The sequence below is a fragment of the Triplophysa rosa genome, linkage group LG7 (assembly GCF_024868665.1).
Source record: "Triplophysa rosa linkage group LG7, Trosa_1v2, whole genome shotgun sequence".
Lineage (NCBI taxonomy): Eukaryota > Metazoa > Chordata > Actinopteri > Cypriniformes > Nemacheilidae > Triplophysa > Triplophysa rosa.
In genome coordinates, this window is record NC_079896.1 from 5,557,694 (window position 1) to 5,701,872 (window position 144,179).

The window sequence follows — 144,179 nt, forward strand, 5'->3', positions numbered from 1 at the left end:
AGCAATGCTGAAGCCCTTCTTCTACCCTAGCACCACATCTACGTAAACCTAACATCACTGGCATGAAAGCAAATCGTACTAAAACATACCAATAAGATATTACAAATACTTAAGAAATAGCCACCTACAAATTTGTGTAAGATTGTGTTGGTATAAAGAAGGCTTCACATTATGTGGCCCAAACTTAACTTCCGGTAGACCTCCGCAAAGAATCAATAACTAGTTTTAATTTAATTGGACACAATTAATATACAATAATATATTAATTTATTTTAATAATTAAAATAAAATAAATTGTTATATTATAACCAAACTGCAAGTTAGCTTCGGGCCAAGTGCGTGCGACCTATATCTTTAGTATTCTTAACTTAAAACAATTGAGTTACCAACTTAAAAGTTTTGAGGTATACGTTTTCTAAGTTATCTTAATTTATCAGGGTTAAGTGTTTTGTCTAAAAAAAATGTTGTCTGCCAAATAGAAAATTTACTTTAACATGCATATTTTTCTTGGGGAAAAAATGCTTATTAGGCTACTCTTCCCATGTAAATGGGAGACTTAAGAATTGGTATGGACATTTTGAAATGTACTGTTAAATTATGCACTGTTCATGCATCATTGACACATCCCATACACGCAGAATCGCCATTACTGTTTGTGACATTTTTCAGTCCTCCAAGGTTTCTCGCCAATTTATTTGTCGCTTATGTAGCTTGCTGAGTTTGAAAGACAGTTTGAAGCTACCAAGGAAGCTATCTAGAATCTCCAGCAGCTCTCTGTTTGCTGTGCGCTGTCAAAGGGGTGACGTTAATTTACCTCACTTCACATTTAAAGGTGTTGATATTGAAACAGGCTGGGCTTGTCACTTTCGAGAATATAAAAAGCTTGATTTTTCACCTGGCCAGGAAGGAAATATACAGTACCACTTGCTTGTTATACAGTATGTAGTTTGAAGGGTGCTTTTACTGAAATAAAAGGAGATTTTGAACTTTTAAAATCTGGTCCAAACGACAATTCGTTTCACTAGTTCGCAGCAGCAAACCAAACAGAACTTTCGGGGAAAGTTCGTGTTGGCTGGTAAACACCCTCGAGCCATCATTGGTCCATGGCCATTATGTAATAGGTGGGTGTGTTGTTTGTGTGGCCACGTGCGCAGAGGCTATTTGGATACGTCATGTAAACCCCGCCTCCAGAAACAAAGGGGTGTTGGATTGTTCGAAAACACTATACCGTCTCTCAACGTTTTCGAGCTTTGTTTTACCCCAAAACGCAGAACGAAAGCGCAATTCGCATGGACTATGCTGAGCCCTTTAGGTAGCATCTTAACCGTCACAGAACTTCACAAGCGTCTGATTCGGAATGCTGTACCTAGGCAACTCATCATGACATGTTGCTAAGTTACGTGATAGTCTAATCGAAGCATAAAAATACAGCATACAGAATTAGTGGGTAAAAAATCAATGATATATTACAACACTATTTTAATTGATTATTTTTTATTTAAAGGTAATATGATTAACCATATTTCTTAAAATATGTGGAATGAACAGGATGGTGACTTGAGTCATTTCGGTGATTTCTGTGCAAATCTTAATTCTACAGCATACTTGAGAAATGTGTGCTTCCAATTTAACAGCAAAAGTGTGGGCCTATTCCAACATGACAAAGCTCCTTTCATTTCATTCTCATGAGTTTCATAAAGCTCCTGCAAAGCAAAGTTCATAAAATAATGTCTCACTCAGTCTAGTGTGGAGGAACTTCGCTGGCCTTGCCCAAGCCCTGACCTGAACCCAGCTGAACAGCTTTGGTGTAAATTGAAATGCAAAGTACAAGCCAAACTTTCATCACTCAAAATCAGTCATTTTGGAAGAGAGAAAGATCCTTTTGCAACAGAATTGGAAGCATAAAATCCTTTACAATGTCATATACTGTAGCGTATGCTACATATAATATTTGCTTTGAATTACTAGAATGGTAATCACTAGAATAGAGTCAAAAACCACTCCAAATTTTTTTTGTTTTTTTAATTTACTATTTTACATGATTAAGTTAAATGATCATCTAACCAAATTTCAAATAAAAGTAGGTTTAGGCCTATATAAAACAGAAAACAAGTTTTGTCTCTTAAAATTTTCCACAGCTATACACAATTCCCAATTTTAAGCAGTATTTCTAGTAATATTGTGCCATTTCAGTCCAGTGTCTATTACATTTAAACAAAATCAAACCTGAGGAGTAAAATAAATTCATTCAACAGCAATGTGAAATAGTGAGGTTATCATATAAAAATAACTGTTGAACTTTTCCTAAATACATGTACAAATATTACTGTTGTATTGCTTAAAAGTAAATACAAACTTGTTTTCTTCGCAGTATTTGACGTCTGAAAAATACAGAGCATCTTTTTCGTTATTTTGACCCGTTTCTCCAGTTTTCATTTTCTGCAAATAAATGCAAATAGAAACAATCTTTTTATTTGAACTTTGTGAAAAGTATAGTTAGTCATTCATAGAATGAAACAGTAAAGTTCAGAAAAAAAGTAAATTCAGAAAAACTAAAAATAATTTTTAAATGGTCCCTTATTATTTTACGATCACAAGCTTTACAAATAGAAAACAATAGACGTGAAGGGTGGCAAAGGATCGGAAAAATGCAACTATCAATGCAACAGCCTTCTAATACTTTTACTCTTTGCCTAAACTGAATTACCAAATGGCCGTTTTAGGTTTCAACACCAATACAGCTGCAGATTAAAACCCAATGTCATTGGTTTGTATGTGTGGTCTAAGATTAATTCAGTTTACAGAAACTAAAATGCAAAAAAACTTTTTCAAAATCCATACTATTTGGCATAGCCTACTACTATATTTTGAATTTATAATCTGGACTACACGAATCCAAATTTATGTAATGAATAATACCCGAATTAGGATTCAGAGCGGCGTTCCTGCACATTTCCTACCATCCACAAGAAACAAAAACAACAAAAAATCGTGATAAAATTGAGACCCGTTTCGTCAGCAACCCTATTGATCCATTCACAAGCTTCTACCTCTCTAATGTGATTTTTGTACAGCCTAATGAGCCCCAAAATGACCAAAAAGTTATATTTCAATTTTTATTGATCTGTCTCTGAAGTTTGTTCATTTCCCAAGCCTTTACAGGAAACTGCAGCTCTGTGAAAAGGCGGCGGGCCAACGTTACGCACTTTCTAAATGTGAAAGGATGGTGGATTTTCACTCATCAGTTCTCATTGCATTAGTTTCACCAGAAAATGGCTTTCTGTTTTTCGATTTCAAGTTTAGGGAATCATTGCAGAGCGTTGATTGTGCTTCACTGCGGTGAGACAGTGAGAGAACAAATGGGCTGTCCATCTGCCAGCTTTTGCCCACATGAGCTACACCACAATACATCCCTTATGTTTTCAACAGTTTCATCATTGCATGAATAAGATGAATGGGCGTGGACCGAGGGATGGGCCATATGGATGAAGCTGTGGCAGTGTAGCGCTATTGACTGTGCTTTCCAATCACCAGCCTGAGGCTCATTCGTCACAGTTTTTGATGTGGCGACGAGCCGAGCCCAGGCAGCTCTCTCATACATCAAAACCCTGAGACTGTTTCTGAAAACGAAAGGTCTGGTGAACAAGAACATTGAGTTGTCTAAGAAACACTGGCAAATTCTGTCTTTCTCATTGAAATTCTGAGTTTAATGCAGCATGTTATGCGTCTTACGGCGTCGGCAGGCTGTGCGGGAAACAAAGCTGGTGACGTCATTTGCATTCAAAGCCGTCCGCCGTTGTGCGCTACACTGACTTGGTCCCACGCAAACAAATTAAAAAACAAATACGCTGCAGCCTAGAAACTAAATTTACGGGTACTTGCAGTTTCTATATAATCAATAGAATGCAAATAGAATTTTAAAAGCGCTGCCGCTTTATTGCGACCGCAGGATTTATTGCCCACCTGCATCATTATACATGACCAAGCAGCTAGTGTGTCGCAAATTATTTTGCAAGTCAGCTGGCTGGATGGATGCATGAGTTTCTTAATGGAAGGCACTAAATATGTAGGGTTTTGAGAGGTGGACAATTTGGCGAAGAGGGCTGTCGAGGAGAGCATTAAAAGCTGAGCCCCTGGGAAGAATATGCGAAAATGGTGTCGCATAAAGCAAGAGGTTCCGGTTCAGTCAGATTTGCTTCATAAAAATGGAAAAAAGGGTACTAGGATTTTATATTAGCTGATCAAGGGCTGCAAAAACAATAACACTTTTTAGCATATTAGGGCAAAAATTTGCTTGGTCACAGCAAATCCTTCCAAAAAAATGCCCTGGGGCCAATACAAGACAGCAACTGAAATACATCGTGTATATACTGTGCACAAAATATATTTACCTACATCAAATTTATGTAGAAATAATAAAAAAGATGTCAAATAATGAGATAGCATCTAATTGTTTTACCTACATAACCCTAGTCTAAAAGCAAAAATGCACATCTCAAGAAAACAGAAATACGGAATGTGACTCTATTAGGTCTCTGGGGACAGTCAATAAAGCAACCAAACCAAAGCGAAAATGTGCAACAATCTAACTTCAACCAGTAAATTGATAGTGGACATCCCTTTTTGTCCTTTTATAATACATTTTAAGTCATGCACTGCAATTTAAATGACATAGTATTGTCAAAAAAAATAAAAGTACACCGCGGATTGACAGCCATCTGCTGTTTGTGTCGTTATCGTTTTTTGCTCAGGTCATCGTTCTCATCCACAGTTAGAGATGCACCATTCACTCAGTCTTTGCTTACCAAAACTGTCCCATGTCACCGCTGGGTTGTAAAGCAGATTTAGTCCCTGCTCTCACATCTAACCTGTTTACTGCCAGAGCGAGAGGCCCAAATGGAATTCTTCATACGAGTTATGTCTCAACAAATGTGACATTTGACACAGCTGGTGTTTCAATAGGCTGTACACCAGAGAGCGGATATAGAAGAGTAGAGCAGGTGTAGACGCAGGAATGAGTCAGGGCTAATGCTTTGACCGTGGAAGAAACACTACAAACAGACTACCTATTAAACCTGAATGGTACATTGTGGCCATATGGCAACATCAAACATTAAATGAGTAGTTCACTTTAAAATAAGCCCCCCATTGACTTTCATAGTAGGAATAAAAAATACTATGGAAAGTCAATGGGGGCTTATTTTAAAGTGAACTACTCCTTTAAGGCAGGAGACCGGACAAGACTCCAGTAAAGATTCAACTGTCTAAAAAGATGATGTCATTTGGATTTGGAGAATAATTATTTTAAAGGGATCACCCAAAAATAAAAATTCTGTCATCATTTACTCACCCTCTTTCTTCTGCAGAAGACAAAAGACATTTTGAAGAATGTTGGTAACGGAACAACGGTGGTACCCATTGTAAACTCAAAACCAATGCAAGTCAATGGGTGCTGCTGTTGTTCGGTTACCAACATTCTTTAAAATATCTTCTTTTGTGTACTCTAGTAGGAAGAAAGACAAACGGGTTTCAAATGAAAAGAGGGTGAGTAAATGATGACAGAACTTTCATTTGTGGGTGAACTATCCCTTTAAACGTGGACAAATGTGATGGCAACAGGGTTGACTCATAACAGAGGGACACAGTCTTGAACAGGTTGTCTAAATGTTTAAAAAACACACATGTAAGGTTATAAGTTAATATAACTGGACATACAAATGCACTTTTTTATAGTAAGAAAAAGTGGAAATACAACAGCTGGTACAGTTAAACAAGTATTAAAAAAGTGTGTTTAGAACAGTTATTCATTTGAGCCTTTTTTACACATGTTAATGAAGGACACAAATGACACCCATGTCTAATGATTCCTCAAGTAGAAAAAGCAATACATGTACCAGAGAGGGTTAAAGATATATTGAAACAGATTTCTAAATGGACCAAACTAATATTTTATGCTGGAAAAAGAGAAACTTGTCCGTTATGAAATATGAAGAAGGTCAGACATATTTGCGTAGAAGTGGAGTGTGTTTTCTAAAATTATTATAATGTATGAACATTAGCATTCCTACCATCCATCATATGTGGTCGCGTAACACTAATTATCTCTAAGGTGTGCTTCGGTTGATGAGTGATCAAGAATGTTTTCATCCAAGGAATTACTATTGTTCCCTTAAATGATGGTGTCATTTATCATAGCTTTCACAAACAGACATGCAGGCAGGGGCCATTTATTTATCTCATTCATTTTATTATCGTCCCGCGACTGGAAAACACACACACAAACTCTGTAATTCCAACACAAACATTTGTGGAAGGGATTACATTGGAAAACAGGCAGCTGGATGCTCTTGACAACTGTCGGCCCAGTACGTTATTTATTAATCTCTCAAAAGGATGCAAAGTCGCATAGTGAATGACAGCGAAGCCGACAACATATGGAAATATATGATCTGTCTGTCTCTCAGTCAACGTTTGCATTTTTGTGTAAATGCATGGGCTGCCGTACATGACAGGTATTATTTAAGAAATGTGGTCTGTAATGCAGATTGATATATAAATGCTCATTCTATCATGTATAGTATTAATGCTAATACAATCTGTCTATAGCTATAATTCAAAAGTAGTTTTTTTCTAGTAATAACATTTAAGGTCCAATGTGTAACGATTCACTCAGCTCACGATGCGATGCGATTCACGATACTGATCTCACGGTACGATATATTCACGGTTTATTTTTACAAAACGAGTTAAGACAAATTAGAAATGAACATCTGCTGTTTTATTATTTCTCAAATGCTGCATATTTCTTTGTAAAATAAATATATATTTTATGTCAAATAACAAAACTAAACTGCAATTTTAAAACAAATTCCAAATCAAATAAAAAACGAGTAATACAAAAGTCTTTTTAATATAAACAAGCTAAGACTAAGGATTTTTTACACTTAAGAAATATCAGCATATCCACGTTTTCCAAGTTTGCAGTAAACACAGCGGCCCCTGCTGTTCAAAACATGTATTGCTATTAATCGATTTTTAACCGGCTCACGGTGAATCGTTACATCCCTAAATATAATGTCCTCAGAGGTGTATAAAGGCCTTACAAAACGTACATAACGAAACCGTTATGTTTTAATGACCTTAGAATACGCTATTTCTATTTACAAACACCACGGGTCCTCTTGAAAGGAATTCGCCATGTTGTTTCTACAGTAGCCCTAAATGGACAAACTGCTCTACAGAGCGCATTTCGTAAATACACTATCTCCTTCGGCAAAGAAGCGATGAAGACATCTTAGCCCTGTGTCAGACATCGTAGTGCTTTGAAATGGAGGGGTGAATACGCAACCTCACCACTAGATGCCGCTAATTTCACTTCAATCTGAAATTCATTCATAATTTACTTTCCGTCATTCGCCCTCATGCCATTCCATCTTTTTATGACATTCTTTTCTTCAGTTGTCATATGTGTTTCATCACGAGACATGAGAAAGGAAGGGATGGCATATGAGGGTATGTTAAATTCGAAAGAATGTTCATATTTGGCTGAACTACTCCTTTAAAGTGAAACTACGAAACTTCGGTCTCTCTATCGACGTCTGTGGTTGAAACATAATTTGGAGGTTCTGTTCTGCATAGATGAATCTGATGATTGGAGGTACACTGATGCTTTCCTGTGATCACCAAGCATATCTGGTGACAGGAGATACATCCATGCTGAACTGCAAAGCTTCTAAACAAAGTTTCTCTGGCTGATATGATGCTAGTACGTCTCAATTATGCAATTGCTCACTAATGGGATTTAGTTTATTTTTTATCCAAAACCTTTTGAAGTGCATCGTTAAATAATGTTTGAAAGCAAGTATTAGGGAGAAGGATCACAAGATTTCAGCCAGCACTATGCCTTCTGACTTGATCTTTTAACTAGCCAGATTAAAGGCAAGGCCAAACTTCTTAAGATCAAGGGCAAGCTCTCCTTTTAGGATCTGGTGAGCTCCTCTTTACCACAGAGAAAACCACTTTACACAGGATAAAGGGCTAATCCCTGACAACACGAGGATTAGTGCAACAAAATGACCTTTATCTTGGCATGGAGCAATGAAAGGTTTTAACTCAAATAGCTGGAGTCTTGATTTGAAACGACTTGAAAACCAAACAATCCACTAAATTTATCTTGGAATCGTACTGTAACCTACAAATTTTCTGAAATTCTGAAAATGATTTATTTAATTTCCATCAAGCTCTAATGTAGTGAAAGAACATCACTACAAATGATTTAAACAAAACCAACCTCAATGCTAAAACTCGAACTGAAGAGATCTGAAGATTAGCTCACCTGTTTATAAGATCGACTCGCTTTTCTTCCGCATCTTATCTGCTATCCAAGTGCTTGCGCAATTGAAAGACTAAAGCATTCATTCCGTCTCATAAAATACAAAACAGGATGTATGTTTGAAATTTATATTGAGATGTTGTGAAAAGGTGCTTTTGAAGGCACGCTTTGGAAAACTTTGGGTCTTGGGACGTTCCATAATGGCATAATGCGGCATTTCTTGATGGCACATTCATTGTTAAAAGAAAATGACTAACCTTGGGTTAAAGGAAATAATATCAAACACAACATCAGCTTCATGCTTTTGTTTGAAACACGTATTTAAAATGAACATTTAAAATGAGCATTTTAGTCATTCAATATCTCTTTTCTCATTTGACCTTGTTACAGCTGCAGATTCATGCCTGTGACTCAGATTCACTTGTGTCATGACTAGTATGTCAGACCTTTCACAGAAAGTTGAGCAAAATATACATCAAAAATCCTTCTAAACTTAAAAACGTGCTATAAGAAAAGCTTGCAAAAACAATGGTGGCACAAAACTGCACTTCCGCCGTACAAAAGATCACAGGCGCATTGTTAAAAGCCTGATTTTATTGGAAGCTCTCCTTGATCTTTTCTTTCACATTTATCTCCTTTTAAAAGCAATGGCACACTCCAATTGTCTCCAGAATGTCATATTTCATTGCTAGAGCAGCTGAGCAGACCATATCTATATGTCTTCTTTTATATGTCATTCCTAAATAGAAAGACAGTCCCTGTCTCTGCCAATTAAGGCTATCTCTCGACAAGGCCATCTCATTTCTGAGATGCAAATACGAGAGGAATAGCATGGAGGTGGGACGTTATTGGAACAGACTAGAGGCACTGCACTTTTAAAAAGAATAATTAGGGTCTATAGGTCCTGCCTTCAATAAAAAACCTGCAAATTCCTTTTCAGACACACAAAAAATAGCTCTCAGGCTGAACTTAATTCAACGCGGCAGTGGGCTTGTATTAAGCTAAATACAAAATATTCAGGTATGTCCAAACAACTTGATTGAAACGTAGAGCTAAAAGCACCATTACTTCAAATTCTTCGAACGTAACAAAATTTATTTGCCAACATAACAGAGCATTAATAAATAAAAAGTCTCCTCCTTTTCTCATCTTACTTTAAAAGCATCATTTTATTTGTACATTTACTTTCCCTATTCAGTTCCATGCAAAACATGATGGCAACACGAAATCTTATGGCCCATTTTAATGAGGCTACTTTGACACCACAATAACCCTTTGTGCATTCCAAACTCACAGATTTAAAGGGTTAGTTCACCCAAATATGAAAATTCCTTAGTCATTTATTCGCCCTCATGTCATTCCAAACATGAATGACTTTATTTCCTCTGCAGAACACAAAAGAAGATGTTTTGAAGAACATTGATAACCAAACAACGTTGGTAGGGGTGGAACGATACGCTCAGCTCATGGTTCAATATGATACTCGATACTGGGTTCACGGTTACGATTGCATCACGGTATTTGTGACAAAAATGATAAAACTTCAATTAAAATGACACTCAAATTTTTCCCCAGAATAATTTTTTGTAACATTTTTTATTTTTTGAAGAATTGACAACATTCAAGGTATGTAAACTAATAAAAACTGAATAGATCTGTCACTGAAAAATAAAACTTAATTTGAACATAAACACCATATTTCATTTAAAAATATATTGCCATAGCTTTACGATACGTATCTTGTTGTTTTTGTAATGCGATATGCGATACTTCGATATATTGTTATACCCCTAAACGTTGGACCCCACTGACTTTCATTGTATGGACATTGCACACAAAAACCATCGAGACATTTCTCTAAATATCTCCTTTTGTGTTCCATTGTTTAATTTTGGGGTGAAATAACTCTTCAAGTAACTCGAGTGAACTCAATGAAATTCACAAAATTGTACTTCAAAACTGTTTTGTATTAACTTGTTCTGATGTCTTTTTATCATTTCAATTGGCTTTTTTCACTGTTGTCATGCGTTTAATTATTTGATGGGAATTAATAACTAAAATGTTGTCATCAATGCATTCCAATGCATTGGCCCACAGACATACAGCACTGTACACATGAGTTTTGGGACAAGTCAAAATTATTGTTTGTAGAAATCAATGCCATGCCACAGACTGACTGGCACTGTACCAAATGGCACACTTTACTGTATGCGGCCTGCGGTCTCAGGGCTGTTACTCATACACGGTTATACAAGACCGTATGTCCCATTTGTCATTGTAGTTTTTAGAAAGGCACTATGTGGCCTAACACCCTTTTGCTATGCAAACACCTGGCCTGTGTAGATTTAGAACAGATTTTATTATCTAACAGCTAATGCAGCAAAGTGTAAACTTAGAGAAAGGATGAGGGTAGCATTTGGGACAGGGCTAATAGTACTTGTACTGAACCAAAAACATACTTCAGTTTAAAGCAACATAATCCTGCTGGGACAAAAAGCCAAAATACTTCGATGAACGTCAATGTCAATAAGTGACTAGACTCTCTCCATTTGCTAGCTGATCCATGCTTTTTATGCATAGACTTCATCCCTGTAATCTTAATCAGAAGTCAAGGCATTTACACAGTAAGCAGGTGCAAGAGAGGTAGAAATGTGGCGGGGTGCCACACAGAGCCGCATCTCGCGTAATCAAATCTCATTAGAGACGTGTATGGAATCCCACTGCGAGTCATGCAAATAAGGATGATTAATATTTTGCTATTTGTTGAGGAAATAATAAGGATGGTAAACACAATCATTCTAAAGTCAAGCATCACACCACACACAAAATGAGCTTTGGCTGAGTGTCTTATGTGCATAGTGAACGCACTCGTGATTGAAAATAGGATTTGCCTGGTATGTTTTTCATCAGCATGTTTACTCAAGATCTTGGTTTAAAGGCTTTTGAGGGTTTAACATTTGAGACAACATAATTACTGACTTCAAGAAACAGCCATTCTATGACTTAAATTTTGCTTAATGACTTTGTGTAATCAATTTACAGTATATGAATGTATGTCTATATGTACAGCCATGGAAAAAATGAAAGAAACCACTCCAGTTTTGCCTTTACTCAGAATTTCTGTTGAGTTTTAACGTCAATACTGACAGTGTCACCCAACAGCAATGTGAAAAAGTGAGAGAATTCAAAGATGCATAAAAGTAGTGGGGGGGAAATCAAGCTTATTCCATCATATATTCATTTTTGAACTATAAATACTTATTAAATATCAGTATTGTGTTGTTTAAATATGAATATGAACTTTTTTTGCAGTATTCAAGATCTGCAAACATGGCATCTTTTTGTTATTTTGACCAGTCTGTCCTATTCTAATCTTCTGCAGATAAATGCAAATAAAAACAATATTTTCATTTGGAATTTGGAAGAAATGTCTCAATTTACTTACACATATCTATAAAAAGTAAATGTACAAACACCAAATATTATATTGGAGTGGTCTCTTCATATTTTCTGTGCCTGTGTGCGTGCGTGCGTGTGATTGGTTGAGTCTAGAAACATACACCTGTGACCTCATTACATCAGTATTACTGGAAATGTGCCATAAGTATCCTCTTTTCTTTATCCTCTAATCATAACTGTTGCTTAGAGGTATGAGTTATAGTATTAGATGGGTCAAATGACCTAAAAGTCCCTTTTATAAAATAAAATAATTGCACCAGATGGACCTTGCCAAAGGTAACATTATTTTTTCTAACATTCTCTATGCTAGGCCCGGAAGACCTATCGTTTTATGCAGTCATGCGACCACAATAATATTGAGGCAATTTTGCTATTGCAATAACACAAAGCGGGTAATATTGTTACATCCCTACATCCCTACTAAAACTGAACGTTTTGTTTACATAAGCTTTTATTGCCGCACGTTTCCACGTGCGACGTCAAGTCAGACATTTTTTCGTGAACCGATGCTTTCGAATGATTCAAAGAACCGATTACAAAAGATTCAGCGGTTCTTTTACCCGCAACGCGTATGACGTCATCTCGTCAATTCATACAATACTTTGTAATTCAATATAGGCAGGTCACGGAAAATTTGATTTGTAATTCTGTTGTTTGATGGTAAAGAAAAATAACTGCACTCTCCATGCGGTATACAATCACCTTTATTATATTATTTTGCTGTTGTAATGTTTTTTATTTATGGATATAAATAAGTAGTAAAAACGTGACTGCTTTCGAAAAAAACAACACTTGGAAGGTTGTACTGTTGAAAGGATGTTCCTAAAATAATAAAATAAATAAATAATTTCAAGACATTATGATAGTTTAATGGGCAGTTTGGCACATTTGTTATTTCTCAAAAATGGCTTGAAATATTAAAATTCCATTATCTCTATCATTTAACCTACAACATTTATAGGTACCTCTTCACAAATGCAAGAAAGTATATGTCATTAAACCAGATAAAAATGATTAAAACTTATTTTGTAGTAGTAATAGTAAAAACTTAATATGAGCCAATGTCACTATTCGTACCTATACTGCACAGAGCTCCTTGCGTGTTTGATTATATCCATCATTGCACATATAAACAAATTCAATACTCCCATCAACTGTTACTCCGTTTACAGTCGCCATTCATCATTGCTCTTGACATTATTACCTAGCCTCCCAGCCATTTCTATCTGCTGCTTATCCTCCGCATTGTCCCTTACTGAGCGCGCAATTAAATCCGTCTTGCTGCTGTGGCAGAATCTGCGTTCGAGCAAAGATGCCTGATGTACATTTGATAGTGAAGGCTCAGCAGTAAATAGAGGATAAAGGGACTCTAGATCAAGCGTAAAATTGCAGATGGTGGCCTCGCATACTTTGAAAGACTGTCGCCCGACCTACGTCGTACATCATTACGTTATCAATGAATTGTGCCTTTTTAACATTCTTTTAGGGTTTGTTTAGAAATTAACTTCAGATTTGAAGAGGAAACAACCATTTGTCAAGAGCTGTAATGCACCATAAATTGAAAAATGGCATGAGGAGCACCATTTCTATGGCTATTTGTTGTTGCCTATTATGAGTAGGCCTAGTCCAACAGTTTATAAGACTGTTATAGACTGTTTATAATGTGCCAATACAGTAGCATGCCGGCTTAAAAGGCTGCATACAGTATGTAAGCATTAGACAGCATGGCAAGCAAAGCACATGACGCAACACAACATGAACAGAACACTGGTTATAAAAGGAGCGTTCTAGTTTTGTTGAGTCAAGCAGCGCTACAGTCCTTATGACACAAGAGCTTTAAAACTCCCTGTTTCCCAATTAAGTTGGCATTCACGACTGTTATTATGGCTGGAGGTCATGAACGTGGAACATTTGACTTAATTTGCCACCTCAGATCTAGCCCCCGAGACCACACGAGAACTGGGCACGCTCAGAGCTCTGTATAAAAAATGTCACGGCGCAACGCTAATGCACCCGGACTCGAAGCTAACGCGGAGCCGGTTAACTTTTGCACCTCGCCTTTGAAATCCGTTAGTGGAGGAATCACGGCTTACAAGATCTGTCCGTTATAAAAACGGGATCAAAGGAGAGCCTGACAGCTCTGTGAAACACAGTAAGAAATGGGGATGGAGGATTCTGGGAAAATAGAACGATTGGATTAAGAGCGCAGTTTGTAGGGCTACATTAAATGGTTGTGTAGTGTATTTGAGCTCAGACAGGTAATACTTTGTCATTTTGACATTGATGTTTGTGCCTCAAGCTAAGTGATGTGGAGGTTTTTTGTGCTCTGTTTTGACTGTTTGGCTAATGTGGCAATGCAGATCTATATAAATATGCTTTGGGCTTTGGCGGGATCTTGACAGCACCTGCTAGCGCCAGACGACTGTGACATTACCCTCAAGAATCAGGAGGTTGAGAAGTATACAGATTGGATTTTGTATCCTTAGCAGAAAGATAGTGAAATCAAATGTTTGCTTTACAGTTCCAGTTACATTTGAAACTGATTTCAACTAGATTAGCACTTAGCACTACTAACTAGACATGTAAAATGAAGAAGAAACGCCTCCGCTCATATCACAGCCATTTATCGTCACCCTCAAATAAAACTGCATGCCAAATTTATATACAGACTACAGTTTGTTCTTTGTCTGGCACACTGTGCTTTCGTGAGTCATTTCTTAATCAATTTCAATATAGTTCACCTCAAAAATGTGACTCTTCCTTTAGTTGAACTATGACTCTTTCCTTTGGTGGAAGATATTTTGAGAAATGTCTTAATGGTTTGGTGTCCATACACTGGAAGTCAATGGGGGCCAATGTTGTTTGGTTACATTGTTCAAAATATCTTTTGTGTTCAGCAGAAGAATAAAAGTCAATAAATGGGTTAGTAAATGATGACTGTTCATTTTTTAACTGAAAGTACAACTCATTGCTTTCGTATTTTTCATTTTGTTACTAAATTAGCCATTTATTTGGAAACATTCTGTTCGACCTGTCATGACATAAAAACCTGCTCATTTGAGTTTTGAGCAACATATACCTCCACATAACACTTGTGATTTCATGACACAAAACAGCCACCGGCTGTTATTTCACCACATGCACGTCGCATTCTTAAATGTTTCCTTGCGGTGAAATGCTGATGGTAGACAGTAGGTGAAGGCATCCAGTTGGGTAATCTGAGGTGATTACATTCCATTTCCCAGCAATTTTCTCAATATGGCTTTGTCGTATGTAATGGCATCATTTCCTCATGAAGGTCAGTTGGAGGATTTCCAACCTGTGAAATATCGTGCCAGACATAATGAAGCTGACGCGTGCGTCTGGGTGACGATGGCATATACTGTGTTGATGTGTGAATATATTTTAAATATATATATGTCGCGGTATTTCTGAATTGATTTGACAGGGACTGTATACCTAAACAGAGTTGTCATTTCTTTTAGTTAGACAACTGTTGGGATGTCAGCGAAGAAACTGTGTTGGGGAGAAAGTTTTATTTGAGAGCCACATCACGTCTACACTATAAAAAAAAGTATGTTTCTCTATCCCAGTCCACATTATAGCTAATAATTCCTTACCTAGAATACTGCCCACTATATCGCACAAAATAGGAAAAAAAATACTTAAAACTTGAAAGTGCAATACAAATAACTAGCCAAGAAAGAACAATTGCTGCTGATTTACCATAATATCATATACACCATAAAATATAATATAACATCCATAACATAAATCACATTGGAAATGAAAGATCAAATTGAACACATTGCAAACATTTATAAAATACATCTCCAGAAAAGCCTGAAAAACATTTGATGATTGTTTTTCCTCTAAAGCACATTATTTAACAGTTGTAAAAATCTGATTTTCATTTTTTGGATGATTTTCTGGACACATCTGACACATACACCCTAGTTGTCCACAGCACATTTATAACACCCCTAATACTTCTGACTAGGCACGCATGTCTTGTCGCAGGCAGTAGTGGTTTCAAAAAATGGTGGGGGGGGGCGTCTGATTTATTGTTCAATAAAGCATGGACCAGTTTTGCTCAATTAGCTCTATTTATCTGCAGTAATGGTTTTTTACCGGCTCTGCCCTTCCCACTCCGTAGAGGCAGTGAAGTATGCACAAAGCATCAAAGCCGAACTTCATTTCATTCAATTTCTCCTGTGAACAAAGAGTGAAATATCAGACATAAGTGGCTACATAAAACTATATATTTTCCTTATTATCTTTGATAGCAATGTAATGATGTAATTCCCTATTCCTGTCGTCATGCTATTTGTCAAGTGTACACGTGGGTGTCAAGTTGACAGTGTTATTTGTATGTTGTGCACCGTTGCAGAAGGGTTCATCATCATGAGGTATGGCCATCGGTTGGATTAATGAAGCTTTGTGTATACAACAAACACGAAAAGCATGTAATCCACGTTGTAATGAAGCGTTCGTTTCTCATCAGCAGTCAGAGCATCTGAGGGCTTTTTAATGGGCCGTCACTCAACGTATTAATCAATAGGATCTAAATGGGTCCAAACAGTCCTTGCTTAAGCATCTTTAAGTAGAATGGAAAAAAATGTTTTTACAGTCAACACATAATCACTTAATCATGGTGAAAATGATCTTGCCTTTTTACTTTTAAAATGAATGAATAATGGCAAAGAGCTTATTTAATGAAATGCAGTTTATTCGTCTATATTCCATAAAAACTTCTTTGCTACTTTAACAACACCCGAGTAAAATACTTTGTTGTTATTAGTATGCCGCAGGTCAACAAACACAAACGTCATGATAATAAAAACATACAGATGTGATGTATGCTATGTTGCTCACTTTAAAAATGTCTCTGTTAAAAACAACACAATCTGTGTTATTTCTGGGACAACATACAAAATGTGTTGTCCTTAACTAGACAACAAATTTTGTTACTTTTAACTTAAAGGGATACTTCACCCAAAAATGAAAATTCTGTCATCATTTACTCGCCTTCGACTTGTTCCAAATCTGTATACATTTCTTTGTTCTGATGAACACAGAGAAAGATATTTGGAAGAATGCTTAGGAAAAAAATACTTTGTTGAACACAAAAGAAGACATTTTGAAGAATGTAGGACAGCAAACAGTTCTGGGGCACTTTTGACTGCCATTGTATTTTATCCAACTATGGTAGTCAATGGGGGGAAAAACATGTTTGGTTATAAGCATTCTTACAAATATCTTTCTCTGTTTTCATCAGAACAAAGACATGTATACAGATTTGGAACAACACGAAGGTGAGTAAATGATGACAGAATTTTCATTTTTGGGTGAAGTATCCCTTTAACTTGTGATGTCCCTTTTATATTAAACACATTAATAATTTAACATTATGTGTTAAATAGCAAAACACAAACTATGTCTGAAAAAAGAGCATCATTTTTTGGTGAATGCAGGGCTTGTATTGTTATTTATTGCATTCATTGATTTGAGCTTGTTGTGGTAAAAATCTTCAAGCTACAAAAGAATTAAACCTTATGGGGCAGTTTCGCGGACCGGGCTTAAGCCTAGTCCCAGACTAATTTAAATGTTAAAGATGTCTTGATCGAAAACAACACTGACATATCTTAAAAAACATCAGTGCGATTTGTAAAGTATGTTTTTAAAAACGACTTAAATACCCTAATTTAACTAACGCCTAGTCCTGGCTTGATATTCTAACATGTAATTCAAAGTTTCAATATCAAATAGTATTCATTAAATCAACTACCCAGGCCTGTATATGCTACAGTAAATAACATTAATTCTGCTAAATGTTGACACTTCATTAACGACAATAACAGCAAAGCCCTACTGAACATTAATTTGAAGCTTTAGGTTTTAGGGAATCATGCATGCTAAGCTTCAGTAAGTAATGAAGACAGAGACGGCTAAAAATCCAATTAATACACAGTAACCAGTGCGCTGTTTCCTTTCAGCAGCAGCATCTTACTGCCTGATACATAACTGAAATAGAAATTAATTAAATACCGTTTTTTTTCGGTATCTGTAGGTCAGCACAGCAAGCCAGACTCCATGTTTGCACAGTTTCCTTAATTTCAGTCAAAAATGAGATGGCTGTCGAGATGCTAGAGAGACTTTATACAACGCAAACCTCATTCAAATGTAGGCATTGCGCTAGTTTTGGCTTCAGAATGCTAAAGAAATACATTTCCTCAATACTCGACAATTATAATTATAGTTTGAAAGATAGTGGTGATGAAATTCAGCTGGCATATAAAATGCGAGAGTGTGAAATACAAAGTTGTGAGTCATGGAGATATAAAGAGACCCGCGAATAACAATGTGTTTGGCAAAACAATGAAAGCATGTGTCTTTTGTTAAGAATTTGATAAAGTAAATAAAAAGATGATACAATTTCAGGGGGTTTTGCAAACAGTTAACTCCGTGTTTTACGGCCAACATATAGCAAGACTTAAAAAAATCGTCGGCTGCTGTTTTTTAAACATGTCTATCAATTTTCACAAAGGATACTACTACTTCCCACAACTCAGTACACTTACCTTTTATAACAGGTGATGATAGAGAAAACGGAGAGTTTTGCAACGTTATCTAGAAAAATACAATCTTTCCCTTCTCTCACTCTCACTCTCTCTCTCCTCTGCTGAAGTTGCTTCACATGAAAGAAAAACATTGATGAATGAAGCCTTCATCTAAAGTGAATAGCTGACAGCCCCCGAGACTCTGAGACCAATTCGTTTGCTCATGCTGCAAACTTGCAATATGTTGAGATTATTCTTTCAGATGTCCAATAAGCATGTTGGAGGCTTTGGGGAAGGCGAAGACGATCTGGCCACATTGACATTTTCCTCACATTCCTAATGATCCCCTGTGCAGCGCCTCTGCCTTGTTTGACGCTATTGCGATGTGAAGTTGAAGGAACAGAAAAAGAAATCTAAGCCAATCGGAATTTATTTGAGAAATGAGCATTGTTTTTGAGGTGAGGAGCTCATTTTGTGTGCTTTTCTGTGTAACTTGAATGAAATCGTGAGCTGTTTGTGCAGAACACAAAAGAAGATATTTTGAAGAACGTTGGTCACCGAACAACATTGGCTCACATTGTATGCACAAAACCACCGAGACAGTTCTCAAAACATCTTCTTTTGTGTTCTACTAAGGGAAGAGTCAAATTCGCATTTTGAACGACATGAGGGTGAACGAAGGGTGGCAGAATTTTCCGATTTTTTCCTCTCTTTAGAATGCAACGCCAGCTTTTCTGTGGACTGCATCTATTCAGCTTGCCCACTCAGTAAAAACTGCGTTATTGATATTTCAGCTTTGCCTTGAGAAGCCTTAACTGTATATGCTGAACGCATCATAACATTCTCTCTATGAGAGCGACTGACCCCTCTCGTCTCGTTCTTATTGTCTCATTTCCAACTACTCCAGCACGTTCACAGAGGTTATATCCCTGACAGGGCACATCTATGTTCTTACAGCGAAATACACAGATTTCCTCGGGCATGAAAGCTTATCGAGTACAATGTCTGATATGCTTGGTAAAACCATATTCCGGGAATATAGGGGAATCTGTGAAGCGTAGCTGGCAGACAGATGCACAATTTCATAGATCTTTACTTACAATGCTTCTTTTCACAGGCCGCACCTGCAATACTTTTTAGCGTGTTAACTTCAAACGCTTGTCATTCCTGGTCAGCTTTTACCTTAATGCATTCAGCAGCAGGCCAAAACCAGTCGCAAGGGTCAATTTTTTGAAATTGCGATTTATACATCACCCGAAAGCTGAATAAATAAGCTTTCCATTGACGTATGGTTTGTTAGGATAGGACAATATTTGATATTTGAACTATTTAAAACAAAAAAATCAAATTATTGAGAAAATCACCTCGTCAGAGGCACTGTAGCAGGCCATTGCGAAAAAGAAACAGGTTCGTTTTAAAGCTCTCTATTGGCTTACCGTTGTAATGACGTTGTGGAGAGTACAGTAGATGAACCCGAAAGCTGAAATTCGAAGCTTTACATAGATACCAAACTTTAGTGGGTAATTCCCAAAGAGCGGGCAGCAGCGAGCGATGTTTGTAGGCGTGTTTCCGGCCATTTTTGTTTGTGATTTTGCTGCATCCACTCACAAATATAAAGCTTTGATATATACAAGGTAGGACATTTTCTAAACATCTTCATGGAACATGATCTTTACTTAACATCTTAATGATTTTTGGCATAAAAGAGAAATCAATCATTTTGACCCATACTGTGTATTGTTGGCTATTGCTACAAATGTACCCATGCTACTCATTAAGACTGATTTTGTGGTCCAGGATCATATATATATTAGGGCTGTCAAATGATTAATCGCAATTAATCGCATCCAGAATAAAGGTTTGTGTTTACATAATATATATCTGTGTACTGTGCATATTTATTTTGTATTTATAAAGACAACACATACACATACTTGTCTATAAATTTTAAATGTATTAATTTATATTTACCCATAATTGAAATTGTAAATAAAAGTTTATTAATAGTTATATTTGATATTTTTCTTAAACATATTCATTTATGTGTATGTGTTTATAAATACAAAATTAATATGCACAGAACACCGGCATATATTATGTAAACACAAACTTTTATTCTGGATGCGATTAATCACGATTATTCGTTTGACAGCCCTAATATATACACGACTGAAATAAGGCCAAGATGACCAGACGTTAACTGACCTCGAGCTTTCAAAAGGAATAAAGCCATGACGGAGTCATCAAAGCCAGGACGGAGAAACAAATGATACAATTTAATGTCAAATCTGTGCACAAACCTCATTCAACAGCTTTAAACATGCAAACAGGATGTTTGTACAGAAACATTTCTTGAAAACAAAACTACACGTGTGGAGCCATTCTGATGAAATTCCGCTTTCTGGAGAACTTGGTTTGGAAACATGTGACCCAGTCTGTGAAAACCAAGCTAAAGTCTTTTTTTTGGCGAAAACATTCTGCGAAAATATAACCTTGATATCTTTAATACTGACCGAGCAAAGCCAAAGATTGAAATCATAGTGAAATGAATGACTGAAATCAAACTTTGATGCTCATTTTCTCCAAATTAGATCGTGAGACTTTTGCCTGGTCACTGGCTCACAAATTTATATTCAACGTAATTCAAAATGTCAACATGGACTTGTAGAATTCCAACCCTGTATCACATAACCAAACAATGTAATTTATCATGTCACACTTCCCAGTACATCAAGGCAAAAAGTGGTGTTTGTTTTTCAACCGTGTGTAAATTATATTTGCGTCTAATTAACATACTGCAATATTGGTTAGAAGCAGCGCTGTAATATAAATGTGGCTATGCGTCTCGTTAGTACAGCCTGAACCGTTAATTGACAGCGTCTTAATGTACAAAATGCTGAAAAGCATGTGAGACTGAGTGAGTCGACCCTTATTTTACCTTGCGCATTTTTGGATTCCAAGAGAAGGTGATTATTTAAGCAACAACTTTGTACACATAATAACCCACATTTAACGAATGCACAGTATACAGTATCTGAAATAGAAAACGTCAATAAAATTTGCCTCGAATGGAAAAATAAAAATACAAAGTTCATACCCTGACGTAAAACTCGCTTGGATGACACGAATGCAGAAGAAACCAGAAACGTGGGAATGTTCTCCTCTCGTAGGCCGTCGGAGTTCACGTTCACGAAAACAACGTTTCGGCAGCTCTGAGGATTTGATACATAAAAACACCCCACAAGTGTACACGACGGATGGTCGATCAGTTACAGTAGGCAAACCAAAACAAACTAAGCCTCGTACGTAAAATGATGTGAGTATGACTGAGAGTTTGACGATAACACATTAATTGCGAAAATGTCCTTCGGGTTCCATTACGCCGACGCTTTGCCGTTTCCTCCTCCTACTCCCTTCAGACTGACCTTTTGTGAGAGCTTGTCCGAGAAATTATTTGTCCGCGCTCCATTACGCCGTGCTCTGATTGTTTCCCTTGATTTCCATGGAGACCCTTTCCTTGCATCCGGAGTATTCGCCAATAAAGGAGCCGTCCTCGTTAAAGTGAGCGTCCTCTTCGCCGTAGTCCACCATGCTATCTCCGCTGTCTGCTTTCAAGTTGCCATTGAGGGAATGCTGGCTGCCTTTCAGCGGTTTCTCATCATTGTCGCTGTGTAAGACAGGGAGACACAGAACGTCACGACTGAGTCACACGGCTGTCTTTGGCTAATCCAATGTCACGACTTTGTTGGACACTTTTGGAGCAGGCTCTATAAGATGAGTTTAGATCTTCAAATCTTGTTTGTGACTTTTCCGCATTAGATGCACAATACTATATATTTACTTGGATAGGACGATGTTTTGTTAAGGGTTAGCTTACCCAAAAATGAAAACGATGTCATCGTTTACTCAACCTGTGTGACTTTCTTTCTTCCGCAGAACACAAAATATATTTTGAAGAACGTTGGTGACCGAACAGCGGCGGTACCCATTGATTGCATTGGTTTTGTGTAGAACACAATAGAAGTGAATGGGTACCGCCGTTGATCTGTGACATTCTTCAAAATAGCTTTTGTGTTCTGTGGGAGAAAGAAAGTCATACAGGTTTGAAATGACAAGGGGGTGAGTAAACGATGACAGAATTGTCATTTTTGGGTGAACTGTCACTTTAAAAGAGAAAACTCCAGTTTCAGACCGAAGTGCGTGTGCCTACAGAACCACAAACCCGACTAAAATCCGCTCATTTATGATTTATAACCACTTGTGCTCCATAAGTGCCTCAAAGAAAGTGCCTGCCATATGTGCCCTATTGAGCATGCATGAACCTGACTCGACCTTTAAGTGAAATCCCATTCTCAACACAAGTGCCGGGCGACTTCTTTCCAATTTATCATGAGCACTTGGATGATCTCAAAACAGCTCAATTTTGTAATTGTCACTACACATTTCTCTCCTCAAAGATTGTTATGAGTCCCTGAGAGATGAATGAAACAAGCCAAGATATTGCTGCCCTGGAGAGAAGTGCCTTTTAATTGATTTTCCCTCGTCCCTTGAAGATCATTGGACAGCTTTTTTGTTAACAATGATGTTTTCACTAGAAGCGGTTGTCGGTGATGTGCTACATGCGTAGCGTGAACGTCTAAGCTACTCACAAAGCACCACGTGAAACAGGAACACATCAATGGCATTGATGTGTGAACAACATTGTTTCTGTTGTTATTGTTTAGCACGTACTGTACGTGTGGCGGTTACTTTAGCTTGCTGCACGTCCAGAGCTCGGCCTGGTTTGGTGCTTGCTTTCAAACCAGAAAAAAAATGCACAAATTAAAAGGAAATAGTGTCAGAGGTTTCGCTATAGAGACTGTGAACGGTAGGTTTGGTCGTGAAATACCTGTATTCGCAAAAGGTGTCGTCGTTTATGCCCGGGGACTCCAGATCTGGGTGTAGATCCTCTTTTTCTTTCACTGAACAAAAGAAGAGAACATTGGCATTTTTCTTAGACTAACAAACATTTCGGACTTTGTAGTAAAATACATATAAAAGTATGGTTAATATGCAGATATAGTGTAATCGATTGAAGTGAGAATAAAATGCATATATTGTTAATACGTATGTGCAAAATAACCATTTTGTGTATACTGTATATACACATAGCAACCATGTTTTGTCGGATTTATTACATTTTGTATTACCACAGTTTGTCTACGAATATCATGGTTACACTTTGGTAAGTATAATATAACTACTGTAAATTTGTGGTTGCTCTGCTTTACTACATTACCATAGTTAAACATGTTTACTTTAGTAAAAATATGATGAATTTTCATAAGGGCTTTTATTGAGCTTAAGCACATAGGAATTTATAAGATGACTAAAATTTTCATTTCATATCAAGTATTTGATTTCTAACTTTTCGAATTGATTTTCGATTCCCAACCCTGGGTGCAATGCCTTTTTATATTCTAAAATTCGAAGGCATTTTTAACTTAACCTTATAATCAGAAGCGGAGAGCACTTAAGTATTTTTCAAGTTTTATTAGCGTGTTTTTACTTAAGAAAAATGTACTTTACGTCATTATATTGCATATATCATACTTTTCACTCCACTACATTTAAAAGTACTTGTTGGTTTTTTTACCTTTAATACTTAATTTTTACATTATTTTTGTATAATGTACTTAAGTACAAAAATCAAGCAATTTATTAAACATTTCACTCAAAAATTTCATTGAGTAAAAATAAGAAAGTATAGATTTTGAACGTACTTAAGTATTAAAGGTAAAACAACAACACAAAATGTATTTGTAAAATGTAAGCTAGTGGAAAACAGTATGATATATTCTTTATAATGTAGTAAAAAAAATTCCAAAGTAACACCAGTCTGATAAAGCACAGATACTGGAAAAATGTACTTGAGTAGTGTAAAAATCCTGAAGTACTGTCCGCCTCGAATCACAAACAGTTTTGCTTATACCTGGCGCTCCATTAAAATCTATTTTTTTGTTTAAGGAAAGAGCAGTACATTATATAAAAAGTTCTACAGCATTATGTGAATACAGCTCCTATTAACACATCTAAATGACTGGATTTGGCTCATGCTGTTTCTATGCAGTAATTACAAAACTTTCACAGTTCTAAAGATAACATGATTTAAGAGATTGGTAGTAGAATATTAAAAAATACAACAATTCCATACGCAGGACCCTTAAATCAAACCCAATTTGCAGCCCCCCAAAGAGAATGTTCAAAACGTTCTAAATATAAACGCATCAACACCTCTCATGCGTTACTGTGATCAAGGTGTGAATTTGATATTCAAAGTTTTTCTTTCTTTTTTCCGTGTGCATTTCTACTTCTCATTAAGCGTGTTTCTTTTCTCATTCTTGCAATCGCCATCGTTTAAGACATACCATCTGACTGTGTTCAGCTGACATTCACCAATTTCTCAGGTTTCTGCCATTTGTGACACCGGCATGGTCTGTTATTTCGTGCAAGAGAATACCTGAGTATTTTCCTCCTTTGTTCCGGTTGACGAAGCAGGCTATGAGAACGATGAGGGTGAGCAGCGCTATGGCGCACATGAGTCCGATGAACCAGCCCTGGTTGGAGATGCCACCGTGAATACTGGCCAAACCTGTGGGACACAAAACGCTCTCTTAACACTGGCAGAAAACACGTGACACTATGAGAGGCAACTCTAGAATGGAAATGTGCGGATATTAATATTAAACGGACAGACTGCTTGTCTAATTAATCAATGGCGGTGGCTGATAAAGGATAATTCTTCATTACACGTCCTCAGAACACATGCTCTTGGATGGACATGAAACACACCACGCATGATAATCGTATTATGAGATGTCGCTTGTACGCTTGATGAGATGGGGAGGGTTTTTTTGCTTCTCTGTTATCTCGGAGACTTTCTTCTCCTCACCTTTGGCCCTGGTCCTGATTACGTCTTCAAATATACTAGTAGAGTTATCAAGCCAGCTTTTAGTCAAAAGGCGCACTGTGTACTCAGTCCCGGGTTCAAGCCCTTCAATGATGTGGAAAGTCTTAGAAGAGTTTAGCGCGTCGGATATCTTCCAGTTACCTTCACCTATAAGACGCACATAGTGGGTGAGGTGATGTTAGTATTCCATGCTAGGAGATCTCTACTGCCTACAGATATATCGTCGCTGTTGGACTTAAAGCTTTTATCTCTTTTATCTGAGAAATGAAAAAACACTGTGCTGTTAAAAGTTGACAAGCTCTTATCAATACTTTTTATTGGCTAAATATTTGCAAGACAAACATGAAGGGTGTTGCCTCAAAAATAAACTGAAATAAGTTTCAAGTACTAGAATTATAATAATGAACAAAAACTAAGATGAAACTAAAATAAAAATTAATTCATATTTTATAGCAACATAAAAAATAAACAAATAAACGATAAAATGACAAAATGACAAAAGCAAATCCCAAAATTGCTGAAACTTTAACGAAAATAAACATGAAAACTAAAAATCAAAACGTAAAAGCTAATTTTAAATATGAATAAAAAAATATTACAACTATAACTCAAATAGAGATATGAGGATGTAGTCCGACAGCGACAACATTATAATCATTTACTGTTTGGCCCGCAATATACACTAACTCTAAATATTTAGTGGTACATCGTAATAAAAAGATATGTCAATGTTGTTACTTATAAATATATAGTATATTACAAAAAAGTTCAATTGAAGGCTGTGTTCGGAATGGAGTGCTAGTTTACTCATACTGACTTCATTCAAACGTTATATAAAACATATTATATAAACGCATTTAAAACTGTAATATTCTATATTAACACAATCACATTTCATGTTTAAATCAGTGAGGAAAAAACGCTTAACAGTGTTATAAAAAAATGTGTCACGAAGATGTAAAAAAACAGTTGATACTGTAGTTCAGTCGCACTACATGATTATCGTGAACAAAACGTCACCCGCAATATCATCACGATATATGTTTAAATAGTCAATGAACAATGCCATTAGTAAAATGTATCTTTAATTTTGTAAACACTTCATGGTATTATCATGATATCTATTGAAATTATAAATAAACAATGCTATTAGTCAAATTCATCTTAATTTTGTAAATAATTCACGGTAATATCACATTATCTATTGAAATTATAAATGAACAATGCTGTTTGTCAAATTAATCTTTAATTTTTTTGAGCTTTATCTTTTTCGGCCAGTGAATCACAGAAAGATTTTGTAACCACTGGTACATGAGTGTAAAACCGCCACCTATTATTTTGAAGTGTCAACCAGATGCTAGCTCTGAATTATTTACAAGGAGTCAAAATAATCATATGTTTAGTGATATCAATAATCACTGTTATTAATATCAATATTATTGTCAATGGCGTGATATTGTGACACCAGTTAAGTTGATTAATCACACTGGAAATATTAGGTCCGAGTCGACAAATAGCATTATGGGTACCATATTCCTTTCACTATATGCTGTGTAGCCCACAGCACATTTTGGAATATGTAGAAGGCAGTCTTTGAATGTAATGCATACAAAAATGATTGCATATTGTGAATAATATACAACCCACACATATAGTCATATAGTTTAGTATGCTAGTACGCCATTCCGAACACAGCATAATCTTGTACAAAAAAATCACAGAAGAACAATATGATTCAATAAAATATACTATATATTTATGTGACTATATTTTACTCTTTAGCATACTGAACAAGTGGCACTACAAAGAAACAGTAAGAGGGGCTTACGGTTGTTCATAAACGCAACATACAAGTCTGAATCCGTTTGCTCAGCGCCTGGAATCCAACTGATATTTGCAAAGTTGTGACTAACTGATGTGCTAATATTCAACGCAGCTGAGAGAGGAGAGAAATGACAGAGAGGGTTAGTCAATGACACAGCGCTGTTAGATATGATTCGCTTGTGTGGAACTACACAACAAATCTATGGTTAAAAATGTCATTCCGTCACATTACATGTTGGTGTGGCCGAACAGATCCTATAGCGCTGGAAACTCATCGATTTATTCACACCTCAAGGAAATTCACATGATGTAATGTAACAGCTAAATAAATAAAGTGAGGTTTTGTTTTTCTCAAATCGTCGGTAATTAAACGACTAATTAACAACCCCATGTAACAATGGGCTTATTAGTCTGGACGAAATGAAAAAAGAATGAGATTTTTTTCTCAAGTCTCATTCAAGAAACCAAACCTATTCGCTTCAGACAATTGCGACCGACACGTGCTTTCACCAGAGGTGTATCAATCACAGATCACTTGTATTTCCATCACCTTCAGGTGTAGCAATTAGGCGGACTGTTGTCTGCTGTCAAGACAGATTACCACACGTCTCAATCACCCGACACCGCCTCCTCATGCATAACATGCAAATGAAACACGTTTATTCTTAGACTTCTCTTTTCAGGAATCCGTCTGCACTGCAGGACTCCTGCGAACGACCTTTTCTAACCGTGACGCGTGTCCGTCCACCCCGTTATCTCAGAACCACAATAATCGCCATTGAGGTATAAAATATTGAGAGAGGTAGCAGCAGGTCTGGCGTTCGGCATCTGGCACCGCAGCGGGAGGAAGGAAACGTCTCGTCGAGTGCCTTGCAGGGTTAGTCCCTGGAAGCAAACTTAAGTGCTGAAATAGTCTGATCTGTGAATCCTAACAGCTTCCTCTTAGACACTTAGATGCCAGCATTCAAAGATCAACAGACCCAAGACTCACACCTTTACTGAAACACTGCTGCGAAACATCGGCGCTGCTTCCGTTCCCCTGATAATCCCCCGCTGAGCAGTTTGGGCCAAATATAGATCCCATTCTTAACCCAAGAAGGGTTTAACCTGCGACAATGTACTTGTGAAAGTGCCTCCAAAATTTACCAAATGGAACTTTATTCTTAGAAACTAATAAGAGAACATTTGTTGTAAGTGGACACTTTTGTGTTTTTAATACCTATGGAGGAAAGAGTTGCATTAGCCACAGGGGAAACAGTAGTTTTTCTTGAAGGAAACTGCGGGCCGGATTTTCCTGGAAAGAAAGTTTTTGAACAGTTTGCACTATTTCTACAATAGAGACTATGAACAGGTTATGGATTGCTACTAAAAATGATGTAGAAAATATTACTAAACAACTAAATGAAATACAAAAATGGTCTCTGTTAGATAAACTGAAGCACAACAATTATTTGATGGCATTGAAACAAACAGCGCAAATTAGCTTTAGATAACATAAAACACTGCGCATGCTGTTCATATTAAGATTGTAACTTAAAGGGATAGTTCAGCCAAACAAAAAAATCTGTCATCATTTATTCACCCTCATGTCATTCAAAACCTGTACGTGACTCTTTCTTCAGTAAAACACAAAAGAAGATATTTTGAGAAATGTGTCCGTGGTTGTGTGTCCATACAATGGAAGTCAATGGAGTCCAGTAGGGCTGCTCGATTATGACAAAAATCGTAATCACGATTATTTTGGCCAATATTGAGATCCCGATTATTTAACAAAATTACTCATTAACTTAACATTTTTTTTTTTTAACTTGGCTTTTAAACTGTGAATTCAACTGAAAAATAAATGTAAAGAAATAGCACAGCTGAACCACTGTAAAAGAAGAGGGTGCACTGTGGATGTGTACCACAAGAAAAGAGAGGATCCTTGCAAAATGGAATGCGGCACAATAATCGTTTTACCTCGACTATTTTGTTTTAGTAATTGCTGAAGGCCAAAATTGACGATTACGATTAATTTTCAATTAATTGCACAGCCCTAGAGTCCAGCGTTATTAACATTCTTCAAAATATCTTCTTTTGTGTTCTGCAAAAGAAAGTCACAAATGTTTGGAATGACAAGGATTAAATAATTCTCATTTTTGTGTAAACTATCCATTAACAACTACCCATGAAAGACCTATACAGTACTACCTACTAGCTTCAATACATCAAGCTATGATTGGCTAACACACCAATACCAGAAATGCACACTACACTGCTCTACGAATATGATTCCCACGTGCATTCTTCTACAAGTACTACAGTACAGAACTAGTTTGGTACTCTAGTCTACAGTACTACGGCACTATTTCTAGAGCTTAAGAGAAGAGAAGACTTCATACTGATGTTGAAAGAGGCCACATCTGTTGAAGCTGGTAAAACAAAAGCAATAAAGCGGTGAAACAGACATATTACAAAGACAACGGGAATTGAAATCACGACAGCTTTAGTTCAGATACGTTTCAAGTGACAGCGGTGCCTGCTGCCAAACATTCAGCAAGAGTGCAACAGCGAGAAGCATGGAAACCATTTAAAAATATGAGGTCATACTTTTAAATGTCAAAATGTGATACACACAAGATACAGAGGCTGAAGCTATCGTTTGTTACGCGCTTTGCTGTATTAACGGTGAAATAAAGCATGTTTTTAGTTTCAAACACATATTTTCACAGTGCCATGGTAATACCACGTTGATATATACAGTGCACTGGAATTGATACGTTCCTGTCACATTCCTGTAGCTTATGAGGTGGAGCATTGCATCAGCATCACGAAGATTATGGGTTCGATTCCCAGGGTACACACATACTCATAAAAAAAATGTATATCTTAAAGCTGCCACATGCATAAATATAAAAAAGCTAAGGTGATGAACACAGAGAAAGATATTTGGAAGAATGCTTGTAACCAAACAGTTCTTGGCCACCATTGACCCCCATAGAAGGAAAAATGTCTTTATAAATGTCAAAAGAAGATTCTAGGAAAGCAAACAGTTCTGGGGCACTTCTGACTTTCGTTGTTATTTTTCCTACTATGGTGGTCAATGGTGGCCAAGAACTGTTTGGTTACAAACATTCTTCCAAATATCTTTCTCTGTGTTCATCAGAATATAGAATTTGGGGGTGAGTAAATGAAGAAAGAATTTTTATTTTGGGGTGAACTGTCCCTTTAAATCTGAAAATGGAATTAACATAAAACAGTAACAAACTATCATTCTCCTATCGTTGTAGATGCTGTATATATCTGCAGCTTTACTTTTAATCAGACTTTCTGAAAGGAACACTTTTTTTCTCTCAGAGCACACCCGTCATGATATCTCCTTCTACATCAGAGCAGTCATTTATTTTCTTGACTGTTTTCTTTAGCTCTACAGTATTGGTATTACACCTCGGGATTTTCGTCTTGATCAAATGTCTTCTGAAATCCAGTTTCCTGCGCGAATCCTCAGTCAAACGGAAATAAACCGCAATTTATCAACAATCTGTTAACCACCCGTGATAAGTCTCCGTGAACCATTACTCAAGACAAGTATGCTGCAAATTCACTCTTGTGTTGTTTCCTTTGATCATTTCTTTCATGTTGATTAGCACCTTACGTCTGGAATAATAACTATATTGCGTCCCCAAAGACAACACATTCTTTTTTGCTTCCTTTTCTCAAGATTATACCCCCAAATCAATAAGCGCTCGGTCTTCCGAGACAGTGATGAATGCGAGTCGGTCGCATTCCGTTATGATATTGTTTAGCCGTAAAGAAATGCTTAGATGGGCGTATGAAAAGCTATGTGAAATGGTAGGTCGAATTAATGTCCCCGGGTCGATGCCCATAACAACTGCAACTTGGTCATCCATGTCAAAGCGCCGAGCTTCTGTCCTCTGAACTGCCAAAAGCCGACCCCATCCCTGAGCTGCAGTTAGCCGTACTTACTCGCTTCGGGGACTGTGGTGCACTCTTCGCTGGCCGCCGGGCCGCAGCCCACCCGCGTGCAGCTCTGCAGATAGAACTTGTATCTGCTCAGCGCTTCCAAGTCCTGGAGGTGCAACTTATTGCTGTCTGCAGAGATGTTCAGGGTCATCAAAGGACCAACTTCCTCCGTGTCGTTTACTAAAGAGGAGAAGGAAAAACAGGTTAGACGTATGAAGTGAATTTCAGGCATGCTGTATTTAGCCTGCATTTAGTCTTTGAAGGACATTTTTCTATTAAAAAAGCACAGCTATTGGCCATTCGGCATCCATGAGTGGAATGATCTATATTTAAGTCTAAATGACCAGAATGTAATATATTAAAAGCCATAGGTGATCACTGATTCACTATATTGGGCTCAGTGCTGTGTTTGTATCTCAGCTGAACTGGCTTCAGGAAGGTCACAGCATGGAAATGTCAGATGCGATGCATCATCCGGAGGTCAAATTCAGATTCACCCACTGACAGTTCGCACCAGGGTTGTCACAATATTAAAATGTGAGTAGTGGACACCACTACCAGTGAAATCTCACATTCCATCAATACCACAGCACATACTGCAACTATTTAAAAAAGTAATAAATACGGTAAATATGTTGTATCTGTAGTGCAGTGGGCTGTTCAGACGCACAAGAGCTGTTGGCTAATCGACACAGGTTTGAGATAGACCTAGTATATATCGCTTATATACAGTGTTGGGTAAGTTACTCTGAAAAAGTAATGAATTACTAGTTACTAATGACATATTCAATAGTGTAATTAGATTACTGTACAAATTACTCTCTCTGAAAAGTATTTAATTACTTATTACTTTCTATATCCTACATCAACCTTGATTAGTTCAGTGATTCAAGGATAGACATGAAACGGCTCCTAATTCATTCAAATAAATAATATAAAACTACATAAAGTACTGACCAAAGTATTACAAATGTGAGAATTATATATTAAAGCACGGATTCTAAAGTTAGACTCTGAATTTTGATGTCAATTCCACTATCGCACACACATATATTACACACAGTATTTAGTTTCATTACATCAAAAGTAACTGTAATTAAATTACAGGGAAAATAAGAGTAATCCCTTACTTTACTTTTTCAAGGGAAAATTAATTAAATTACAGTAACTAATTACTTAGTAACTAATTACACCCAACACTGCTTATATATATTAGGGCTGTCACGAGATCAGTTTTTCACTACACGGTTTTTGTGGCCAAAGAATTCGCGATGGTGATTTTATCACGGTATTTGTTGGAACGTGTGGATTTTTTATCAATTATGATAGCAGTGAAGTTCTTCTTTAATATTGTTTATTTTGTGTTTTGTCTGTTATTTGGTATGTGTATGGAGGCAGAGAGACCATTTGTAACCATTGTGACTCTTAAGGCAATTTTTTGTGTTACGGTATGTGTATAACACAATATTGTTAAATCATGGGTTTCGATATTACGGTTATTGTCGAAATATTGTGATATATAAGATATAGTATGTTGTGACATAGTATATTGTACATACACACAATAACATACAGCAGCATTGTTCCATTTTTCCAAGTGATTATTCAAGTAAACAGTCATAAAGTAAACTAAAATTAGGCGCATTAAATGGCTCACATTTTTATTTTGTCAATATTGTTGTTTGATTAACATTAACAACACACTGTTATAAACAGCAGCACGTCTATTAAGCTGCATTTACACTGCAAGGTCTAATGCACTGATCTGATTTTTTTTCTTTTTTCGCCTGTTTACCTCACCCAACAAACCAAATACGTTTACATTATTTCGTACCAGGCAGGCATTCTGACAAAGGGTACATCAGACCATTTACAAACGCAGAACACATTTGTGCAGCACTCGAAATAAACAGCTGCAGGTTCGAGTCCCTTTTTATTCCAGTAGGATCCTGTTTCTCTCCAAATAAAAATACAAATAAACAATACACAAAACAGATTTTTGAATCCTAAACAAGTAATTTCCAACATGCGAGGTGTTAACTGTACGATTCCAGCGTGGCTTGATCTGGCTGCGTGCCATATGGGCGATGGCACTTTAATCCCAATTGCTATTTTCCATTTGACGAGTGCAGCTGCGTGCCCTCTCGCAGACGTTTTACACGCCGCTTTCTTCGAGGGGACTTCAGCCAGCCCACTTCAAAGGGAGCACAACGGTTTCTGCAAGCTCTCCCGAGGAAAACGTCCCTTTGATTCGCAAGCTGACACTTGGCCTCAGCGATCAGCCTCAGCATCAAACACAATTAGCTGACGAGACCTCCCATAGTCAGCTTGCTCATCATTCCTGCCAGGATCTGGTAGCGTGAGGAGCAGTGCTCTACTGAGATGTGATGCGTGTCGGACGTGGGGTCAGAGCCTCGTTCTGGCGCTCTTTAGATCCTGATGGTTTCATAAATGTCTATACCATGATCTCTGGTCAACCTATGTGCTATGATCAAGATGTTCAGATTTGATATTTGCAACCAATTTCTTGCAACCAAGTGTATTTTGTTCTGTGTACACTTCCTCCCAGAGGCGAGAAATAATTTGCAAAGTTTAGGGGGAGGACATATTATAAAACTTATTAGCTTTGCCTATAAATTTTAATTATGTGGTATGACATTCTGTCTCGGGACACTGGTAACTAGCCAAAGTTAAGCAAGGGGCCTTACTGCTCAACATCGGAATGCAAAAACAACACAACAAAACACAAAAACACAACAAAACATTGTGTCACTTGATTGGATAGTTAACTGCTCGATCAGCCAATGCCCTGATTTCGGGCGGGTTTACATTTTGATTAAACAATGGAGGGAGAATAATGGAAGTGTTTAGAAAATTATGTTTTTCAACCCAGATGCAGCACGAAATTCTGTCTGAAGTTGCGAAGGTGTGTAAAGGCAGAGAAATCCCATCACACGTTCAACCTCTTAGAAAACCACCCACAATCTCTTGATATTCTCAGCTTCGCAGTGTTTCTTGTTTCAACATGTCGTGCCGTTAACCTTCTGCGTTTATACAATCAGTTGCGTTACTCTCTGTAAATTCTAATTAAAACCCGAGTATACGACCAATCGCATGCAGAAAATGATTTCTTAATTCACGAGTGCATCTTTAATTTTGTATAATGGGACAGTATAATAAAAACAAGCAAATTAAGTGAGGCAACTTAAACAACTCTAGGTAATTGTTTTCCATAAATCATTTAGTAAATACACCATACAACTGAGTTTTACAGAGTTCCTTCACAGTATATTCACGACGCCGTGGAGTCTCTGATGAATGGAAGACTGCTGCCACCCTTGTAGAAGATGGCACAACAATATCTCCTAGTGGCAAGATTTAGGCATTGCTCGACGTAATGAGTGAACCATTAAAGGACGCTCTGCTGTTTTCAGACATCTGCATCATGGGGAACATGGTGTCATAAAACGTAGTCTGGCCCATGGCTCTGAATGACACTGAAACCTCTAACTGCATTAGCATTATATTTTTTAATCTAAGAACACTATATAATGTCTTGTAATGTTCCAGTGCCACGGGCCATGTCGTAAACGAGACACAAGAAAAGCTGTTTACTAGCACCCGTCCGCAAAGCCTTCGCAGCATGCTTCAGATTTTTATGACGGTTGTTATGAACAAAATGAAAAAGTGATGTTCACGTACTTAGCTGATATTGGAGGATGTAGCCAATAAGAACGCCATTTGCGTCAATGGGAGGAGACCAGGTCAAGATCACCTTGTGTTTTTGGATGTTTGTAGCTCTGAAAGAAACCACTTGACCGGGAACTAAAAGTAAGAGAGACAGAATGAATAAAGATTTTAATTTCTTTAAAACTAATTTCTTTAAAAACGTTTCACAAACATTTGAAAAACCTTTAAATAAAGTTCCAATTACTACACGTTTAGGTGGGACATTGAAAAATTATATTAAAATGTATAGACGGTTTTATCTTAACAACATAAACCAATGTTACTTCGCATGTGCACTTTTGTGACCCCAACTGAACTTCCGGTACACTTTCACATACAATCGAGCGCCTGTAGATTATTTCTGATAACAATCAAAAGAAACCGAGAAGAACCGTTACTTGCTTCATGCTTTCGACTGAAAGTAGTATTCCTTTATTACTCATTTTACAGAGCATTTGATTGAAAAAACAAACAAAGAGTGCTAGATGAGTCATATGTTTTTATCTCTAAAGATGAGCATAGAGACAAGCATTTAAAATGAAAACCACTACCCTACCTCATGTATTACTCACAAAACCAAGTGTATTATTTTTAGCTCAAAAGTTCACCGGGTCTCCTTCTCACTCACCTCCCTCTAGAGTTTTGAAACTGACCGGGTGACTTCCAGGTCCATTTCCTCTGCCGTTAAAGGCCATGACGATGAGGCTGTATTCAGAGAACGGCCTTAGACCTGTTACCACCGCATGGGTCCTCTCTTCAGAAAATGTCAGGGTATGTTTGTCACCGTGTGTTTTCTTCGAGTCCAAAAGGCTGCGCAGCCTCCACCAGCTCACCTGCAGCACGCAAACACTTATGAGGCACGTTGGAGAAATATGGATGAGAAAGCAAGCACGCAGTGGCACCTTCTCTGTCTTTCGGCGCTAATTATGATATAGAACACATGCGGATGCTTCTGACGGCTCGCTGGGAGACGAGGAGCTGCAAGGTCACAAAAGGAGTCTTTTAAACTGAGGCTTAAACGAACAAATGTTGGTGACGAATTACCCTATAGCCCCCCAGATGTCCATGGAGTTTGTCCTTGTGAACGTGGGCCCATCTGACCTTCACCACGGTGTTGTTCATCACCTCCGCGCTTACGTCCTCTGGAGCTGCTGAGGGAACTGTGGAAAACCGGCAAATGCAAAAACATCACAAATAGCTTCACTGTACGCTACAGCCACCTTACTGAAATTACACTTGTTCTACATGAGGATAATGTCTGTGAATTAGATTCAGCCGTATCCACGGCATAAGGATGTAGAAATGTAATTTTGTGGGTAATCATGGGGAAAAACAGTGGCGGGGTAAGAGTTGTTTACATGGAGTTATGGACTACGGTATTGTTTTTACGATTTGTAACTGCATTTCGTTCACCTCGCAAATTGCCTACGCAATGTTATTTACCCTACCGAATCTAAATAATCTATATAAACAAAACGCCACACACAGGATCACGGATAGGGTACGCAGACACCGACTAAAGGAAGAGAGTTGATTATGTGGAATAAATCCAGGCAAACAGTTTTGTTGGGAAGCTACAAGCTACTAAAGGAGTTACTGTGAGATACATTTTTGCTACAATATACGCCCCTAACAAATAGTAGCTAACTAAATTAAAGCTATTAAAAGCAGCAATCTGTAACTTTTTCAGTTAAGAATAAACAAAACTCAGTTATTAAGCATGTACATTAAAACAGTGTTCGAACTCTTAACCTCAAATCTCAACTTTGAGCTTACAATGAAGTTGAGTTGTTGGGTACGATTTCGTAGGAATTTGACTTCAAATGTAAAGATAAGTACGTAAAGTAACCTGCAATTTTATGTTTCAAACCGAAATGGCGATTAAGAGGCAAAAGTTATGGATTGCAGCTGTAATATTGCAATACATATTTTTAATATATGACTTTTTGGTTTTATAATTTAGAACTTCTGGAACAAAAATCAATCGGGGTGAGAATGTAGAAAGTAATACGCAAATTTACACACAAAAACAATTTGTATGAGACTAAAAAAAGTAGCTTACTGGAAAAGCTTTAACATTTTAAATAAATTGACATACTAAATGTTTTTAAAGGGATAGTTCACTCAAAAATCAAAAAATATTTTATAATTTACTCACCCCCATATAAAACATGTCTATAAACACGTCACAAAAGAGGATATGCAGCACAAAAGAAGATATTTTGAGGAATGTCTAATTGGATAGAAGTCAATGGGGTCCAATGTGTTTGATTACCAACATTCTTCAAAATATCTTAGTTTGTGTTCAGCAGAAGAAAGAAAGACATACAGGTTTAGAATGACAGAATTTCCATTTTTGCGTGAACTATCGCTTTACGCCGATGAAGCAAAGCTATTTTTAGTTAGTTACTCCCCATCACACTAAGATAAGAAAGACCTAAAAGACAGGAACTATGAATGAGGAAAGGGAACTAAAGCAAGCACACTGCACTGAGTCATAGTGACCTGAGATAACATCAGGAGGGCAACTCCAAAAGAAAACTGAAGGCAAGAGAATAATTAGAGTCGAAACGTAAATAGCTCACAGCCATGATAACATTTCATTTGTCAGTCCGTGGATGACTACAAAGACTCCGAGTAAGGAAATCGTTCCCCCTCGTGCAATTTAATATCCTCAATAAAGTAAAACAAATCGGCGTATCAGTGCCACCGTTTGGATATTGTGTAAAGGCGAGACGACATTTCATCTGCCCGTTCTGCCCTGTAGCTTTGTTGATATTCTCGTCACACGTGTAGTGCACTTCGCTGGAAGGGGGCGGGTTCCTGTTTACAGGGCATTGCTTATTTGCAATGAAACAAGACCCGTACAGAAGGAGAAAAGGTTAAAAAAAGCGACGTCTTTCAAAATCTTCACCTGCTTTGTATGCTCTCAAACACGAGTGATACTTTGACAGTGAGGGAAACGTCAATAGCGTTGCCTTATTTGAATGCATATGCTCATCTCCACCACTCACACACAATAGAGGTTGTTAGTCTACTCACAATCCTCTCCAGAGTATGCGGTTATTATTTTGGGGTCCGGGCCCCAACCGGCGTGGTTCTTGGCCTGAATTTTGATCTCGTAAAGGACGAACGTTGGGGTGTTTTTAACAACAAACGAGTGCCTCTTTATGATGTGTTCCACCCAGTCTTCGGTTCCTTGTCTTCGGTAGCTAACTTTATACTCCAAACCCGGTCCATTGTGTTCGATGGGTGACAATGGCTGTGATAAGAGAACAAAGAGCTCAGTTAACTTGTATTAGGTCACTTTATATATTATATATATTTGTATTAGGGCTGTAAAATCGATTAATCGTGATTAATTGATTCCAAAATAAATGTTTGTTTACATGATTTGTGTTTGTGCCTTGTATATTTATATGTATATATGAATACACAAACATACATGTATATATTAAAGAAATATGTTAAAAATATATTTATATTTATACATAATATAAACTATATTTGAATATGAATGTATATATGAAGAGTTTGGTTCCAAAATGAGATAAAAAAAAATCAAAAATTATGTTAATTAATATCAATTATAGTAAATTAATATCAATCAAACTGCAGTTGGTTTGTTTTGATTTAAGCCATAATATCTCAAAAAATACAGCTAACTAACACAATTAAACACAGCAAAAACATGATAACATAATACAAAACATGATTTTTGAACATTTTTAAAAACGGAGTTATCTCATTTTGGAACCAAACTTTTCATATTTAGGTTGTTATTCATGTATGTGTGTGCGTTTATATACTGTATACATATAAATATACACGGCACACAGACATTTTATGTAAACAAAAGATTAATTGCGATTAATCGATGTGACAGCCCTAATTTGCAAACATACAAACACATGCATACTGTAGTATATAAAGATGCACCGATACTACATTTTCCCACCAATACTGATAGCCGATTATTCTGAGTGATACCTGCCGATACTGATTCTAAAGATCAAAATTTCTTAACTTTCTAAATGTTTTTAAAGGAGTAGATCACTTCAAAATAAGACACCATTTATTTCATATAAGTACTACTAATACTGAACATCAAACTGGTGATGTTTCTTAACATTTTCTATATACAGAGCACATATTCAATGCATTTTCTTGTCCTCTTTTGATTGACAGGATATATTGGTTTTTAAACAATCAGCTATGAAAAAACGGCTTTTATCCACCGATACCGATTATTGGCCAAAATATCGGTGCATCTCTAATAATATATAAAATAATTTACATGTCTGTGTTGGAGTAAGACTTCGTGGCTTACAAGGAACATTGGTTTGCTATCTTTACAACTGCTAAGGGATCTTCGGGTGTTATAGGCCAATAAACCCGGTTTATTGTCAGCATGATGTCAAATAACGTAACAATGGACTTATTAACACCTCTGAGGTATAACAGCCAACATTGCTCTTTTAATGGCCAGTCAGCAAAGAACCGAATCAAATGCAATTATTCATTATTCATTAATGTCCACCTTAACAAAAAGAGTCCTCATAATTCCAAAAATTGTAGGTGCGTGCTATGAAAAGACTGTCTATAGACTGCAAAAAAAGATTCAGCTTTAGAAATGTGAATTCATGTATCCATTTCCTTTTTCATCAAAGCCTCACACCGAGTTCTTTCTGATGGAAACCTGTGTCCAGAGAGATCAATTTCAGCAGGGCTTTGTAATGTTTCCAACGGCAGGGCGATAGAGATAGCGGCGTTTTGCAATGCAAAACTCCTATCTCGGGGAAATACGCTTATCGATAATTGGAACGTAAAAAGCGACACTGTTAGTTTGCACTTTCCCTCTGAGAAATAAACGAAATTCAGTATTTGAGAGCGCCCCTTTATCTCTTCCAGTTCCTTGAATGTTAGATCTAGCCGCTGACTATTGGAATTGAACGTTTAGCGTCGTACCTCCCAGTTGATATCCATTTCGTGTGGCAAATGACCTTCGATCTTGATATTTTCAGGGTTCTTGTCAGGTGCTTTGGAAAGAGCAGAAATATGGATTTTGTTGGAGGTGAAATTGTTAGTGGAAGAAAGAAAAGAAAAATGGCCTGTGAAATATGCACTTTATAGACTAGAGCTTAAACGAGAGGGAAAATCAATTATCGCACAAGTTTGAATGTTTTAAAGTTCACGAGGCGATGAGGTGTGCCTCGGCCGCTCGCTGCAGGAGAAAAGTGGTTAGGAGGAACGGTGTAAGAAGTTATAGACCTGATGAAGGAGTTTTGTATCTTTCGGTGGCCTGGCTCCGGCGACCTCTTCCGACCTCGTTCATGGCGGAGACTCGGAAGCGGTAGTCCACGTGTCCTTGAAGCTTCAGAAGGGCGGAGTGATGGTTTCCGGGTACCCTCTTCAGCTCCTTCCAGCTTCCGGGCTCAAACTGACTCTCCTCAAACTCAATGACAAACTCTGTGTGCCGTTTTAAGAATCAACCATTTAGGACTGGCTTCGAGGGTTAACACAGTGCACAATAAAACGGTTTAATAAAATATAAATCCTAATTATTATAGTGAGATAATTACTGTAAAATCAATGGAGCAAAAATACACCGGGTCCCCGCAATTAACCACGTATCATTTTTATGAGCAAAGATTCACACGCAGTCATTAACCTTTCATCACATTGGATCATTTCACACATCTGGGTCTTTTCTTAAAATCTCGGTGTGTTCTCTGCGAGTTCTGTTCTGTGGTTAAAGATGTAAAGAAAGGCCATATTACCAGTAATGGAGCTGTTATGATCATCTCCTGGAATCCACAGCAGTTGCACACTTCTGCCATTGTGTTCAGACAGTCTCACATTTTCTGGTGGATCAGGAACATCTAAACAAGTAAATATTAAGTACATCAGCATTTTGAAAACATATTGCATTCAAGGGCTTCTCAGTTAAAACAAATATTTGTAGTGCTCTTAAATCGATTAATTGCGATAGATAAAAGTTTGTGTTTACATGTGTGGAGAGTATATTTACATGTATATGGATATATAAATACACAAACATATATGTACTGTATATATTTAAAAAATACATGTTACATATATATATATATATATATTTATACATAATATAAATTATATTTAAATGTAAATTGTATATACATTTACGTAAACATTGCTATATATACAGTATACACATGTATTTGTGTGCATTTATATAAATATACACAACACGCGCACAAACACACATATTGTATTATATACACAAAACATTTGTTTTGAAATCGATTAATCATGATTAATCGATTTCACAGCACTGGTTATTTTATAAAACCATTTTATTGTTGTGCTTTTGCCATTTTTTATAGATAGACACAGTTATCTTTCATTGTGTGGTGCATTGTTATAAGAGCATAATTCCGGCTGTGGTTGTGGTAGTCGAGTCTGGTCAGCTTCACATTCTGAACTCATTTCCTCTCTCGTCCTTTCAAATTTCCTGACCAGCCCATAACTCACCAGTGACTGAAAGCTGTGCTACAGCCGTGTCTTGGTCGGCCGGCGTTCTGGCCACACACATATATAAGCCCTGGTCTCCAAAGCTCACATTGATAATCTCGAGCACTCCATCGTCCAGGACATATCTACCCGAAACAGCAAAGACACCGATTAGATGTGCTTTACATGCACCTAGATTTACCACAGTTTGGAAGCAGGTGATGAGGTAGCTCACCGTGTGTCCTCGCTACTGTTGAGGGCTACACCGTCTTTCTCCCAGAGAATCTCAAAGTCGCTACCGAAGGAAGAATCAAACTCCGCCTGGCATGAAAACTGGATGGTGGTTCCAGCCAAAACCTGCAAATCTTGTGGGGGGTCTACTATTCTGGTAGGATCTGAGAGTGAGAATGGAAATCACCGGAATGGTCCAAGAATAAAACCACATCTATTCATTTAGAAGCGAAAGTCGTTTCTCAATTCTCCTAAGACAACTATTATGAATCAAGAACAGCTCATTCACCTGACTGATTTCCCATCAGACCATCCATTTCTCTTACCTTTGACTTCAAGGGTTGAAGAAATGGCAACTTTTCCCTCAGTATTTTGAGCAAAACATGAGTACTCCCCCATGTCCTCTCTGATTGCGTTATGGATCTCAAGCGAACCGTTCTTATGAACCGAGAATCTCTCTCCTTCCACTGCGTTGGCGCTGTCAGCTTTACTCCTGTACAACCACAAAACAACAGGGTCATTCTCAGGTAGCTGTGCCGTGTGTGTGCACGTGTGTCCCTGTAATCTACTGATAAAGGACACAGAGGACACTGAACGTAGTCACGTTTTTGATATACTGATGAATCTGATATATAATGAATACGTTTCAATATTTTGAAAGTAAAGTATCGCCAATATTTTTATATTAGTGGCGCTGCTAGGCCCTTTTTAGGTGAGCTAAAGCCCCCCTAAAGTTCTAGCTTAGCCCCCCTAAAATATTGTGAGTAATAATGTAATCTGGACAAGAATTCGAGATCGCTTTTATGGTCCCCTTTAAAACTCTTATAATGAAAACGGCGTTAGGCTGCGTTATTTAGCGCATTCTTCAGTTCACAGCAGCACGTTGGAGTGAACGTCATAAGCAGAGTAACGTTACAAGGTGTGTACGTTAACATGACATCTGCATTTTTGCCATTTTTTTGTTATAAATGCAGCTTAATATGATGCGGGAGCGATCAGGGCTGGATTATCCAATGGGCATTATGGGCACAGGCCCAGGGGCCCATGCGCGCTTGGGGCCCAGGCAAGGGGAAGAAAATTTCACATAACAGCGGTTACGCCAAATTCATTTGTGTGCGCACATTGAGGTGCACACACAAAACACTGTTTCTGAATTAGAAAATCTGTCTTTTGATTTAGTCACTTTTACGAGCCATCTAGCGGCTTTTGTTCAGAAGAAACACATAGCGACAAATCTATCCACTTCTTGGATAAACCTTAGCTTTCATTCAGTGGGAAAATGTCGCCAGTGCTGTCCCGCGAGCGTGAGGTCTCTCTTTCCCGGCGCAGGGATCCCTTCTCTCTGCGTCACTCTGTACAGTGAGCGGCAGGAAGAAGCACTGCGACAGGTGACTCGTGAATAAAACAGCGTTTTCAACAACCTGTCACTGTTATCGACTGTTTGGATATATAAATATGAACAAATTTCATCTGTAAATATGCACATGGTTACCATGAGGCTGTGTGAAAGAACATTTAACTTTAGCCGAAATTACCGCTTTTTATTGTGAGTTGTTAGATGATGTCGCGTCATGAACTGACAACAGAAACTGAAAACACAGTATGACAATGAGAACGGTTTTATTGTTGTAAACATGAGTTGATATACCCTCGCGGCTGTCTTAAATCTTAAAAGGTAAGCGTTTTTTACATTTATTTGGTGGTGCTTCCTTGCCAATTATGAATTATTTTATATTGATATAATGTTGATCAGTACCTGCCCTACTTTACCAATATTAAGCCTTCATTATTAGATAATCCACAGTGCTTTTACATACATTGCAAAATGTTGACATACGCACAAATATGATGATGTCGTAATATATAGGCTAAAGAAGTATACTTATAATACTCGTTAATGCCGTTTACTGTAACACATTACACGCTTGAATAAGAACGTGAGTCGCAAGGTGCTTGTTATACAAATAAAGTTTAACAAATAGACAAATTACTCTTGAAGTACAATCATTGACAAAGACTGCCCATTTATTCTTAGAAAAATGAAGATGAAAATATGAGAAAATTGCACTTAAGAATATTCTTAAGAACTTTCTGTAATTTATCTTAAGAAAGTTCTTATATTTTCTCTTAAGAACAGTTTTGCATGTCCTGCATGTTTGTGTGTGAATTATGGAAGCATCTGATAGAACTGAATTGATAGGTGTGGTAGTGTGTGCTGCTTGCATATTCCAGTGAGTTACAGTATGCTGGGAAATGTCTTAATATTGTTGTTGCTGGTCCAGAAAAGCATTGTTGCAATCATGAGGTGTAAATCCTGTATGATGGAGGATGTTTACAGGTGTTGATATTGTTATATCATAGTTTGTAACTTGTCAATGTAATCCTGTAAAAGATAGAGGTGTTTATACGCATAGTACCCTATAGGCTAATTTAAAACTTTATTGTGTGCATGTGTGTGTGTGGGGGGGGTCCATAAGACACTTGTGCCCAGGGGCCTCTGAATTCTTAATCCGGGCCTGGGAGCGATACAAGACCCTTTCCAATCCACTGTAAAAAAAGTTTTGTCTGCGTTCACCCCTCGTTAACTAACGTTAGTTGTTTACGTTACCTCCAGCAAAATGAAAGCATCACTTCACACCAATGACGGCATCATGATGATATTGTAGCGCACAGAAATGTGTCATTCATGATGATGTGCTGTTTGATTTTTCTGCACCTAAGTTACAGAGAGTTGACGGTAGTTTTGACAGCCCCGGAAAGACGTCGACGAGCAGTTATATAAAAATAAATTTTTATGTTTACATTTCTGCCTTTTATTAAAAAATGTTTTAAAAAAATCTCTCATTTATGTTTAATTTGCTTTATTTTTTAACCCCGTTTATCACTAATATGTTATAATTTTAATGGGTTATATAAAAATAATTTTTGTATTTACATTTCTTTTCTAGATTTTCCAAAAATAATTGATCTTTTATAAAAATAAGTTTTCTGAACTTTTTCCCAGGAAATGCAAGAAATTGTGCAGATTGTTTGTTCTTTACATTTTAGTTCGACGTTGCTATGCTGTGACATTTTCCTCTTTAAAAATATACATTTAAAAATAAAATGTAAACATATAATTAAAAGTAACCATTTAAACATGTATTTACGTACATTATATATATGTTTTAAACATTTTATACATTACATATAGGGGACTGCCATTATAAAAAAGTCATTAAATAAACTAATCTCAATTCAAATTAAACATCATTCTTTTATTTATCTTATGTCATGAGTCAGAATAACTTGAACCTCCCCTCTTTACAAAAATCTAAAACTGCATATGAAAGCTTTAGGGTATACATACAAATTTTATGACTTTAATAAAATGCTCTGTTTGGTTTCTCTTACATTATGTGGCACCTCAGTTAGCGCGTCCTCTGTTATTGCCTAACAGTAGAACACTCACAGATTCACATGAGTAGTTTACCTCATTAGCTGAAAACAGCTCGAGGGTCCCACCCATGAGTAAACGGGCTCACCAGAGGGACACCTCAACAGGGAGACTCTAATACTGCAGTCTGGAGTTGTGCTGCCCTCTGCTGGCGCGTGCAAATACAGTCACCACATCAAGTTTAACTCACCACGTAATGCTGGAGGTGGGCGAGCTGAAGACCTTGCAGTGCATGATGATGCCTTTTCCTTCCACAGCAATGTACTGAAGATTGTCTTCTGTTAAGATCACCGGCTGTATGTCTGGGGAACGAGTTATCAGCGTTGCACCATTAAAAACTGGATTCGATTAGTCTCTTTATCTTTGGTCTTGTGTTGCTATCAGTTTAGGAAAAAAGTCACTTCATGCCCTTGAAACAGCAGCTCCCTGCTCTACCAGGGGCATGTATGGCTGCTTTAAGCGAGTTTGCAAAGAGATGTTTTTCTCTTATTTTTTCCATTTGTTTTCCATTTCCGATTTTTTTCAAGAATCCTTAGCAGCTTATTTTATCTCTCAGATGAAAGCAACACATGCTTTGGTTACTGCGACTGAATTTCAATGCAGAAAGGCGAAATTGTTCGCACATAAAAGAGCCAGTTCGCCTGAGGGAAAGCGTGTCTGGAGATGAGACCGGACAGGACCACCCGGCTGGCTGTGTGCTATCATGGGGACCTTTCCACTCGCCCTAAAGGAACCTGAGGGCCGTCCGCTGGCCGTATCACGCATGGGCTTATGGTTGTGTCCACACAGACAAAAAAAACAGATGCTTGTTTGCTGCCAATAAACATTATGTCGTACAATAGAGGTTTCATAAGACTTGGCTAGTAGTGAATGAAACCAGGAATGTCCAATGAGCCGGCACAGAAATTAAACAATTCATTGTGCGGTCTCAAGTGGGTGAAGGACAGTCTATGATGATAATAATGTTTGAGTGTATTAAAATACGTTTATAAACATTGCATAAGCTGCGTTTTATCTTTAAAATATGATATTTTATTAAAGAAATAAGCCATCAGAATAAAAGCGTTACGGTGAGTTTGCATTGTGCCTAAAAGCACCCCTTAGCTGTAAAATCTCTGTGATGCACAGCACAGCGTCTCACTTTAGGGCTTACTGCTTATTTGCAATTTATTTTTGAACTGCAATAACATATTATTTAAACTGCATGAAATTATACAGCTGGGAACATTACATACTCAGATCTCCACAGGTAAAGATTGGCAATTATTATCCACGTGTTAAGAATTGACTTACTCATAATCATAATGTTGCCATTAGCTAGAATGGTGCCATGTCGGTTTGTAGCCTCGCACTGGTAAACCGCGCTGTTATCTGGGCTTGCTTTGTGAATGGAAATGGTGCCATCTTTCATGATCTTTCTGTTGGATACTGGGACCTCTGAAACAGAAAATATAAGTTCAAAGTTATTGTACGGCAAAGGTACACATATATTTTGGAAACACGTTCATAGTCACCTTGTGATTATAAATAATAAAGTCTTATAAAAATCTTTGTAAACATTAAAGGTAAGAAAGCCCATCTTATTAAAGTGATAGTTCACCTAAAAATTCTGTTATCATTTACTCCCCCCTTTGTCATTTCAAACCTGTATGACTTTCCTTCTGCAGAACACAAAAGAAGATATTTTGAAGAATGACGGCACCCATTTACTTGCATTGGTTTTGTATCCATATAATAGAAGTGAATGGGTGCCGGCGGTGTCTTCTTTTGTGTTCCGCGGAGGAGAGAAAATCATACAGGTTTGAAATGACAAGAGGGTGAGTAAATGATGACAGAATTCTCATTTTTGGGTGAATTATCCCTATAATCAAATGCATACAGAACAAAAACAGAAATCTAGGTTTCTTAATAATAATTTTAATTTACAACGTAAAGAACCATTTCTAATGCTTATACTATAAATGTCTTAATATATTTACATTATGCATTTATTTGATACTACATTTTGAACCCTTATTAATGACTGTTATTACGAAGCATTACACAACATATGATTTTCTGACTTCAGCAGGCACAATCATTTTGTATCATTTTAAGCAGAATATCATCTTATTAAAAAGAAGGTTGTTCTGTAATATGAAAATGTGTGTGTGTACCATTGAGAGGGAGGCTGTTGACCCGCCATGTAACACTTGGCTGTGGATTTCCTTTGACCACACACTTGATCTCCACATCAGCTCCAATTGTCACCAGCTGACTCTGTGGCTCTATCTCCCACTCAGGTGGCTCTATACATGCAACATAATCAGGTAACCAATCAATAATAAACACCAATCAAGCTTTCTGCCCACACAAAAAACACTGTTACATAACAATAATATACAGTACCTAGAAATTCAGTGTAAGAGAATTTTAATGTGTTGTTTCAAAACAAAAATTGCCACTCAATGCTACTATTGAACAAACTTAAATGTGTATTGAACAAATGAAGAGTTTGTTTCCAAAAAGAGATAACTCTGTTTAAAAAAAATCATGTTTTTTATTATGTTATCATGTTTTTATTGTGTTTAATTGTGTTAGTTAGCTGTTTTTGTTTAGTTATTATGGCTTAAATCAAAACAAACCAACTGCAGTTTGAATGATATTTAATTGGAATGCACAAAAAAAACATTATTTTTGAAAAATGTTAAAAACAAAAAAGTTACCTCTTTTTGGAAATAAACTCTTCAAATATAGTCACAGTAAATTATGTGCCCATAGGCGCTGTGTCCACCGAGGCGCTTACGCCTGCAGCTGACGTGTTTTTTCAATTGTTTCCAATGGAAACGCTGCGCTTTTAAAAAAAAGCCATCAACTGACGTTTTTGTTCGCGCTCTGCACTGGTGCCATGCGTTTTTTTCACGCTCAGCACCGGCGTTCGACAGAGCGAAATATTCAACTCTGGGAAAAGCGCTCAGCTCGTCAATGTCACTTTGTACTTAGTTAACACCATACATAGCAACCATAGCGTCTCGCGGAAAAACGCTGCGCCTTCAAAAGCGCCTGCAGCGGGCGTTTTCAGCCGCGTAAATGCGCCTCGGTGGACACAGCGCCGTAACTATTCTAATATTCAGTATACAACAATTATTGTGTATTATTATACACAATTTATTTAAATAATCTGGAAATGGGCACTGTGTTCTAAAAAGGTGAATACAAGGAGATAATCAACAGCAACCAGTGTTGGGTAAGTTACTCTCAAAAAGTAATTAATTACTAGTTACTAATTACATATTCAATAGTGTAATTAGATTACTGTACAAATTACTCTCTCCAAAAAGTATTTAGTTACTTATTACTTTCTATATCCTATATCAACCTTGATTAGTTAAGTGATTCAAGGATAGGCATGAAAGGGCTCTTTTAATTCATTCAAATAAATAATATTAAACTACATAAAGTATTATTATTAACTGACCGAAAGTATTACAAATGTGAGAATTATACATTAAAGCACAGATTTTAAATTTAGACTCTGAATTTTGATGTCAATTCCACTATTAAACACACATACACTCACCTAAAGGATTATTAGGAACACCATACTAATACGGTGTTTGACCCCCTTTCGCCTTCAGAACTGCCTTAATTCTACGTGGCATTGATTCAACAAGGTGCTGAAAGCATTCTTTAGAAATGTTGGCCCATATTGATAGGATAGCATCTTGCAGTTGATGGAGATTTGTGGGATGCACATCCAGGGCACGAAGCTCCCGTTCCACCACATCCCAAAGATGTTCTATCGGGTTGAGATCTGGTGACTGTGGGGGCCATTCTAGTACAGTGAACTCATTGTCATGTTCAAGAAACCAATTTGAAATGATTCGAGCTTTGTGACATGGTGCATTATCCTGCTGGAAGTAGCCATTAGAGGATGGGTACATGGTGGTCATAAAGGGATGGACATGGTCAGAAACAATGCTCAGGTAGGCCGTGGCATTTAAACGATGCCCAATTGGCACTAAGGGGCCTAAAGTGTGCCAAGAAAACATCCCCCACACCATTACACCACCACCACCAGCCTGCACAGTGGTAACAAGGCATGATGGATCCATGTTCTCATTCTGTTTACGCCAAATTCTGACTCTACCATTTGAATGTCTCAACAGAAATCGAGACTCATCAGACCAGGCAACATTTTTCCAGTCTTCAACTGTCCAATTTTGGTGAGCTCGTGCAAATTGTAGCCTCTTTTTCCTATTTGTAGTGGAGATGAGTGGTACCCGGTGGGGTCTTCTGCTGTTGTAGCCCATCTGCCTCAAGGTTGTGCGTGTTGTGGCTTCACAAATGCTTTGCTGCATACCTCGGTTGTAACGAGTGGTTATTTCAGTCAAAGTTGCTCTTCTATCAGCTTGAATCAGTCGGCCCATTCTCCTCTGACCTCTAGCATCAACAAGGCATTTTCGCCCACAGGACTGCCGCATACTGGATGTTTTTCCCTTTTCACACCATTCTTTGTAAACCCTAGAAATGGTTGTGCGTGAAAATCCCAGTAACTGAGCAGATTGTGAAATACTCAGACCGGCCCGTCTGGCACCAACAACCATGCCACGCTCAAAATTGCTTAAATCACCTTTCTTTCCCATTCTGACATTCAGTTTGGAGTTCAGGAGATTGTCTTGACCAGGACCACACCCCTAAATGCATTGAAGCAACTGCCATGTGATTGGTTGATTAGATAATTGCATTAATGAGAAATTGAACAGGTGTTCCTAATAATCCTTTAGGTGAGTGTATATACGGAAGAGTATTAGGGCCAAGCAACAAAAAAAATATAAAAATAAATTTCTCGAAATTTAACGAGTTTTTTCTCGAAACACAACGACTTTATTCTCACAGTATAGTGAGTTCATTGTCGACATTTTATTTCGAGTTTTATTTCTCGAAATTTAACGAGTTTTTTCTCGAAACACAACGACTTTATTCTCGAAATTGATTGAGTTTATTCTCAACATTTTATTTAGACTTTTTCCCCGAAAAACTGCGGGTTTAATTTCGCATTATAATGACTTTAATCTCAAAACGGTTTTATATATATTTTTATTGCTTGGCCCTAATACTCTTCCGTACATATATTACACAAAGTATTTAGTTTAATTACATCAAAAGTAACTGTAATTAAATTACAGAAAAAAATAAGAGTAATCCCTTACTTTACTTTTTCAAGGGAAAATTAATTAAATTACAGTAACTAATTACTTAGTAACTAGTTTCACCCAACACTGACAGCAACTAAGAAACACATATTATTATTTAGGGATTCCATTTATCCTGAATTAGCCCTGCCAATATTTCTTGTCTCTGGACAGAAGATGGCGCTGTTGTACCATGTACAGTAAAAATTGGTATGCTCCAAAAACAAACCGGTTGAAGTATAAGCTCATTGTGATTATGTGACTTACCCTCTACTGTAACATGAAAATAATGCACAACCTCTCCATGAGGATTTTTGGCTTTGCACATATATTTTCCTTCATCTTCTTCATTCACCATCTCTATAGTGAGCAACTTCCCGTGACTCTCCACCACGGCCTTCTCTGGCAGCTTGTGGCCCATTTTAACCCACTCTACCTTTGGAGTTGGACTGAAAGACATATGAAAATATATAAAACCTAAAACAATGATTTGTATTACTTAAGGTAAACGAATATCTGAATAAATAATGCGAATCAAACGTACAATCCATCTGCAATACACTCCAGTTGAAGGTCTTCTCCTTTAACTAAATATGTGTGTGACTCCTTTCCTGTAGGCGTCAACAGACTGGGCTTCCTCTCCAAAAGAGAGTTTGCTTTGTAACAACGAGAAGATCAAATACAACATAAATAAGCAAGAAAAAATATTTGAAAGCATATGATTGTCAAATGTATATGGTATGCTTCAGAGGTGACAATAAAAAACAGATGCATGACTTAAATGCTTTAAAGGTGAATTTCATGATCATTTCTAAATTCTAAGAGGTTTCCTTAACACTGTACGTCACTTACTTTATAAGACAAGTTTAACAATTTTTTTTTATTATGTTATCATTTAAAGGGGCAGGGGGCTTGAGTCACCATTCACTTTCACTACATGTAGGTACTGTAGATATGATTGAAGTAAATGGAGGCTGACGCTGTCTGTACCTAAATTTTCACTTTTGTGTTCCATGCAAGACAATAAGTCATATCAGCATATTGGTGACAACCTTTTCATTTTTAATTGAACTAATCCTAAATGGGATCAAACATTATGTATGAGTTTTGGATGAATCCTTAAAGACACAGTGAAATCAAAACAAACATTTTTTTTCCTTTCATTTATTAAAATTCCGGTTAAGAGACACGGTAGCACAGAGCTGATCATTTGTGCGATCATACGTGCAAATCCGTACGTATCTAACCCATTTCAAGTCTAAAAAGTATGTTGAGTGTTAAGGCTCTATGGAAGAGATAAGACATCGCAGCCTTGGTAAGTAAAGGAAAAGACAAACACCAGTGTCACTCACCAATGTAATAACGAGCTTTAAATGACACACAGGGCTGGAATGGGACGTTAAATTGGCCCTGGCATTTTTGACCAGCTTCGGCTGTCAATTGCCTTTCCTGCATACATGCCTGATTCACGCTTCTAATCCGTCCATCTCTCCAGCCCATGCGTCCGTTTCGGCCCAGAAAGTACATCGGGAAAATGCCCGGTATGCCCGATTACCAATCCAGCCCTGATGACACATCACTGGTAACACTGATCTGCCTATTCTTCAATAGACTTACACTACTGTCACTGTGGCTATCACGCTGTTAAATGCAGCTTTGCCGGGCTGAGGCTGACTGTGCTGTAAACGAAACGCTATTGGTTATTTTAAAAGGGGGAGGGACCCATCGATATGTCTCGCGCTCTCTGCATTTATCAGTTGTAATTACGTCAACTTATCAAATAATGCTGTGTGTTCCAAGGCATTGCAGTGGGCCTTTAAATGATTTTTCTTCACTGTCTTCTAATCTAAACCACTCAGTTGGTTACAGAAAGTGTTGCTATTGAGATATGCAAATCCAAAGATTAAACAAGTATTATGATGATAACCTGGGAAAAGATAATTATTCAGCACTAATTAAAAACAAAAGTATCTGATCTACGCCCATGTAGCATTTCTAATGAACGTCACTCACCATAACCTGTGCCGCTACCAGAACCTGAGTCCTTCATTAACTTATCTTGGATGAAGAGATGAGAACAAATAAACAGAAGGAGCATGGCAATGCGAAAACAAGCAAACAATAGATAAGGGAATGGCAAACATTGCAATAAACAGTACATATCTACCAAGCTGATTGTTGAGATCCAACAAACGCTTGGAGATCAAACACATGAGACTGGAGTAGATGTTTTAGATGTGCACAACAATACATCTAAAATCTGCTTATGATGTTGGTCGTGATAAAAAAATGATCACATGCACCTGTGCTGTAAAGGGTTTGAAAAACGGAGTATTTTAACATACTGCTTTTAACATTGACGGACATGGCAGGTTTCTGGACGACGGTTCGGATGCGTGGAAAGGCAGCAAAGCAGCAGTAGTCCCTGCGGCTGTCAGTCTCGATGGCATTCGAAAAGTACAGGTTCCCATTCAGACCCACTGAAACTCTCTCGTCCTGCTCAATGTGCTGCAAACCTGTTAAACATTACATAGACATAAAAGCTTCAATGCTACCAAATATGCTACCAACACATATTCCTCCAAAAAGGAAAATACGAGGGACGGAAACCATTATGCCACTGTCGTATATTAAGCTTTGTATGAGAAAGTGTTAACGCCGTTACACCTGAATTCGCCATGTTGAACATTGCTGCGCTCGTGGCATGCGTCACTGCTCAGTGCAGTCCGATCGACGTATGATAACAAAATACCGCGAGGGCACTGCTTTTCAATCGCTCTCGCGGTGCTTTGATATCATACGCCGAGCGGTCTGCGCAGCACCGCGTAAAAAACACAGTGTAGATTTAAGGCCTAAAGAGTGTTGTGTACTAAACCATGCTAGGAAGAAGTGTGTCTGAGGGTATATTCATGGATACGTTTGTGGCTCATGTTCGTAATCTAGGTAAGATTTTTGTTTTGATGTTTTATGTGCACTCAGTGCACAAGAGTTATGTATAATAATTTCTGTCCTAAAGCAGTGGTGAAATGTCGACGCCTATAGGCTTCTGATGCGTTCGTGTCAAATTTACCATTGTCACGAATAACTTGAAGAATATCTGTCAGAATTGTTGACGACAGTAACATATACAGTAGCCTACATTCATTGATCTTATGTTCTTGCAAAATGTTTCAGAACAAATATTTATTTTTATATTAATTTAATTTTCATTCGATATTGAAGTATTTTTAATTGTTATTTTATATGACGTTATTCTCTCAATTTTCTTGACAGTAACCTTTATATAGAGCTTATTAAGCGAGGTCACGCCACGTCGAATGTTGCGCCATCTTGGGAGGGTGGCTGCTAGTGCATTCAATGCAGTGTTTTGTTTTTCTTGTTTGATTAGGAAATATAACCACGGTGTGTTAAAAACTGCAATAGCATTACACAGAGTCGTTGAGGAAAAGCCCATGGCTCTTTCACTTTGATTTCTCCATATATCAAACAAAACAAGTAACGGTACATGTCAAAACAATAATAGCAGTGGAGTATTATCGTCCCAAGTTGGCGGCACCACTGCAACATGCAACATAGGGCGTGACGTCAGCTTCACATTCTCTACTAGGATGTAAACGTCAATTTTGTATATGCCAGCGTCACAATATTCAGACTTTGCGATTTGTAATTATGTTTCCCTAAAGTTATTTTTGTATTGACATAAAGTGAATGCACCTGCAGACTTTTGGAATGATGCAGTATATACAGGTACATCTCAAAATTTGAATATCACGAAAAAGGTCAATATTTTTTGTCAGTCATTTCAGAAAGTGAAACCCATATATAGATTCATTACACATAGAGTGTAATATTTCAAGCCTTTATTTCTTGAAATTTTGATGATTATGGTTTACAGATAATGAAAACCCCAAATTCAGTGTCTCAGAAAACTAGAATATTACATAAGATCAATAAAAAAAGGATATTTTAAACAGAAATGTCAGGCTTCTGAAAAGTATGTTCATTTCTATCCACTCAATATTTGATTGGGCCTCCTTTTGCATGAATTACTGCATCAATGTGGCATGGCGGCAATCAGCCTGTGTCACTGCTCAGGTGTAATGGAAGCCCAGGTTGCTTTGATAGCGACCTTCAGGTCATCTGCATTGTTGGGTCTGGTGTCTCTCATCTTCTTCTTGACAATACCCCATAGATTCTCTATGATATTCTAATGTTTTGAGATATACCTGTAGTACATTAGCTCCCCACTCCTGGAAGTTGCCTACCATTTTGGTTACTGCAGTCCTTAACTCTATCTTGTAGCCTACCACCTGCTTTCCACATTTTGGGTGTCACCCTCATCTAACGCGGTGGGTTGGTGAATGGACTGTCCTAAATAACCTACTCACCTATTGTCATCCAGTAGATTTGCAGTGGGGGGAGTCCTTTAGGTGGGTTGCATTCCAGAATAACTGACTGACCTTCCATAACCTCAATAGGTTCGATGATCTCTTTGGGAAACTTTGGAACATCTGCACAGGATAAGTAAAAAGGTCAGGACATAATAAATCAACAGACATTTTTACAAACCAATTTAGCAATTGCGCCACCATTAGGTGGCAGTAAAAGCAAGACTTTTCCCATTAGCCATTACTTGATTTTGCATTCCAAGTTCCCACATTTAGTCTGAAAATCTGCCAATACCAGCATCACACTTTGACTCCAACATTACGTGTCAACTGAATGAACGATTGAAAACTGGTTCTGTAAATCATGACTCTTCACCCTGGTTACATCTTCAAAGATTTATGTGGTGTATTTCAGGGCACAATGAGAATGTTAGGTTGAAAAATCAAGGAGAGAGGAGAAAACTCATTTTTCACAGGGCTCTCCTCTAGGTCCATACGCACTCTTAGATGAAAGAGAAAGAAAAGCTCCAGGGTTCCCCTGACTTGGTAGCGGGCAAGTAAAATGGATACCCCACCAAGGAGCAGAGCGGTTTCCTCATTGGATACAGTCTCTAAATCACTTTGAAAGAATCGTTATGAAACACACAGCACAAAGTTACACATTACTCACTGGGAACAATAAATTCAATCTCCTCTGACATGGCTGTGCCTAACTTGTTAGTGGCGAGGCAGCGATAAATTCCCTGGAATTCTGTAAGATTCCCATTATTCGGAATGACGAATGTTCCGGAGTCCTCTAACGTTACCAATCTGGGATCCTGATACGGATCAAAGTCCTGACCGTTTTTTGTCCACCTGAACCTGAAAAATAAAGAAAATCAGTGCTTAGATTAAATTACAGCTTTGAATTTTGATGAAAACATGCACCGATTTTCACATTCACGTTTTCAAATGGCAAATGACATCAAATGCTTGTGTAAGACTTTGAAATGTGCTTTGAAATGCTAGTGGGATGTTTCTGATGTTATTAGTAATCGAGCCATCCTGCTGAATTTCACGTTGATCCAGACCGGTTTATGCTGCTTAGTGTTGATCTAGACTGGTTTTAATATGCTTTAACATATCTAGACTGGTATTTACCATGCTCGTAGAAAATGTGCTCAAAGAAGTTTAATGTCTGAATTCCTCTCATTTAAAGCTTTTCCACATTAGGCAGTGAATGAAGATAATCACCCCAAGACTTCAAATTTCCTGTTGTGAGCAATGTCAACATTATTATACAGAATCCACAGGTTTATTGCTGCTGTGTTTTGGAATTAACCTCAAGTACCATGTTTTTCTGGAGCGTTTAATGATTCTCTTTTCTGTTTAGTGTGATAGATTATAGTTATTCTATACTGTATTTGTATAAATATCTGTTCATTGCTGTTTTGCTTTTGTTTACATGGGTCAAAGACGTTAAGATGTCCCCATCAAAAGAAATTTACAAAAGTGATTTTATGTCCATAGATGGTTTCAACTAAGTTTTTGGAGAATAAAATGTCAAAATTGTTACATTGTCAGTCAGTGTAACACAACATTTATGTACAAATTCAAACAACATGCTTATTCTGACTTGTACATATTAAAATATATAAAAGAATAAGGGAGCATATTACATTTTATTGTGCTTTAAATTAGTAAAAAATTCTTATTGACAAATGGGCAAAACTTAGGATAGTGGCAAAAAAAGACAACTAATTAGCATTTGGGGTGAAAGTAATTAGTCTTTTAATATGTCATAAATTGATTTTTGTTGTAAATATGCCTGACAAGATTGTTTCACTGAATGACATTTTAGTGGGCGTCTTCTGTAAATCAGGGGAAAATGAATGATATTTATTTTTTTGCTCAGAAAAACAAAAACGCAATTAAATTAAACAGAAAACTTTTCATTTTTTTAACAACAACAATTTAAAGTAGTATTACACTTATTGTTTTTATGCTTAAACCCTTTTTCATCTTTGACCCACAGATATCATCTGTTTACAAAGCAGAATCTGTGAAATGGTAATAAGTTATTGTTGATGTAAAACATTTCCCTAAATAACCAAAAAGGTGCACTATAACACACTTAAATGTCTTTAAAGTTCTCTATTTTTGCGCACTAATTTTGCGCTTAATATAAAAATATAGTTTTTAATACTTCTTTAGATAAACCTACAAAGATCTAAGTGTACTCAACTGTGCTATTTGAGACACCATGAATAGAAGTAAAAAATATATATATATAAGTACAAAATTAATGTGTGACAATAGAGCATTTTTAGTGTACTTCAATAAAGTAGAGAATGCAGCGATACTAAAATTCTCCAGCAATACGATTATTCAGATTCTAAAGTTTAAATTAATATTTCTTAACTTTCTGAATGTTATTAATTCATATAATGATCAAACTGGAGATGTTTCTTAACATTTTTCATACACAGGGTACAAATTCATGACATTTTCCTATCCTTTTTTTATTGACAGGATATATCGGCCCGGATCATCGGCTGTCTTTAAACTATCCGATAGCTGATAGTGTGAAAAATTGCTTTTATCGACCGATTATTGGCCGATATATCGGTGCATCTCTAGTACTTAGTGCACTTTTTGTTTTACCTGTGATGCTATTTCACATAAGAGATAGTCCACAAGACACAATAATAACCAAATTTACAAAAGTGCCGTGCAATGTTACCAGCTTGAGCAACAACTGTTTTTTGCTTTTTGATAGTTGTTCACGAGTCCAACATCTTCCGCACAGTTGGCCCCTTTTCCAAATTTGATTATTTGATGTTGAGATTTATCTTTTCATACTGTGGACGATTGAGGGACTCATACACAACACAACTATTACAAAGGGTGCAGACATTCATTGATGCTCAAGTAGACAATACACTTAGAGCCATCGTTTTAAATACCTGTACATAAACAATCGCACTAGCATCACGTTGTGACGTAAACATCAACATCATTTCATATCGTTGGGCCCCCGCCTATTCCCACTCACAGGAACCATCCTCCAGAACACAGCATATGGTGGTGACCAGGCATGCTGTCACACTGTCTGTGTCTTTTTTGTTATGCGTGTGCTGTACTGTATGTGTGTATGCCGCTCACTGTGGTACAGGATTTCCCGTGGCCTCACACTTCACGGGGAAGCTCTCCTCGAAAGGGAAGGCGATCAGAGATGCAGGAGAGCACTCCGTAATTGTGGGCAGCTGCTCCACTGGATAAAGAAAAAAACAGAGCAAGCACTCAGAAGACTGTTAGGAAGGACTTGCAACATGCAGGATGGCCAAATGGGGATGAGAAATGCCTTCTTAAACCTTTGGTTCAATTGTAATGATTTTCCAGAATCAAGTCAGATGTTTTGATCAATGCATGCAAGACTAAAGGTAAACAAAATGTTTGCTGGAGAACATAATTAGCTATTGAATCATTGATCGTGCTGTTGTTAAAGATTATGTAATTAGGTTGATGTTATTAGGATATGGCACATGATTGTATCAAATAATGTCAATGAGAGTTTGTTTGATTGTTGTTTAGAACAGATAGGAACTAATGGAGAGTAGCTTGAGTGTAAAATTGGATATGCATGATGCAGTGCGAGGTTGATGGAGTGGAAGAACGGGTTGCTATTTAATGAAAGTGATTTGCTGGCTCTGTTATTGAAGGTTTTCCCACTGTGCCAAAAACACTCAAAGAGTCCAAGTGTTTTGATCCGAGTGAACATTCCAGTTTAAAATTCTAGTCTTAACCACGACTACACAATGGCATGAGATTTTCTCCTAAGAAAATGAATCAAATTGAAGGAAGATTAGAAGAGATAAGATTAGATATGATGGTAATACTTTGTTGGTATTGTTTTGACGTATCCTCCTGGAGGACCATGTCAATTTGACATGAATATGGTAATTCTAAATTACATCATAATGAATTACCAGTGCTACAATCCCAGTCCTAAATCTAGCATTAGTAGTAAATCTAACTTTAAAATCGGATTGGATGCCAGGAATGGTGTTCCAGGACCAACAATGGATCCCAGGGACATGTGATATTTGACAAATTACAATCTGATACCACATTACTGCCACACAATAAGAATAATATTAAGTAGCAATGTTAATTAATGTCTTATCTCCTCTATTAAAAAGAGAATTTGCATAAGGTATTCAAATATCAATATTAACTCCATTCTGCCAGTGAAAGCGAATAAAGAGGGTATCTAATGTCAGTGGTAAACGTCTCCAACAAAAGAGCACATCTTTGCATTAGATCAAGCTCTCCAAATGAAACTGATGCTCGATAGATGATGACAACCACTGTGGATGAACGCTAAAAAGTCTGTGCATGGCTTGGTATAATAAACTTACTGTTTATGCGTTCTAAAACTAACAAATCCACCGCAGCAGGGAAACACAGAGAAACAAACGTGCAGGGATTTGTTAGAACCATATTCTGCAGAACTGCTGTCAAATAATTGTCAACAAATTACATCCACATTCCATCCACAAGATTGACTAAAAAAGTAGAACAGAATAAATTATGAACAGCGTTATGTTCCCACATGACATCTTTCGGGCCCTGAAGATATATTGTGAATAATTGAAAAGCAACAAAATATACTTTAATCTGGTTGCCACGGAAACCATGGGAAATACACTGCCCTAGCAATAAATGATACCTGATTTTATACACAGGTTCAAACAGATGGTTGTAAGAACAGTGTGTTCACTATTCCTCCTGAGTGCATGGAAATAAGGCCAAATTGTGCACTTGGAAAACAATTTAATGGACAGAGCACGAAAACATTATCAGTATGAAAGAGACAGGACCCTCTTTGCTGCATGAATTATTAAATCACAAATGAGGGAAAAAAAGATTAATGTTTCAAAGTATTAATCATGACCAATCTTTTTGTGTATTCCACTAAAATGTTTCTGAGACTTTTAAAGGAGTAGCTCACTTCAAAACAAGCCCCCATTGACTTTCCATAGTCATTTTTATTCCTACGATGGAAAGTCAATGGGGGCTTATTTTGAAATTAACTACTCCTTTATTAAAGTCCATTACAGTAAAAGGAAATGGTAAATAATCCAGGTTTACTTTTATCAACCATGTTGAATTTATAATGCAGTCAAAAAACAAACATTAACATGTAAAGTGATCGTTCATACAGAATTATGCAAAAGTCGTGCATTAGATGTAATATCACACCCTGGGGGTTAAACCAGCCTAAGATGAGTTACTGGTTTTAGCTGGTTTAAGATGGTTTTGTTTATCCTCTAGCATGGTTGATCTGGTTACTCTGTTTTGCTGGTTTAGAGAGGCCTCGTGGCACACCAGCTAAACCAAATAGTTCCAGACCATTTCAAATCAGCTAGCATCAGCAAACCACCTTACGGCCTTTCAACCCTCCTAGACTAGTTTAAGCTTTTTATTTTTCAGCAGGGAATGCATTAAAGGGATAGTTCACCCCAAAATGAGAATTTTGTCATCATTTACTCACCCTGATGTTATGTCATTGCAGAACACAAAAGAAAATATTTTGAAGAATGTTGGTAACCGAACAACGGCAGTACCCTTTGACTTGCATTGGTTTTGTGTCTGTACAATAGAAGTGAACAGGTACTGCCATTTTTTCAGTTACCAGCATTCTTCAAAATATCTCCTTTTGTGTTCTGTAAAAGAAAAAAAGTCATACAGGTTTGAAATGACAAGAGGGTGAGGAAATGATAGAATTTTCATTTTTAGGTGAACTATCACTTTAAGAATACACAAAATTACTACAGCAACACATAACACGTAGTCATTTATGCATCGTCTTACCATCAAGAGGAATATCCAGGGCATTAGCTTGAAACCTGCATATAATATTAAGACAAGCGCCCATAAAAAGGGTCACTCCTATTTTCAATATCAACCGCATGACTGGCCACAGTTGAGCGGAGGATGACAGGAATATTGCAGTCTTCCAGAAGTCAGTGCATCTCACTCCAGCGCAGTCTGGGGTCTCACAACCTGCACAAAACACAACAGAGTTCTTACTGTCACACAGACATTAGCCACATGCAAGAAATCAGCAGCCATATGTTTACGGTCGGCCCACAACAACAACACCGTCGCACAGACTCAAAGACTTTCCTATGCCACACGTCTCCCGCCGAGTAACTTCCTGCTGTTGTGTCTATTCCGACTTGTATGTGTTTGAAAAGCATCTGTGAACCGATCTCCATATTAAAGCTCTCTATCACCGAGTCCCTGGAGACATGAATAGTATTTCTGCGAATTGTTTGTTGGTGCATGTGTGGCAGCTCCGTTTTTTCTCTCTTTCGCTTCATAACGTTGAATAGAAAAATATGTTATAAACCTTATAAAAATAAAGAAACGGGCCCTCCTGTAGTTATGCTAATGTGCAGCAGATGTTGCAGAAATTATTCTGAATTATGAATTCATGGCACTATAACAGTGACAGATTTTGATTGGCTGGATGCAGTTGAGAGCTGACAGATCACAAAGCATGCAGATGTGTCTAAATTGATGGCTGGAAATACGCAGCTTTGCAGTACCGCGGGGTGGATGAACCTTTGAGTTAAATGTCAAGTTTCTGCTATTAAAGTCTGTTTCTTGGAAAGGCTTTGTAAGTGATGTCATGTAAGGTAAGGGTTCAGTAGTTGCTTTAACCTTTTGGAGTCTGGCGCCAGCAAGACGTCTTAGAGACGAACAGATCTCATGCCCATTTTCCCACCAGATGCATAACAGAGCTGGCAATAAAATGCTGCAGCTGATCAGAGTAATAGAGGTCACCTTCATGCTCAGTGTATTCGCACCCACAATGCCATTCGACTGAATTGTGGAGCTGCTTTGAACTAGCTGTAGTTGTACTTGCTGCCTGTAGGTCTATAACACCTGTAACTCAAGTAGGTTTTGTCTTTACTCTGCCAAGAAAACAACATTATGTGTACACTAGTACAAAGAAAGTAAAATATTCTTATGTTCTTATATTCTTACAATTTAAGGCTGACAGATCCATCTAAAAAAACTCTAGACACCTTTAAAAAGTCTCAAAAATCCTATTTATGTACTTGGTTTTAGTTCTTGCAGAAACTAAAGATTTGTCATGGTTTTCCATAGATAGCCCTTTTGGTTCCCCTAAGAACCTTTCAGACAACGGCTGTTAAAAAAAATGTTTCTTACCTTTGTATAGTCTGTACATTTCCACTATTTAGATATTACAGCCCAACAAAGAACCACTTAGAAACCTGCTTTTAAGTGTAGACCAGGAGTTTTTAAACTGTATGATCCCAAGGACCCCCAAATTGGATTAACCTTTTGTGAGGTACCCCCTTACATATATAAATTTTGTATTTTTAATTAATTTGTAATGTGGCAAATTTCACTTTGAGTGTGAAAATAACTGTAATGAGAAAAACCTACTACTAAGATGCAATATAGAGCGTTTCATCGGACACACGGGTGCCTGACCCCCAGTTAACTTCCAGTTTGTGTTTGGCTAGTGTCTAATAATATAACTTTTTGTATTTTATTTTATTTGTGTTAATATTAATTTGTATTATTATTTTACTGTATATTAATTGTATTAAATAAACGATTTGTTGAATTTTGTTGTAAGTTCATTTTATTAAATAAATAATTTGTTGAATGGGTCCTGTACTTCGGTCGCATTTAAACAAACTGTATGGTAAATTGACATCTAGCGGTTAAGCTTGGTATCGGAGTATAAATTCAAAATATTGGAGAGACAATTTAAGCCAAGTAACGGTTCGTCTCGGTTTCTTTTGATTGTTATCAGAAATAATCTACAGGCGCTCTATTGTATGTGAATGTGTACCGGAAGTTCCGTTGGGGTCACAAAAGTGTGCATGCGCAGTTTGTGTATGTTGTTAAGATGAAACCGTCTATAAACAATTCTGGAAACAATGCATGTAGCAAAAAGAAGATATAAACGCTTAGAAATGAAACAATAATAATGTTCAGTAGACGTTTACAATTTTTGCTTTGTCTTTTTTCTCTAAAATTTTCTGGAGACCCCTTGCAACCTTATGGGGGTCCCTGGACCCTAGTTTAAAAACCCTTGTACTAGACTATTGTCAAAGGCCATTTACAATGTAAAAAAAAAGTATTATATTATTTCAATCCATGGTTAGGTCAAACAGTGTAGCACACATTTTTATAGAAAGATGTCCCGTATGAACAGCCCCTACTAGAAATTGTTGTGAAAAAAACGGTCTGCTAATTGACTTCTTACACAGGAAATTTCATCTCAATAGACTTTGCAAAAGTGTCTATTAAACAATGGTTTTTCTCATGTAGGCTGCACCACAGCTCATTAGGTCACTGCCTTTTTTACTTTAATTAGTTAAACATACAATAAAATGAATTAGAGCTCAACTCGGAGAACAAGAGAGTTACAAAGCCAACAGAGAGGGCAAGAGATTAAAAAAGCAGCAAATCTCACAAAATAACTTTATCAGTCAAATGCACCTCTTCAGGAACAAAATCATCACAAAAACAGATGATCCTTTCAAAACCTTATTCAAGTCTGTAATTGAAGTCAAAAGAGGGATTTGGATGGTGCAGGAGAGGCTGAATGTGCTAAACTCTTTATTTCAGCTGTTGGTCCCAGTCACGACAGATATCCACACTTCACTGCCCCTCCATTTTAACCCCACCAGCTGCTTTAATCTCCACCTTTTTCAGCCGGACCCCTCATGCACATCCCTCGGTTAATCTTCTCCACTGCTTAACAAATCCAATAGGAAACGCAGAGGTCAAAGAGCAGTAAGCAGAGAAGTAATTGAATAATTGAACAGTGTGTGAATGAGTCGATTCCCGTCATTCCTCAGTGGGGGCTCTTGTTTTCAGATGGGCTTGAACTCTGCTCCACATGCCTGCATTTTCCATAATGGTATTAACTCGGTTGGCGGGCTTTCGTGATTTAATGCTGGTTATGGTGACCCCTGAGATGACCTCGGTGGTGTCACTAGGGCAGGATGGGTTTCAGCACCCCTTTATTATCAAAATGAAAGGCTTGTGGCTATGCCGTGGTACGCCCTGTTGGACTTTGATGCGTTTCTTGGATTCAAATACCTCGTGTGAGGCTGTGCTGCTTGCCCTGAGACGACTCTCTCTCCCCCACAGATGGTGTCGAGCATTAGTAATCAGATTAGAATCAAAAGGTAAAGTGCTAAACTAATTGGATTGTGCTTTATTGGCCACTTTGGTGTTACTAGGGCATATGTTTACTACCCTGAACCAACACAACATGTCCTAGTTTTTCTTAATTGTGCTGACTTGCTCAGTCCAACTTAAGGGCCCCTGTCGACAAAGTTGTTGGACCACAGGGAACTAATAAAGGCATAAATTCATACATTACTGTGAAAAGTTTACTGATGTAGAAATTAAAAGCAGTTTGTTTGGAAGCGTGTGCAACTGGAGTAATTCACTTTGCTTCTCAGATTTTAAGAACAGAAAACTAGACCATAGTAACTTGTTTCTCCTTATAGTTTTATGGGAGATCTTAAAGGGATAGTTCACCCAAAAATGAAAATGCTGTCATCATTTACTCACCCTTATGTAATTTTATACCTGTATAAATTACTTTGTTCCGATGAACATAGAGAAAGATATTTAAAAGAATGTTAGTAATTTTCATTACTAATCATTGACAACCATAGTAAGAAGAATTAAATGGTAGTCAAATGCCAGAGAACTCTTTTTTCCCTAAATTCTTCAAAATATCTCATTATGTGTTCAGCAGAACAAAAAAAAACAATATTTTTTTTTCCTACTATGGTAGTGGATGATGTCCCAAAACTGAAAATTGCTAACATTTTTACACATATTCATTGGAACAAAGAAATGTATACAGGTTTGAAACAACCTGAGGGTGAGTAAATGATGACAGATTTTTCATTTTTGGATGAACTATACCTTTAAGTGTTTAAAAAATCCACTCGGATCTGCCATAATATTGATGTCTCAATCAAAAAGTTATCAAATATTTCTCATCGAAATCTCACATTTTTATTGTAGTATATCACGTTTTTTTGGATATCATTATGTAATATCAGAGCAAATATCATCAATGTATAAATGGGTTAAAATGTATTTTATTTATATATATATATACTGTTTATATAAACAGCTGTGGACATTTTAGAGACCGTTTTTCTGATTTTAAAATGTACTATTTATAGGTATGTGTTTAGGTAAAATCCTTTCATCATTTCATCCTGCAAAGAAAACAAGTTTTTATTCACTTTTAAGCAAAAATATTTAGGAACAAACACAGTTTTTTACCAAACACTGGGTTGACATAATTCAACATTTTAGAGTGTACAGTTATCACTATTCAATTTTTTAATTGAGTAAAATGGGTAATTATTGCTATTTGAAATACTATTTAAGAGAGATTATCTAATTTGTGTCTTTTTTCATATATCCAACACTCCTAAATACGGGGTTTCTTTCAACCCAGCGTTGTGTCAAAAAGGGACAACCCTGGCCATTGGATAATTTTAACCAAGAAAATGTTTATTTCATCCAACAATGGGTTTAAACAACCCAGCACAGGTTAATTTACAACCCAACGGTTAGGTTTGTCCATTTTTGACACAACATAATACACCAGAAGGGGATATTTCAATAAAACATCTGAAAACAAGTCTTCTGAGCTATGAATTTCCCCTTTGAGTAGGTTGATTTTGTAACCAAGTGCGATTCCTCTGACCTTTCAAATCCACAGCTCGTCCCCATACAGATCACCTAAGCATTACGCTGTAAACACAGAACTGGGACTTACTCAACAACTGCCGTCTGTTCTTAATCCTCCGCATTCGAGTCTGATGATATTGGCAAGTGGTCAAAGCCGCCCAGCGTGGGAAGGCCAGCGTGAACTCTGACCTGTGGTAGTTCTGGCACTGACTGGGCAAAGCGGTCAAGAACAAGAGCCAATGGGGCGGAGAAGGTGGAAACTGGGGCGAGAGAAATCAAGGGCAAGCTTTTCTCCCCGTTTGACTAATGGTGTCCTTTCCTTCTCAGACTCACCTCGCTCGCCGTGAAGACTCATTTAGCATAGCGGATGAGCGTAAATCAGGACAGTGGAAAAAATAGGAAACGATTTGGCAGAGGGAGGCATGGCGTAAGTGCCTGGCCGTTCTAATCTGTATAGGGTTTAAATAAGGAGATGGTCCCTGAGAGACCACCATCATGTCTATTCTTCACACCCTAGGCTCCCTCTCAGGCAGTGTGTGGCTATTTATCTGATTTATTGCACGGCTTACTAGATGCTTGATTCTGATTGGTTGATTGCAGCATCTTATATAGGTGGTGGTTTTATGTCTTTTTTATTTTCCTGTAAGCAACCGTGTAATAAGTGGAATAATTTACAGCCACTGAGCCACAGCGATATAAACCCCCTTAGGATGATATGTTCTCATTACTCATTATCTTTTATGTACGACAGGCTGTATTTTAATAAATAATCAGCATCAATGCTCACATGCACTAGTCTGCCAAAAATAAAGTTGAACGTAGCAAAGCTGCCGGTTTACAGTATTGAGACCATTCTGTTTTAACTGTCTATACCATTTCATTGTCAGGAACCTCTACCTAATCTTATAAAGTGGACAGATATCTCCTATTCAGCACAGAGCCAGCATTTAAGTGCCTTTTAGTATAGAAACTGTGTGTGCACTATGCAGGGTACTAATGGGATTAGCTCCATCCGTCCTGTCAAACTGGATTAAAATATTCTGCTGTCGGAAGAGTCTTGATGACTGCATCAGTCTCAGTTCTCTGGATAACACAGCATTTCTAATTAACTTAACCTAAAGAAAAATAAGCACATTTATTTGGGGTTTTATCCATTCATGTTAATCTTAAATGTGTCTTGATTGGTGTTTTAGCAAAAAAAATAGGATAGTTCACCCATAGATATAAATTCTAGATATTTTAAGAAATTGTGTCTGTGGTTTTGTGTTCATACAATGGAAGTCAATGAAGGCCAATGTGTTTTGGCGACCAAGGGTCTTTAAAATATTTTTTTTGTGTTTTGCAGAAGAAAGTCATATAGGTTTGGACTGACATGAGGTGAGTAGATGATGACAGAATTTTCATTTTTATGGACATTTCTCTGTCTTCATCATTCAGAGATACAGTGATATTGCTTTGACTATTTGAGTACATCGCAACGGTAACTCCAACTGGCAACGCTGACACTAGCTGTTAGCATACTGCTATAAAACAGTATAAATAATGCACAAATAACACTTTAAACAGTCATCAGCTGCACAAGTTATATATTATTAAAGCTTCTATGTCCCAGCAAAGCAGAGACAAGACACTAAATGAGATTAAGAAGTGGGTGTGATATTAAATAATAACTATGCCTAATTGAGATTTGACTCCGTTGCAGTCTGCTTTAACATTCGTGCCGGAAACAAAATGGTTCAATTACCAGTCCATTAATAATACAGCAGCCTGAGCAACCAGAGATGGGGGAGGACGGGGAGGGATTAGATCTGATTGTAACAGTGACCCCAGAAGAAAATGTCGACTTTGATATCTGTCTGTCTGAACAAAGCCTGACAGTGGTCATAAAAATCACAAATGAGATCTCTTTAATATCTCAAAAATGACACTATTTGTAGTTCAAATGAAAGCTTATGGAGAGTTTCACATCTCAGGAGATTGTATAGCTTATATACTGTACAGTGAACAATTGTCTCATTTGTGTCTCACAAATAGCACTTTTCCAAACAATAAAATTCTTGCTCAATGGGGTTGTGCACTCAGAGGTAAAGCGTGCAAATTTTGGCAAAAATAGAAAGATGTGGGTTGGTGGAGACAGCTAAGGAATAGACGAAGTCATAAACCATCTCTTTCGTTGACAGGGGAAGCCTGATGCATTGTGGGAGGGAGTGAAGGAGACAGAACATAGATGGATGGGGGCGTAGGAAGTGTGGGCGTGGATCATGAACTTGCTGCAAGGAGAAATGCAGGGATTGTTTTTTGATGGAGTGGCAAAGCGGGTGAGCAAATCGTAGAATGACGTGGAAAGATATTGGCTGTGACGTATAGATGGATTATGAAAGAACGAAGACTGCTAAAAGAGAAGCGCAAAAGAGCTATAATCAATAAGCAGAGTCGCTTCTAACCTTAGGTCCCTGTTGGAGAGATGGTGGATGGCCTTGTGACCCCAGTGAAGTGCTCTGACAGAGATTAACGTGTCCCTGGTCAACAGCGCAATTTGTTTTAAAAGCGACTGGTTCCTGATCATCAACCTGTTACATGCTTTTCTTGATTTTATCGAGTGGGTTCCCAAGTGGAAAAGGTCTTTTCTCTCATAAATGTTGTCAGGCGCAAATACGCACCAGATGAATAACCAAAGCCATCTCTCTGGTCTACTTTTCAAAGCTAATAGCCAACACAATATGTACATTTACTGTACAATTACTGATGTTTTTTAGCTTTGATGGACGAGATTGGTGATGGAGACCCAATCGTGCATGAGTTTCCTTGCTGGTCTATGCTGGTTCACATATCTCTGGTGTCAAACTGCCGTGAACCCGAGTTCATTTGACACGAGAGTTCGGTTTGTTTGGTCGCTACACATACTTTTCCATACACATTTCAGCTTTTAAAAAGCATGTTTATGACATCGGCATGTCCGGAATACGATGTTCTAAAGAAGTGTTGTTCAGCTCAACTGCAGGAAGCTCTCTTGGAGCGTCAAAAGAACAAATTGTCTGTATGGTTAAGGTCACAGAAGACGGCTGTGAAGAATGAAAGAAATCGTTCAAATGCTCGGCTGTCACAGATGTGCTGTCAGGTCGGGGGGGGGGGGGGGGGGGGGGATGCGGTCGGGATAGAGAGCGAGAGACTGTCAGAATGACCCTATATGTGTCATTTCTAGTACCTATGTGTGGAGATTTTTTGTTTTGTCTTCCCTTTTATCATTTTCTTCATTATATTCGTTCTTTGAAGTCTTAGAGATAAGAGGAGTTCTGCGCATCTCGGACAGCGATCATAGTAGGCTGTGATCTGTGTTGAGTGCCCTGAAGTAGAGCAGATTGAAAACAGACACACACCGGGGGAACAGGAGTGTTATTTTGTGGGAACTGACACAGCAAGAGCCCTGGCGACATTCATTGAGAACTGACGGATGTTGGCAATCCCCCAGGATGAAACTTCGCTGTTGCCAAACAAGATAAATGGAACCTGCGTCCAAGACTATCGTCCTCCCCTGACATTGCTAAAGCTAATTTACTTTCTTCTCCTCCCGTAGATTCAATTATTATTCCTGAGGGCAAGGAAATATCTATTGTTTGTAAATCCTGTACTTAGTCCTCTTTACATTGCACAAACAAGGACACACCTGTGACCATTGACATTTGCGTTGTGTTGAAAGCGTGAGTCGCATGAACTGTTAATTCAGAACACGTTTCAACTTGCTTCCTAACATCTGGATAAGCTTGTTTAAAGAAGCTATTTGACAGTTCTGTCGGAAGGATAAAAACAGTCTGGGTTTCTTTATTACATAGGCATGGGGGGGTTTTTTTTCATTTCAATGGTCGCATAAGCCGTTAGCCTTTTTAGCAACATGTTATGAAACAGAACATGACAGAGCCAAGTTGTAAAGGGATATTTCCAATTCAGACAGGTATTTCCATTCGGTCAAGAACAAGCAAAATGTAAAAGCTTTCGAAAGCTCATTGAAGTCATTATTAAAACAAATTAGAGATTGAAAAATCCAATGATGCTTCTGAATGCAACCAACGTCATAAAAATATAATGCATAAACCAAGAAACGAAACTTGAATGAGCTTCAACACTTAACATATAAACTTACATATAGACGTATATACAGTACATATAAATGTAAAAACTTAACATAAGCATCAAAGTGACATTGAAATCTATTTGGCATACATATTACAGAAATGATAAAGGTGCAAGAAAATCGTCGTGCATAATATCATACCAACATTGCATACAAATATCAATTTCACAGTGCTTCACCGTCCCATCAAAGCGCTCTGAAGCACACATGCGGGGGTCACAAGACCCAGTACAGTAGCTCTACAGTAGCAGTGTTAATTTTGACAGCAAATATTGATTTAGTTTTAGTCATAGTCTTTTGACGAAAATGCAGTTTAGTTTTAGTCACATTTTAGTCAACCCCATCATTTTAGTTTTAGTCTAGTTTTAGTCGACGAAATATGAAAAACATTTTAGTCGACTAAATATACATTATATTTAGTCTACTAAAATCTAAATGGTTTAAATCATTTACTTGGTGTAATTAAATGTTCCATACAAAGATTCAACTGTTTTGACATAATTTACTTCACCTTAGAATGAAATTAAACCAGGTCATTACCTTTATTTTTCAGAAAATTCCAGTAACTAGATATGCATTGTTGGAACGCAGAGTATTAGTCCATGAGCGACATGTTCCAGTTCGTTCAATTCCATTTGACTCAAATGACTCGTTAAGTAGGGCGTATTCATTCAGTTCATTCAACCAATGAAACGCTCTGACAGGGCTCACACTCAAAGGCTATTGGCTCATGGCATGCCTATTTGAAGAAAGATCGCACTGTCTTTGCTTGATACAGCAATGAATGAGAATAGCTTTCAAAAAGACATATTATATAAATTGTATTACATTTCTTTAGTCATGCAAACATGTTACATATTTGGTTGGAATGTACAGTTTGACTCACTTCATCACTTCTATAATCAGTAGAGGACAGCGCTGGTTTCTTTTGGCTGACTCTATGTTGTATTTCACGTTATGCAGCTGCTCGTGTTAAGTTAACATTGGCATATAAAACCTTTGAGCTTGCCTTCGTAATGTGTTTCGGGGTGACTCGCCTGCAGTCGCGCTTCAAGTTTGCGGCGTTTTACCGGCGATCGTGAAGAAAATAAGACGCTTTGTAACCCGCGTGGAGACACAGAATAATGTGCGTGCTTCCCCTTCTCCCAGAGACTTCTCTCTGCCGTTTATATGAGATAAGCAGCACTTGCGCGCAAACTGATGTCCGCCAGGTGGGACAAGAATATTTTCGTCTCGTTTTTATTAGTTGACGAAAATGTCAGTATATTTTTATTACAGTTTTCGTTATAATGCATTCATTTTTATTTAGTTATCGTCTCGTTTTCGTCAGTGAAAACATGTCGTTAACGAATACTTTTCGTCATAGTTTTCGTTAACGAAATTAACACTGTACAGTAGTAGTAATTCCCTCCGCTGGGCTGCTTTTGTATCAACCTCAGACAAACCAGTCAAATAAAAGCCTTGCGAATAAAATACTCACAGGGATCTGCTTCATTCTGTCTGCGCTTCCTTAGAAAGATAGTGAAAGCCTTCCTCTTTTGCACGGTCTAATCCCACAGGCGTGAACAAGACTGAGGAAATCCAGAGAAACGTCTACCGCAGCAGACGCGGGAACGAGAGACTCCGCTAGCGTGCGGTGCGGTGTGTGAGAGGCACTGGGGAGACATATGTTGCCAAAGCCTTTCGCTTGGCAAAGAAGCTCATTAAACGAGTGACAATCACTCCCACAAAACCAGATCTGAGCGCTTTTCACATGCAGTGCACAAAGAGAGAGGGAGAGAGAGGGAGTAAAGGAATTCTAGATGGGGAAGTTGCATATTAAGCATTGAGGCATGGGAAGTCTTGTCTGTTTTGTGTTTTGGATGTTAAGAACCATGTTTTGTCTATTGTAATACTGTCATAATGGTTAAATAGGGTTAATCTCTGTGCTTTCTTTTTTGAGATACTACTTTTTATCGTTTGTATTTTTTGAAGTTCCTTGTTTAGCAGGTGTTTATATGTAGAATATATACAGCCGTTAAAAAAAATGAAGAGATCACTCCAGTTTTGCCTTTAATCAGTATTTCTGCAATGTATTGTGGCAATTTCAGTCTAATGTTTGTTGAATTTGAACCAAAACAAACCTTTGGAATGACATAAAGTCACCCAACAGCAATGCGAAATACTGAGAGAATGCAAAGATGTGTGAAAGTAAAAAAATCTGCCTTAATCCATCATATATTCATTTTGGTTTAATAGTTAATGTTTTTTTTAAACATAAATATGAACATTCAAGATTGCAAACATTGCATCTTTGCATCTTTTTTTTGTTATTTTGACCATTTTTGACTCGTTTCACGCCGATAAATGCAAATATATATTTTTTTATTTGGAATTTGGAAGAAATAGTTGTCACTAGCATTAAACAAAAATGAATTCAGAAAAAACGAAAATAATTTTGGAGTAGTCTCTTAATTTTGTCTGTGGCTGTATATACTGTATGTATAAACCTACATGTTATATTGATCTAATCTAGCGCTAGTCAACATTCAGTTATATTTTACACCTGTCTAAGCAAATACCCAAATCTGCGTGTTTCTTTTCTGGGAAACAGACTTGAAATTATTGATGTCTAATACTGCACTACACAGGTTTTGTCCAATCAAATGCTCTCGAGAATGAGCATGGCCCTTCCCCCCTACCACCTGCAACAGAACAATAAGACGCAAATCATGGTTCATGGTTGTGATCAGTGTTGGGTAAGTTACTCTGAAAAAGTAATTAATTACTAGTTACTAATTACATGTTCAATAGTGTAATTAGATTACTGTACAAATTACTCTCTTCAAAAAGTATTTAGTTACTTATTACTAATTACTTTCTATGTCCTATATCAACCTTGATTAGTTAAGTGATTGAAGGATAGACATGAAAGGGCTTATTTAATTCATTCAAATAAATAATATTAAACTGCATAAAGAAGTTTTAACTGACCAAAGTATTACAAATGTGAGAATTATACATTAAAGCAGGGATTTTAAAGTTAGACTTTGAATTTTGATGTCAATTCCACCATTGCACACACATGTATTACACAGAGTATTTAGTTTAATTACATCAAAAGTAACTGTAATTAAATTACAAAAAAATAAGAGTAATCCCTTACTTTACTTTTCCAAGGGAAAAGTAATTAAATTACAGTAACTAATTACTTAGTAACTAGTTACACCCAACACTGGTTGTGATGACACTAAAATGGTCATTTTAAGAAAACATTTTAACGTCTTAGCAGGGCAAACGTTTATATGAAAAATGTCAACACAGACATGTCAAAAAAACCACTTGTCATTGCGTTTTTTTGACAGGTCTTGAACCCAACTGATTGACAACAAACAGTGGACAGCAACAGTTCATATATGCCCCACAAATGGGACCAGACCCCTGGGGACCACGTCATTTGCAGAAAGAGCAAACATCACAGGGCAGGTGGTTACAACCGAACAGACGAAACCCCACCCCCTCCCCAATACTGACTGTGGAACAGGCTCAAGGTGATGTATGTTGTGGAATGGGGCGAACGAGAGCGAGGAGGGGTTGACACGTGCTTTAATATGCTGATGCAGGTGCTTCAAACACATTAAAGATGGGCCTGTCACATGGAACGATGCCTAGATAAGTAAAGGTATAATTGGTCTTCGAGCTTTCCAGGAAATTCTCTCTGCTTTGTGTCAAGTGCTTCCCATGTGAGGTGGGATCATACAACATGGCATCAATTAAAGGGAACATCATTAAACATACAGGCGCCATAAACTCTCTTAATTAAAAATGAATTACGACAGGTCACATGCTTGCTTATACAAAAGTACTCAGTACCATTATAGTGTTGGTGATCATCACATACTGATTTTCAGATACTCTTGCGTTACAGTTTTTTTCTAGTGTGCAGATGTTTAGAATTGAGGTTACGAGCTGAATAATTAATCACCTAAATGTGCTTTCGTTAAGTTGAAACCATTTATCCTCATCCCCTCGTAACATGCTTGGAATGTAATTGAAAGATTCCGACGTTCTTTGCCTAAAAATTAGAAACCTTATTTTGTAGTGCTTTCTTGCGCAAAACCGCCATGATGTGAAGGTGGTGCTGTGTGGTTGCTAGGGTGTTATGAGCTGTTGCTAGGTGCTATCAAAGAGCAAACCTTGTAGTCTCTATAATATACTGGTCCGTAGCTATGCCTCGGTTCCTCCTTTATTTTAGTTTATGGATATTTTAACATCTTAATTGTCTAGTAGGGCTGTCGCAATATCAGAGTTTTTCTAAACCTTTACCAAGACAAAAAGAATCCATAATACTGATCGATTAATAACTTTATTTATTTTTTTGACAAATTTTATGACATTCAAAATATAAATGTAGGCAGGAGAGAGAGAGTTTGTAACCACGTCTCTTAACGCAAAATTTTAAATGTATGCTGCATTTTTTATAATTTTAAGCTATGGAATTAACACAATATTGATAATCATGGTTTTAATATCACAGTTATTGTCAATACTGATATATTGTGTGTCTATTAGGAAAAAATATACAGAAAACTGAACAATAATTAGAAAAATTATTTGATACGTGTACATACTTTATTAACTTTATCTATTTTGTATTTTCATAGAATGAATTCTGCTAATCTCTTTGAGCAACAATAATGTAATGTTTGAAATGAAGTGTTTGCCTTAGAAAGCACAACTAACAAACTGTTAATCTATCATCAATGCTAAACTCTTCTGCTAAGAACATTCATCTTAACTTAAGGCCCCTTTTAAATGCCCTCTTTTCTGCTTGAAGGAGTGACATAAGCAGGTTTTGGCAGGGAGACAGGCTTGTTTGATAGTGTGAGCAGATTGCCAGACAGAGAGAGCACTCAAAGAGCCACTGTGCCGGCGTTGAACCATCGGGGCCCTCGCGGTCCCTGCGTGTCCTCTTTAAGTGTCTGGAGGATGAAGCCGCCATTACTGCCACACAAACAGAAAGAAGCCTGATGAACTTCATAGAAATTCCTCCTACTGAAAGCAACGGGGTTAGAATAGAGTCGCAGGAGGGCTTAAAACACAGAGAAGCAGAGGGCAAGCTGCCAGTTCACCCAAGCTTAGTTTTCACGCACCCAAGCCGAACAAACCTGACATTGTTGCGGATGCTTCCTAGGGAATCGGCAGTTCTTTCTCCGTCTCTCCCTTTCCTTTTTCATTCACCGTTCACAGCTAGAAACAGTTGTGCTTTTGCTCTTTGAGAAGTTAGTTGAGGTTGTTTGATGTGTGATGATTATGTTCTACGCCCACTTGTTTTGTTTGTTTAGTTGCTTGCGATTTGAAAAAACTATATATGACTGAATAACCTAAATCAATGAATGGGAGTCGAACAAAACGTTATTGTGTTATGTGGTTTACATGCCTAAACTAGGAGGCATTTAACTTGAATCAGGGCCGCTTGGAAAATAAGGCAATATGGATGTACGGCACAAAACATGCACATAGAATTAGTTCAGGCTGGCATAGTCATTGACCAAACAAACTGGTACTTTTCTTTTCTAAATATGCCCTCTAGGGCTGGGTATCATCACATTATAGAGAATAGTGTTTAGGATTTATGTTATATATAATAATATATTATATTTACATTTTTTATTTTTTAAATATATTTTTTATAGTTTATATACTTTTTTCTCTCTTCCATGAAATGGAATGAATGAAGTTTTTTAAAATTTAATGAAATCATGTTAAATGGCTTAAATACAGTATATATTTTTTGTCATATTTATTAATATTTGAATATCCCCTACGTTTTGTTGCAAACAACACCCATGCAGGTTTTAATGAAATATTAAAAAACCCTGATCATTCAAATGTGATTGTAGAATCACCCACCTCATAAAAACAGTTAATACACAAAACTGTACTGACAGACTGAAAAAAAATGCACAACCTGCAAAAATCACATAGCAGTGAAGGGCACAGAACAGGTGCGTTTCTCCATAGGAAATAACCCCCCTGTAACCTTCAGCCGATGCTGACGACCTACACAATGAGCTCACCTGGGCCCTGATCAATGCCCTGAGGATGTCAGGATGATATATGCACCAGCAGTGAGACCGTGTCTCAGAACCGGTGATATAGGTTGAGGCGTCAGGTCTGCTGTAAGGCATGTGCTAGGTCACGGCCGGGACAAACCTGGTTCACCAGACCGAGTGAGAATGGCCCCCTGCTGACTGAACGCTAATCCGGCGTGCAGTGATTACAGAACTGAGCTGTTTCCAGATTTACACAGCTGCCAAATTATGTTACTTTTATTAATTGAATAAACAGCAATTGGAGACGTAGCAAAAGGCGAAACTGCTTTTAAATCAAAACTTAATTGCAATTCAATACCAAATTATTTTGTATAAAATGTTGTAATTTGACAACATACTGTGAGCCATATGGATACAACAAGGGTCATGCGCATGGGTAGATGACAAATAAACTGTAAATGTGTTCTATGGTGTCACAGCAAATATTTAGGGAAAAAAACGAACAATGAAGATAAATCTCTCTTATGCTGTTTTATATAATAAATTAGGGCTGTGAAACGATTAATCGCAATCAGAATAAAAGTTTGAGTTCACACAATATATGTCTGTGTACTGTGCATATTAATTTTTTATTTATAAAAACATACACATACATGTATTTATTTGTGAAAAATATAAAATATGAAAATTAACTAACATTTATATATAATTTAAATTATTGGTAAATATATTGGTAAATATATGTATACATGCACTGTATGTGTGTTTATAAACACAAAAAATATGCACCGTACACAGACATATATTATGTAAACACAAATGTTTATTCTGGATGAGATTAATCGGATTAATCATTTGACAGCCCTATTATAAATATTAATAAAATAGAATAATATACTATTAACGGTTTATTTTCTAAATATATGCTTTGTCACACCGTAAAACACATGTATGGTATATTTGTCTACTACAGTGGCCCCAAAAAGTATGGTGACATAAAAACCAAATTATGAAATCTATAAATGCCATTGCATTAGATAATAAAAATAAAGTGGAATGTGTCTTTAGTTTATGTGATGAACTACTGAATATCTTCAAATATTCTGCTAGGACACCTGTGTGAACTTATATAAAAGTAATTGTAAAAACACCTCATAAAAGTAACATTAATTTTGATTTATTCAGATTTTTGATATCTAGTGCAATTAACTTTATACATTTTCAAAGTTTTTTTTTCCATATACTTGTTGTTTGTGATGTACAACTGCAATATTTACATATGTAATTTTCTTCTCAGTAATTCATTAATTTCAGGTTAAAACTGTTACTGATGTAAAAAGTGTGCATGAGTTTGTCATGCTCTTATTCCCATTGATCGTCCAACTGCTAATGAAACAACATTGATTAGTCTGGCCTCTCCTGGAATGCTAGAAACGCTCTGGTGAGTATTTATTTAAAGTAAGGTCAATTTACTAAAATAATTTATCAGGTGGATTTGGTCCATAACCTCTGAAGTTCATGTGGAACTCCTTTAAACATCACACAGTAATTATTCCTTATCTGATCTGTATCGGCATGAACTTCAACACCATATGCCCTTCTAAATACTCATTGTCTTAAATGTCTGTGTTTATGTGCAATTCCACATTAGCCCTGACACTTTAATAGCAGCAGAATTACTTCCAGACGCAGGTTTATAGTTAACCGCAACGTACGGGACAAAATTTACAGTGGGGTAAGACACATTCCGCATTTTTTCCACAATCAGCAAGCGTAGGGACACAAAATTATTGCATGTTCAACACAGCTGCTCAAAAAGCCATCAAGTGCCATGTGCGTCTTTTAAAATGAAATTAGGATTTGTGTGCCATATGGTTAGCATAACTCAACCTGGGGGAGAGAGAGGTCGAGAGAGCTCAGACTCACTTCTGGCCATCACGTTCACAGATGGCACACACTAGAATCATGGCATCGATGAACATGTGATCTTTCTTCATGATTAGCCGCCTCACCAAAGACCTTGTGCAAACATATGTCAGTCGAACAAATGTGTTTGTCAAGAGATATCCAAAACAGGCAATGTAACCTTTTGGAATTGTTTTAAATTTAGGTATATGTATTTGGATGAAGTATCACGGAATTTGCTTATCTATGGCATTTAATAATGACCTTATTTGGAGGTGTATTTGTCATGCATGATTATTTTCCCCCAACTGGAAATCTTTGATAAAAGCCATCATGTTAAGTATTTTTATGTAGATTTGCTGTATGTCTTGTTTTTGTATGCATGTTAAAAGTCAAACTGTCAGTGGTTTTCTATCTGATAGGCAGTGCCTTTGTGGCTTCCTTTATTGCCCCGGGTCTCTCATCCCGTTGACAAGTTGGACACGGGGTCTTCTTGAAACCCATTTTAATCATGTTACCCCAGAAATCAATAAACTATTTCCCCCAGGGTCAACATCGACAATGAAGAGGGTCTGCCATCCTTAAGTACTCTGAGTGTGTACACAAGCCGTCTGAGTGCAGCACAAACACAAAGTTGTGAAGACAAATTAATTAAAATAACCGCCGTGTCTTTCAAACGAGTACATGGCAACCCATCGCTGCTCAAACCTTCAGCGCCCTTATAAAGAGTTTGACGCTGTCTGGGTTAAGGGTTTGTCTGCAGGACCGTGAAATCTAAATTCAAGTTTGATGGCTTTAAAGGGATAGTTCACCCAAAAACTACAATTTTGTCATCATTTGCTCTCCCTCTTGTCATTTCAAACCTGTATGTACCCATTCACTTCAATTGTATGGACACAAAACCAATGCAATGCAAGTCAATGGGTACCAACGTAGTTCGTACCAGCATTTTTTAAAATATCTTCTTGTGTTCTGCAGAAGAAAGAAAGTCACACAGGTTAGAGGGTGAGTAAATGATGACAGAATTTTTTTTCTTTTTTCTTTCTTTTCTTCTTTAAGTCCACGTGATTTGAGTCTATCTTTATCTCATGTTTAAAGCGGCCCTAACACACGCGGTTTCTACCAATCTCATATTAATCTTGAGTACCTATAGAGTAGTATCGCATACTTCGTATCTTCGAAGAGTATTTAGTTTGATCACATTTATAAAAGATAGATACAGCTGTACGATTATTTCTGAAAGCATACGGCGTGTGCGGGGGTGTGCGCTGGGTAGGCTGAACTGAAGCACGTGCGCATCCATTGCCAACAGAACATCAGTTTCATCACCGCATGCGGTTCATGTCCAGCATCTTTTATCAGTTTCAAACGATCTCCAAATCCAGCGTTATATCCACCGTTTATATATCATTCATCACCCAAATGCAGTGAACAAACAAACACCTGAACTTCGCGAACGTATGCTCTCTCTCTCTCTCTCTCTCCTGCACACAAGTGAAAGTGACGTCTGCACATGCTCCTTCTCCTGATCTCCTTGCTGCCGCATGCTTTTCCGGGAGAATTGTCCAATAAGGGACTATGAAAAATTGTTACGAAACAGTTTTATATGTTCGAAAAAAAACTTTCCGAAACCTGTACGATCGCTGGGGGAGTGTATCGAGCACAGAAATACTACGTAATACGCCCAACTCGTTTTTTGACAAGTTGACCATGTTAAGCATGAGAAGACAGCACGTTTAACATTGTAAAGAAGTCAGAATGACACACCGTTGTTCCACCCCTTTAATAAATTCATTTTGGGGAATACTGACTAAGAATGTTGATGGTTCATACGGCACTCACTTATTTTGTTAAAAAAAATCTCTAGAAATGAAAAATATTGTGGTCCTAATAACTACTAATAATGTTCATGCTCCTAATAACTACTAATAATAAACAATAAAAATCATGACAGTGGTTGTGACTATGAACTATAAATGAACAAGAAAAAAAGAACAAGCCTTTTGATCGACATCCCGCATTTTGCATATACTTCAACAGAGTGAAGAAAACCAAGCCAGTTCGTCATATTTAAGAAAATCCTCTGCTGAAATTGGTCGATAGTAATTTGATGGCATGATTCTGCAGGCAGAGTGCTTCATGAACCATCATTATCACATAAAAATTCTATCATAAAGTACTCCAGGTGGAATCCATACTCCTACAGTTCCTGTTAAATCAGATTCATGTTTCTGGGAGGCCTTCATATCGCTCCTTCCTCTTCTCTTCCCTTAATAAGATAAAACTCAGCGGTCGGTGGGCCTTCGATAAGACACGAGAATCCAGCTAATGCCTTTTAAGGAAAGAGTCAGCAGCCGCCAGCCTTCGGAGACCGGGGTGTTTTGTGGTAGGGGAATGGAAGGGCTTGTTGTAATACAGCCCTAATCCTGCTGTGGATAATGTATCAGGGATCAGCTCAGCTTGAGCAAGTTTGTGCTGATGAGGTGGAGGTCTTCACGCGCTGAAGGAAAGCAAGGTGTGCGCATTGGCATGCAGGTCACGGTAATGCAAGGCCCTGGAATGGGCAAGTGTTTTTCAGTCAGGCCTTGGAGGGAAAGCCTGGAGAAGAGGGTGGTCAGTACTGCGCTTTCAGTGGATAGAGAGATACGCTTGAGGTGATTCAAGATCGCAAGTGAAATATTTTGTCTAGGTTGAATAATTCAAGGTGTGTGAGGTGAAAATGCACTTTTTTGTTATGATACACAGCGCAGGTTAAAACGGCAAAAACCGCAAAGTAATCATATAAAAAATTATAAAATACAATTAATAATCTAAGGATAACGCTGCTGGAAATTCTCCGGTAGTACATAGCCTTCGGTGTAATCGATTGTGGGAATGACACAGTCCCGCCTTTTTCAAAAAGGTGAATTTTTTTCTTCCCGGAAGCCAATTAAGAAATACCGTGTAAGAGCCCAAAGGCAGAAATGTATAAAGTAGAAGGAACCTGCATTACTATGCAAATTTTCCTACTGGTGCGCTAAGATTCATTAAATCAGTCAATTAGCAAGCAACAGAATGATAAACCCGAAAACGAAGAACCGTAGAGGTGATTTTAATGAAGTGCTAGTCAAGAACAGGACAAAAACTTGTTAACTTTGCAAAGTGAAATGTTAAAAAAATAAATACAACTGAATTCGTAACTATTTTACGAGGGGGCTTATTTGTATAAATTTGTACGATGTACCACAAAAAAGCAATAATGAAACCCTAACTCTAAACTTAACCATCAAGGAAACATATTAAAATGAGATCAGACAAATTTATACGAATTACCAATTTATCTTAAATAGTAACGCTTTGCTGTGAGATAGCACAGTCTATCGGTAAAAACGTAACTATTTTATGATGTCGCTAATTTTGGCTAATTCATTGAATTCGCATTATCTCATTATTAGATTTAGGACTATTTGATTTCTTGCTAGTGTTAGGGGTGGGGCTTCAGTATTGCTTTTTTCTAGCAATGATACGTTTTTGTACAATTCACAATGTACAAATTCATACAAAAAAGCCACCTCATAAAACAGTTACACACTTCTGTAAGATCAGGTTGGATAGTCTTTGGGCAATTACAGTCAGGTAGTTTCTTGCTGACATAAAACTGAAAATAATTTATCGGAAAAAGGACACCTTGGTGTTTTACTGAACTTTAACAACTTTACTTTAAGACCATAATATTTTATGGCATGCTATGTAATTTCTGTCTTGTATAAAGTTCTCCTGTGGCTCATTCATAAAGCAAATCATTAGAACATTCATAACAGACTGTATGTCATACAAGACCTTAGCATCTCTGATGTTCCCAAACAACCAAATTGGTAACCAGATCATCTGTTTTACACTGCAACTGCGTTTAAGAGGCCACGACTGAAAATACAGCAGCACCTGCAGTGCACATCTGGAATTTGTGAACCCACTGGGCCTGAAGTGCAGGCGGTTTCCTTATAAGCGCTCTGAGACGTGAACATAAAACTATGTAATTGTCCACTTAAAGCCATTTCAGAGAGTAAGATATCATGCAGTTTTATAGTCCACATGCTGGGTCGCCAGCAAGAGGAAAAAAGAGAAAATCACTGCTGTTTTTTTGAACAACTGTTTGTAAAATTCCACACCTTAACTTTTCTACGTTGCATGATTAAAAAGAGATTTTATTTTTATTTAGCCCTTCTAAAAATCTCGACAGTCTTCTCCACCCTTAAATAATGTAAAATAAACTCAAAGCGCAACATGTAAAAGGGACTTTAGAACAGCTTCTCATAGGCTGCCCGGTGAGCTTGAAAGCATTGTCATGGATGACACATACGTCTGAGTCACTGAATAGTGAAAGTTATCTTTCTGGATGTATGAAAGGACGGCCAAGGTAATAAAGAGCCCAGTGAAAGGAGGGCCTTCACAGAGGCGTCTTTGTGAAACTCGTATCAAAGGCCGAGCCTGGAATTGAATAGTTTTGCTTTGTTAGTCAGCGCATGGGTGGGAGTTTGTTGTGATGTCGAGATATCCCTGTGTACATGCAGAGATAACCCTATTCAGAGAGAGCTGTTGGGAAATCTTCAACATTTTACGGCTCTTTTAGGAAGAGTGTTCTTCTCTGCGTGATATCAAGGTCTGACATCTTCAAAGAATCTCGGATTTAAGTCTTAGTGGGATGGATTCACTAAACGTTTAAAGGGGTCGTATTATACGGCTAAAACGAATATTATCATTGTTTTAGAGGTAATGCAATGTGTATACACGATTTAAGGTTAAAAAACGCTGTATTTTCCACATACCGTGCATGTTTGTATCTCCTCTTTGCCCCGCCTCTCTGAAACAAGCAGATTTTTTACAAAGCTCATCGCTCTGAAAAGCGAGGTGTGCTATGATTGGCCAGTTAACCAGTGCGTAGTGATTGGTTGAATACTGCAAGCATGTGACAGAAATGTAACGCTTCTTACCATATTTGGAACATCAGCAATTGTACTGACAGGTACGCCCACCTTACTTGCGTAAACATTTGGGCGGTCTTAGTCACTTCATACCATGAAGTGACGTGGATTTGTGGGGGTGTGGTTACACAAGGTGTTTCAGGCAGGTCTGGGTGAGCATTCGCTTTTAGACAGAATGCATCTTTTGTTCCGACACTTTCATTTTTGCAATTTTACGTGACTAATACATGCATGGGCAACTTATAACACACCAAAGACACAGAAAAACACGTAGTCGCGCCATATGACCCCTTTAAACTCTGCATCTCATTCATGAATCGCCGCAATTCAATCCAAGGGATAGTTCACCCAAAAATGAAGATTCTGTCATAATTTACTCACCCTTAGATTGTTCCAAACCTGTATACATTCATTGTTCTGCTAAACACAAAGGAAGATATTTGGAAGAATATCAGTGACCAAACAGATCTCATAACCCATTGACTCCCATAGTATCTATTTTCCCCACTATGGCAGTAAATGGTGGATGAGATCTGTTTGGTTACAAGCATTCTTCCAAATATTTTTCAATATACAATTACAATACAATTAAATTTATACAGGTTTGGAACAATCTGAGGGTGAGTAAATGATGACAGAATTTTCATTTTTGGGTGAACTGTCCCTTTAATCAGTTATCCACACCGAAGTAATTCTGTGTCTTGAGTATTAAAATAAACACAGACTTTTTATGTAAATGAAATTTATTCTACATCGCACCTTATTCACAAAAGTTAGCAAAAAATAGGGCATTCGGTTTAACCTCATTTTGTGTAAAATAAAAAGTGTTTTTGATTCTTCTTCATCAAACGACTCGCCTTTTATCTTTTAACATGCATTTTTATTGAATTGATACATGTATTATTCATTTTATCCATTTTTATTAATACTCCACATAATATTATTAATTATTCAGCGTTAATGTGACAATACCATTTTATCAAAACCCACCCTCGGATCACAGACTGTTACATTACCCTACTGTATAATTCATGAAATACCCGACAAAATGGGGAGAGTATCACATGGGGGAGCTTCCATTGGCATCCTTTCAAAATGTTCCGTCACATCTTAGCTTAAGGCTATATCTCAGTGCCAAATCTCTGCGAATTCAACCAATCTCCTGTATTCATCAGCAACAGGAGACCTCCAGCACTCCAATGCAATATCATTTGGAGAACAGATGTTAATGGTCTGATAGCGTTGCCTAAATATATTGCTCTTGTTGAGTAGTGACGTCAGCTTCCGCAGCTGAAGTGAGTGTGGATTGAATTAAGGGGCACTGAATGGGTGCGATGGATACTGGTCAGAAGGTCAAAAGAGTATGGACGGGTCATCTCGGATGCAATTAGCATGGGCTCTGAATGGATGCTAATGAATGCTGTTCTCAAGAGGCTTTGTGTTAGAGGTTTGGGGACATTGTGTCCTTGGGATAGGTCTGTATCTGGACAAACAAGATTCTAGATTGGTAAATTGAAATCTAAGCCAAAGATCATACACTTTCATTTACTATTTCACTTGATCATGAAATGAAAGATAGAATAACCTACGAAAATAAAGAACTGGCATTTGTCAAAATGTCGCAGTAAATTAGTAGTAGCAGATATTATATGAGGTGCAATCTAATTTTCTTGAGTGTAGTAATATTCTTGGTTCTAATCTAAGCCACTTACCGATGTAATCGATAGCATGCTATAGATCATTTATAACATTTGAGATATCTTAATACATTGGGTGACATATTAAACTTACACAATTTAAAGATGAAAATCATATTATTGTAGATTTTAATGAGAGTTAAATGTTACATAATTTTCATTTGAGAGGTTTCTATTTTTTGTCATGTCATGGATACAGTGTCATTCCAGAAACAGGAAAAGCTGTCAATGTATTAAGACATAGCTCGAGAGTTCTTATAAAATGTCTTAAACAAATAATGCTTTCTTCAGGTTACTGTTTTAATCTGGAATCAGATTTGTTTAATGTTCTTAATTGAACTTACTATGTTTTGTAATCTTTTTTAATAGCAAAAGCAAAGTACCTAATGACATCATCTTCCAGAAAGTGGCATTTTTGTGAGGAAACATGACAAGCATTGGTAAGTATTGACAAGGGATTTTATGACCTTTGGATTTGGATTTTTTTATGGTTTTAGTTGGGTTGTTTCACAAAAACAAATAAATACAAATCATCCTGTTACCTTAGATAAAGTTATAACAATATTAACAGTAACACATTTACCTGTTTATTTCTATGTTGTTAAGGTTCAAAGTTCAAAGTCAAAGTCGGGAGGGAGTTTAGCTTCCTGACTGCCTGGTGGATGAAGCTCTCCTTTAGTCTGCTGGTCCTGGCCTGGAGACTCCGGCAGTCTCCTCCCTGATGGCAGCAGCCTGAAGAAGCTCTGTGTCGGGTGGGTGGGATCACCTGCAATGCAGAGGGCTTTGCGGGTGAGACGGGTTCCATAAATGTCCTGGAGGGGAGAGACACCGACGATCTTCTCAGCTGCTCTCACTATACGTTGGAGGGTCTTGCGGCAAGACGCGTTGCAGGCGCCATACCACACAGTGATGCAGCTAGTCAGAAGGCTCTCGATGGTGCCTCTGTAGAAGGTGCACATGATGGGGGCTGGAGCTCTGGCTCTTCTCAGTTTGCGGAGGATGTAGAGACGCTGCTGTGCTTTCTTGGCCAGTACTGTGATGTTGTTAGTCCAGGAGAGATCCTCAGTGATGTGCACCCCCAGGAACTTGGTGCTGGTCACTCTCGCTACAGTCGCACCATTGACGGTCAGAGGAGCATGCTGAGTTTGTACTCTCCTGAAGTCAACAACAATCTCCTTCGTCTTCTCCACATTCAGAGAGAGATTGTTGTCACTGCACCACCTGGCCAGGTGGCTCACCTCACTCCTGTAGTTTGTCTCATCTCTGTTGCTAATAAGACCCACCACAGTCGTGTCGTCCGCAGACTTGATGAAGAGGTTGGAGTCGTGTGACGGTGTGCAGTCGTCGGTCAGCAGGGTGTAGAGGAGGGGGCTAAGCACACATCCTTGGGGGTCCCCGTGTTCAGTGTGATGGTACTGTATGTGTTACTGCCGACCAGTAGCACATCCAGTACCTGTTCTGTTCTGTTCTGTTCTGTTATGTTCTGTTATGTTTAGGTTTTTACCAGATTATTTTTACTGCCATTTTTGTGTTAATAATTATATTATTTACAAAATGTGTCATCTAAGTGTCTAAGCTTGATCAAAGCATAAGGTAATGCTAAAAACTTGAATATCCATTTATAGATGTTACTTTCATTTTCAGCACAGGCATAATCATTCATTTATTTATGTATCCATTCATTTTTCTGTTAAGGGTTCTCAACTCTGGAACATGTTGCCAATCGAGATCAAAGTTATACATGATTTAAAGTCTTTTACATTGATGGTCAAGCGTTGGTTCAAAATAAACCAGACCTGTACGCATATTTACATTTTAAATGGTCTTTTACCAGTCCTTTATGCCACCAGGATTGGAAGTATTCATAGAAATGGGGCTTGCGTTTGCTTTGTACGTGCTTGTATTGGATTGATTTGTTATATTAGCTTCTAAATAAGATTCTAAAATTTGTTACAAATATATTGGATTCTCTTTTTTAAAAAAAGCCTTTCTAGGGACTGGAGATCCAAATAAATTCTAGCTATAATCTGTATGTGCACTGCATTTTTTCTTGTCTTTGACTGGAATCATGTCTATTGTATTGTCCCTATTCAAATAAACGTATAAATAAATACAATTTAAAGTTACAGGGCTCAAAAGGTACTGTATAACTTCCCCGACCATTATACATGCAATATTACTTTAAATCCAATGAAGAATTCCTCCTACCTTTATGCTGTCATAAAATGAAAGTAATAAATAAGCATTACTTTGAAAATGGCTCTATGTGATTTTACAGTAACCTACTGGGACGGTACAGCTGAGCAATCAGATATTCTGCCCTCTCTATTGCTCATTGTATGCCCTCGACAAAGCCTTCAAAGATGAAAGCAATATACAAAATAAATATGAGAAGGAGAGGTACTGGACAGATGTTGCAAAGAATGAGTAACACGTTGGTCTAGAGAAGCAAATAGAGTCAACAGTTGTGTGAGGTGAACTGTTTGCTTCAGTTAAGACTTTTTTTAAAAACGCGGTTCGCTTTATTTTGCGTGAGCAGTCACACCCGGTCATTTCCAGCTTAACTGCATCAAACATTAGAAATAACCAAAATGATTTACGTTTTATCCCATTTTGAGTGAAACAGTATTGAAAGTGGTAAGATGGGAAAAATAAAAATAAAAAATAGGTTAGGTCCCTTGTTGGCACACATTAAAATTTATGTATGCTAAAAGAGAAGCTTTGAGCACTTCACTTCATTGAATACAAGCCATTTGGGTAAAGAAAAAAACCAAGGAAAATACCTCGCTAGAATATTTATGTATTAATATTCTAAAATTGTCTGTCATGCTTTGTTGTATGTGCGTGTGACAGGTGAAATGTGACAGGGAGAAGACATGCAGACGTGCTCTCCGTGTGCCAGTGATGTATTTCCATTATTGTTGTCGCAGACAAACCATTTCACATGAATGGAGTGTAAGAGCACAATGGCGTCGAACAATTATTGTAGAACTGGTTATATTGGTAGTGCACGTGTTCTTGTATATGATGCTGCTACTATGTGACAATTGTAGGTACTATTGAATGAAATTGTATTATTAAAATCATAGGGGTTCAGCTGACAAAATTAGTCAGTCTATTCTGGTTTTACTGCACATGATTGTGGTTATGCACACGCCATACTGTACATCATACTTCAAAATAATTTAGTCAGGTTCTCTCTTGAGGGCATCTGCAGGTCACACATGTATCCCACTGAAGCGCTGAAGATTAATATTAAGGTTCCAACCATTTATAATGTAGGAAATTAGATTTCCGCTTTAGCATTTGGAATCTGAAGTTATATAGAAACTTGCTCGGCTTATTTCAATGAGGTGGGAAAGAGCGAATCTGAGCGTGCTGAACTTCAGTCAAACATCTGCATTCCAATGAGCAGGAAGTCTTGGTTCGAGGAGTCCCAGATAAGCACGTAATTACTTTAACTTTTCATTTCATGACTGAATGTGAAGTTCTCATCAAGCATGCAGGGCACTACACCGTTTGCAGAAGAGACAATTAACTGGAGAGAGGGTTTCTGAGGTTAAGCTCTTTCAACAGGTAGTTGATGGTCCTTGCATTTTGTAATGGTTCCTTTAAAAGAGAATAGGTGACTACTGACAGAAATACAAGAAATCCTGAATTTATGGACATTTTTTTGCATTTGAAGATGAAAAACAAAAAGTATTCCAAAATATTGTATAATTTTTTGTATCATTTATTTTCAACAAAACCCATAAAATCTACCTTCAACACTATAATAGAGTATAGTCTGTATTGTTGTTGAAAATAATAATAAAAAATATTTTTAACAGATTTATTAAAAGGATTGGCATGTACATTAAGAGTCATTCATTCGTGAATGAAGGTACACGGGTTGCACTGTATGTTTGTTGTTGTGTAAAGACTTTCTGTGTCTATTCAAAAGTCCCTGTACCTCTGTAGAACGGCAAAAAATACTTACATGTACTGTAATTTAAATAAAAGTTTGGCAGTGTCAAAGTGAAGAATGTCAGCCGACCCTTCGCCACCACAGGAAACCAACTGTCTTGTTTTGGCCCTCCAAACACATTCAGGTTTACCCCAGGGCTGAGGCACCACACGCAAAACCCACTGAGGCCATATTGTGACATGGGAACCCCAATAAAAAAAAAGAAAAGTTGTTAAGAGCGAGGGGAATTTGCATTTTGGAAAGCGCTGAATGAAAGTATTTGTTCTTCCTGAGCCTCAGTAAAAGACTGTTTTTAAGACTAAGAAGGTTTATAGATTCTTCTGTTCTGCTCATATTCACAAGTTTGGATTATGAGTTGAGTAAATGTCATGGAAGTTTGACTCTGTGATGCTTTTAAAGTCCGGCAGTAAATCAGACGCCATAATTTTTTCTCTCTTTTCCCCTGCTAGTTCATCAGTCAGTTTCGTTCTCTGGCAGCAGGCTTGAGGTGTCCTAGAAACGGGTGCTTTATCCTAAAATTATAGGGGGAAAAATCGTGAGAGGGAAAAGGCACAAACACTTCCTGGACGTTTATGTGAATACAAATGGCAGGTCTTTTCATCTCGCTCCTCATAGAAAGAACTCTGAGGTTCACGAGGTGGCAGTATTTTTGATTCCACTTAAATGGCAGTTAATGTGCTCATTAGTACAGAAAGATGTGGAAATGGGTTGTTAGCCATGTGTTTCGTAATAAGGTTACAAAGAATTATTGCTAAGTCTGCCACAGTGTTTTAAAGGTACAGTTAATCCAAAAATGAAGGTTCTTTCATCATTTACTCACCCTCGTGTCATTTCAAACCTGTATGAAATTCTTTCTTCTGCAGAACACAAAAAAAGATATTCTGAAGAATGTTGGTAACCAAACAATGGCGGTACCCATTGACTTCCATAGGTTTTGTGTCTGCACAATAGAAGTGAATGGGTACCACTGTTGTTCCGTTACCTACATTCTTCAAAATATCTTCTTTTGTGTTCTGCAGAAAAAAAGAAAGTCATACAGGTTTAAAATGACAAGAGGGTAAGTAGCCTAAATGGAACAGAAGTTTCATTTTTGGGTGAACTATCCCTTTAAAGTCACAGTTCATCCAAAAATGAAAATTCTGTCTTATTTACTCACACATTTCCAAAAGTGTGTGGTGTGCTGTTCTTTTATTTATTATCATTATGTAAAGTAAGATATTATGTAAAGTTTATTGTGACCACAGGCTGCCAAAATGTTGTGAAATTGGAGGATAATAGTGAATTGTGGCATGTCAATTGGGGAGGATGGTTATATTCATCAACATGGAAATGACATCACACGTTGCCTTCTTCAGAGAGATGTTAAGTTGCATAGCTTGTGTTCAATGTGATTGTGCACTATATTGTAAGTCTTCAGAGCTTTCAGCAGCTCTCGAATTAAATATGGTGCAGGCAAACCTGCGGCATAGGCAGCATATTTGATCTGAGAGCTGCATGGTGATTTGCATGAATAATTCAATTTCAGAGTGAATAATGACTTAAATCTCAGTGTGTTTATCACACAGAGCTATTTTATGACTTCGGTAGGTTAAAATATAGCATAACAGTCGATTTGAGTCTACTTATATGGCACTTTTGTAGTGCTTCTTTTTGGCTTTTGCAACAAATTATTATATCTGTTATCTAACTATTAACCTATAAATCTATAAAACACAGTGTTTTGAGAACACCAAGCTATGCAACTTAACATCTCTCTGAAGAAGGCAACTTGTGATGTCATTTCCATGTTGATGAATATATCCATCCTCCCCAATTGACATGCCACAATTCAGTATTATCCTCCACTTTCACAACAGATAAAGAAACGCCCCACCACAGTGTAGTTTTTTAATGGCTTTTAGGAGGTTTGAGAGAGAAGGCACACAACTCGTCCTACTGCTTTTGGCTGTAATCATGGTTGCTTTTGACCTGGGATACAAACCCATGCTGTGTAACAGCAGGACAGTTTGCTCAGGCGAGGGGTATGTCACACCCTGTATCGCTCACAGCTTTTATCTGACAAGACTCTAAATGTTCAGCTCTGTGAATCTGCCATGCTGTTTCATGCATAATACATGCCAAACTTTTGAATTTGTTTCCGAAAATGAGCGGAAATTCTTAGATGACTCACTGATATTCACCATAGTTTAGAGTTGTGAAAATGTATTACAGATGACAACAGAACCCTCTTATGACAGTATATTGACGTTAAGTATTGTATGCTATATAAATATAAAAATTATTCACAATTTTGTATTTCATAACAATATTGTCTTTTCATTCGCTTTTCATGACTTTAAAGACTTTAATTTTGCTTGCCAGACATAACGTATAAGATTTTACACTACTCTTGGGAATGAACTAGCGGTCCACTTCCACAAACCAGTTCAATTTTTATTTTACATCATCATATTAGAACTTTTACAACTTTTTTTGTAAAAGATATTTTGAAGAATGTTGGTAACCAAACAGTTCTGTGGCACTATTCACTATCATATGGGTAAATTAAAACTACTATATCAGAAACGCTGCACTAAGTGTATAATATGTCAGAGAATAATGATATTTAAATGAAATGTTAACCATTTAATATAGTATATACTATAGTGCATGTACAACGCTTGGTATGGAGATACACATACAGTAAGTGACTACCTGGATTTATGTGTGCAAGACCATTTCTTAATGAATAAGATTTTTTAGATCTGTTACCTCTTTATTGTTACTATTAATTCCGTCTACCAGTTATAAAAGTTTGGAGTAATTTCCCACATTATGGGAATTTCAAAATCTGTTTTGGAATTTGGTAAGTGTTGATGATATAAACGATTAAGGATCCATTTATATGTGTGAGGGTGCTTTGACTTGCATCATGATGTGTTCTGCTAAAACACATGATCAACAATGAGGTTAGTGGGAAAGATCAAATTGACTGGAATGCCTGCAGACTAGTTATTCGTTCATCCAAAAACGTGAAAGAGAAGATGATCCGTATGAGGTAATGGTCCATCTTTTGCTGTTGACAGGGTAGGCCCCCTGCCCTTTAGATAAGCAGATTAAAGAGTGATACAGAGGTCTAGCAGATTTATTGTGCCAAATCTGAGCCATTTATAGGATAGGAGGGAATACTCTTTTTAGAGGATACCGCACTCAGGTTTTAATATCTCTGTATCCCAGCTGTTCACCCATCACACGTGACAGGTGTATGAAATGAAAGATTTTCCCTTGACGTCTGACATCTTTTTACAGCATAGTGTGGGCTTTAGTTGCGTGACTGTTACAGTGTTTTGGTCAAGTGTGGTACATTTCTATTTGCATGTTAAGGGTGATTTTTTGATAAAAGATGAAAAAAGCTTAAAGGAACAGCTCACTAAAACAATTTACTTATTCTCGTACCATCCGAGATTTGACTTTCTTTTCTCAGTTGTACGCTAATGAATAATTTTACATCGAAATGTCTTGTCTTTTTACATGATGCTCAAAATGGCGAAGAAACATGAGAACCAATGAGATTTCAAGTTATCGACGTGCTGTCATATTTTAATTTATGGCTTGGATCAGCTTGTTTGCATTTCAGTTTTGTTAAATAAATGAAAAATATCAATCATTTTCTCTCACTAAGCTATCTTTTATATTGAAAAGACATTTATTAACCCACTGGAGTCATTTGGATTACTTTAATGATGGATGTGCTTTTTGGAGCTGCACCATTTTGAGTACAATATAACAACATAGCATGATGCCATTTTAATATAAAATTTTACATTTGTGTTCAGCTGAAAAGAAAATCATATATGTCTTGGATGGTATCAGATTGAGTAAACTATCAGAGAATTTTCCTTTTTTGGTTGAACAACTTCTTAAATATGCACAGAAATGAAGTCACTCGTATGTTAATTTGCCTAAAAAAGTATAAACACTATAGATTTTAAGCATTCCAATCCTTAGAAACATATGCTCAACCAATGGCATCACATATACTGTATACATACCTTTTTCCATCCAAATGTATATCCTAAAGGAGAATGCTATGAAAAATGAGAGTCAGCACTGAGAAAGGACAGAGACAAATGAGCCATGTCCCTGTGTTGGTAAAAGCCAGAGGCGTCAATGGAGGGAAACCATGATAAGATCACACACAACCAATGGTCACAAATCAAAGGAAGCGAATGCCTCGTTCTGCATGGAAAAGCTTTTTGATGATTAAAAATATATATTGATAGTGACGATGAGCAGCCATGGGCTAAACATAATGGATGCCTCTAGTCTGAGTTAAAAGAACAGACTAAAAGAAGTGATGTGAAGAACAAGAGGTCTGTTATGAGCCGAGACAGGAAACAGCCCGAGAAATGTGTGCAAGTCTACAATGGCCCTTATCTGAAATCCATGTTATAATCAAAGTGGAGAGGTTCTCCAATACTTCAAATGCTAAGTGAGAGATCCAAACATGCACAGTTTAATTTGTTTTATAGGTTGTGCGTGCATAAAATACCCTCTCGATATCTGACACGGCCTGTGCACTATGGTCGAGGATCAATTGGATTGCTAAGTGTGGATGCACAAGGCCCCCTTATGGTTTCTCATGGAGCTCCAAGTGCTAAATCAAACTCTCATTGATTTCGAGGGATTCAACTGAATGGGGGAGGGAAGAATTTGGGTTTTCGTCGAATAAAACAAGTAAAAGCCTAAGTGAGGTCTTCAAGAGTGCGCGAAGCAACACAGCAACGTCAGCGAGATGTGCAAATAACTCTTGAGTTCATTAATATGTATCGTCGTCTTGTTGTATTGACTCTCTCCAATTTCAATAGCATTGTCGACAGCATGATAAATGCAGATGGCGTTTTTTCATCTCCATGTTAATGCTGTGTGTGGGCATCCAGGATCTTTAATTCTGAACCGTTGTCACTATAAGAGAATGGAAGAATGTAGAGTAATTAGGAGTCTGGGGGAACGCGAAGCCATGCGTTTCTCCCTTCCCCCAGCTTAAACACTGACACTACGTTGGCCACCCCTCCTCCTCATCCAAACGCCTAATATTGTGAACGGTAAACAAAACCAACCCTCTCCGCACCATAAATGAAGATAAATGAAAGCTCCTATAAGATTCCTGGCGGGTGATGGTGTTGAGAAGCAAAGGCTGATTCTGGGATAGGCGTGCATCCTTCTTGTGGTTATTCCTGGATACCACCGAGAGCTAAGAGGACGGAGCATCCGACTGGCCGATAATTCGCAGTAGTGTGTAGGTCTCAAATGAGCCGGTTGAAACTGCAGTGTTTGCAGAAAGGATGCATTACGGTCTCTGGGCCTTCGGCGTGAAATTGTGACGATATAATAATGATGGCTGCAGAGTTTCAACTCGGTGGTAGCCCAGGGATCGCATCCCCCACTCATAGCTAGCAGGTTTGCTGATTGTGCTGTCTGTCTTAATTCCAGCTTCAAGCATGCAGAGAAACAGCCGCTTGTTGGCGCATTCCTGCGACGCTGTGTGCAAATTGTGCATCGTTGTATCTCTCGCCCCGCTGTGACTGTTCAGTTAGTATTGATCGTGATCTAGTTTTTGGGCCACGTGAGACCCATTGAATGCCTGTAGTGACTAATGTGCTTTAAATGATTGAGTATTCCACCCATTTTCAGCGAGAGAATTGATCAGGCCAGTTAATCGTTCACTCTTTCAATGTTTAACCGATTACCTGAGGCATTGACGACATCTCACATATTGAATTTTGATATTAATGATAATATAGCTTGCCATTTTTAACTAAAATGAAAAGGTGCCGGTGTTTTGTTCCCACCATCTGTTCTCACTGGTTTCTCTAAAGACATTATTGTTTTCTTAAAATCACGCCGCATCTTGCCAGCTGCATTCTCAAATTCCATTTCCTTTCCAGACCCACATGTCCATAGAAAGGGATAGAAGGGAGGAGGGGTTTCATTGCAGGCTGTGGAGAGAGCAATCATCTCGCCAGGCTCGGGACCTTTATGAATTCCCAGCGTATCTCCTCACACCAGCTGTCTTCCTTTGATAACGGCAGGTAGACGCAGCTTTTTCGAACTGTTATCATCCCCCCTCGTGGTATTGGCAGGAGCGAGACCAAGTGGACAAGTACGTCCGTTCGTTAAATAAAAACACGAAAAAATCATATCTTGACCAGCTCCGTTTTACTTTGTTCAGGACCGAAGTAGATTTGAGAGAAATCCATTGTGATGCCTCATTCCCTGCAGATTTAGGACAGAAAGGATGCTTGAGGGTGAATCTGTGTGTTTGTGATCATTTCTGAAGTGGAGGTTAATATGAGGAAGACCACAGTACTAATGAGTTGAGTGATAACGGTACCTCAAGGTTGTCACGGTGGTAATCTGTATATTATAAAATGCTAGGTGCTTCTAGGCATGTATTGCTAGGTGTGGTTTAGCTCTGTGTATCACTCAGACTTCAAAGCGCAACGGCAATTTTGTGACGTGACTCCACTGCTAATGCAACAGTAAATCACACAGCAGTGTCCAACAACAGTGCAGATACCGTTTTTATTATTTATACTGCCGTCAGGATTAAAAGGGTCATTCTGACTTCAATAAGCCATATAATAACTATATATTGCTGATTGCATTATTTAACAGTATAGAGACGTTTTTATTCTACATTATTAATACACTGATCAATTATTTATGAATACAATTTCACATACATGATTGGTAAATTGTTTAGTAGTATGTTTTTATACTTTTAAAAACTTGTTATCAGAACTAATGTATGATAAAGCTTATGGAAATAAAATGGATTAGCAGTCAGTTGGTAAAGCATTGAGATGCAAAGCAAAGCTGATGGTTTGAGTCCCAGGAAACACCCATACAGGGTACGAAATTTAGCGGCGTTTAGTGGTGAGGTTGCAAATTGCAACCAACGGCTCACTCCACCCCTCATTTTCGAAGCACTACGGTGGCACACACAGGACTAAGATGTCGCAGTGTACGATAACGTATTTACGAAACGCGCTCTGTAGAGCAGTTTGACCACTGCTACTGTAGAAACAACACGGCGAATTCCATGTAAGGGGACCCGCGGTGTATGTAGATAGAAATAGCTCATTCTAAGGTAATAAAACATAATGCTTCATTATCTTAGGTCTTTATACACCTCAGATGACATAGTTATGTATATTATATTGCATTTCTGTCAATAGATCCTCCAAAAAAAAAAACACATTGGACCCTTAGATGCACTGTAAATTACTATGGATCTGCCAAATGTAAAAAAATAACAATAATAATAATAATATAAATAAATGAATGAATGTAAGCACTAGAAAAATAGTTGCTATATTAAAAAGCTATTTTTGTTGCAATGCAAACAGAAGTGCATCTACTTCAAATTAGGCTGGTTGAGAAGGCTACTAACAAGACCAAAACAGGGTAGCTTCTGTTTGAAGACACAATTGGAATGAAAGGGCGCTTTGGTCTGGCAAAGGATGTCCATGTCAAGTGAGAGGAATGTTGAGCACTTGGATCTGAATGGAGAAGAGTTTGCCCAAGAGCCCTTTATAAGGTGGCATAAATGAGTTAGTGGAATGTGAGTTTTAATGGATGAGCTGGCACTGAACCCTCTCATGCAGCAGGTGAAAGAGGGGTCATAAGATTGGGATTGTGTTTCTGTCGTCCTCCAAACAAAAGTGACATTATTTATAGTGTCGTTGTGAGATGGTAATGGCATTAGATACGGAACAGCAGCGAGAGATGAACATGAGTATGGGTATCCATCTCGTTTTTCCTTGACATCCAGTTTGTTCTTCCTTCCTTCCTTCCTTCCTTCCTTCCTTCCTTTCTTTCTTTCTGTGTCTTTTTGCCTGCCTGCCTTTCTATTCTTCTATTCTATTAATCAGTCTCTAACGTTTAGTCTTTTTTGAAGTTTTGTGTTTCTGTCTTTTTTACTTTGTATATGTCTTGCTTTTATTTGTCTGTTTATTTGTCTGTCTCTGATTTTAGTCTTTCTATCAGTATTTCTGTCCATCTGCTTTTTGTCTTTTTGCCTGTCTTTCTGTTTGTCTCTGACTTGGTCCTTCTGTCTATTTTTGTCTTTGTTTGTCTGTCTGTCTGTCTGCCTTTCCGTTCCCTCAGTTGGTGGCTGCATGGTGGCTGGATCTGTAATGCTCGATAACAGCTCAAAATTACATCTCTGTATGTGTGTTAAAAGGTTTGAGGGTGGGCCGCTCACAGACACGCTCTGTAATTTAAATGCAGCCCTTATCAATGGTGTTGAATAGGCCCAAAAATGTGCTCATCAAATGAAAACACTCTGCACAGATAAAAACCGTTCCTCTGCTTCTGTTGTGCAAGTACGCATGGCAAACCGGTGTATTTACGCCACAGGCAACCTCACACTCGGTAGTTCTATCAAGGGTCCCAGGTGACACAGGTTGCCCGTAGTAACCGGCTTAGCTGCAGTCAGTGGAAAATAATACATTAAAGAGTAGCGAAAACAACTTCAAACACAGCAGTCTTAAAAGATTCAGTTAGTGGATGTAATGAATCAGATACAAACCGCTCGAGGCTTTGCTTGCACTGCGGAGCTCAATGTGTCAATCATAGCTGATGGGCTGTGAAAATGCAGGCAGGTCTTTCTTGTTTTTCGACCCCATTTGTATGATGGACAGCATCGTTCTCCAATTAGAGAACGATGCTGTGCCATATCACGACGCGGTGCCATATCACCGTGAGGGTCCCATTTAAGAGACCTTCGATTGTAGGAGAAACACCTGCATCGTGCAATTTACAGCTGGGTTGTTGACAGTTCTGGATCTATGACATTTCTAAATGAGAAGGGTTCAGATAACCTTTGAGGATCTTTTGAGATGTACGCTACATGACAGCTTAAGCGATGCGGGAACGGGTTTGCATTTGTGGAAGCTTTCTAAACGTTAAAGAAAACTGTCTTACAAATGCCTAGTTTAGTTTAAATATCAATAGTTGTCAAATTAATGTTTGTCACTCCGAACAATATATGCAAATGATGTTGACAAAACGTCTAACGATTATTGTTATGCTGTCATGCGCATTTAGTCCGACACAAAGCCTCGCTGTGAATGTAGACACGGAAGCATATAGAGGAAGACAGACATTTTCAGCCCTGCTGAAAGCAAACTCGCTCATTCTTCTCAGAAATCATTAGCTGGAAAAGGATGTGCAACACTGTTTTGTTCGCATCTCATTTGTGTCATCCGGTACGATGACTGACAAAGAAGTGAAGCCACTTTGGCAGCCATATTTGAGGTGAGTCAAACAACAGCAGGTCTCTGTGGAGCTTGGGCTTTGAGGGTGACGCATTCACTTAACCAGCTAGATAATGATTGGAAGGCGGCAGAGAGCTGTTTAGGCACAAGTAATAAGCAGACAGATAAACCTCTGAAGAAAATAGGGATGTATCACAGGATTGCAGTAAAGGACCCGTCTGCACTAGGGTTCATTTTAAGATGTGTAGCTTTCATAAAGTCTAAGATTCTGTAAAGAACAGGGCACTCAATGAAACCCAATTCAATCTTTCATTTTTATTCTGTACTTTATCTTGCCAGTTTAGAAAGAATGAGTGTAGTACATGATTTGTCTCCTAAATATAACCTAAAAAGAATAAAGAAATATGATGCAAGGTGCTATTCAGATGTGTGTGCTATGTGTTTACACAAACCACTCTACAAACAAATCATGCAAGCAAATATCTAATTACCCATTTATTTCATTTTGCATGTGTCTGTATTATTAAATCTACAGTATAGTAGGACCGTAGTTTTCTAGTACACAGAGAAAATGTTAATTGATCGTTTTTTATTCTAATATCTATAGTTAGTTGCCTCTGACATCGGCGTCAGACAAGCAAACACACCTTGCATGAGTTGAGTCTGTTTTAATCCAGCTAATCTACAGCATTTTGTCACTACAATAAGGTGTCTTGTAAATAGCTAATATGGTGATGCAATATTCAGTGATAATGTTCCATTCAGCCTATTGTAACCACGGTGATAAAATGTTTCATTTTCCTTTTATGCAGTAGCATAATGTTTCATTTTCCTTTATAAATCAACGCTATTCAAAGGAGTCCTGACATTCGCAATAATGTACAGTAACTGCGGAGGATATACAATATGAAAGCAACCAACACTCTCCATCCCATTGTTACCGGAGTAACCCAAGAGCCTACTTTCCTTCTTTCCTTTTCCCAGTGACCCAATAACCTTTAATACATCTGACAGCATGTCATTTATCAAAACTGTTACCTCCAAATAAACAGCAAAATAGGGAACAAATTGTAATCTAGGTTAGATTTAAAAGATTTCTCAGGGATGGTCAGAAGAAAGCGTAATGAGGCTAAAGGGTCCTCTAGGGTCGGCACAGGTTTTGGTCCCAGAACACAGCGTTGAATTATAGTTTTGGCAGAATTCTCTTACAACAGTTGCCGTTCCTGCAGGATGTGAACATTGGGATCTTGAGTATTACGACGCTTTTGGCCCCGGGCACAGTTAGGCAAGCGTAGTGCCAAGGACAGCCACAAAGATGTCTTATCCTTCCTCAACCTAGATTTACAACGTGAACGCTAACATAACTCTGAAAGAGAGAATGGCTTCACGTGCATCAAATTATTATTATTTAACTAGAAAATTGTATTTATGTTAGTCAAATTCTTTATCTATATGTTGAGATTCATGTAAAACTTCATATGCAAAAGCTAAAATCTAATTACATAAAAGCAGCTTGCTGTGGGATAGTGACATTAGGGCTTAACTGCATGTGGAGAGAGATTGACGGGCTGAAGTTAATTTCGCTTGCCATTTATTTTGCCCCCCCATACTGCTTCTCTAATCAATGCTCATCAGCCCACTGATGCCCGGCTAATGGTGTTTTACCGCACTCAACCAGTAAACATCATTTCCCATGCCGAGCATGCACATATACTAGCAGGGCAAGTTTAGCGTTTCTTTACTCATGTGGCTTAATCAGCTGTGGTATCTGCCGTCTTATACCACCTACAATGTAATGGGTCCCAGCGGGAGTGTTATTTATAGGTTTTTCGCTTTGTTGTTCTGATAGACGTGGGTCACGGCTCAGATATACGGAGTGGCTTGTTAAGGACCGTAACATCGGAGAAAGTAGAAACGGTCGGTTCATTCACACGCACCTGCTGGCTTTGTTGCTGTTTGTGCTTGCATATGGAGTTCATGCCCGTTGCGAGTGATTTACAACGTAATGCTAGACAACTTCAAGTCCTTAGCTCAGGCATGAAGGTTGACCCCAGACAATAAAGCAAGTTTATGGCCCACGTGACTTTGTGGAAATTATTTAACTTGGTTGAGTTGGTTTAGGGTGTTTTTTAACAGTCCTACTTAGAGAATATTCATTAACGGATGAACTGTTTCTTTCTGTATTTACTCACGCTTTTTCAAGTGCTTTTCATATAACCTGTTTGATCTTCTTACATATGAAGAAACCAGAGAAATGTTTACAGCATAATGTCCAAACTGCTTTTTGAACATGCAATAATAGTGAATGGTTTTTTAAAAAAAAAACAATTACGTATATTTCTGTATGTTCTTGACATTAAAACCATAATTGCTTTTGAAGACTTGTATATCGTAATTTGAGTCATATAACTACTTCTATATTGCTTTTGCATCTTGACAGTGCCTAGTCCCCATCCACTTTCATTAAAGGAAAAAATTGGTTACATTCTTCACATCTTTCACACGCACTCTTACGGTATGACACAAGGCTGTTTAAATAATGCCTTCATTTTTAAATGCGCTATCCCTTTAAGTTTATCGTGAAGGAGAAAAGACAATGTTTCTTTATTAAAGGTATTATACTGGTCCTGTGACTGGTACATCCTTGTTTACACAGAGCGAGAGACAGACCAAAAGCAGACCCCTGCATGTTTCATATCACGTCCCTGGACACAATGAGCCTTTTCACTGCCATGAACTTTTAGGTCCGCATGGCTGTCACATCTATCCTTCTTCATCCTTTCTTCTCAGCATCCTTTCTTTCCCTACACTGCATCTCTGGCGTTCTCTTCCAGGGTAGCTTATACCCCGAAAACACATCCCTCTTTATGAGAACCCCAGGGACAAAGTGGTTGTTATTCCATAAGCGGGCAACCCCCATTTATCATTTTTTTTGTCTTTATTTATATAATTTGTTCACGTCGTAGTTTAGGTATAGCTGATTTGAATAATGGCTCGTATAAATTCCGTCAGTGTCGCATGCTTCGCATTCACATCTACATCACAGGAAACATTATATGGGAGATATCGAAAGCATGCCGTATTTCACGGCAATAATACGAGACATAGACTTGCATGGTTTTTTAATGCGGCACCATGCTATGCGACACAAGATACGCCGTGAAAGTTCAGAGCCTCATCTCCTGTTGTTTAACTGATATGTTCTTTCTCATGAATAAGATTTAAAGTGTGTATTGGCGGAAGTGGAGATTTGTGAAAGAGATAGCACCATTAATCAAACTATGACCACAAGAGCACTGGGGGATGGGTGGGCTGTGGAAAATTTAGCTGCTGGTGTGGTTTTGCCTCGCAGTCTGTGCAAAATGGTGTTTTATTTGAAAAAGTTGCTGATCTTTCAGGTTCGTAATAACAGAACTAATGTGATAACGTATTTCATTAATAGTGTAATATCCTTGTTTAATTTTTTGGGGGGGGAAAAATCAGGCAAATCTGTCTACAAATCTGATACAAATTATATGTTACCAGTTATAGTCAAGGAATCCAAAGGTGTATTCACATGGTGTTTATAGTATTGAATTGTTCAAGCCAACATGAAACATGTTCACAATTCTTTGGTACGCTAAAAAAACTGCAATATGATGTATCAAACAGGGATGGCGATAAAGAGATAAAGTTAAAGGGACAGTTCACCCAAAAATGAAAATTCTGTCATTAATCATTAACTCACGTGCTTGTCATTTCAAATCAGTTAACTTTCTTTCTTCTGCAGAACACAAAAGAAGATATTTTGAAGAATGTTGGTAGCCGGACAATGGCGGTTTCCATTTGACTTGAACTGATTTATACACGAGAAGTGGGTACAACCGTTGTTTGGTTACCAACATTCTTCAAAATATATTCTTTTGTGTTCTGCAGAAGAAAGAAAGTCATACAGGTTTGAAATGACAAGAGGGTACGTAAATGGAATCTTTTTTTGTTTTGGGGTAAATTATCCCTTTAAAGATTGCAGGTTTAGCTTTTTAGAATTTATTGAATGACTTTTCTAAAAAAAATACTTGACTTTCTCAAAATGACAAAGTACTGTTAACTCCTAATAATTAGTGTCTAATATCTAATAATTCACAATACTAAAAAAATACACACTGAATGATTAAATGTGTAACAATATAGAAAACTGTGCTTTTTCTCTACCTTGGGATTTTGCAACCTGTACACCATCCTGGCATTCTACTACACCTGTAATGCCTCCTGGGACAAGATGGATAAAGGTGCCCTGAACATGTCTGAACACTGACCTTTTTCTCAAATCTGTCCTTCGGAATTACCTATCAGCATATTCATTTTCCTTCTGGTACTGATGACGGTGACCGAGTAACCCTGATGATAACCGAGCTTGTTAAATAAGGTATGGCGGTGAATCTCCATCACTTTAATCACCACAGCTAGCCTTTACTACGGTACCCTCCCCCAAAACTGAACAGACAGAATTCACCGGATTCACAGCTAACCACACACGTATTGCTCTCTCCTGCACATAAACAAATTCAATAGAAATGATCATAAGGTAATCTCATCAAAAGAAAAGATATAGGGTTTAAGCACATGAAAAAAACAGGGGCTCGGTACAATAGGTGCTGCTGATGTGAGCAATGGAGAACAGAAGCTTGTGTTGTAATTTCATGTACCAGTAAACAACCGTTAGCAATGTCAAAATCAGTAAAGAGACAGGTCACCTAAATATCTAAATTCGCTATGTTTATGTTGTATGGGAAACATTCTTTTGGCAAATAAATAATGACAGTATTTTCATTTTTGGGTGCGCTGTTTCTTTAATACTGTGTATGTTTAACTTAAATACTTTCTGACTTTGTAACAGTGTTGAATATTTTTTGTCAAGAACCGATGACTACCAAACCAAGTGCAGTTTGCATAGTTTGCAAAATGCCACATCTTAGAAATAACTTTCCCTGCATGCCTCTCAAATTCTCTCACACAATTTCACATCTAGTTCTTTTCAAGCATGCCGCCCTCATTTATTTATTTATATAGCGTCGTCTGCTTTAGAAAACTTTGCCGGCCTGCATTAAGCATGAAAATGAAAAGAGCGAGGCAGCATATTTTTTAGCTTGAGGCGCAGGTGTTTCTCAATTGAATTTGTATGTCTGAGTAAATGTGCCATCACACATGGAGATGAGAGGCAATGCTGTGGATTTCATCTTTACTGGCGATGACAGGGTCCGCAGTGAAAATCAGTTAACCTGCACTGCGCTCGAAGGTTATCTTTCACATAAAATGAATCTCAAATTGTTTTTGTAACCTTTGAATAGATATATATCTTGATATAAGGTGTATCATGAATAAGATAAGGCAAGATAAAATAGATGAGAGCACCACTAATAAAGCGAAGCCTCACAAACAGTAGACTATGCATACAAAATATGAAGTATTGGGTGGTAGGCATCTGCTGGACGGGGGATATCTTTCATCATAGCTACTGTACATTGTCCAATTACAGTGTTCTATTTGTGGGTGTAGGGTGTGAGGAATGTGCCCTAGTTTTCCCACAAGGCACCAGTGGCCTCAATTGGCAGAACTTGGCAAATAAATGGCTTCTGATGCCATGGAGGAAAACATATTTGAACATCCACAGAGTTTGTCATGGGATAAAAATGAATAATAATTGTTTCAATAAGGTCCCATTTGTTAATGCATTTTGTAACATGAACTAACATTACAGTTCTTTAAGTTAATTTCATTTCAATTTGATTTTAAACGTACAAGTAATGTTGAAATGAACATTAAGATAAAAAAAAATGTTGTAAAAGTACATCTGTGCATTGTCAGACATGATAACTAAGGCAGTTAACTAATTTTAACAAATGCAACCTTATTGTAAAATGTTACCTGTGTTTTCACTCCAGTTTGATTTGATGTGGGCATCTCATTTTTTGTCAAGAACTTTACTACCGAATTACTGTAAAACGAAGTGCATTTTGCAAAATGCATCATTTTGAAAATATCTCACTTATGATTTGCTGGGAGTATATACTACAGTAACTGTAATTTATTCATTTGGCAGATGCTTTTATCCAAAGCAACTTACAGTGCATTCAAGATATAAATTTTATCAGTGTGCGCTGCTAATGCAATGCTCTTAGTGAGCTACAGGAACAAATCTCAGTAGAAAATGTGTAAGCAGCTTGAGCGGTTGACCACGTCCATTAGACTTCGAGAAAGTCTTTTAGAAAGGTAATATAATGTGATGTACGTTTGCTATCATCAAATCAATTTTAGATATTACATACGGAGTCTTTGAGCTTTCAAATTATGTATTTGTAGTCAAGATATTTTGTTTCAGATTTCAGAGCCCAACTATAATTACCCACCTGTCTTCATCGGGTTAACTGTTGCATAATGGGATCATAACAAACCTGGAAGTAATATAAATCTACACACAAACAATATTTGAATGTGAAACAAAGAAGTAAAGCTTTTGTGTTCCTAAAAGTGGGGTATTAGATACAAAAGCAGCGATCTACAGTGTGTACATAAGCTTAGATGAGCACAATATTAAATCCTATGCCACTCATTAGCAGAAAGCTGTGCCTATGTTAAGTGAAGGGGCATCATTTCTTATCTACGTTCCCCACTCTATTTCCCATGGACCAGGGAAAACCAATCATGGTGCTAATCCATCTGACCAAATTCAGTTGAAAGTCTCCGAGCGCAGGAGGCTGCCTTCTGTTTCTAATGCGACTTTAATCGTTTGCATTACAGTAGAGTAATGTATCTTGCTGTCGTGACACAGATTTCGAAAGAATCAGATTTTCATAATTGGAGGAAAGGCTTGATAATCACATCACAATCAGGGGGCATCCAATCAATATTTACATTGGTCTGCTTGAGTTCCCAGAGGCTAAACTGTTTTTATACATCAAGAAAACACTTTTGCTGTTCATGGTTCACTCTGTTTTCGCCACAGTCAAAAGACAGACCCAAGTGCCCCTGGGTCTGTTAGTGTGAGCGTGAATGTGTGTGTCTTTGATAGCACTCTGTGCCAGGGACTGGTCATCTATCCAAGGTGTACCCTGCCCAAGATGCTGGGATAGCCTCCAGCCCTCCTACATCTCTAAAGGATAACCAGGTTTGAGAATCGATGTTTATGGTTCTTATGTTGACTGTAAACATTGTGTTGACATTCTACACTAAAAAAATGCTGGCTTATTTTTAACCCAAGCTGGGTCAAAAAGGTTAAATTAACCCAGCAAATTATTTATATTTGATCCAACAATGTGTTAAAACAACCCCGAAATTTGGGTTGAAACAATCCAGCATGGATTCATTTACAATTTGTCCCTTTTTGACACGACGCTGGGTTGAAAATAACCAAGAGGTTTTTTTTGGAATAGGTTTTTCTGATCAGCATTTAGGTTTCAAGTACATATGTGTTTTAAAGAACCCAAAATACAGTTCTTTATGGATCTGAAACAAAGATTCTCATCTGGCACCAGGCTCTGAAACCCCTTTGCTTCTAATTTGACTGTACAGCCTGCGTTTAGACGTGAATACGACAGCTAGTCAAACAATCCAAGAGTGATGCTGGTGGTAATGATGTCAAGGGCTACCCAAGGGCGTGCTTTTCAAGGAGAGCACAATATACCTATAGTACTACTGCATACAAATGCCTGAAAGAGTCACTGCGTGAATGCACCACATATAGTTCAATAGAAAGAACTTCAAATGAATTTTACATTCAAAGATTAAACTATACACCATCAAATCCTCTTATAAAAGAAATGCCACTAACACTATTACGTGCTTTGAACTGTGATTTAAAAGCTTCTGTACAAGACTATTAAAATACGGCCACATACAATACAATGTACTACAGTACACTCTTAAAAAATAAAGGTGCTTCACGATGCCATAGAAGAACCTTTTTTGTCTACATGGTTCCATAAGGAACCTTTTACATCCAAAGAACCTTTCTGTCTCACAAAAGGATGAGAAAAAAAAAGATAAGAAAGAGATGCTTCTTTAAAGAACATTTGACTAAATGGTTCTTTGTGGAACCAAAAATGGTTCTTCTATGGCGTCGCTTTGAAGAACCTTTTAAGCACCTTTATTTTTAAGAGTGTACAAACATCACGGATAAACTATTTTTACTGCAAATATAACGTTTAAACTATGGTTGCTGTAGTAAAACATGGTTAATTTATGGTAATTCTGATTTTACTACAGATAAAAACCAAAACTGTGGTTAGTTCCCTTCGGAAAGGCAGGGATGACCACATCAATCGATCTTTATACACACATCATGCACGTCTGACTATAAATTTCCAGTAAACACAGTATCAAACACAGTTCCTCAATCAGGTTTTATTATCTAAACACCTTAAAAGCCGTAAAAAACACGTTGTGGTTATTAAAAAGACAAACAGCACGATTTCATAACGCAGCAGGACCCCATTAAGCGGCTTTAATTTCACCTGTCAGCTGCGCAAAATCACACAATGCTTTACTACAACTCTTGCTCACCGCGTAAGAGGCTAACGAAGTGTTAAAATCTGCTTCTCTAATACCATATCGACAATAAAACCCCTTTCAGCCGCAAAATAAAAAGAATATCCTACCTTTCTGAGTAGTTTGTCGCGGTAGAGTAGTGATTTCGTCCTCGAGGTGCAGAGCGCGAGCTGTTAGTCAGCGGGTGTGCGAACTGACATCACAGTGTTTCGCGCGATGATGCTTTTCCTTCACAGTTGCGGGTTTCTCTTAGCAATGCCTTTCGTGAAAGAGCCGTGAACGGTGTCAATAGCGTTTAGAATTCCATGGCAACCGAGAAAAGGCTCCGTAACTTCGCTACAATGTGAGCGGGGTTAACACGCCCCCAACCGCGATGACAGTCACTAGTCACAATATGCCAATTGATAGGACTATGGCGTTCTCAGAAGTGCGTGTTCGTAGGCGAAAAATGTGTGGCCACTGTTACTTTAATGCTGTCTTTTCTCACGTTTGTGTTTAATGGATTTCATTTAAGGTGTGTTTTATGAGTAGCCTACAATATATTTTAAAGTACGTAAAAAATATTTTTTAAAAAAAGAGGAGAAATCCTTCCTTGGGAATTTGTCCCCTGTTGAGTTTTCAGCACCTTAGACAGCAGCAAAATTGGCAGTACCTCTAAGGGAAAGTCTGGGAGAGCCCTAACATTTTACATGTCTTTGGACACTTAAAGGGACAGTTCCCCCAAAATAAAAATTATTTTATCATTCACTCACCCTCATGTCATTTAAAACTAGACTTACTTTCGTCTGTAGAACCTCAAAAGAAGATATTTCGAAGAACGCTGGTAACCAAACAACACTTCCTTTGTCTGAACACAAAATCACGAAGACATTTCTCAAAATATCTTCTTTTGTGATTTGTGGGTGAACTTTTCATTTAGGTCACGCTAAAATGCACAGGTTTTATTGCATTATATATCAAAGCAGCAAAAAAGTGGTTTTTCCTGACTCAAAATGAGGCAGAGGTGGTGCCATCCTGATCTTGTACACACACACACGTAACGTTAGGCCTACCGTACCTTTAAGTGGCTTAACCAAAGTGACTTTGAGTTTGACATATTAAAAGTTCTAATAAAATTAGATAAAAATTACAATTATTAAGTTATATAAAACATTACTTTTATTCAACAAAACAGAACTGTTTTTTTAATCAAATAAAGCTTTTTATCATTTCAACTAACTTTTCAGCCCACAATAGCCAACTCAATTAACCAGTCTGTCTAAATGAGCAAAGCTCATTCACATCTTGCATTCTCTGTGGTTCACTTTAAATGATTCAAGGATCTCTTATATTCGCTAGTGACTGAAAAGTTCAATAGTTTAAATGAATCGGTTCAAATGAGTCATTCGTGTGCGAGTCGTTCGGAACGCAATGTGCGTTCATACTGGCGAACTCGCTGTGTACAGTATACGCTGATTCAACGATCCAACTGCACAGCTAAAGACATTACAATGATGTACGTCATGTTAATTTAATAAATTTCAAGAAATTAAACGTACTTTGATGCTAAACAAACAGCCGTGAAACACAGCTAGCTCTTGTTCTGCAACTCTTTTTAGCGCCTCAGTGTGCTGATAACGAAACAGCGCCTCCACTGTGGCCTAATGTCGCAAATGCAGTTACAAATGACAGTCTGTTAAATGCACGTAGCATTTCTTGTGAAGACTCGCAACATAATTTTGGCGAGAGCCTGAGGCGGCACGACATTTGATGGAGGCGGCCGCCTCCAATTTCTCTATGCAGGAAAAACCCTGAGAAGACTTTTAATCTGAACATTTCACTAAACGGTGTTTGTTAAGTTTTACCTTATACAATTATATAAAAAAGTTGAAAATGGTCTGCTAAATAAATAAATGTAAATATAAATACATATTTGAAATATAGATATCTTCATCCAACATATACTCGTTTGAAGTGTACAAATAATGTTCACCATAGTGCCATAAAGCGCATAGTATTTCACACCCATTTAGTATGAAATGTTTATTATGACCAACACACAAAGGAAAAGTCTACCTGTCTAACTGGTACACGAGTGTCTGTCTCATTGCAGCGGTGCTTCTGAAAGGAAGCAAATGACCAGCGAAAATCTAAACTAATCTAATTTGGACCAATCTAATCTAATTGAGAGTCTTACAAGATGGCATTCACCAGACACGAACGTAATTGGATCTTTTTATGAGGCCCGCTGCTCCTCAGTAGGTGTCTCTTAAATCCAAATTGATTTATTGTCAGATGGGGGCACACCTGTCACAAGTGTCTACTGCCGGGGCCGGAAGAGCGCTCGCACTACACCAATCTACAGCGATGAGTACCAGAGTGATGACTGAAAGGTTAGGAGAGTAGAACTGAATTATGGGTAGTCTAGCGTGCTGCTCAGCTTGGTGCTGTTCTGTAACAGTATCTCATTTTGGGTGTGTGTTACGCAGGTTTAATTGCAATGTGAAAATCACTGTTGATACACTGGGTGTGTGTAAGGTGAACTTCATAAGCCGGGTTTTGTTCATACTGAGAACAATTGTTGATGTTTGAGGTTTTATGTCAGTGTTAAAGGAACAGCTCACTGAAATAAAACACTGCTGTTATTTTCTCATTGTTCCAAACCCGTGTGACTTTTTTGGAATTGAATTTATGGACTGACAGACGTTTCAAAATGTCCTTTTGTGCTCCCTAGCAAAAAGAAACGGATTTGGAACAACACGAGGGAGTAAAAGATGACAGGATTTGTATTTTTCAGTGAGCCAACCATTTTAGGAGAATTTTTGAAAATCTGATGTTTACTCGGTTTATTTCTAGCTGGGAATTATGCAACTCCTGTCACATTTTCAGTCATAATGTGTCAGGAATTTCTTGACGCTGTTACATACAGTTTGAATGTAATGCATGTATTTTTTAAAAATATAACTTCTGATAAGCATTAAAACATATATTGTCTATCCTAACAAATTAAAAAATAAGTGAGCTTAATATGGTGTCTAGTGTAGGTTTCTGTGTTTACTAGTAAAAAGAGAAGAAATGAAGAGTCATTGTTCGGTTAGCATAAGTATAGAAAACTTTCAAAAGTGTCAGAGTTCAGCAGTCCAACCGGAATAGAATAATACCTTTTATCTCAACCCTCTCTCTCTCTCTCTCTCTCTCTCTCTCTCTCTCTCTTTCACACTCATCCTGTGGTCTATCAATGGAGCAGCAATGCCTCCATTGACATCCCGAGTACTATGTAATGAGAATAAATGATGTGGAAATAAATATGCAGCATGTTCGCAGTCTGCTGACCGTATGTTAGCCCTGATTATGCATTTCCGTCTGATATAAAGAAAACTGTGGAATCTGAAGATGTCATATTTGTCTCTGGAGATTGGATGTAATAAGAATGTTTGTGCAAATGGCAAAATACCATATTTGCATAACTATTTTAAGTAGGTTACCATATTTTTTCAATTATAAATGTAAATATTAATACTGCACATAAGATACAATTTAACTTTTGTGCCTGTAATTTTAAATCATACGTTTGATGTGAATTTTTTCTGATACATAAATAACCATTTTATAATTTTACAAAGAGATTTTCCAATGTCTGTTTGAGTGTGCACTGTAATGACCTCTATGCATGAAAGAGTTAACTTACGATTAAATATATTAGCTCTTCATCTTGATAATCAAATTATGCATTTTACCATAATTATTATTTTATTGGTTTAATCTGTCATTAGAAACCTAACAACACTTTTAAGTACACTTGTGGTCTGTTTTTCTTATTCCCTTTAGTATGTTGTGCAACCCTTCACGTTTTTATAAGATTGGAGTTTTGATTCATGAAGGTAAAAGCATTTATTTTCCTGGGTGGATTTAATTTTGTTCATTAGACACAAAGAGGAAAACGTTTAAAAAAAATGTGAACATATCACTGTGATTTGTAACTATTTTATTTAATACGAGCATCTTTGAAAAAAAGCCATCACACAAATCAAATACAAAATAATCGGTATAAATTTCCTCGGATATTCTTGTTCAGAATGTTAAGATTAGTGTTAACTTTCAATTAAAAAACACTAGTATCTTATTATCTTCCTGTTGAAACCTGTCATATTGCTCCAGCATGCCGATCTGATTACAGCCTGATTATGCTGCTCATGTGGCAGGTTATTGACTTGAGGTTCTCTTAATAACCACATAATACTTTTATCATGATTTCATATGCTGCTTCCTATAATCCTGCCCGCACTGAAACCCCAGCAAATGTCACTGGAATATGTGTAATGCGTCAGCTCGAATCCTATTGGACGATCTCACCATTGAGCCAGAGCAACTGATGGTGAGCTTGTAATTAAAATGTGTGGATAGAAACCAGGAAAGATGTTTTCCAATTCCATAGTGGACAAAAGATGCGTGGACCCTGGAGAGATCTATAGTGTTGAAGAACTTAATTATATACTTACACAGAATCATTAAATGGTAATGAGACAATAATGGGTTGAAAATGAAGATGGGTATGGATAGAGATTAAAAACATGTAGAAATGTTCAATTCAAAATATCTTTGAAAATATGGCTTATTTTATAATGTATAATGCAGAGAATTTTTCTTCAGCGTTCACGCGAGCACGTTTGCACAGCATCTCTGCTAGAATTTAACATACCGTAATTACATTTCTCAAAGATGATTGCTACACTTTGACAGTGTATTCATGCAAATAATGACTTTCATTTCCTACCCCGATACGCCGCAGAGACACTCACATCTCCGCATCTGATCTGGATAAAACAAGATGCTTCTGATCTCATACATCTGAACTTATTGTTAGATGAATGTAGCCACAGCAAATAAACGCTCTGGGATTAGATGTGAATACATGCTGTTGCTTTTCTTCAAAAGAGGTCTCACTTCATCAAAAATTCAACATCGCACCTCAGGCATTGCATTGACATCTTTGCTCGTGTCCCCTGATGAAATTCAAAGATGAGAAAACACAACAGTTTTGCTGTTTGGCCTCTAAATCCCACTGGTGGCCCACAACACAATAATAGATTTTCTCTCCAAGGGGGGAAGGATGAGATTCAGCCACATCTCAGTCGAAGCTTGCTAGGAAAGGGAGGTACGAATAGAGACGGTTGTTTTAGGGCAAAGTGCAAGCAATCAATACGGTTTGGCCGGGGGGCAGATGAAATCACAATTTACGCTGCACAGCTAATTAAAGAAAAGAGACAAAAATCAATATGAATGGTCCCCAGTATATTGTCTTTACATTTTATGCCCACGCAGTGATTGTAATTGGATATTAAGGGTGAGAGACGTGGTTTATGGGTTAAGTTTTGGGGAAGGGCGTGACTAGTAAATAGTTTGTACAAGATTTGTAAAATATATGAAGTTTTTGCAGGGTGGTTGCTATGCTGTTACTAGGGTGTGCTATTTAATGTGTTGCCGTGCAATCGATGTGATGCTTGTATGATGTTGCCATGTAGTTGGTTGGATGTTCTAATTGCCTTTAAAATGTTGCTATGTGGTTGCTAGGGTAATTGCATATGTTGCTATGCAGTTGCTATGGTCTTCTCTGTGGTGTTTAACACATTTAAGCGGTTGTTAGGTGGTTGTTAGGTTGTCCTGAATGGTTGCCAGGGCCATGGGGGAATATGGTGGACATGAGAGGGGGTCACCGAATATTGATTATCCGAAAGGTCTCCAAAGAATGTGCTGTTGGATTCTCTTACCCAAAGATTTACTGTACGGATAGTGACAGTGAAGACCACATAAGATCTTCACCTATACGTGTGAATATACAGTCTCTCATTTGAGTGACAAGTACTGAAGCTTGACCCGCTGTTCTCAACCCATCCCTGTCGCCCGCAGTCATCATCTCACTCTTTGTATTCTGCACTTGAGTCATTTACTCTGAGTGACAGTCAGCCATCAAACCTAGCCTGTGGCATGTGCTGGAGTATATCATAAGAATTTTCTGACATTTATGAAGTGATAAGCGAGTAGGGTTCGCTTAATTGCTTTTCAAGTGATTTGGATGGTTTTATCAACCAGTTCTTAGCCGTGCTGCTTAGAATGCTTCGCAATGTGAGTGGAGGAATGACATGTTATAGAAGTGTGTTTAAATGTTACTGGACATTGTAAAGTAAAAATAAAGTATGGATACAGGTTTCTGAGAATAGACTTAAATGTACAGTATATACTGTATAAATATATATAATTTGTTTTACATTTTCTTTTACTAAAATTATCTTGTAAAACAATGCATATTGGTAAAACTGAAACAAAAAATAATTTAAAATACAATTGAATAATATGATACTAATAGTAAATATAATAGACATAAACACTGCATATGTGCATGTCTATATATACTGTAATCTATATATAATATCTAAAATATATAGACTGATGCACATATATATAATATCATATATACTGTATACATACACTGTGAAAAACATTTCAGGCCTCAACTAAACAATTAAATGTTGTTGCGACTGCTGATATCAACATTTTTCAGGTGGCATAATTGCAATATATTTCCTTAAATTTACAAATTCTTAACTGAGCTAATTGAAAAATGTAGATGTTACCAGTCTTTTTTTTATTTAGCCTGATTTTTTGACAGCCTGATTTTTTGACAGTCTATACACAGTAGATTACAGTATATGTGATGAATAAAAGTCATACAAATAGATCAATGTCTGCATCAGCAAACGGCATCTTTTTCAGAAATGGCGTAAGCCAAACTTCATAAGATGGGACTGAATGACATTGTTTCCAAAAGGAACATACGACACCCACATGTCAGAGTCAATGGACTTAAGCAACCCACCCTCCAGCCCCCCTTTCTTTCTCTCCCTCGCTGTTTTTGTCTCTATACAATGGCCGCTACTGTTACCAGACATCCAGACAGACGATCTGATAGGTCTTTCTCTTTGTATGCTTCTATGGAAACCATGTTGAAGAAAAACCCCCAACACATTTACAGCATATAACTCCTACATCGTCTCTACACAGAAACATGAATCATATTATTTATTTGGAAAAAATGTCTATGATGCTTTCTCATGCAATTTTCGCTGCTATGATGCCAGGGTCATATAGCGCTTGTCATGGTGTTGCTATTAAGTTGCTGATGTGCTCTGTGTGGGTCTTAACAGGTTGCTTTGCGGTTACTAGGGTGCTCCTGGTTGCTCCTTGAATGATTCTATAGGGGTCCCTTTCAATGTAAGTGAAACCATTTTTGACAATTTCCTTGTCCTACATTTTGAATGCAGTCCTCCTCACCAAACCGAGTGATTCAAGTTATCATATCAGAATTTAAGGGTTACACTGTTAAAATGAATATTATCGTTTGTTTTAGATGTAATGCAATGTGCACGATTTAAGGTTAAAAACGCTGTATTTTCCACATACCGTGCATGTTTGTATCTCCTCTTTGCCCTGCCTCTCTGAAATGCATTTTTCACAAAGCTCATCGCTCTGAAAAGCGAGGTGTGCTATGATTGGCCAGTTAACCAGTGCGTAGTGATTGGTCGAATACTCCAAGCGTGTGACGGAAATGTTAACGCCTCTTACCATATTTGGAACATCAGGTTCCAAAGCAATTGTACTGACAGGTACGCCCACTTTACTTGCGTATACATTTGGGCGGTCTTAGTCAAATCATACCACGAACTGACGTAGATTTGTGGGGGTGTGGTTACACGAGGCATTTCAGGCAGGTCTGGGTGAGCATTCGCTTTTAGATAGAATGCAACTTTAGTTCGGACACTTTTTGCAATTTTACGTGTCTAATACATGCATGGGCAACTTATAACACACCAAAGACACAGAAAAACACGTATTCTCACCATATGACCCCTTTAACCTTAACCCCCTTTAAGCTTGCACCACTTATAAGCATTGCATTGCTATACCATTGCTATGACGCTGAGCTTTAGCCTGTTGCTTGTGGATAAATGGACCACAGACTATGTCAAATAAATTAGTTACGAAGTTGGTATTAAAGAAACCGGGCCTTTGAAGAGAGAGTATGAAGTTCTTCATTCTTTACTTTCTGCTACTTCCTCTTTTTAAGATCCTCCCCCCAGCCATTGCCGCGACTGCTTTAAAGCACAAAGCAGTTGCTATGGAAATGCAATCTAGGTGGCATGCAGGAAGTTCATTAGCACCCGCATATGATTAGGGCCTATATGCAATGCTTGGTTTTTGGGCGATGAATATAGGATTTAGCCTATTTAAAGCGAATCCCTCGCTTTGAACGCATTCATCAATTTCTTTGTTTTTAGAGTGCATTCCCCCTATAATCACACGCATCAGTTCTGCATCCGCGTCGCTCCGCAGAGGTCTTTACATTCAGAGGCCCTTTAAGCTCTTATATTGCTTTTCAACATCTCCGCCAGGAGATAATCTTGATGGCCCTTATGTGTTTATTTCGGGTTTCGGCGTAGGGATCCATATTGGGGTAAAACAAACTCACAAAGGCCCAACTGATAAATCTGTCAGGGCGGACAAAGTGTCCTGCCCCTCTTGCTCGGAGATGTCTGCTTGAGCTCACAAAGGCAGGCAGTGTTGCGTGAAATTTGCATGTGCCTCTTCGCAATAAAGCTGGCAGCGGCATGGGAGCCAGACGCTCCGTCTCGCAACTATTTTCAAAGCGAAACAGCACAGCATGTGCACGTTAAACAACATCCTAATCTGTGTATGAGAGGCAAACAGTCGGAGGGATGAAGGTTGATGAAAGTTTACAAAATTGAAGACAACGTGAGCATGTTTTCCAGTGCAAAAGTCGCTGCCGTGATGCCAGGGTGTTGCTATGCGGTTGCTAAGGTGTGTTTAGTGATTGCTGGAGCATTGCATCTTAGTGGTTTCCCAGACAGTTTATTCACCTGACGCGCGTCCTCAAAAAGCCATATGATTTGAGAAAGATTTTTTTTTATAGTCAAACTTTATCTTAGGTTCAAATCATGGACAGGATAGCAAACAGACACGGCACTAATTCTATCTCTAATACCACGGCGGCCTGATAAACCACATCATGAGATGAGATTAGCTCGGTGCTAAACTTAATTCATTCTCGTGTTCCTTCTGGCAGCTGCGAAGATAGCCAGACATTCCAGTTGCCATTCTGATGACATCAGTATGCCTCCCGGAGCAGAGGAGACGCGCCGCTTCCTCTTCATCAGGGCAAATAAAGCAGCTCTTTGATGATATCATCCAGAGACGAGACCCTCGCTCTCCGATGCTGTCAGTCACTCCTAACAGCCGAATTGCATTTCCCGCTAATCAGGTTCCTGTTTACTGTAGTGTGTGTGCGTATGTGCGTGCGTGTGGTTTAGCTATATTTGTGTGTCAAATGTCACCAACATAGTGGCATTTTTCTGGCTCATAAATCTGCCAAATTATGTTTTTCTTTAAATCTAAGGTTGTGCACATTCTCTGAGGGTGGGGTTTAGGGTTAGGTGAAAATATTATCCGAAAATCTATGTATATATAAAAAAAGGAATAAACTTTGTTCTTGAGGATTGTCTTTCAATGAAAGATGCTTCAATTCTGGACTATGCACTATTTGAAATGAACCAAGCTTGAATTTACACAACAATTTAACATTTCTTTTCAGTATCTGCATTGTTCATTGCAACTGCAACAAGTCAGTAATGAGGTGTGAGTCCAGCAGAGCAGATGATAACCACTGAGCAGATGTTATGGGGATGTCTGCACAAAGGTAAGTAATAGCAAAGAGATTTTGTTGTAGAGCTACGCCACAGACTTACACCTTACGATGCTCTATACTCTCGTATGCACTCTAATGTAACTTATATCGATTCAGAATTATGATGTTATTGTAACGATTATTTTATTTTCTTGAACACATTTTTCAAATAAATTAAACAATCAATGAACAGGTCTAGCACACCTGCATTGGATAATTGGATGCATATGAAACTAGAAAAGACCAAATATCAATAAAAACATCCATTTAAACTTGCAAGTAAAAACAGCAACTATGTGTCAAAAATGTTTACTTGCAAGCTTAAATTAATGCAAATAATAATTTGTATAATTACTGATCACGTTGAAAGAATTTATTTTTATTTGTGGTTTCTATCCAGATTATTTATTGAAAATACATTTTGAAAGGTAGTATCGTGCTGCCCCCCTCTGTCTTGTACTGTCACACAGCTGATCCAGAATTTCTTCAGCATGAATACAACTGAAAGTATTGGGCGCCCCCTGTTGGTAAACAAGTGAGTTGCCGCATATGTCTCATTGAAAATGAACCGAAAATGACATCAACAATACGGATAATATAGTTTTTTTTTTGCAATGTCCACCATTGTAATAAATAAGGTATGTGGCAGTTAAATAACCTAGCAATAGTAATATTTTACGTATTTACAAAGGACACCAATTTAATTTGCATGTTGGAAACTACTTAAATAAAGCACTATATTTGGTGTTCTTAAAATAGATTATCAAATGGAAATATATTTTTTTTAAAGATAAATAAATACATGCAATCTACAACAGGTGCTACAATTACGACTTCTGACAACTTTAGTCTCACATATGTCTCCATTGACTTTAATGGCTTCTTGTTAACAGGGTGTCTCACCGTGTGCACAGTTCACCCGCATCTTTCTTAAATTCATGATTAAGGTTCATTTTCTGTGCGTCAGCACGAGGCTGCTGCTTTAATGCTGGTGCGTTTGGTCCCTTGAGAAGTGTTTATTGTGCCCTTCAGCAAGGACCCCGTCCTTAATTACTTCAGCATGAGTTCTGTCACACCAGTGAGACCCAGCATGCTTTCATTCTGTGTAATATGTTATTGGGTGTAGCTGAAATGAATCGAGCTTCCGACCAGTAAAAGCGTCATTACTTATTCAAATGCATGGACGTTCCAGTCACACTTCTTTAGAAATACTGAATCAAGGGACTGTTTGGATAAATACTAGCTTTTGCAAACATCAGTGGCTGAATAAAGAATGCTTTTTGTATTTGTAAATAACAAAATGGACAATGTGTGTTTTTACACTGCTCTCTAGAGATCCACATTTACATGACTCTTAAAAAAAGAAAAGCATCCTTTATGTTGGCTTACTTTGTGTGTTTGCGTTCTATAGCGGCTCAGATGGTTGCGTGACACTAACAATGACAAGGTCATGGGTTCACATCTCCAGAATCGCACATTCTGATGATTTGCACAGCCTGAACATGCTGTTAAACTGAGGTTATCGTGACATCAGAATCAGCATTGCAATAGCATTTGAAATATGAACACAAAGGCATGGGTCGCTCGTAATACTCCTGCAGAGAATTGGTCGTTTGGTGTATTAGGTTGACCAGCAGCACATTTCACACAGCATGAGGCCTAATTTTCAACCCTCGGGGTTAGACAACCTTGACAAATGCCTTTTATTTCAACATTTATGGTAGGCATGACCATTACCAGTAGCATGTTGCTAATGATGTGGAACAGGCAGAAGATATAACAGTGGCCATCTTATTGTCGGCCATCAATGATGTCACCTATAAATGTTTGGGTGTCATGCCAAGCATCATCTGTTGACAGCGTACAATGCTGTAACACTTTACAATAAGGTTGTTTTTATTAACATTAGTAAATGCATTAACTAACAACGACCAATATAGCTTTTCAGCATTTATTCATGTTTGTTTATGTTAGTTGGCACCAATACTGATCACAGTATCGGTTAGCCAATGAAACTTTCTTATAAAGTGTTTCCAGCATGCCAGATTTAGCTGTAATTGTTCTCGAGAGGAAAAATCTGGAGTTTTATTTGTGCCTAAAAGAAAAAGTAGGCTATATCTGGTTTGTACTAGATGAGTTTAAAGGGATAGTTCACCCCCCAAATTAAAATTCTTTCATCATTTACTCATTCTAATGTCATTTCAAACCTGTATGATGTTTTTAATTCTGCTGAACGCAAAAGAAGATATTTCGAAGAATGTATGGACACAAATCCAATGCAATGGGTACCGCTGTTGTTCGGGTTACCAACATTCTTTAAAATTTCTTGTTTTGTGTTCTGCAGAAGATACAGGTTTGGAATGAATAAATGGTGACAGAAGTTTCATTTTTGGGTGAACTATCCCTTTAAAAGTACACAGTAAAATCGCCAGTGTAAAAAAGGTGTGTGACAGTGTGGATTCTATATACACTGTGAGTGTTAATTTGACCTTTTTTAACACTGGCGATTTTACTGTGTAGCAGCCTTATTTTTCATTATTTATAGATCATGCATGTCTGTGCTTAGATAATGTGATTGACATTTAAAAAAGATATAAAGTCAAAAATGTGAACATTTTCTCCAAGCAGGCCTGAACACTTATCAGGCTTTAAAACGGCACACTATTAAGTGAATACCGCAGACCCGCCAGCTTTGGCACAACACCACCAAATTCTTAAAGGCTCAGTTTGGTGCTCCTAACAAGACCAGCAAGGCCCTTGTGTTGCAACAACCATAACTGTAACCGAACCGAGCTTGTTTAGAACCGTTGAAAATGAGAACAGAGCATCGTTTTGATTAATCTGTGAAGTTACTGGGAATGGCAAAGAGGGTCCTTGGGGAATGGTGCACCGCAGGGAGAGCAGGATTCTGGGAGTGAGGTTTGGCCAGCGAGCGAGAGAAGCGAATGTTGACAGTGCCTCTCCTCATTAGAGGGGCAGTGGCAGGGCTTGGCGGTGCATTCTGCTGGAATGTGTCTCTTCTGCAACCCTTGAAGCTCTCAGAAGCCTGCTGGCGCTCTGTGACCATGTCATGCTGCAGTATAAAACCACAACCGTCCCTTACCACTGCACTGTTTTGACATTAATTATCCACACAGCCCAGCGTTGCCAAAAAGTTTGCGACTTTGTTATTATTTTTTTTTTTTAACTGCGCATCGCTCTATCATTTTCTCTCTGCTTCCCTCTAGAGTTTTAGTTTATCGACTGCGGCGAGGACAAGGAGATAAAAAAGCGAGTTTTTGGAGCCGTGGCGGGCTGCGAAGACAGGAACCGTTGGATCCGGGGTGACGCATCAGAGAGGATTTGCTTTAGTCAGAGAAACAAACGAAAAACAGTGCCAAGCTAAAAAAGTGTCCAAGAGGTTGTGAATGTCCGTGGAGGTCTAAACAAAAAGGGCCTGTGGTGTTGTTTTGTTGCTGTTGTGTGACCCTACATGCGAGAGAGAGTTTGAGAGGAGTGTGAGTGGGTGTTTACAATTTATTCCCTGTGGGAGCTGGGTGGCAGGATGAAGCAGGGGATTGTGGGAAATAGATAACTGAGAAAGAGCATAAAAAAAGGATATAATAAACTTTATGCAAGCGAAAAAGAAAAATGGCCAGAATAGTCAATACTGAACATATGCAGAACAAAAAGAGGCTGTTTACCTGTCCAGGCAAAAATTCCTTTCTCCCATTGGCCGGTTGAAAAAGCCTATTCCATTTGGGGACGCCCAATAATTAAGCAACATCCCTTACCTGTCCTGCAGAAATCTGTTAGAGATCTTTTCGTCATGGTTTGGGTATTAGCAAATAAAGTAAGCATTTCCTACCTAAACCTAAATTATTATTTACCATATACTGTACAGATACGTGTAGTTATATTTTTTTGTAATTAAAGAAAAGATGAAGGAAAACATTTTAATTAAAAAAATATTTCTTTCCAAATTTGTCCCAAAGAGCATTTCAACAAATTTGAACTGCTAAGTTATTATTGTTGAGACTGTTAAAGGTGCAATGAGTAGGATTAAGAGGATCTATTGACAGAAATGCAATATAATACACATAGGACTAACTATGTCGTCAGAGGTGTATAAAGACCTTACGTAATGAAGCGTTACGTTTTTATTACCTTAGAATGAGCCATTTCTATCTACATACATGGCGGTCTTGCATGGAATTCGCCATGTTGTTACCACAGTTGCCCTAAACGGACAAACTGCCCTATAAGTTTCCTAAATATGTTATCTCCTTTGGAAAAGAAGCGAAAACGTGACGACATCTGTCAACCACCTCATCGCTAGATGCCGCTTAAAACCCCACATTGCACCTTTAAGAAAGCAATGACTATAGACAATAAATAATAATTATTGTGCTTTTGTGCATTTCAGATTTTTCCATCCTTAAATGCCAAATAACACAACAGTGATTGGTCATACTACCAATGTCCATAAAATGATGCTTTAACATACGCCCTTATTTTTTCACTCATTTTTGTTTTAGTTAACCAAAAAGGCTTTATTTTCCATGTTAACAGTTATAACCTACAAAGACAAAGCAGGTTTTGGTAAGAGTTGCTCTTGCAACTTTAGTCCTGTGCGGTCTGTGCGGGTATTTTTTGCACACACTTGGGGGTCCGATTCTGATTCATTTATGACAACGGTGACGCAGAAAGCACCAGGTGCACCTCATAACACACTGCCAACCGCACTCCATTTTCCCACCACAAGCTCTTACCTGGATGCATAAGAGCCCTGATGGCCCTGATGATGATTGGAAGGAACTCAGAAGATGCTGCATAAAAGGACAGATGGAGCAAAAGTGATACCAGTAGTGGAAGAAATGTAAGACATGAAGTACTGTATAGATGAAGGATAAAAAATAATTGATTTGAAGCCAGTGCTATTAAAATCCTCGCATGTAATGCGGCTGTGGCAAGGGGGGCGTGGTTCAGCGAGGTCTACGGGAGAGAGAGCTGGCACGAGCGGTGAGTAAATGGGGCAAGTGCAAATGACAAACACCTGTGTCTCATTCCAGTAAGTGGCGTTGGGGAGCATAAAGCCTGAGGAGAAGCAGAACCAAGGGAGAGAGAAGGACTACTACTGGCTACCAAAGAACAGAGAGAGTCTTTACCCGAGACTGGGGAATAGATTTTGTTGTGAGCGCGAGTGGCGCAACGTCGTGTGTGATGCAAGTATTCTAAATAAAGAGCCAGTAGTCAAGCCGACCTCTTCCTTCCTTGTCTTGAACTTGTTACAGCGGCCCATTAGAATCCATTAGTAAGCAGTATACTAGTATTCTGTTTCAAACTTAAAGTGATAGTTCACCCAAAAATGAAAATTCATCAATCATTTAGGCTACTCCCCCTTTTGTCATTTCAAACCATGACTTTCTTTCTTCCACAGAACACAAAAGATAATATTTTTAAGGAAGCTGGTAATCGAACAGCGCCAGCACCGGCATTCACTACTATTGAACAGACACAAAATCAATGCAAGTCAACGGATGCCGGTTAACAAGATTCTTCAAAATATCTTCTTTTGTGATCTGCTGAATGAAGAAAGTCATACAGGTTTGAAATGACAAGAGGGTGAGTAAATGATGACAGAATGTTCATTTTTAGGTGAACTTTAACCAATGTTTTGAAAAAACATAAAAACTTTTATAAAGTAAACCAAAGATATCATATTATAATCTTGAAATATGAACCTATATATGATCTGAGATGAAAAGAATTCTACAGCGCTAATCATCAACCAGCACGATTTTAACTTTCAGCCTCATTTTTCAATACGGAAAATCTTTAATCACCAGCATTCAAACGTAATGTCCCTGTATTAAAACTGATGCCTACTTGAGAAACATCTGCTATGAGCACAGCTTGCGTGGATCTGTATGAGTGACTCTGATGTGCATCTTTTCTTTTTCAGTAATAGTCCATACTGCAGCGTTGCACGCCAGATCTGTGAGCCGACACTAGTCTCTTCTCTCGGCTCTAAGGAGGAACGTCAGGCTATTTAAAGCTTTCATCCAGACAGTGAAGCACCCTTCAAACCGGCAGTTCTCCCTGTAACAGGACACAGGTGCGGTAGGAGCGCGCTGCAAAAGCCAATTAACAGTGTAGTCGGTCTCAAGAGACTGTTAAAATGTTACAATTACGCCAGTTTTGGATGATCACAACAAACAGTGGCCGGATTTGACTCCGAGGCCATCTGCCAAAACTATCCCTTTGATTTACAAGTCATTTCAACTTACTACTTGAAATTTTGGCCAGTGGGGAAAAATTGCAGTAATGTAAAAAAGTTTAAATGAACTTGAATTTTAGATAGCAAATACTTTTTTACAGAATGTGTTATTGCTCATGGTATGTAGAGAATTTTGTTAAAGGACCCATGAGAAAACATTTCAAAGCGCTCCGTTCTCTGACTATGTAAATGACATGGGATAGAGAATGTCATGTTCCACACAGTCTCACAGGAATTTGTGTCTATTAATCTATTAATTTGTGTTTACTGACACGAATTTCCCCCTTTATTTGTGTCAACCAGCACGACTTTCAATATACTGTAGGTATCTTTACCTGTAGCCCCTCCTCTAGCCCCACCCCTAATCCAAACGTCGCTAATGTGATTCTGTCCATTGTGCATTTTGGAGTACTTCCTGTGAATCACAGTTTCTGAAAGTTTAAGTTTTTATTATTTTTTATTATTTGAAATGTCACAAAATGCAATCGTCAATGATTGTTTTCAAGATTGTGAGTAAAGATTGTTTCCAGTCAGCCTTCTTTTGGATAGTCCCGCCTCCAAACTCGCACCATTGGTTGAGCCAACTACGCTGTTTGTGTCGGTCCGCTAAAACAAACAGTGCAATGTTGTGATAGCATAAGCTTCACAAGTGCAAATGACTTAAAGTTATCTCTGCATATCAAGCATTTCCCTGTGAAAATGACAAACCTGCATTTTGCATTCAACCACTGTGCTTCCTTTTCAGCAAGACTAGTGGAAAAGAATGCGAACTAGGCAAAATGTCGATTCACGCCTTTTTAAAAAAAAATCTTTCGTCCATATGATCTTTGGTTCACCAATAATTGTAGTACAGTTGCCTTAAGTTACTTGAAACAAAATGAAAGAGTTGTATCCAGATGTTATCTGGCTGTTGTAAGTCATAGTGACTGTAATCTTTTCCCACTGCATTTGTCTTCCAGAAGAAATTAGAACACAATGACAAAATATTACCTCAGCTATTATTTCAATCACGCAGAACTGCTATATTATATCCCTATTGTGCGTCACAATGGTGCATAACTGACAGTTATTGCGCTTTAGTTTCTCCAATTTACCGCATGCGGTATCAATAAAGTAGCCTATCTATCTATTCAATTGGAGGTTTGATGTGACACAGATTGGATCTCGGCAGGTGTTGGCAGGCGTTTGGTTTTGCAGATCTTCTGATATCTATGTCCAGGGTAGTCTCTGCGGATGCGCTACACTGTAAAAAATGAACAGTAAAAAAATCATTTAATTGGTAACACCTAAAAAAACAGTATATGGTATTGAAATACGTGGTATAATTTCAAGAATTCCTCTATGCACATTGACTTGTGACACTATCTAACCTGGTCTGAATTATTTAAGTGACAAGAATTACAGGCATGAAAAGCATCATAGCTCACTTCCAGCATTGCCGTGCATGTCCTACGAAATTTTGGGAGAAAATTCTGACAAAAAAATGTGATAACCGAATAAGAATCTTTTAAACCACTGCATGTCCCAGCAACCTCTGAGCAATAAAATGTTTAAATGGATAAACAAAATCGATTGAAAAGATTTACAGCTTGGCAAAGACATGCACAGATAAAATTATTCCAATATCTGTGTATCCATCTTATCTGTAATGTTGGAGGCAGTGCATCTCTAAGTTCTTACATAGTTGAGTTTCTGTTGCAGTTGTTATATAGTGTTTGGAGACAGCTGTAAGCTTGACTCACTTATATCTTTCTTTCCTCAGCCTGGCAGGCCAAAGAATTTGGCAGCTGTTTGCCCACTTCAGCAGAGAATAAAAACAGTTTGCCATCAACAAACTAAAAATTATTTCACATGAACAAAATTTGTGAGAGGAAAAACATCGCTGTGATTTGAAGAGACCAAATGGAGCTGCCTGGAAAGATGGATTGCCGGCACATAATGTTTCTTTTTGCTTTTGTAACAGATCAAACCGCTATCGGTGCTCCATCGCTTTTCATAAATGTGGATTTTGAGAGCTGGCGTACGACTGAACACGTACTGTAATAATTACCTTCAGGACACATATTTTTCGCTACTCTATACGAACCTGTCGAGAACATTGCTGGAATTAAAATAAAATATGTCATTCAACAAGTCATGAGAAGGTGAGGCTCTGCATAATGGTATTTGAACAGACCATACCGTAACCGCATGCACCCTCACAAATACACACAAACTCAGTCACCCAGCTGGCTATTTCCCATGATGAATTGCAGGGTTATTTTCAGCTTTTTCTCTTGGCAGGAACACCTGGCGCTGATGGAGGATCAGGTCACATTGGCACCCTAGATCAACTCGTGAAGCAGGAGTCTGGGTAAGAGCGGCCTCTCTGGCGCTGGAAGGACCGCTAAGCGTGCTTGTCTAGGGTACCAGATGGAGGGTTGCAGATTTCTGTCTGGAAACTAAGAATGAATCAAGAGGACAGTTGGACAGATTTCATAATGTAAAATATAACATTCTTTGTAAGTTTGAGTTTTTTTTCTTTCATCCATAACACACTTAATCATGTACCCACATTTATTAATTTCTTATGGTTACTGTCCATTCCCATTTTTTTTCATTAAAGGTATAGTGTTTAATTTTTTTCATTAGGATTATTTTCAATCAACATTTGTTGATTGATTTCTCTAAAGAGTGTAAATACTGTGGCACTAACAAACGACGTTTTGTTTGTTTCTCTGCTCGTGGTGTGTTTGCCTGTAATCAAACCCATGACCTTGGCATTACTAGCATCACGCATCTCCTAGCAACGTTCCAACCACCTTGCAAGGTCTTATCAACCACCCACGATGAGTTTTCACCATCCCAGATACTGTTGGGGTTTGGGGACACTTGACTGAATTGTTTCATGTGAGCTTAAAAATCTGGAGGTGTATGTCTACATGTTTGAAATTGTTTTTGTAGACAAAAATATCATTGTCAACATATGCATTTCTTTCATTAGACGACTACAATTTTATAAAAAAAATGTTTTTGAAATGCACGACTTGGACCAAATATTTAGTGTTGCAAACGTTTTGGGTAAACTTAAGGGGCCCTATCGTACACTCGGCGCAATACAGCCAGGAACCTCAAAGTCATATTTGATGAACAGCTGTCTTTCAAATATCACATTGAAAAGCCATCGCGGTCATGCCGATATGCCTTATTCAACATTAGAAAGTTTAGACCCTATCTCACTGAGCATGCGGCACAACTCCTTGTCAGGCCTTGGTAATCTCAAGGTTGGACTACTGCAATGCTTTCAAACCACTCCAGCTGGTTCAGAACGCAGCAGCACGCCTCGTCTTCCAACAGCCCAAAAGAGCTCATGTGACACCCCTTTTCATCTCTTTCCACTGGCTACCAGTTGAAGCCTGTATCAGATTCAAGTCACTAATGCTTGCCTACAGGACTATCACTGGATCTGCACCGGCATACTTTCACACCCTCCTACACCCCATCAAGAACCCTGCGTTCAGCGGCGTCTTGTATTGCCTTCTCATAAGGGCAAATCGCTTTCCCGCTCATTCTCCTTCACAACTCCTTCCTGGTGGAACATTCTTCCTAACTCAGTCCGGTCAACCACATCTCTCACAACATTCAAAAAACTACTTAAAACCCATCTCTTCTGTGAATACTTGACAGACAAATGAGAAAAAAAGAACACTGACCCTCTCTCTTTCTCTCAACAGGTAGTGGTATAGCGTTTTCGGAAACTATAACTTTGTACTAGCACGTAATGTATTATTGCTCCTGTATGACATATCGCTTATTGCTCCCTGAACTCTCTGTAAGTCGCTTTGGATAAAAGCGTCTGCTAAATGACAATGTAAGTGTAAGTGTTTTTGCTAGTTTCAGCCAAACGCAGTTCTCATTTTCCCGTCCTGCGGCGTGTTGTTTAAATAGCAAATGCATTTGCACTCATTTGTGCGCCCGTGGGCGTGTTGGTCTAAAAAAGAGGTGTTTTCAGGCACATTGTTGGCGCGTTGCTATTTTGAGGAACTGAACCTGGTCTAAAGTTAATGGCGCAATTTATTTATTTATTTAAAGAGCGCGTTAGTAGAAAATGCGCCTCTGGGCGGGTCCACAACGCGCTTTCACTCCACTTATTAGACAGAGGGAAGCGCAGCAGCACACAAAGATGCCAAATATAAAAAAGTAAATGGATTATAATGTTTAAAGATTATTGTGTACAAAAAGATAAAAAATACGGGTTGTCCTGCACTGTAAAGCCAAATGTTCAAAATAATCAAACAGATTAAGTAATGTAAACTTAATTTTATAAAAAAGTTCTACTTAAATATTTTAAGTTCCTGAAACACTTTTTTACTTTTGAGTAAAGTATAATGAGTATTTTTGATTAATTTGAAGTTTTGACTAAAACTTAAAAAAATGATTTGCTCCTTGTTCAATGTACTTAATTTAAACATGTTAATTCAACACAATTGGTCAAGAAGGATTTCCAATTCCCAGCATGCTTTGCGTCAGACTGCATTAGGAGAGTAAATTAAAAGTGTTTAATGTTCACTTCTCTTAGATATTTAGAAGAGTTTGACATATTTTTCAGTTTTGTGGTAACCATTGTTTAGAAGAGTGGTGCATGTGCTTAGGCGCTGCGAAGCTACATTTGACCTGTAACGTGTTATGTTACCAGTAAGCAGTGACTGCGCTAATGCCAATTCTGAGATCAGTCTCTTCTTGCTCATTTTGGGTTGCATAAGTCAAGGTATTTGATTTATGCATATTAAGACTAAGAAATATGTTAAATACTTTACATTCTTTACAGTACAGGGTAACTGGTTTGAAGTTAAACTAGCTAAAATATAACAATTTTAATTATTACAAGATAATCACAAGATTCCAAAAGTGTTTTTGCTATAGTTTTCAGTATGAAAATCTAACTACGCGAGACAAGGGGTAGGGGATAAAATATACAGTTTGTACAGTATAAAAAACATTACGCCTATGGACTGTCCCCACGGTGATAATAAACAAGACGTGTGTGTGTGCGCACATGTGAGAGAGTGAAGTGTTCCTGACAGCGTGCCCACATTTAATGAGAAACACCTGGCCCTCATTCATAATGGAGGGTGGATTTCATATTAATTTGGTGGGGCTTCTGTCTGTCCTGGGTGATGTTCAACATCTGTACAACTTCACTCTCAACTGCATAATGAATCTCGCTTCCCTCTCGTTTGAACCCATAAACGGGCTTCTCATTGCTCACTCCTTTGGATTTTGAAGTCTGCCATCTTTCAAACACTAAAGTCGCAAAACTTGGACTTCAATTGTTACGGCGATATGTGGAACAAAGATTCCAGAGATTTTTCACAGTTGATGTGCCCTGATTGTAACATGACTCGTGACATAGTACTTCTTTTGAAGGTCTTATATAACCTTTGACCTCAGAGCTGTTTTTCAAGACCATAACAACAACATGTACGCAATGAAGTCCAATGCGAGAGACACAAAGGTTGGTCTTGCCTTTGTGTCCTTGTTCTTCACTATAGAGGTCCTTGAGTTCTTTATTTTAAAACTGCACTCATGACTTAGTATTGTTGTCTTGTTTCCCAGTACAATTATCTCAAAATTCTAACAAGACACATTTACTTAAGAAGCTATATTAAGTTTAGTTTTCTGGAAAAATAATCAGATTAAAGTGAGTTTATGGTCAAAACAAGTACAATATCTGCCAATGGAGAAAGAAAAATAAACTTGAAATAAGTTCTTTCTCTTTATGAAGTACATATTTCATTTTCTTATTTTTTCTCACCCCACTGGCAGATATTTTTACTTGTTTCAAGCATGAACTTGCGTCATTTAGATTTTCTTAGGTTGTTTTGCTTAAGTAAATGTGTTTTCAAGAATTTTGAGATAGTTGTACTGGAAGATAATATTATGTAAGAAATCCATTGTTTTGGAGTGGGGGTGGACTCTTTAAGTAAATCGGGCCAGTAAGAAACCACTCGGAACACTTTAGTGACCATCTAGGAACAGCTTAGCAACTGCATCACAACACACTTGCATTGTTGCACTCATAGTACCATTTACACTTTCTTAAAAGAAAAAAAAGTGGTATGAAAGTAAAACTTGGGCATGTCTTTAAACAAGAATGTTTCAATCCTAAAATAAAGGTTTTAGATGTCCTGTGCAAATATTTCCAAGCTCTAGTCAAAACTCATTTAAATCTGTAACGTTTGTAAGTGACTCCTTACAAAAAATTATTCCTTTCACTGTAAAGCGTTGCTGTAGTTTTGCAGCAGGTTTGCCAGTAACTTACTGTAGATTTAATTTACAATTTTGTTTTAAATATAAACTTACCTAGTTCTTATATTTTCTTTCATGAAACAAGACTAAATATCTTAGATCACTTCTTGTTATGTAAATGTATCGTAATTTAAGAAGTTTTAAATATTTTTACTAGGGATGCACCGATATGTAAAATTTTGGCCGATAACCGATCATTCTTTAACATTGGATGCTGATAACCGATATATTGGCCGATATACAGTATCTAAATATTAAAATAAAATTCCCTAAGACTGAAACAAAAGGCAAAAAGAGGACAAATGCTTTCATTTGAAAACAATTCGTGCAGAAAACAAGGTTACCATTAGTATAATTTCCCATTAAAATCATGTACCAAGCCTAACTTTACACTAACGATTCTTTAACCTTCAAACTTTTCTGGTATCTTTTTTATTTATTAAACAAATTACAGATGTTCTTCCAGAGCAACCCAGAAAATGTTCTTAATTGCCACATATCTAACAGGTCTCTAGACAGAAATTCTGATTCAAACAATATGCGTTTGTTCCTAGAATTTACACATTCATAAATACTGTATCTACATACTGTACCTACATCAACAATGTTTTGCTAATAGCATTAAGTGAATGATCATGACAGAAAGACAGCACTGTACTGTATTTGAACTGTGAGCAGTGTGCAGTGGAAGAAGTTTAACCAGAGGAAATGATTTATTGGCTATATCGGCCTTAATTTTATTATCAGCCGATACGATAACATTAAAAATGATCATTTATCGGCCGATACTGATATGGCCAATAATTTATCGTGCATCCCTAATTTTTACTAGAAAACAAGACAAAAATGCTTAAGAAGAATGTCATTTTTTTGCTGTGTTGCTTATCTAATGCCAGCAATCTTCAGCAAAGTTTTACAGTGTACTTAGTATTATTGTTCTGTTTCCCAGTACAAATGTTTAAAAGTTCTTAATTAAAACAAGACAGTACTTGAGAAGCAGAATAAAGAAATATGAAAATAATCAAAACCACGTTATGTGGTATAGCAGTGTAAAATCCACACTGTTCAATTTGTTAAAGTTTGAAAACTGTGTCAAAATCCTATTCAGGGGTCAAAATATAAAAAATAAAAACAAAAAAATATATGGAAGTACAGAAGTTTCCACTTTTAAGTAAACTTTGTTTTCTAAGCTGACTGATGAAATCATGAGGCAGATTTGCTCATTTACTTTAATGCACAGTGCACAGTTTTTTTTATGTCCTGACTATAGAAGCCTTTGGGACACACCAGATGTTAAACTGAAATATCTTGAAACCTGTTAACTGAAATTGTTAAACTTTCAGCAGCAGGAGATTGCATAGTTTGGCACGTATGTCTGTGTGAGCTGTGTTTGTTGTAGTTGAAGTTTTTCGATCAAATTATGCACCACTGTGAAAACTGTTGAACGAATACATAGAAATGTGTAGGAGTGTAATATTGTTCTTCTATGGCATCATGTGTTTGTGTTTGTTTGTGTGTGTGTGTGTTTGTGAGTGTGCGTGTGTGCGTGTGTGTGTGTGTGTGTGTGTGTGTGCGTGTGCGTTTGCGTGTTTGTCTGTTACATTTCTGAACATGCCAGATTTTCTAATAGTTTAGTTTTGTTGTTTGTGGAACCAATGTAATCGCAGATGGGCATAGAAAATACAGCGTGTGTGAACACAAATCTTTTCATGAGACCAGTGCCATCTGCACAATTCATTTTGACAACAGGCGAAACTGTGTGCAGTCTCTCTGTTTCCAATTTTGTCTTGCTAAGAGTCAGAACTAGTTTATGAAATACGGTTGTTATTTTACAGCATTAAATTAGTTTATGTTTTTATTATAGTACCCTCGGCACCAGCTGCTGATCAAGAAATATAAAAAATAATATTTTTGTAGTTTTTAAATGATTTAGCCAAGTCTTCAGCCTCATGCAGGTCACATAGGTTTAAAAAATACCCAGTGTTTCTGCTGTGTTGGGTTTTTGTCAGTAAAAGTTGTATGTTATCAAAGCAGTGCAGTTTCGAGATGTGTCACACATTCTCTTGCTATTGCAGACACATCTGCTGTGTATTTGTTTACACGTTGGCGGCGCAGAATCAGATCTTACAGGTTTTACAGTTTGGAGCTCAAAACCTACTGTGCATCAGAATATCTTTATTGGCCAAGTAAGTTGTGTTTGCAAGGAATGTGTCTTTATGGTATACTGTATATATAATATATATAATTTTTGGGGGGTGTATTGACAGAAATGCAATATAATATACATAATTATGTCTTCTGAGGTGCATAAAGACCTTACATAATGAAGCTTAATGTTTTTATTATCTTAGAATGAGCTATTTCTATACATGCACTGCGGGTCCCCCTGCATGGATTTCACCAAAGATAAATAAACATTAAACACAAACAAGTCTTTATCTTCACTGAAAATACATAAAATGACACTTAATTTCTAAATGTACTGCCTAAATGCAGTCTTACGCAAAGCATGCTGGGAACTGGAAATACCCCTCAACCAGTTGTGTTGAATTAACTTGTTTAAATTAAGTAAATTGAACAATTCATTGGTGTAAGCTACCTAATAAAATGAATTGCTGCTTAAATCAATGGAGTTAACATAACTTATTAAGTTGACAAATTTTAAAAACTTATTCAGATATACTGTATTTCTGCTTAATATTCAGCTATTAGGTTAATTAAAAAAATATATTAAGTGAACTAAACTTCTTTTGTTTAAATAATAAGTAAAATTACCATATTTACAGTACATTAATTGAATTTCGGTTTTACAGTAGATGCGACTATTTGTATGACTTAATTTCATACACTGACCTTCAAAAAATGAAAAACAATTCAAAACAACTAAACACTCTTACTAAATAGGTAAGTAATGCAAATGGTTTTTGTTTAAGTAGATGGAGAGTATAGTGGGGTTGAATGTTATGGTTGAAGATACGTTCATATTTTGCTTTACTCAAACCTGTGAATTTTTGTCAGGCAACATTGAAACATTCTTGAGGGAATCTTCTGAACTGAGAATGTCAACAAGTTTTAACAGTGCAGACAAGAGCTGCCAGGCTAAACAATCTCCAGGAATGTGTAGATTTTTTATTTGTAATACTATATCTGAGCAAATTATCTGTGTGAATGAGTGGGCACGCTGAAGGTCATCACTACATTTATGGTGTTAGGATTGTATGTGTTAGGATTGTATACACTGTGTGACAGTTCACAAAGCAATTCTTCATGCTCACAATGGTTATTTATCAAGCGAGATCTCAACAATTTACTGACTAACACCAATCATTACAAAATTTCAACCTGTTGGCCTGAAAGCTTTGTTGCTTTGTTGTTATTTTAGCTAGCGGAAACAATAATCCTCAACGCTACTCAGAAAAGCAAAAGCCGTCCATGAGCTCCTCAAAATCCTGGTTTTGTGCCGAAATTACTTGGTCAAAGTACTTACAAGAAGCTTACGCCAAGCAACGCATCAGTGAAGGACTCTGGACAACCTCTTTGTCTCTATAAAGGATTACATAAGCCAGCGAGTCCAGCCAAGAATGTTTCTGCGACGCTTGAGGGGACACTGGTTAATAGGACTAGTTTACTGTGTCTCAACAAGACCAAAGTTATGCTCACATTTCACAGATATTTGCTGTTTGATAAATGGGGTTGGTAAATATGTTCAAAACAGTGTGACAGTTGACTATTGTTAACTTCTATTCACTGTTGTATGTTTTGATTGAAGTTCCAATTTTCTAAGGAGGTAGTTTTATACTTTGCATTTTAATATCTGATGTTGATCTTTTGCGGTTGTATTTTCTAAAGGAAGAAGATCTTTCAGACTTAGGGCCCTATTTTCACGATCTAAGCGCATGGTTTAAAGTGCACGGCGCAGGTGCACCCAGGGCGTGTCCGAATCCACTTTTGCTAGTTTAACGATGGGAGCATGGTCTAAACGGGTTGTCCCTATTCTCTTAATGAGTAATGGGTGTTCTTGGGGCGTAACGTGCAGTAAACCAATCAGAGTCTCATCTCTCATTCCCTTTAAGAGCCAGTTGCGCTTGCGCCATGGCGGATTCGCTACTTACACAGCGGAATTTGCAAGAGCAAAGACTGGACGCTTCTCTATAGAGGAAACGCATCTGCTCATGCGTGAGGTTAAAGAGCGCGAGCAGATCATCTACATGACAAGCCGGATTTTTATCTTTATGTACACAATAATAATCCTTTACATTGTAATCCATTTATTTTTTATATGTGGCATGTTTGTGTGCTGCTGCGCTTCTCTCTGTGTAATAAGTAAAGTTAAAGCGCGTTGTATGCGGACCCGCTCAGAGGCGCATTTTCTACTAATGCGCTCTTTTTTTAAACAAAAAAAAATTGCGCCATTGACTTTAGACCAGGTTTGAGTTGGTCTATGGCGCAGTCTATTTTCAGTCCCTCAAAATAGCAATGCGCCAACAATGCGCCTGTGCACACCTCTTTTTTGGACCAACACGCCCATGGACGCACAAATGAGCTCAAATGCATTTGCTATTTAAACAACGCGGCGCAGGATGGGAAAATGACAACTGCGTCGGGCAGAAACTAGTAAAAACACTTGCGCTGCGCCTTGCGCCGGGTGTACGATAAGGCCCCAAATGTCTGGCAATGGCCAAAGATGTCTGGAGGTCATACAGTATATGTAAATTATTCACTTTTATTTTCCCCTTCACATTTTATTGTTCAGACAATTTTGTTTGGTTCTAGGGTGTATTGAAGTTTTTGCTCACCGCCTGCAGCAATCAGTAAAGAAATGCTTGTAGCTAATTACAGTTTTCCTGTTGTTTTCAACTGGCACAATGGCTTTGACTAAAATGAAATGTATTATAGGCTTTTAAAGAACAGCACAGAACAAACATGGAAAAAACAGTGCAAGCCAATAGAAATTCTGGGATGATTTTCTTACCTTCATGTTGTTCCAAACTTGTTGTTTTTCATGACAAAAATAAGATTTTTTTGTCATTAATTGTTACAGAGCTCATGCAATGACAATGGTGGTTCAGAGTGACCATAGAAGGGCTGTCAAGCTAAAACAATCACATAAAAGTACACCATTAAAACACAATACAAGTAGTTTATATGACTGTTTTCCAAAACCTTTGAAGCCAGACGACAAGTCTATCTCCTTTTGCATTCCAAGGAATAAAGTGTACTGGTTTGGACAACACAATTTCAAGGCAATTCGTAACTTTCATGAGGTGCCTTGTATGTTTGAATTTTACCACAATATGTTTTTTGCACCAGTGATGTTACTGTGGGTTTAGTGATTAGGCTTGAAGAAATACTCGCCACAAAAAATAAGAATTAAATGAATTACTTTCTCTGAGTTCATCATAACAAATAGATGTATACAGGTTTGAAACAACTTGAGTGTGAGTAATTGATGACAGAATTTTCATTTTTGGGTGAAGTATCTCTTTAATTTTAGTTTTTCTGTAACAGTCATACATTTTTCAGTACAAATTAATACAAAACCGCCATCTCATAAAATACTGACGTTCCTGTTCTTATGATTCCCATGAGATCAGGTGGGTTTGAAACAACAAGGTGCATAATGACAGAATTTGTTACAGGTTAACTGTTCCCTTAATGTATGCAGGATTTAAAGTTTGACGCTGCATTATGACAATCTCATCATAATGCAGTCTGTTGCATTAAGCAGATGTTTTAATCATAATCATTACAGCAATTTATGGAATTTTTCTGCCACTGAGTGTTCAGCAACAACACACCCGCATTATATTCTAAGCTCTTAAGCAAGCGTTGGATTTGGTGATCAGTTTTGATTGTTAGCTTTGGAAACACTTCCTTTGTGTTTAAAAGTTGGAAGTGTTGTCACAGAACGCCTCTCATTTACCTAAGCTGCATACATTCTTTTGTTTTTAAGGTGAGTAGGTGTGAAGCTGAGGATGCGTTACATGTTTTAGGAGAAACTTTTAGTCCCTCAGGTCTTATTCAACCCAGAAAGAAATTTCATACTTTTCAGAGTCTGTCATGCACACATCAAAAGCAAAACAGCCATTTTAGAGTCGAATCTGAACCATATTTCATTTACAGGAGAGGTGTGAAGATCTGGCCTTGGTGATGTGAGACTCACAAAAATCAACAGACAATTAGGAATTCTAGACTTTACAGACATCTGAGGCGGAGGAGGCTTGCGAGCTCACACGCTGGTTCGTTTCATAATTCAAGGTTTCTGTTTATCCGTTATGCATTACCTCTTGAACTTTGTAACTTTATATAAAGGAAGTTGCTTTTAGGTTCAGCTCAGCCTGTATAGAGAAAAGTGCGAGCAATGCCAGGGCCATGGGTTCAATTCCAGATGAATGCTCCTACTCATAAAAGTAATATATGCATAAACGTGCTGTAAGCTGCCGAAGGCATATGCATTTAATTGGTTATATATTCTTGTGATATAATTAAAGAAACATTTTGAATATTTGAATATTACATTATTAATTTTATACTTATTTTTGTAAGTTTTGTACTTTTTCAAATAACAGAATGGAATGTTTTACTGTGAGAAATACACATTTATATTTGAAACATCACAAGAAAAAAGTGTTTTTGATACACAAATGATGAGTTTAAAGGTTAAAGGGATACTACAAAATAACAAGATAGTAAGTTACATTATACAGTATAAGAAAAACAACATACTGTTTAAAAAGAGAGAATACGGACAACCACCTGAATATTTTATTTAGCTAACATAAAAAACAATTCAGCATTATAAAGCATTATACATTTTTAAATCCAAAAGATAACTGTTTACATTAACAGTTTACATTACATCAATTCATAATGAACTAACATGAACAATTGTATTGCCATTAACATTATCAAAGACTATTCAACACATAACAATGGTAATCATTGTCAGTTCATGTTAGCTAATGCATTTACAAACGTTAACAAACACAACCTCATTGTAAAGTGTTTCCAATATGTCTTTACATTTTTTTGTTTAAAAGGTATTTCATACATACACGGCAAAAATGACAACTTACGCTCAAACCAAATATGTAAGTTACTGTTTTTTTAATTAAGGTCATATCGCCACCTTGGAATTATAAGGTCCAGTTCTGAGATATTGCATTGTGACAGAAACGTTTTGTTTAAAAAACGTCCCAAAATGTACACAATGTAAAGCAAAACATCACATAATGTAAATAAGTTGTCACAAGAATGTCCAGTAAAAAACTTAGATTTGACAAAAATGTCTGATGGAACTTTGGTTGACAATATTGAGACATATAAGATTGGAAATTCTGCAGGAATGACCATAATGTTTATTTAAATAAATAATGATCTGAATAATAACATTTATAAATTAGTACTGCTAGGTTTTGCATTTGGAGCCATATAGGAAATGCAGGCAACATTGCAACCCCAGCAGACTCATTGTATTAGAATATATTTCAAATGATGAAACAACTCCCATTCTTAACTATTTATCTTTTCCTTGTTCTATAATAGAAAGTGTCACTATAGTATGATACATTGCACCAACAAGAAAAAGAAACAGTCACCATGGAGATAGAAACACAAGCTGGAGGGTGCATAAGCAAGAAGTGAACTTGAGCCATTCATGGAAAAAGAATAGTGTAAGGAAAAAACAAGCAGACACATTCTCTGTGATCATAAAGTTTCACGGTCAACACTGTAATGAAGTCCCCTCGCTCCGTGTTGTCGCGGTGCTGTGGGGACGGATTGTGTCATTCTCAACAAATGTGAATCTATATGATGCATCATCTTTGCTTATCCAAACCACATTCCAGTTCCTCTCTGCTTCAGTCTGTTCCTCTATTCCATGTGCCCTTGTGTATGTGTGAGTGTAACCCTAGACCTCAGATTTTCTGCATTGCCTCCAGTCCTTATGTAGTAGTTATCTATGCAGTGTTGTGTCTTCTGTAGCCTTTGTACATACAAAAGCCTTCACCCTTCCCTGGCTCAGCATTTCACAGCTGTGATGTAGATAAAGCCCTCCTCCGTGCTTCTCTCTGGAGCCCGTGGGCTGTATAATGAGCAAAATACAGTGACTGATTTCTGTTAGCGTGCCAGGGGCTATGTGGCTAACCGTGAGTCTTTCCAGTGTGAAAACAACGTGGATATGTTAACATCTTGCTCACAGGGAGGAAGCCAGTAAATGTGCTTAATTTAGTGCAAATCTGCCCGGATGATAGTTTTCTTCCGACTACGCTCCGTTTGGTCATTGTTCTGCACTGCTACAAACATTTATTTTTAATTTATTAGAAAGATGCCACAACATTTTTGAAAGCAGAGAATGTTGCACTCATGTGTTTGGCACTTTATACAAACAAAAGCTTGGATAAAAGGATTTGGAAGGTTGTTATTAGGAGTTCAACTATATCATGACACGACATATCATGATACGATATGTATCATAGAGATATAGCAATTTTTAATAATATGACATCTGTTTAATCCTATTGATTGAGCTGCCAACATGCAACACGCGTCAACATTTTATTTTATTTATTATAAATTTTCTTAATTCCCTCCTGCGTAAAATATTGTTCAAATTGAGTTATTTGTCAATTTACATAGATGGTTTGATTAAAGCTTAAATGTTGTCAGCTCTATACCAAGCTGTATGTACTGTACATCAAACAGTGTTTAATTTTTAACATTTTGTTCAAAATACCATTATACTATTTTATGTGATCATATTTTTATCTTCAGCTTTATTGTAGCTTTATTAATATTTTGAATTAGGTTATATATATTTATATATATGTATATACATTTTTAGCTATTTGTTATGTGCTTTGGTCATTTTATTATTATTTTATTATTATTATTTTTTTTTAGTTTAGTTTTATTTATTTTCAGTATTTAGTTATTATTTTTATAGTGCCTCAACTTACTTCAATTTTTTGCTGAGGAAACATTTCTATTTTTTTATAATATTTATAAAAAATTATATATATATATATATATAATAACAGAAATGTTTTAATAGTTCTTAGTAAAAAAAGAAATGTTGCCTTATAAGTAATAATGTGGAATAAGTAATAATAAAAAACAAACATGTAAAGTTGCTTTAAAACAATGCAACAATGTAAAAGAATAAATAAACTTGAATTGCATCGAATAAATGTAAAAATTTAAGTAACCTTATCATGATACTGCATCATATATCGTAGTTGTGTCTTGTATAGTTGTTGCTAGCTGTCTCTAGTGGTTGAGGTAATTATCCAGTTTGAAATCAAGGTGAAGCCCAGAACCCAGCCTGCAATGATACTTTGTGATCTGACCCGACCTAACCTTGACCAGTGCTGTCAAGGCATAAAGCCAAACCTGAAAAGACTCTCTTTTCATTTCCTGAGCAAGCAGACCCAGAAGCACAGAATCTCACAGCTTTGAATCAAAAGTGTACAACATGTGTGTGTAAAGGCTATCCAGCTATAAACCAGCTTTGAAACGCATACAGGTTTAGATGATCTTTGAACCAACCTATGCATTAGCTGCTACATCTTCTAAAATATTATGAGACCCGCGGGTGTCCATGGACGATGCTATCAAACGCCACCTTTCAGCAAGTACTGTACGTTTTGTACAAACAAGAGCAACCTGCGGCATATCATTCAATCTCAATCGGCTTTTACCATGAAGCATAATGATGTGCTTGCCGTGAAGATGCAGAAGGGATTGTGGGAGCAGTTGTGGGCTCGAGTGTGAAGCATGTATGACCTGATTGATTGTGTTGTTATTGTTAAGGACTCTGTTCCGTCTGCCTGCGGGACTCTATCTCGCCATTCATCCACTCGTCTGTTTGCTCTGGCTCTCATAAATTTCACAAGCAGAACTGAGCTCTACTGGGACCTTAAACAATTGCCTTATTGATGGATGCCCACATATGAGCGGAAGCAAGGCTTTACAAGAGCTGCTACTTTGATTTTGCTGCTTATGTCTCCTTAACGTATGTTTTTATTTAAATTGGCCATAAACAGATTAGTCCTATATTAGTCCTTTATGTACTTCATAGTGAATTTATGCCGTATGCTTAATATTTTTAATTCTAATGCATAATAATCTATAATGAGAATTCTAATTCTCATTATTATGGATCCTAAGTGGTGCTATAGGGGTAGTTGTAGTTAATGATAGGTCACAACCCAATAATGGGTAGCAGGCCTGTTCTAGGGTCATACTAGGGTCATACTAAATGCAAACGCCCACATGAAACCTCTGAAATTCAAGAGGACGTTTTTAATCAATTTGAAAAATGGTTTGTTTTCCCTATCAACTCAAGTTATGTTTATAATTTTGCTTATTGCTGGGCCTTAATAGTTTGTGATAATATTAATGCCAACATTTTATTTTATTCTATTTATATAGACCACTTCGCAAGAAGGAAACACTGGGCCAGAAGCACTTCCGATTTATTTTATTTAAAAAAACGTACATAATTAAATCTGGTAACACTTTATAATACTGTTTCATACTTAATAGGTAGTTATGCAGGAACTAATGCAGAACAAATGGTTAGCGCTGCATTAACACTTTAGTCATTACAGATAACTAATAAGGAAGAAAGATTAACTAATCAGTACGTAACAGCATACTGATGTTTAAGGTAAGTAACAATTAGTTACTTATTACTTATTTAATAGTCATTAATGACAACTAAATGCTGTATGTCTCCCCCGCAGAACTATACAGTAACTAAGACCCATTTAAAATAACTATCTACTAACTACTCATTAAGAGTTGCTAAAGATAATTTTGCCAGTAAGCAGCCTATTAAAGATAGATATTTGGTATTAGAATTAATTATATGAATAGTTGAAATTAGTTTTAACAAATTCTTTTTGGAATTTCGTAGAAATCTCAATACCGTGATATTTATATTTTAATTGATTTAAAACAAATCAATCTATTGTGCTTTTCAACCAAAAATAGTAAAAAATAATCCCCCTCTTAATCACTGTATTGTCACTAACGTTTCTGTGGTAAAATTGAAAGTTTTATAGTCAATTAATCATTATAGTATTGTAACCACAAATAATGCACTTTAAGAGGGAGGGGCGTGAACATGACGTCCCTGTATGCTGAAGTCACAGCTGCAGCTTGTTCAGATTGAATGCTGCTAAAACGCTAAAGCGCATCGCATCTAAAATGAAAAAGACCTGTTGTGCAGTTTACTTTATTGATATATTCAACATGCAATGGCTAATGTCTTTATGCAAACACATTAAAGCTACAGAAAAGAGAAGCAAACAAGGCGCTGTGATTCACAGAAACAACTGGAAACTAATAACCTATACCTGCATTTACAGTTAATATTTTGTGTCAGATATGTTAAGTTCTGCGATAAAACCATATTCAATTTCATCATTGACTATTGTGTAACTGTAAAGTTTTTGTTAGTATTTATTAAAATGTATCTATTGTGTCCATAAAAGTCAGCCTTATTCAGGTGTGTGTGTATGTGTGGGTGGTAAATTAGTCACTACAAGCTTTTGTTTCAACAGTACTGTTTTATTTATTGTTATACCACGGGGCTGTTGAATGCTTCTGTCACGACGGTGCGTGGAGAAGAACCCAGATGCAGGCAGGCAGTGAAGGGGTTAACAAACAAGACTTTTATTACTAACAAAAACAGAACCAAAACACCCACGATGGGGTAAACGAAAAGGTAACAAAATAATAAACAAACAACAGGACCTAGGCTAACTAACACTAAACAAGACAATACTTGACAAACGGCTAAACTAAACACTTACAAAGACAGGGGATTCACAGCAAAACACAGGACACAGGACACAGGACACAGGACACAGGACACAGGACACATGACACAGGACACAGGACACAGGACACAGGACACAGGACACAGGACACAGGACACAGGGAACATGGAGCATAGGGTAGACATCAAACGGTGAGCACAACAAACGTAATACACGCAATACACGAGCACAGGACAATGAAACAAGAGTGCATTTAAAGGAAAGACAAACGAGGGATAATGACACGGGGCAGGTGTGGGTAATCAAACACTCAGGGAAAGATAACAAGGAAACGAGAGGGGCAGGGCCAATGACAAGACACTGGAGAGAACGTATATTATTGTCAAAAGGACAATAATATGTTTCTCTCCACACATAACCAAAGGCTTTGCCATGACTATGCTACAGGACCAAGAAAAACATGACTAAATGAAGCAGAGCCATGACAGCTTCATTCTGATTGGCTGACGAACCTTCGACGGGTGTGCATTATTTTTCAGTTAAACGCACACCTATGAAGTAGTTCCAGATTTGTCGACCGAATTACAGTTCCATATCACTGCCCTCAGTTTAACTTAAATGTAGCCTACTGTCCACCAGTGAATACGTATCTAACAACAGACAAAGTGACAGGCAAATTCCATTGTCTGAGAAGAAATAACTATTATTTATGGACAGCATTTGAACAACAATGGCGAGAGCACTGTACAGGACTGTTCAGACGAAAAACTAAAGCATATATCAAAGGTAACGGCAAACTACATGACACAATCATCAGGTTAAAGATAAAACACGAAGCACAAACATAACAAAAACAACATGTTAAATTCGTCTGTGGAATGGGTAAACGGGACTTAAAACACACAGCATGAAGCTTCTATGCCACTGCGAGAACCGCAGCTGGCGCAGAAACCTCGGTGTCACTTTTTTCTCTTAATACTTTTCTTATACGACAGGGGTGTTAAATACGACGAAAACAAATCAAATATAGATACTTGTGTTTTCACTCTCAGTGAAGCAAACGCGTGTGCATGTGCACTGTCTGTCTTCCTCTCGCTCTCGGAAAACTGCATATGCAGGCTCAAGCAACGCCTTCAGATGAGATGCGTAAGAAATTAGTCCTACCAGCAAGTGCATTCCGGGACAAATACCATACAAATGTCTTGAGATAAAACATCGTAACAACGTCTTGTGGTATCGGAACAACGTCTTGTGGTGTTGTGACCGTGGTATACGCGGAATAATTGACTCCGGTCCTTTCAATTATCGAACGTTAATGCACACCTGAGGTGTAACGGCCACGACGCATTATCACCTCGGGGTGTGCATTAACTTTCGATAATTGAACGGCCCGTCGTCAATTATTCCTTACGTAATACTTGGAATATACCCCAGATCTACTTTTTTATTACCGGGTTATCATGATTTTCACTTTATAATTGTTATAATCCATCATAAGTAATTACCTAATACTATTATGGTAAGACCTGAGTAATTATTAAAATGTTATCATGTTTTTCACTTTATAATACAGTTCCGGATCATAAGTAATTACTTAATACTGTTGTGATAAGACCTGAGTAATTACTAAAAAGTCACTATGATTTTAACAGAATAATTCAGTAAGAACAGAGAAATACTATTTTTTTTTAATAATTACTAATGGGTTACCAAGAATTTCTTAATAGTTAATAATGAAAACACAACTCTTCTGCTATTGTCCACAAGACTCATAATAAGCAACAAGGAGAGATATGTCAGATATGTTTGTGAGGTAAGTTGGCTAATGATGCAGTGATTAGGAGGTGTATTTCTTTATTTTAAAATAAATAAAATAGAAAAAAGGATAAAGATTCATTCGATTTATTTCATTTATATGATATGAAAAATAAAATCTTGATGAAGACAATATTGGACAATAGTTTAGTGATATAAAATAATGAAGTTAACTGAAAGTAAACAAAATGGGTTAAAACTGTATTTTTAATAGTAATCAAGATTATATATAACTAGTTTAATTGACAATTATTTTTAGCAGCTGTTAATAAGTAGTTAGTAGATAGTTGTTTTAAATAGGGCCTTAGTTACTGTATAGTTCTGCGGGAGACATACAGCATTTAGTTGTCATTAATGACTATTAAATAAGTAATAAGTAACTAATTGTTACTTACCTTAAACATCAGTATGCTGTTACCTACTGATTAGTTAATCTTTCTTCCTTATTAGTTATCTGTAATGACTACAGTGTTAGTGCAGCACTAACCATTTGTTCTGCATTAGTTCCTGCATAACTACCTATTAAGTATGAAACAGTATTATAAAGTGTTACCTTAAATGTTAAAGATATTTGTTTAACATTTCCATTCGGCTATAGTTGGTTTGATATAGTTGGCGTTTTTCACAATTTTGCATTGTTGCAGAGCAGCTTTACAAAAAATACATTGTAGAACAAACAGTAGATACATAGAAACAGTATAGAACAGGGCTTCCCTGGTGGGTCACAGCGGAATTGCAGGGAACATGACTCATAATTTTTGATGTTTCGTATTATACAGTATAATACAGTGTTATACAACCCCTTTTTAATTTAATCAAAAATCTCCTTATAATTCACACTCAAACGTCAATATCTTTTCAAATTGTGTTATTATAAAACAGGAGGATCCTGTTTTTTTTAAATATTAAATTAAAACTTATTTTAGAATTTTAGTCAAATGATTTGTGAACTGTCCAACTTCTGTTATACATTTAAATGTCATTTTTTAAAAGTATGCAGAATATTTACGCGTTAACGCAACATCCGTTTTTTTTCTGTCATCGTTGTCTAGCGTTACATTATATGATCACGTTCTTACTCATATAAAGGCCTTTAAACTGTTCAGGCTCGATTTGAAATGGTCGTATTGACACGTCCAGTATAGATTGACAGCTTCTTGTCTAGTGTTTCCTCAAGCACAGTCTTCAACGAGTTAAATAAAGTCTTAAATGAATGCAAAGAGTAGTGAAAATCGGAAGCGCATATAGACCTGGGGCACGTTCAAGCTCAATCCGGTGCCTGGAAATGGTGTGCAACGGTGTGCAACAGGGTTTGAGATACGTTTTCTCTTGTTTGGTGGCTGTGTCAAGAATGTCAATCCAATCAGCAACATGTACATTATATAACCCTCGTGGTAGGCCTATTAAAGAGACAGCTCGCACAATGGGTCCAAGTAAAGTCGTTTACAAATGTGCATAATTGAAGATATTAGAAGACATGTCTTTTGCAGTATTCAACACATATTCATACCGATTTCATCAGGCTCTGAAAATTCTTCAAAAAGAACACAAAGAATGGCCTTCTCATCTGCCATAGTTCAACTCTTGCGTCATCACAACAGGGTGTTCAGCCGCACCACCTTTTCCGTTGTTATCTCCGAATTGGTTAAATAAAAATAAAAAAAAAGAATGGATGACAAAAAAAACATTTTAAAAATAGTTTTGCAGCTTTTTGTCGGGGCTGAACGCAGCCCTGCTGAGAGCGGCGACTCTTAAAGGGGCCGCGTTCTTAAACGTGCTGCCTTGACTACTGTCACTAATGTTCATCAAAGAACAAAAGAAAAGAAGAAATCAATGTGACGTTGTAGCTTTAATGAGGATTCCTCTGTATTTCATGTATTTAGCAGTAAAGACTAGTGTTGTCACGGTACCAAAATGTCAGTAGTCGGTACCAATACCTGTAAAATTCCACGGTTCTCTGTACCAATTTCGGTACCAAAGCAAAACACCAGTACATGCTAATTGAAACACAATTTTATTAATAAAGCTCATTGTTAATATAAATGTATAGAAAGCAATGCCATTTTGTATACATGAAGTATGCAAGTTCATTGTTGCTGAAACTGTTGTGTGCTCACTGGGGTCTTTTATGCTGATGAACATCCTCCTCAGTCTGCTGCTGTACAGTATAAGACAATTAGAATAAACTTCAGTAAGTCAACTGACTAAACATACATGCATATGCAATATTAAAACAAACCTCTGTTTTTATACTGCATTTACACAAGATTACTTACATAAAGGTAACTGTACATTAAAGTAATAAATGCAACAGATATATTTTTCTTTAGTTTAAATGTGGCTTTTTAAACCTAATAGAGTTATCCATCCAAGACATACACATTGCTAGTCATACAGTTAGTATGATAGTTTTCTAGCACATAGATTTTAGATAGGCCTATATAAAATAGGTTCTGTAAACCCCATCCTGTCCTCCCATTTATTTTACCCCATTACAGTTATAAAAGCATTAAA

At 37.5% G+C, this 144,179-nt stretch overlaps 1 protein-coding gene across 8 annotated transcripts; it reads right to left on the minus strand.

The window, feature by feature from the left end:
• Positions 1-20,608: 20,608 nt before the first annotated feature.
• On the minus strand, positions 20,609-106,163 carry chl1b (cell adhesion molecule L1-like b). Of its 8 annotated transcripts, XM_057337682.1 has the most exons (32): positions 70,911-71,155; positions 60,394-60,585; positions 58,938-58,955; positions 57,682-57,790; positions 55,208-55,398; positions 54,538-54,660; positions 52,495-52,665; positions 52,163-52,207; positions 50,694-50,805; positions 50,417-50,598; positions 47,132-47,263; positions 46,269-46,412; positions 45,166-45,277; positions 41,866-42,032; positions 41,544-41,703; positions 41,330-41,454; positions 40,597-40,698; positions 40,088-40,285; positions 39,785-39,855; positions 37,859-38,078; positions 35,861-35,976; positions 35,445-35,649; positions 34,790-34,912; positions 31,091-31,267; positions 29,506-29,535; positions 28,344-28,418; positions 27,129-27,236; positions 25,283-25,447; positions 24,851-24,982; positions 23,240-23,312; positions 23,083-23,144; positions 21,904-22,018 (listed from the first exon to the last, which is right to left on the minus strand). In XM_057337682.1, the coding sequence occupies exons 2-31, from the start codon at positions 60,491-60,493 to the stop codon at positions 23,102-23,104; spliced, it is 3,729 nt and encodes a 1,242-aa protein (XP_057193665.1). In that variant the 5' UTR covers positions 60,494-60,585; positions 70,911-71,155; the 3' UTR covers positions 21,904-22,018; positions 23,083-23,101. The 8 variants fall into 8 exon arrangements, with proteins under 8 accessions (XP_057193661.1, XP_057193660.1, XP_057193662.1 ...); XM_057337678.1 differs by lacking the exons at positions 23,083-23,144; positions 70,911-71,155 and adding an exon at positions 105,892-106,163 and having other exon boundaries at positions 20,609-22,018; XM_057337677.1 differs by lacking the exon at positions 23,083-23,144 and having other exon boundaries at positions 20,609-22,018; positions 70,911-71,152.
• Positions 106,164-144,179: the final 38,016 nt, after the last annotated feature.

Excerpts from the sequence above, each read along its gene's own strand:
- chl1b (XM_057337678.1), bottom strand. The coding sequence starts at position 60,493 with ATGCGGTTGATATTGAAAATAGGAGTGACCCTTTTTATGGGCGCTTGT. Across the intron at positions 52,666-54,537 it reads AATCTACTGGATGACAATAG|GTTTGCAGCACATTGAGCAG; the intron begins GTGAGTAGGTTA and ends AATGTTTAACAG. Across the intron at positions 29,536-31,090 it reads CACCACAGTCCCCGAAGCGA|CTTCAACAGATGTGGCCTCT; the intron begins GTAAGTACGGCT and ends TTGTTTTACCAG.